This window comes from Tenrec ecaudatus, chromosome 9 (genome assembly GCF_050624435.1).
Source record: "Tenrec ecaudatus isolate mTenEca1 chromosome 9, mTenEca1.hap1, whole genome shotgun sequence".
In the NCBI taxonomy this organism is placed as follows: domain Eukaryota; kingdom Metazoa; phylum Chordata; class Mammalia; order Afrosoricida; family Tenrecidae; genus Tenrec; species Tenrec ecaudatus.
The window spans coordinates 62,346,246-62,468,141 of record NC_134538.1 but is presented as its reverse complement, the minus strand read 5'-3'; the positions used below and the strand labels follow the sequence as shown (position 1 = coordinate 62,468,141).

The 121,896-nt window shown below is 41.8% G+C and overlaps 1 protein-coding gene and 1 non-coding gene across 2 annotated transcripts; one reads left to right on the top strand and one right to left on the bottom strand.

Annotated features, from left to right (window-relative positions):
- Nucleotides 1-202: 202 nt before the first annotated feature.
- On the bottom strand, nucleotides 203-67,089 carry LANCL2 (LanC like glutathione S-transferase 2). Its single transcript, XM_075558157.1, has 9 exons — nucleotides 66,794-67,089; nucleotides 23,687-23,804; nucleotides 19,307-19,514; nucleotides 18,101-18,248; nucleotides 16,772-16,918; nucleotides 8,972-9,154; nucleotides 5,337-5,513; nucleotides 4,976-5,048; nucleotides 203-2,747 (listed from the first exon to the last, which is right to left on the bottom strand). Exons 1-9 carry the CDS (start codon nucleotides 66,995-66,997, stop codon nucleotides 2,632-2,634), a joined length of 1,374 nt encoding a protein of 457 aa, XP_075414272.1. The 5' UTR covers nucleotides 66,998-67,089; the 3' UTR covers nucleotides 203-2,631.
- A 16,639-nt stretch (nucleotides 67,090-83,728) lies between these two features.
- On the top strand, nucleotides 83,729-83,891 carry LOC142457637 (U1 spliceosomal RNA). The gene has a single exon (XR_012786337.1). It is a non-coding gene; the product is annotated as a U1 spliceosomal RNA (small nuclear RNA).
- Nucleotides 83,892-121,896: the final 38,005 nt, after the last annotated feature.

Sequence of the window (121,896 nt, the reverse complement as noted above, 5' to 3'; positions counted from 1 at the left end):
ATTATAATCCAGGTATTAGAGCATTTCACTAGTATAATCAGAAGCATGTGTGCAGAAACCTTTGGGTAGAAGTCTAAAGTTACCTAATACAACAGCCACATTTTCAAGCGTAGAATGAACTCTTCAGAAGAGTGCCTACAACTCCCGTGACCCCATCACTCAAATGCAGAGACTGAGGACAAAGGAAGACCCCACAAGTGAATCACCACGAAACGATCTTTTACTAACAAAATCAAAGAACCCCAAACACTTTTTTGTGGACATCAATCTTTTTCCTTCAAATTGTAAAATGTTATTATGCATGTTCATATTTTCAGAGCTTAGACCTATTCTGGGGGACACGGTGTGGTTAGATAGGAGTGACGTCTGAGAAAGGAAGGTGGGCTGTTGAAAATCGGAACTCAAACACGTTCTTACGCATACACTGGAATCTGTACATTCTCTGTCCTCTGAAAGCTTGCTGTTCCTCTCCAACCTCCGGCGAAGAAAAGCCTGAGTTTTACTTTAAGCACTGCCTTTAATAAGCGTTTTAAGTACTGTTAAGAGCTTTAAGGGCTTCAAGAGCTTTAAGTACTGTCAAGCAGAAGCCCAGGTAACAGACAAGTGGGTCAAGGTGGAGCTGAGGGACTACACCTGACGAGGACCGGAAGGATGAGCACAGAGGTGTTAACCCAGGCACGCTTTCCAAGCTTTGTAAATAGAATCTCCTTTCAGAGGAACTCGGCTCTCTGGAACAACTTTTTGGGGGGCTCACTTATCCGACAAGTACTCAGAGTATTGGTCCAGAAGCCTAGCACATGCTTTTCAAACAAGGTTAGGAAAGACACAGCTGGCCAGAAGCCAAGACAGTTGAACACTGCCTGCTGGTCTGGAGCTGCTTGGCCAGAGCTGGCTTCTGTGAGGTACTGCTTCTGACTGGAAGGTTCTCTTGGGGACGGAGGTGCTCCCACGTGTAGCTCCTCACGGGAGCCCACCGAGCCGTGGGAAAGCTCTGACAACAAGTTCCGGTAAAGCCTGTCGAGGGCGGTAAGCTGTGACGCTTGTTATTTGAGCTGTTTTTGAGGAGGACAGTGTTTCCAGGACAACAGGAGATTTTAGATGTTGTGTGACGTCTTCTGCGAACAGTCCCCCTGAGCTCATTCCTGAGACCCCGGACCCACAGTGGGTCTGTGACCCCTGGAAAGCCTGTCAGCAAACCTCGGAGGCCGGTTAAAACCCAGGAGGACCTCCTGTCCTCCTAGCCATCGTCTGCCCTGACGAGGCGAACCATGGCTTACACCAGAATGCCCACACGACCGAGAGGCACCATGCAGAGGTCAATGTTCACATACCCTACGAGGTACACAAGGCACAGAGCAACATTCTTATATCTCCTTAGGGGAAGAGTAGAAACAGGGGCTGATAAAGTGTTTAGTCAGTCCCTGCAGACATCACAAAGTCCCATTTCCCCTTTGAATACGCAGGTCTGAGTTTGCAACTTGAGAAATTCTTAAAAGTTCTAGACTACTTGAGTGGGACCACGGTAACAAAAACCCTACTAAAGATGGAAATTTTCATGACAGAATTACTGAGCATATGGTAATACAAATGATTGTCCCTATGTTTTAATATAAAATAAAATGTTAAATAATAATATCATTTTCTTGACTAGAATATTCTTTCCCATATGTATAAATGCAGAATGGTGCTTTTATGCTAGTACAGTTCATAAAATGTAAGATTTTCTTATCCAAACAGGGATAAAAAACAACTACTCATCCCAAATGCATAGTTTGATAAACTTATTTTAAAAATTTGGTAAATGAATTGCAGGGAGATTAATCTAGTTTTTCATCTTTCTGTTATTATCTGAAATTATGCCCTTTGTTTTGGTAATACTATTGATGACTAAGCTGAAGTCTGTTTTAATCACACATTCCTGAGAACATGTTCTAGAACTGTCGATGCTTAGTCCTTGCTACTGGACTAAGGAGGCCATGACCAAGTCTCCCTCCTGGACTGCACACCAGTCTTCAGCTTTACACCAAGGGCCTAGAGCGTCTGTTGAAACTGGGGAGCCCTCCAGACCTGCAGTGGATCCCCTGTGGGTTCTTAAAGACAGAGGGCGTGCTCAGTTCCCTTGGGGAAAGGCTTACTTCCTCAAAGCAGCAAAGTGTCCTCTTCCCTGTTCCGTTTCGTCTCCATTTCTGGAGCGGGGCCTATGGAAAATGTCGGCAAAGCGGGATCCCGAGGCTACCTATCTGGTAATCAAGCCAGCCGGTAGACAAGAGGAGAACCATCGCCTGACTGGTACCTGTTTATAGGTCCTGTACACAAGAATGACTGCCACGGACGCTCATGCATGGCGGGCTCTGGACTGGTGGAAAGAGAAAGAAGGGCTTTCTGGTTGGAACAATGTACGCCACAGACAACACCAAGAAACATGCAAACGCTGTGAAGAACCCGTATTTTACACCAGCGAGGCAACGGTGCTACAACACGTCAACAGATATCTTCTCCATGCTCTAGCTGCAAGATCTCTGGACCAAAGGTTGGCTGTGAAGGTGTTTTGCTGTCGTTCTCCTTCAGGATTCGTAGTTGGTCTGCGTCAGGCACTAAGCAATCTGTTAGATTTTGGTCCAGCTGGGTATTTCAGTTGTCTTTTTGCACCTTTTTCTCCTTCTGTGAAGAGCCAAGTTCAAATGCTGGAAACTGTGATGTCTCTGGTCCCAGGACGTCGGAGAGGAAGTGGATGGCACCAGCCATGCCTGCAATATCAAACAAGGACCCTTTTACCACAGGTTCCTGGAATGCCTTCCCTACCAGCGCACATAAAACCACTGCCACATAGCCAATTCTGACTTCACAGCGACCCTATCTGTGTCTCTGACACGGCACATTTTTGAGGTAGCAGTCTCATCTTTCTTCTGAGGAGTGACTGGTGAACTTGAACTGTTGACTCTGAAGTTAGCAGCCCAAGCCCCAACCCCAAGTACTACCAGGGAAATATAACTTAAATATATTTACTTAATATATAATATATAACTATAATAATATCAAATATAACTTAAGATAAAAATAGCTTTATTTTCAAAATAAAGGCTCCCACATTAGACATCCTTATGCTAGCATTCAGCAGGCAATAAACCCACCTTTCTTCTCCCTCTCTCTTTAAAATTAAAAAAAAATTGCTTTTGGAATTTAATTGTGAATCTTGAAACTTTAAGATGATTCTCAAAGAATCTCTAACAAAAAAGGTTATGGAGTCAATATTTCAAAATATAAAATTTCCCTTCTTCAGAGTCTTTGCAGCCAAACAAAAAGTTGCGTATTCTATCTTTTTTATAGCCAAAGGATTGCGGGTGGCACTGTGTGCTAAACATTGGACTGGTAACAGCAAGGTTGGTGGTTCGAAGCTACAGGAAAAAGATGAAGCTATCTGCTCACGTGAAGAGGTACAGCCTTCAAGGGGAGAGGGAGGACGTGATAAAGCAGGGAGACAGAGCAGGGCGCTAATCTGCTAATGGGTGCTACATGGGTGGCACGGAAGATAGTCCGCAGAGAGAAGAGAAATCGAAGAATAGATGACAGGCAAACTACTGGTGAGGCGGGAGGGTTGGGCCGAGTTGATTAGTAATTTAAGCTGTTGAATACACAGCTGATGATCTGAAATGTAAATTCCCACCTACGTTACAACAGAAAATTGTTATTAAAAAATATTTGTAGTGTTGGCTACCCTAGAGGACAGTTGCAGTCTGTCCTACATGGTCGCTCTGGGTCAGACGCGATGGCAGTACGTTTGGCTTGGGCTTTGAGGCGCAGAGACCACTACTGTTATAGGAACATGTTTCACTTTGGGGAGGTGCCCACCCTGAATCCTAGTAGTGCTCAAGCCGCGGGCTTGGACTCCACTCCGAGAACTTGGAGAGCAGGGTTCCTGGCTTTGCAATCCCTTTGAAATCACAACAGCTCCTTCTCACAGAGGTTTCCTTTGCGTCCAGCTTTTCTTTGGAACTGAAATGTACATATACTAAAGTGGGTCAATCTGTGTTCTTTCCCAAATCCCTGAACTCCTATCAGATGCAGAATATTACGTCACACCAGGAGAGTCCTTTTTGTGTTCCTGTCCAATCAGTTCCTATCTCCTCAGCCTCGGTAGCAACCCTGTTCAATTCTCTGTCACTGAAGACTCCTTGCCTGAATCTCAGAGTGCTGCCTCTTCCCACTCAGCAAACGTCTCTGAGACGGACTCGCGTTGGGTGGGTGTTGGCAGTTGGGTCTTTGCTGCTGAGAGGGAGGTCACGGTTTGCTTCTCCATTCTCCTCCTGAAGGTTATCAGCAACTAGCTTTGCCTGGATTTCATGGCAGTTTTTATTTTTTACTTATCCTTGTATATTTGGGTTTTCTTATAGGATTTTAAATGGAGTTTTCTTATAGGATTTCCACTTTGGTTTCCTGAATTATATTCTACTTTTAGTACCTCAGACTTTTAAATTTTTATTGTTTTTCCTTATATCCTATCATGATTCTGTTTTTTTCCCCAGAGATTTCTTCAATCCTCTTTACTTTCATTTTTCTAATTTCAACTTCTTTCTAACAGCTAGTATTACTCATACTTCTCTATATAGTTTAAATAAATGTATTTAAATAACTCTTCAGGCTTCCTGGGAATGGATAAATATTATTTACACAATATGAAAGAAAAATGCAGGAGTAAATTTATTTCTTCCACAACTAAATAGCATATTAAGCTTTGTCTACATATATATTCATACATTCCTTCATACTTGGAAAATGATCATAGATGTAAAAATTAAGTAAGGTACAGAGACTAAAGATAATTTTCAGCAATAAATTACTGTGTCAACAATTATTTTTTAGTTTTGGAGATATTATTCAAAGATGATCAAGTTTAATAATGCTAATTCACAGAGGAACTGAAGGGCCAATTTCTCTCACCCGAATTTTGAACCTATGGTCTTACTCCCCCTCTTACCTTCAAACAGCGAATACGGTCTGTCAGGAATGCGACACCCATGTGCTCCGTAATCTAGACACCACTCTGCAAACTGAGGAGAGAGACACTTCTAAGAACGGAGTCAGACTTCACGTAGTGAACGAGAAAGGCATTCTGAGGACACGTCACTTCAGAGCTTATGTTCTTCACTGACCTGAGAAGGTAGGAAATGTGTGCCCTCCCTGCTTTATAGCGATGGCGCTGTGGCCGAGAGTGGGCAAGGGCAAGGCTGGCCCAGGAAGAAAGAGACACGTTGGGGGAACCAGGTGAAAAGGAGGACCAAGGAGTTCTACTTGTGGGCTTGGGCTACTCAGAAGTCATTCGGTAAGAGATGCTCTACCTTGCAAGCTCTGTAAAGGTATTTCTTGTCCTGTGTGAGCTGGTACAGAGACAGGAAGGAGTAGCCATTCCCAGCGGACCCATGGCAGAGGCCGTAGCCCTTCCGCAGCAAGCCTCGCTGCCAGATCACATCGCTGCACTCCATGGCATCCTTCAAGTACTTCTCCTCCTTAAACACCTGGGCAAGGAAAAGCAAGCAGTGCAGAGAGGTGCTTACCAACACCTACAAATTCCGCAGGAAACATGCAGAGGCACTGAATATTAAAACAAGCAAAAATCCGGTAAGAGAAACAAATGTCTCCTTAGCAAATGTTGCGTGAACAATCAGATGTCCATATAGGTAGGGAAAAACACTCTTATTCCCTACCTCACATAACATACGAAACATAGTTTAAGATATATTACAGAGCTAAAGGTAAAGCCTAAACCATATGGTTTCTAGAAGAAGCCAATAGGAGTACCTGCATAACACAGGGATGTGAAGAGTTTCTTAGAGACTATACAGAAATTAATTACGATAGAATAGAGCACTGATAAAATAGATGGTTTCAAAATTTCAAATTTCTGTTCATCAAAAACATCATAATGAATATGACTGGGCAGGCCATAGACTCAGGGAAAATATTTTCAAAACATATACCTGAGAAAGGACTTGTAACCAGACTATCAAGAAAGCTCTTATAACTCAATAATAAAAAGAAAATGTAAAAACATAAAGTAATGTGAGAAACCATTTGAATTGACACTTTATAAAATAATATATCCAAAGACAGACAAGGAGTGCCAGGCAAACTGCTTAACATAATTAATCATCAGGGAAATATACAGTAAAACCATAATTACTAAAATTATAAAAACCAAGTGTTGGCAAGGATTTGGAGCAATTGGAACTTTCATACATTATTGTAGATATGTAAAACCCAAAAAGGTCTACAGTTTTTAATAAAGCTAAATATAATACCTATTATATGATTCAGTCATTCCACTCCTAAACATTCCTCCAAGAGAAATGAAAGCTCATGTCTATAAAAACCGGGAAAGATTTGTCACAACAACTTACTCATGGAAAACTAGAAGCAATCAAAATGTCCATTACCAGGAGGACAGATGAGTGTGGTATAATTATAGACGTCCACCTTCCCAATCAGACATGCCATATTTCAAATAAGACTTTGGAAAATAATTTATATGAAGACATTTTTTGACAGCTAGCCAAGAGCAGGCCACCGGGGGCTGACAAATGTTCTGGGAGTTTTAGATTCGATGTGTGGGCTCAACAGGTGGAGGCGCTTCCCGTATTCCGTCTGAAGTAAAAGCTTACCTTCACTTCACTTGGAAGTATCTTAGATGGTTTTCTTGGGCGTCACATGTACCTCTCTAACTACAATGTCCTTGATCTAGGTGAGCATTTATTGACAGCAACTTAACACATAAAGAGGTAATGTCCTAAGTCTCAAAATACATGCTTAGAAGCAACCAGAATTTATACCCAGTACTCGTGAGTTCCTGTGAGATAGGTTTCCTGGGGAGTACAGTTACGTTCTTGGCTATTAACTTAAGGCTGGCAGTTCAAGTCTACCCCATTGGTACCTCACAAGAAAGATCCGACAATCTCCTTCCCCCAGGGTCACAGCCATTGAAAACCTCCTGCGGCTCAGTTCTACTCTGAAACACCGGGGCTCTCCATGGGTTGGAAGGGTCTGGTGATTGGGGGCTGGTGCGTTTGCTCCATGAGTGCCGTAACTGATTTGAGCTGGACTACTAATCCCAAAGCGGGCAGTTAGAACCTACCCAGGGGCCTGAGGAGGAGGACAGCGGCGATTCCGTCCGGTAGATTACAGTTCTACTTGGACTCAGGTGGGCTGGCCGGGAGTTGCCATTGACTTGATGGCAACAGGTTATGTCAGGTAATCCGGGATGACTCTCAGTTCATCGAAGCAGGCTCTTGCAGACAAAAGCTTAATTCTGTCCTCTATATTTAAGATTCTCAGATGCACCTGGCACTAAGAATGTGACTTACCATGTTGGGCACGAGGGATTTGGGCGGTTTTGGAATCAGTGGGGTAGGCTCAGGGAAGAGCCTGAAATGAGATTCTGAGCAGACACCGTGCAGAGAGCAGCAGTGCCTTGTGGTCGGTGGTCCTGTAAGCAGCTGGACACTGCGGGGCTTACTCCCCCAGAGTCACCGGCAGAATGGGAACAACTGTGCCAACTGGCAGCAGGACTAATGGAAATGTCCAGGATGAAGGGTCTCCAGTGGAGGCCTGGGGCCCCAATTTCCTATTCACAGCTTACGCAGAGATTCTCAGTCAGCAGGAGCAACAAAGTGGTACATCTATTTTGCATTGCAAAGGTCCCCGTGTGTAGAGTCAATTGGCGCTCCAACATTATTGTTATATTTCCATTCTGTATGAACTCTGTTTCACTGACGCTACACTTGCTCTGAAGCACTAGCCAAGGGAAAGCAGTGGCCAGAACAGAATTATGTCTTCATGCAAAAGCTGGGTTATTGTTAAGAGGGTAAATCATGGAGGCCTTTTTATTGCTTAGCGTGTTTCCTGGCATTTTGCTTCCACCAAGTACCACAACTTTCTGAGTTACCTTCTGGAAGGTCCATCTAGCGTTCACACTATTTTAATGTTGGTTGTATTGCTCTTGTCCGAGGCCAAGGCTTTTTTGGAAAATCAGCCTAAATCTCTTACCCGTCCTGAACACCTTAATATAGCTTAGTCACAAGGGAAGAGAAAACTGATTCAGGTACTAATTCTTTATCTCTGTTCAGGTAGAACAATGAATTCAGCTCTGTTCATTCCACCTCTTGCTCCAAACTAGAGACTGAACCGCTACGTTGAACAGAACAACCGTTGTGGCTAGAGTTGCATGTTTTTACTAATAACGGAGCAACAATGCACACTATTAACTATTATAAGTAAAGAGGCACCGGAAGAAAAATAATACTGCAAAAAAAAATTGGGTGTTTTAAACTTAAACAATAATTCTTAATCCATGTAAGAAATTAATATTATTAACCATGTGCCCTTGTCTATAATGCCTCATTTGTGTAAAATTTCAAGTGCCAAACTTATTGTGGAGTACGTTGTAACAATTTTAAACTCAAACTGAAATGCTCCTGAGTAATAATCCAGCAATAAAAGCCATTCAATGAAGAAAAGGACTTAAAGTCACATAAAACGAGCATTTTCGTTATAAAACTACCACCACCTTATTCGACATGCCTACTTACTAGAATGAAAACCATTGCCTGCTAACATTAGGGTTCTAGCACATGAATATAATCTCCGTTAACACACACATGTAACTCCTGCGTGTCGGCAGTGCGCTACCTTAACAGGCAGGATTTCCGCCAACACCAGTAGAGCTTGCCTCGACGACTGCAGTGCGATAGCACTCGCTGCCACATGTGCTGAAATCAAAACAAAACAAAAACACACACACGTGCACAGACCTTGCAAAGAGGTCATGAATAGTAAAATAAAGACACTTTCTACTTATTTTGTAAAAATAGTAATTCTGAAATGTTTGTAGCTTCAAATACGCTTACCAAAATCAAGCTAAAAACCCCGGGAGCTGCAAACTGGCTCTGCACGTGCATGCGTGCTGCGCAGAGACACTGACCTTGTACGCCTGCATGAGCATGTGGATGGCCCCGGGGGCCCCGTGGCACCAGTGGACCAATCTGTCCGTCTCGTTGCTTAAGGACGATGGGTAATTCCCAGATCGGAATTTTTTGTGGCGCACATAATCGATACTAGGTTTCACCATTTCAGTCAAGGTCTCTTGGTCTACTTTTGCTGCTGGCTATAATATACAAACAAAGAAAATACAAAATAACTTTATTTTTACTTTAAAAAAATCACTGCATTGTGGCTAAAAAGTCTCAATTACCCAAAATACTGAAGGACATAAAAGGAGGATTCACTTAATTATCAGCTAATTAGGGCTAAGGTGGAACTTTGTTTGCTTCACCTCTTTTTGACACCTTTCTAAAATATCTTAGTATTATAATATATTCAATGTACCATTTCTGTGATGAGTGAAGACCATCAACTTGAAGTCATCTTACGGAACAGTGAGGGAGACTAAGATTGAATCTCTAGTGAACCAGTGACAAGAAGGATTTTATTTTATCTTAATGTGATTAATTTCAACACGAATACCTTCATTTCTTCCCATGTGACTTTTCCTCCTAAAGAGCTGATACCACACTTCTATATGTGACTTCCTAGCTCTGTCATTTCAGGCACATCACACAACATTTGTTTCCTCACCTCCATGTTCTCTAAGGGGGATTTCCCCTAAGGTTGTTGTGAGGAACAAATGAGGGAAAAATGCAGGTTTCATTCACTCATCCAACTGTTTGTGAATAACAACAGCTACTACTAACGGAAGGAACACCCGACACAACTACAATTTATAATAAATGCATGTTAACATTTTATTATAGAAACAAAGACTAAAGACACACTTGGACTATTTTTACTAATTTAAAGACAATATTGTGAAAAAGGATATAAACAAACATCCTCAGAATCTCAGTTACATATACATCTTATCAAAAACTTGGCAGTTAAAAAAAAAGAGGACCTGATGCAAAGGGCTTAAGTGGAGAGCAAATGCTTTGAGAATGATTAGGGCAAAGAATGTACGGATGTGCTTTATACAATTGATGTATGTATATGTATGGATTGTGATAAGAGTTGTATGAGCCCCTAATAAAATGTTTAAACAAAAAAAAACTTGGCAGTTAACAATGAAAAATGTAGCTTACTAAATGCCTTAAGTGAGATGTATTTTAAAGAGTACACAAACCTGCATTATTGGTAAAGTTTAAGAGAGTTATTCTCTGGTGAGTCTTACTTTTTATTTGGTTCCGGTGGCAAAAAGATAGTGATGATGCAAATTACATGTAAGATTACGAAATAAAGTATCTCTAAAATGCTTACTTTATTAAAATGGAAGAAAGCCTGCAATCTAATTCGGTCGAGATAAAGGATCTCCTTTCTTTAACAAAAGATGAGACTTTCTACTCCTGCAAAGCCTGAGAGTCGGAGAACCCCACGGGGACACTCCAACTCTGCCCTCGATGGGCACTAGGAGTTAGAAATGACTCCATGGCGGTGAGTTTGCTTTTTTGGTTTTATTCTGTTCTTTATTGAAATATATAAAGAAATGTTATTTTCTACTAAGATAAGGACTGAATTAAATTATATGTCTTCCTTTAAAACATTTCATTTTCCTGGACTTAATAATTTGCTTAGTTTTCTTTGAAGCACTGGGTAATACATTTCACAACTCCCATCACTCTGAAAAATGTCTCTCAGTATCTATTTTCATAGCCAACCCTGCCATAATCTTTTTTTCTCCCTGGAAAAATAATCTATTCTCTGATTCCAATATAAACTGGTTGCTTTCTGGGTCTTCTGTAGAACGACTGCCTTCAGAGTTCTGTCTGCCAACGTCCGGGGGCTCCACGTCCCTCCCCCTGGATCTCACGGAGTCTTTCTCAAGTGCAATTCCTTGTTTGGGTAAACAGTGCAGGGAAACTTCTTCAAGTGGAACGCTTGCAATTGTCTTTGTTCTACCATACATTTGATTGACAGTTTTCTAGAAGTAACTTGTGGCAGAAAATACTTTTCCTCAGAATTTCTATGTGGCCCTTACCCGTTAACCTTAGTGCAAAGTTGAATCCTGGCCTTTGAACATAAACAACTTTTTCAGCTCTGGAGTTTGAAGAATTGTTTCTCCATCCCTCTCTGTTAAGCTTTCACAAAACTGAACCATGATGCAGGAAGGGACATTTTTTGTTTGATTTTCCATTCGATGTGTAAAACTTGGTAGGCTTTTTCTTTTTAAAAATTTATTACTAAGTGGGAGTTAATACATATATCATGTCATTCCATAGTTCAATCATGTCAAGCAGAATTACAAAATCGCCACCACAATTCGTTTCCCAACATTATTTTTCTTCCTGGACTCCTTGATATCATCTCCCTTACCACCACCACCCCTACTCCCCACCCCCAGAAACCCTTATTCTACTTGCTGTCCCTAGAGGGTCATCAATCCTGGGTTTCATGTACTGAAACACAGAAAACATAACACAACTTCATGAAGGCGACCTCTAATGACATACACCTCTGAAGTACACCCTAATATGAATAAACCAAAACAAAATAAAACAAACAGAAAATACTGAAAACCAGATCAGGTCTAGCATGCATCAGAAAGGGAATCAACTGACAAAGTTTTAACTGTTCAAGTCAGATTTATTAGTTATTTATAAATGCCTTTTCAATATGGCATTTTCTGTCCTTTAGTTCTGGGACCTACTTATGAATTTTCTTTTTAAATTTTTTTATTAGGGACTCAAACAACTCTTATCACAAGCCATACATACATCAATTGCATCACATCAATTGTAAAGCACATTTGTACATTCATTGCCCTCATCATTCTCAAAACATTTGCTTTCCACCTAAGCCCCTGGCATCAACTCATTTTTCTCCTCCCTCCCCGCTCCCCTGCTTCCCCTCCCTCATGAACCCTTGATAATTAATAAATTATTGTTTTGTCATATCTTGCCCTGTCAGATGTCTCCTTTCACCCACTTTTCTGTTATTCATCCCCCAGGGAGGAGGTCACATGTAGATCCCTGTAATCGGTTCCCCCTTTCCAACTCACCCTCCCTCTATGCTGCCAGTATCGCCACTCACACCACTGGTCCTGAAGGGATTATCCGCCCTGGATTCCCTGTGCCTCCAGCTCCCATCTGCACCAGTGTACATCCTCTGGTCTATCCTGATTTGTAAGGTAGAACTGGGATCATGATCATGAGGTAGGAGGAAGCATTTAAGAACCAGAGGAAAGTTGTATGTTTCATTGTTGCTACATCGCACCCTGACTGGCTCATCTCCTCCCTGAGATCCTGTTGTAAGAGGATGTCCAGTGGTCTACAAATGGGCTTTGGGTCTCCACTCTGCACTCCCCGCCTCATTCACTATGATAAGATTTTTTTGTTCTGATGATGCTTGATACTTGATCCTTTCAACACCTCGTGATCGCACAGGCTGGTGTGCTTCTTCCATGTGGGCTTTATTGCTTCTGAGCTAGATGGTCGTTTGTTTACCTTCAAGCCTTTAAGACCCCAGACCCTATATCTTTTTTTTTTGACCCTATATCTTTTGATAGCAGGGCACCACCAGCTTTCTTCACCACATTTGCTTATGCACCGTTTTGTCTTCAGCGATTGTGTTGGGAAGGTGAGCATCACAGAATGCCAATTTAATAGAAGAAAGTATTTTTGCAGTGAGAAAGTACTTGAGTGGAGGCCCAATGTCGTTCTGCTACCTTAATACTAAACCTATAAATATATGCACATAGATTGATTTCCCCATCCTCATATATAAATATATTTGCTTATCTACATGTCTTTATCTAGACCTTTATAAATACCCTTTGCCTCCCAGCTCTTTCCTCTATTTCCCTTGACTTTCCTCCTTTCCCACTATCATGCTCAGTCCCCACCTGTGTTTCAGCAATTCATCTTCATTACATTACCCTTGATCATGCCCTAACAGACCCCCCACACCCTCCTCACCACTGATTTGGATCATTTGTTGTTCCCTTGTCCCTGAGTTTGTTAACACCACTACCTTTCCTCCCACCTCCCTCTCTCCCATGTCCCCTCGGAACTGTCAGTCCCATTGTTTTCTCCTCCAGATTGTTCATCCAGCCTATCTTATTTAGACAAACCTGCGGAGATAATAACAAGCACAAAAACAAGACAGAGCAAAACCAAGCAACAAAACAAAACAACAACAAATCAATGCCAAAAAATAAAACAAAACACAACAAGAAAGAAACCCTTGTAGTTAGTTCAAGGATTTTTTGTTGGCTTTTAGGAGTGTTTTCCAGTCCAGTCTGTTGGGGCACCACGCCCTGCCCCCAAAGTCCACCTTCAGCATTCCCTGGGGACCTCGCCGCTCCATTCCCTTGTTGTTCCGCTGCACCTCCTTAGTGTTTTGCCTCGGTGTGGCATGATCAGATCGGGTGCAATTCCCACACAGTGTCTCCGGTGTTGTCCCCTGTAGGGCTATGAGTCAGTGAGGGGCGTCATGTCTCATAGTGGGGCTGGCCATGTGGTCCTCTCTGTGGACTGGCTGCTCTAATTGGGGTCATTGTCCTCAAGGTCTGGTGGGCCAGATGTGCTCCACTCTCTCCTGGTCCCCCTTCATCTGGTCCTGTGTGCTCTGATCAGGTATGCCCCTCTCCCAGAGCTTCAGATTCATTGCCATCCTTTGAAATAAATTCTTCTGGGGGGAGAGGCAGGTGTCTACGTAGTAGTTGGGACAGGGGCTGGCCCCTCAGATCTCTCCACTGGTTCCCTACTTGGATTTTCTTAAAATCCTCTCTGTTCTACTTTTGTTTTCTCTGTCCAGATATTCTACTAGTCAGAGGTTGGATATCCTGAGAGTATGCCTCTAATTTTCTTATTGTTTCTTATCCTTTTATCTAGGCCTCCTTTCTGAAAGATTCATTTTCCAAACATCTTTATAAACTTTAAGCAATTTCAACTACTATCATATTTTTATTTTAAAAAGCTCTCTTTATTTCCAAGGCTTTTTTAATTTCTCGATATAATAACTTCTATTTTTTCCCCGCTGGATAAAATAGTTCTTTGATGTTTTCTTTTGTTTCCTATATTACTGTTCTTCCTATTTTTTATATCTGTATTTCAGGGTAGAGGCTTACCTCAAGTGAATGGGAATTCTCTGGAGGTTTGTTCATATTTTATGCATAAGATATGCTCTGCACAGATGGGACTTGTCAAACTGTAGAAATCACTTTAAGGTGATTGAATGGCTAGCTGGGTTCTCACTGGGGACTCTCAAATGCCCAAGTCCATAAATCTTTTATATGAGATGTCTGCTTCTCAAAAAGTAGAATAAAACAAAAATCAAAGGAGATTTCAATTCCCTACCTGGCAGGTTGCTCATGGGAGCAGGACGAGGTGGCTGTTCCCATTCTAGAACTCAGTAGGGAGGAGGAGGCAGCTGCGTGGGAGGGAAGGTCTCACCATGTACTATGTGGACATTCATTCAAACCCCTTCATTTTAATTCACTTCACTTCAACTCTCCCCTATGCCTAACTTTTTTTTTTTTTTTTTAATTTTGCCTGGCTTTCTTAAGTCAAAAGTGGCTCAATTCCTCCAGATCATGGTTCCTTTACCTCCACTCAGGGCCGGGGTAGGATTAGTCACCTCACTGTGCAGGCTGGAGGTACAAGCAGGTTCACCTGCTCTGTATAAAGATTTTCAAAGAAGCTCTCCTGTTGCCCAGCCCCAGACCCTTATATAACAGACACATGCTGATGCCACCTTCTGGAGCATCTGGAACTGTACATTTCCAAGTTCTGGGGTTCTGTGGGACAAACTAGCTTTCTTCCTGCTGCCAGTTCCTTCCTCGGTCACTATGCCTGGGCTTCCTCTGTTCCGTTAGGTCACTTGTCACTCTTCTGCCTGCTTTCAGTTTTCGTGCGTACAGTGTAGGGCCCCAGCTGCTTCCTAGTTTGATCAGAGTTCAGGCTTTTGTGTTTTGTTTACCTTGTTTCTAAGATGAATTTTAAGTAAGGAGAATTGTCTTTATTTCGCCATTGTGAAAGTGAGTTTTGGTTAAGTGATTTCTAATGGTTTCTGCATGACAGACTTATAGCCTTCCAAATAAATTACACTGTGAAGACTTGGGGGTGGGGGGACTGGGTGTATGTTCTAGAACTGGGAAAGCACCAGTTCTGGCATACTACTTACTATTTAAGGCTACAAAAGAAAATGGACAAAAATCTCTCACAAAATACTGCTGCCATGTTCTTTATTTTAAAAGCGAATGAATTAAAAATCCTATGATTTATGTTTCTCTTAAGAAAACCCCTAACATCTAATAAAATCCATTTAAACATCTGACTCTAAATTAGGTTACTGTTTTACTAGTGTGCTTCTAAAGTGATTATGTCCCCCTAAGGTATTATCACTTACCAAAATAAAACAGAACAAGAAAGGTTCCTGAGACATAGATAAAACATTTTTCTCCCCAAAATAGAGAATCTACAAAAGCTACAGGCAGTCCACAATAATAGTGCCATTTAAAATGAGGTTAGAATTCTGCTCACTTCAGAACCACGAGCCTGAACGAGAAGGAAAATTCACAACTTAAAACACAAGCATGCAAGCCACAATGCTTAGCAAGACTAGATAGTAGAACAGGGGACTAAGTCCTGAGTAGATGTGAACATTGGATTCTCTTCAGTGAGTAGAACGATGTGGTCTAATTGGAAAACAAACAGTTTCTGGATTATGAAATTCCTAAGTCTTTCTTTAACCTGAGTTTGTACCTAAACCAAAATAGTTCAGCATGGTTCACTAACATCTAAAGTTAGTCAAATGTTTGTCTTAGTATACGGTATACCTTTCAAGGCACAAAAATCCATAAATACTTGCAGACACACCAAAACATCTTTAACCTAATAATGCAGGAATAACAATCATGTTCTTGTGCACACCACAGAACAATGTCCACTGTTATTACAAACCACTGTATGTACTTTAGATACTTAACAGGCTTTAACGTGATGGTATTGTACATAGCTCCTTCATAACTCAGAGACTACCTGTATGTAAGCTCTCTACTCAGATATCTGAATTTTATACACTTTATAAGTGTAGTAGAATAAAGAAAGGCTTACCTACAGAACAGAGGAAAGGAGGCTGAACACACAGCAGGGAGAGACCCATAAGCCACGCATCCAGCTGAAGTGTCGGTTGAGGTGGTGTTTGAGGGAAAGTTGACTGACAGAAGAACCAGCACTTAAACAGATGTCAAGAATGATGGAGGAAAGATCATAACCACAGCAATAAGCGAACTACAGATTTAGGGCTCAATTCTTGGCAAGTTGACTACATGTGCATATGAGAAAGGCTTTCCCTCAGTCTACATCTGCATATGAGAAAGGCTTTCCCTCAGTCTACATCTGCATATGAGAAAGGCTTTCCCTCAGTCTACATCTGCATATGAGAAAGGCTTTCCCTCAGTCTACATCTGCATATGAGAAAGGCTTTCCCTCAGTCTGGGTTGTAGAAGCTCTTTCTGCTCCCTCAAGGTTTTTTTAAAGAGTTCTCACTTCAGTCAGCAGGAGGCAGCAGAGAGACGAAAGTGTGGGCAGCAGACACTAATCTGTACAAAACAGCATACGAAGAAGCTCACAGAAAGTCACACTTAGCTCAAGGAGTGCAGCGCCAGCGTCTGTGACTCGGAAGGAAGCCTTACTTTGTTTCAGTGTGCTTGGTCAGTTCTGAGAATTTCCTATCTCACTTCCTGTGTGATCCAGTCACTGTATTACTGGCTCAGAATCTTTTTACTTACTTGCATTAACATGTAGTAGATTCCAGCCATGCCATGGGCTGCTCCAACATACTGTTTCCTGTGCCACTGATATAACAGGGGGCAGCGCTCAGTTTTTCTCTCTTCCCTGGACAAATTCTTCCCCGACTCAATAATAGCATTGACCACCTACAGAGATAATAAGATAGCATAAACCTAAAGGCTTATGAGCATGAATTTGTAGTCAAACTAACATTAAAAATAGATATTCCTATATATGTGTTGAGGACTTCATCTAAAAATCTTTAAGTAATTAACAGCCAACTTAGTTTATATTTAGTTTGTAAATTAATAAATGCAGGCTAGAGAAATCAGAAGGCAGTACAAGAGTAGAGAAAGATGCTAAAAAGTCTTACCAAGAAATATTAAGTTTATAAACAGTTTATTAGGTTAGGAAGAACTTACTCTACAATGCTTCTTTAGGGTCGTCTGTTATTATGACAGGAATGATTCTAGATTACTCAGTTATTTTGTGACTGCAATGTTTCTTTCCCACAAAGGCTGGTACACACACACACACACACACACACACACACAGACACAGACACACACATACACATACAGATACACACACACACACACACACGAAAGGCTGTAGGAACTGGCTTTATTCAGGAAAGACACTGCAGTGAGATTTGCTGTATCGTGAATAATTTCAGTTAGATCAGAAGACCGTCCTGTCTGGAATGGCTAGGTGGCAGAGACACGAATTGCTTCCTTATATCCATATGCCCCTCATCCTTTTGGTAACATTCACTTCAGGTTTAGCTGGGCATCTGGCCCCCTACCTAGAGCCAGTCAGACACAGCCTTTTAATGACAGATTTTGATAATGGGGTGAAAACAGAAGTGATGTGGGTGTCTTCCATGCTGGATCCTTCAACAGGAAACCTCCTATTTCCCACTGCTTTCTCTTTCCAATCGGCTGCCGGTGCTCACTCAATTACTCTGGCCAGGCAGACAAGGACATGCACCCCAGCCAGACATGGCAGAAAAAGACAAAGGAATCCAGTTTCCGATCACAGTCCCTTATCTTCACCTGACCCAAACTGCCTTCCACTGCAAATAGCTCCAGAAAGAGAAACAAACATTCCCTCTAACGCTGCCGCCGCCGCTTGGTTCCAATAAAAACAAACGAATATAGGCTAAAAAATAGAAGGTATGGGATTTAAAATTTTTTTAAGGAAAAACAAGAATTATTTTTAGTCTTTATGCAATGCTAGGAGCAAGGTCTTCTCAATACTACAGCACTCCCCTAATCGGCTCGGCAGAAGAGAGACTATGTTAACAGTGGTAAGTAAGGCCACAGTACCTCCTGAACGGCTGACTCACACACGGTGCCTGGGCCAATCTCCGTGTTCAGGTACAGTAACGCATACAGATAGCCTGCTCGTCCGTAAAGCAGCTCATCAGGAAGGTCTGACTCTCCACACACAATGCTTCTCTGGAGCTGCAAAAGTCTAACAACAAGAGAATTCTGTTTTCTCAGAGAATATTTTCTGTCTTCTCAGAAAATATTACTTTCTCCGACAGTAAGTCACCAACCATTCTTGGAGTTTACTGCTATTAATCTTTATTTTAAAGCTAAAGTATATATAAATACTAAAATACTACAAAAATTAAAAGAGAAGAACAAGAGCTTCACTGATCCTTCTTTCAGATATCAAAATTAGGAACAAACATCTTTATGCTCAAGATGTCTATCTTTATACACGGGCTAAAACATGTATACCATTTTGAAATTTAGAACGAGAAAAAAGGGGCTTATAATCTAAAAAGCAATTCTCTAAAACGTAACCAGGGTCGTAGCTTGCGATTTCCTGTCTTTAAACAAACACCAGCCAGCTAGCATGGGCCTGATGAGCTACCAGAGCCAGGGAATGAGCCTTGATTCCTGCTTAGTAGGACGAAACATAAAACAACAAGTTCATATTCTTGAATTGTTCCATAATTAGCATATTTAACCAGCTGCTTACAAGCTTGGGTGGGGCAGTGGGTTAAAACCATGATAGAGCTACTCTGTAGGAGACAGACAAGGCAGTCAGCTTCCATACAGATTTACAGCCTCACAAACCCCATGACAGGGTTCTACTCTAACCTACTGGTCACCATTAGTGAGAATTAACTCAACAGCAATGGGATTTTCTTCCTTCCCATTTTAATTAGTCACTTAAAGGTTGAATCTAAGATTAATTTACTTACTATAGTGGATTTGAGGCATATAAGCAAACTTGCAGATGTGAAAGGCGAGTAAGCAAAAATTACTTAGTAAAAATGTTTAAAGTAGCTCAAGTAAATATGCTTAGTCCTAGAAAACAATAGGCAAACACATGCCTAAAAAGAAAAAGAACAAGTATAATTCCACCATTGTGCTTAGAAATAATATAAATAGCTCTTCATTTCTTACAGAGATCTATTAGCAAAAGTAGATAAATTAAAATAATTTCTTTTTTGGATATCTTTCTATCTTTCCTTCCATTTAGACTTTGGGAAATCTGTTTCCATTTTTAAAACTCACTTTGTGATGCATTCCTGAGACTCGAAATCACTTTTGAGCTTATGGTACACCACAGCGCCCACAGCCAGGGGCCCAGCATCTCCACAGAGGAAGGTGACCCTGCGGCCGTTCAGATTCCGAAGTGTCCTCTTCACATAATCCAGTGAGCGGAGCAGGTAGGCTTGATCACACGTGACCCGGTATAACTGCAAGTACAACAGGGCTATGCCTGGAAGAGTTTCCCCAAGCCCCAAGGAAAAGCATTATTGTTTTTTCATTTTACCGTCACGATGTTACCTTCTCATTACATAAACACTCTACATAAACAGTGCGGCTACACAGGAATAACATGAAAAATCACATACAAATTTCTTAAAACTGAAACAGACAATGTCTTGCTAATTGTTCTGGTACAGTAATCCAATCTTACATAAGGGAGATATTCCGATTCCCAGTCGTACCTATACCCCACCCCTGTCAGTTAACTGTGGTGGCTTGCATGTTGCTGGAAGCTACGCTGCCAATATTCCATCAGGCTCCCCCAAGGTGGGCAGGTTTCCTCAAAGCTTCCAGAGGAATACAGACTAGGAAGAAAAGCTTATTGACTTGCTTTCCAAAATTAGCAAATGAAAGCCTTATGGAGCACAAAAGAACACTATCAACTCCTTTCCTTCGGACACATCAAGGAGGACATCAAAGTGGAAGGTCCACAAAGGCACAGGGGACTCTTAGTGGAATTGACTGGCACAAGGGCCATGGCAAAGCAAATGGCAGAGACTATGAGGATGGTGGCAACGGGTGGCAGGGGGGGGGGCTGGGGGGCTGGGTGATGCTTTATATTGTTATACAGAAGGCCAGCAGGAGTTGGAATCAACTCAATGGCAGCTGTCAATCATTCACTCTCATCTAACTTTCATGCTTTTTAAACTTTATAATTATTTCCTTTATATTGAAACTCATTTGGATTAAAAAAATCTCACATAATCAATTTCTCCTAGTTTATCCCAAATTAAATGAGTCTAATTTTGGAATGCACACAAACTTTTTCCTAGTTTTATAATTTCTCACAAATTTTCAATTTCTTTTCTAAACAGCTATTCAACTGACCAGCCAATCAGATAGTCAAGAAGCCCTTTAGACACACGATGTCGGGCAATGTGTTGCATCTAGCATTCTCCAGTGGCCAGGGGGCCGATTCCACGTCACAGTGAGCTTGTGTGGGCCAGAGTGGAAGTGTGCTCCCCAGGCTTCCAGAAGTGGACTGCTAGGACGTTCTTCTACGTTGCCGCTGGGGAAACTTGAACCTGCTCGTGTTTCATTGGCAGCTGAGTGTGCTGGTTGTCTGCACCACCTCAAGGCTCCCCCAAGCACAGCGCATATGGTTTATCACCTGGCTGCCTTTCCCGCATTAGAAGAAGGACAGACCCATAGCTTCAATAAAGGGGGATTGGTGTTTATGTAAACATCTCTGCAGGTTGACCTATAAGGCTTCTAAATGGAACATAATCTTATTCCTGGGCTTAAGAAGTCAATGTGGCAGTCAAGTAAAAAAAGAATAAGGAAATAATACAATATACAGTAGGAAAAATATTGCAAGGTACATGATGGTAGAAAGCAACACATTTCTTTAATGTTCAGACTGAGGCTTTCTAACGATTTTCAGCGAATACCTGAAGAACAGAGTTAATGCTTCTGGAGTCTAGATTTCTAGAGTTACTGGAGGCGGGTGACCCACCCAGCTCATTGCCTTACGGTCTGTGGAACCTTGAGCTTGATAAAGCTGGCTTCAAGTGACCCTGGGGTCACTTAATAGCCTAGAAAGGAGCTTAGTAACACCATTTTGCCCGAAGCATTGGGTTCATTTGATGAATTATCTATATGCAGTTTCATGAAGCAGAAATTTGTAGATTGGACTCGAAGTTGTGCTTTAGGGTTAATTGTTTTTATATACAAAGGGAATTAAAAATTCATGGAAAACAGAATTGCCATATAATGGAATAGTTCCATGAATGTTGTCAAGCCTCACATAAACACTGTTTCCACTTTTTCCATGGTAATGTTGATAAGATGGGTTAAGGAATTTTTAGAAGTTCTTTCATATTGGGAACAACTTAACACTTATGACGCAGTGAATAACTTAATATGGCCCTTCTAGTCATGCATGATCTTGAACCATACATATTAATTTAGTACAACTAAGCAAATATGGTACTTGTACCTCACTAAGGGCCTAATAATGCAAATAAGGTGCATGGAATCCCTACAGGGATGGAGCCATGCACATACCATACTTGTGCATCTTTCCTAAGGGATTGGTCAGTTATGCCATCCCACTAGGCTTACTGAGGAGAGTCAATCTCAGAGCGAAAGAGGGGATCTCACTATTGTCAAGTACAGCCAAAAGCAGAACCCATCCCTTACACCCAACGTCCCTGAATTAAGAACCTCCTAGAAAAGAAAGCATTTTAAAAGGTGAGACAAGAACAACACATGGAGTAAGGCAGCTTAAGTGGGTGTGCTAACCAACCCACAGAGCCCTAGAGCTGAGTGTGTTCACGTTGGAACCTTACTGATGGAGAGGGGCCCCTGGGGGCACTTAGTAGAGCTCTAGGCTTATTGAGCTACAGAGCAAGACTTGAGCACCTTTGGATCAAGGTTTGTTGGTACGTAGGTGCTGTGGAAAAAAGAAAAGAAATGAGAAAAATGGAAAAGAGGATGTCACTGCATATAAGTTAGTTTGCAACTATATTATTTTGTTTGGTAAAGTTGGCATCATTATTTAAAATTATACAATTTATTTTCTTAACTTTTGGGCACTTATTTACAATACTAGGATAGTGCTAATCTCAAGGTCAGCAGTTCAAAACCACCAGCTGCTCTGTGGGAGAAAGAGCTTTCTTGCCCCATAGAAAGTTAGTTTTAGAAACCAACAGGGGCAGTTCTGCCTTGTTCTATGGGTCACCAAGAGCTGGCATTGGCTGTTTATCTGTTGTTTTATCCCTTAAGAGTCTCTTATTTTGGAATGACCTCCCTCCACAGTGGTAGTGAGGGAAAGTAAAGGTCAAATGAGAATTGCACTGTGAAACCCATTCAGGACAAGGGTCTGATGGCAGATACATTTCCCTCAAATATAATGCTATTTTTCTTTTGCGGCTCCAGCAATCTCTGAGACATGCATCCTTTGCTTTGGTAGTGGATACACTTTTAATTTATTTACATATGACACTGATGTCTCATTAATTATTTTTAGGTAATCGAAGACTGTCCCGTACACTAATATGTAAAGCTATGCGGTATTGAGTCTGGGAATAGTTTCTATATGAGACTACCTGAAAATCTATTGAGAGAAATAATTGATTGTTGAAGATTTTTTTAAAGTATGTAAAACCAAGAGACATTTTATTTTCTTGGTGATATGCTAATCAAGGAGCCGTAGCAGCCACATGGGTAACACTCAATCTACACTGATATTTTCCCACCCACTCCAAAATGCTATGTTGGTTTTTTTTCCGGGATACTCAAAACGAATCTATTTTAGAAACCAGTATTATAGCTGGTTGTTTTATCTCTAAAAGGCTTTTATTTTATAATAATTATTTGTAATTTATCAAGGGTTAACAAGGGCGGGAGGGTAGTGCTGAAGTAGAAAGAAATTGTTTTGAAAATGATAGCAACATATGTACAAATGTGCTTGATACAATTGATGTGTGGATTGTTATAAGAGCTGTAAGAACTCCCAATAAAATGGTTTATAAAAAAGAAACAAGATTCTCTTATTTTATCTCTTTCCACAGATGAAGTTGATTTGTTGCCTATATATTCCCTCTGGTAAGAGCCACATGTAGAGTTGATGTTTATGTTGTTGAAAAGTTCTTTGCAATGACTAAGTCACAGATCTTGGAAAATTCTACCAAATGATCTGAGAGTACTGTTTCTATCACCAAGGCTTTATTTTCCAATTACTAATCCTTTTTTGTTTCCACTTTGCACATTCCAATCACCAGAAATAACCTATGCATTTTGATGGCATGTTTGATCAATTTTTTTGCCATTAGTACTTATGCATGAATATGAATAACGGTGGTATTAATTTGGTTTTCTTTATAGGTAAATGAATATCATATGCCACTGAAATATGAAATATTAAACTATGCAATAAGAACTCTTACTTCGTTTATAGATTACCATATATTCACATATTAAAGTTCAAATTTCAGGCACAAAGCATTTCTTTAGGAATAAAATTCCAAAGCATCTCATTAATGACAATGTAGCCTGAGATTTCATTAAAGGGGTAAAAATTCTTGACTAGAAAAAAGCTTCAAAGGCAAGTTCTAACCCAAGTCTGAGTCTCATAACCCCCCAATAAAACCTGTCCATTTCTTACTCCCATTTTCTCACCTGTCCAACCAGTATAAGCAGAGCAGTCATGTGGATCAGCTGTCTTCAGCCCTTCTTCCATTTGCTGTAGCAGATCTTTAATTTTGGTCTGAATCCTCCGTGTGAAATTATGAATGATCTAAAACCAAAGGGAAAATTTAAATGTCACAAGAACAGGACTATGTTGTCGGTATAGTGTTTACACATTGGGCTGCTACCTTCAAGGTCAGCAGTTCCAAACCAGCAGCTGCTCCCGGGAGAAAGACAAGCTTCTACTCCTACAAGAGTTACAGTCTCGGAAACCCATGGGGTCAGTTCTACCCTATTCTATCAGGTCACTAAGAGTCCACATTGACTTGAAAGCAGTGACTTCAGTGAGTATAAATGTTACCTCACTTTGCTAATTGTTTATTTTATAAACTTCAATATATTTCTATTATTGGCCTAATATGATTTTTATTTTAATACTCTGATAATCCTTTCTGCCTCTTTCTCCACCTTTTAAAATTATTTCAATATTTCTTACAATTATATTTCAATATTCTATTGGGTTTTTAGCTATATTTTGTTGCACTAATTTTTATTGTTTGCTCTAGAGAATACCACTATAAAGAGGTTTTTAAAAGTCATGGAAATTTTTTATTAAAAGATAATGGTGTTTTCTGTGAGCTTTTTAAAACCCTTTTGTTTATACGTCCATAATTTTTCACAATCCACTTAGTTAGATACGTATGATTTCCTACAAAATGTAGAGGCTTAGAATTGTATAGATTATTAACCCACATCCAGTACTTTATTATAGTTGCTATAAAAGGGACTTCAAAATGTTCCTGGAAAAGTGGAATGGAAAGACGATAGAATTTTCTCATGGCCTTTTTGAAGCCCCGACATAAGTATTACACAGCTCTCTATATCATAAAACCTGTAAGATAATGTAAAAATCATTTACTTTAACCTTTAAAGTTCTGTGAAGAGATAAAAAGTAGAGAGAAAGAATATAATCACTGTATACAGATATTTACCATTCTTAATATGTCTCATTCTCTCCTCAATATGAGTTTGCATTGTATTACATCTCAAAAAATGTCTTATTTTAGTAGTTTTATTGGCATGTAATTCACATGTCATTCAATCGTATTAGAAAGAGCTGTGCAATCATGACCACAACCAATTGCAGAAGCTCCTCTGCTTGTGCTCAGTGCTGTTAGCGTGCCATTTCTATGCAACCTCCTTTGCCGCGCACCTCAGTAATTATTAATCCAGTTACTATCTTGGATTTCCGAGAGAAAATCAAATAAGACACTAACAGGAAATAAACAAATCAAAGCAAAAACAATGACTAGACAAAACAAACTAATAAAAACCAAAACCCCAACCTCAATAAAAAAGAAAGCATAAAATACTGAAAACTGAAAAAATCTTAAAAATGGTCACACGGGAGATCAAATGGCAAGGTGTGGCATTTTAGCCTTGCTACACCAGCATCATCAGTGGCGCGCTGCTCTTTCTGCTAGCTTGGGTATTCACGTCCCTGGACTAGACTCAGGGAATTCACTGGAGGCTTCCTCCATGTGGGGACCCTGCAAATGGATTTGGGCTCCCGCTGTCATCCACAGCCTCTGCGAGCCAAATGTCCAGAATTTAAGCTCTGATTCCGTTTGCTCCTTCAGATGTACAGTCCTGGGATCACCCAGGCTGCTGTGCTTCTTCCTTGTGCACTTCGTTTATGCCTCCCTTAGATAGCTGCTTGTTTGAAGACAAACCTTTAAGCCTCCACATGCTATTCGTTCTGAGGTGGCCACCGTCTGGTTTCTCACCACACTTTACTATAGCACCCATGTATGAGTGGGTACCCCCAAACCTGTAACTGTGCTGGGCAGAGCAGAACTTTCAGTCCTACACATTTCCCCCAATGGGTGAGCATCTAGTAACCTGCTGTGAGTCAGGGCACCCAGTGGCATTGCTTGGGAGGTTTCTCTCTGGTCAGAGTGAATTTTTTCGTAAAAGCAGTTTTGTTAGAATCTCGTTTTTGGTGATAGCTGATTTAAGAGAACAGTGTGCGAGTGTGAAATTTTGGTTCCTGCTCTGGAAAAGTGCTGCTAAAACTGCCGTGCAGTTGCACACAGCTTATAATCGGCCGTGGGGAAACTCAAGTGCACAGGTGGTTTTCTCGTTTCCAAAAGGTGAAATGTCGATTGATAACAAACCTTGTTCTGGATATTCATCAACTTCCTGAAAGGACAAAAATGTCAACTGGTAGTACTTTGTTCCCCCAGGTCGGACTGTTAACCAAACTTTCTATCTCGAGGTTCTGAAAAGATTGTGTTAACAGTGTGCAACAAAAAAGTCCTGATTTGTGGCAAATGGGAGACTGGTTTTGCCACCATAACAATGTACCTGCTCATGCAGCCATCTCCGTGCACCAGTTTTTGCAAAAAACACATCATGCTTCTCTTACCCCATACACCTGACATCACTCCATGCAAATACGTGTTTCTGAGAATGAAGAGAGACACGAAAGGACAGTGTTTTACTCTTTTGAAGAGGCGAAGAAGAAAAAACAAACGAGGGAGGTGCTGTCGGCCATCCAAATCAATGAGTTTGAAACATGTTTCCAAGAACGGAATCACAGATTTGACAAATGTATGAAGTGTAATGGAGAGTACTTTGAAGGTGATCGTTGTTTTATAAGAAATGTAAATACATAGCTTTGGGGGGAAATCTGTTTAGTTTGGGTTACCCCCTTGTGTCTTCAATGATCTCTTCATTAGGGAAAATAGCAAGGGCCATGTACATTCTGTGATAGTTACCTTTCTGACAGGATCGCTAACGACAATATGGGTGAATAAGCAAAGAAGAAAGCTGATGGTGCCCAGGTATTAAAAGATATAGCATCTGAAATGGGTTCTACTCAGTGCTAAATTCTATCTCTTTATGAAATGTAGTTCAAAGTAAAGATTTACAGTCTAGGAAATACTATATAAGGACACTGTGAGTCAGATTCATCTAGATTTGGCAGTAGAGTGGATGTGGTTTCGTGGATAGCATCATGAACAAAGGAGATTGAAGAAGAATAGATGCTTGTGGATTATAGTTGGTGGTGAGTTTTGGACACACCAAGGACTACCAGGAGAAGGAACAAATTTTTCTTGGGAGGAGAACACTAAGAATCATCCTTAAAAGGAGGGGTAGGGAGACTTTGTCTCATCTACTTTGTATATGTTATCAGGAGGTCTCGTCCCTGGAGGACATCATGCTGTGTAAAGTATAGGCTTGTGAAAAGAGAATGGAACTCAATAACATAGACTGGAATAGTGGCTGCAACAATGTACTCAAACCATAGCATCAATTGTGAGCATGGATCATGACCAGGCAATATTTCCTTCTGCTGTGCAGTGTCACTATGAGTTGCAACCAACTTAACAGTACTTAACAGCAACAAGAGTATCAGGTAAAATAACTGGTTCATCTCATTTTGAAAATGGTATTATAGGAAAGTCTGTAAAAGCCAGAACCTGTGTAAGGCAGAAACCTGTCAGAGAAAGAAAACTCATGTTTTTCACGGAAGCAAGTTCAATAAAAGCAGTTAAGACTGAACCCCCTGTCAAAGGTAGGGAACTTGCAAGGCCCAGAAGAACAAGGCAGTTTCATTCAATTCGGAGTCACAGGCTTCACTGTGTAATAAAGATGATGTTAGTTGCCAGAGCGGATTCCGACTCACAGAACTGCTTGACAGGATGGTCAGGGCTGTGACTATTGGAAGCCGATCACTAGGTCTGTCTTGAGTCTCCTTTGGAGAGGGTTAAATCACCAACCCTTTGGCTAGTAATTGAGCCCCTAACCAACTGTGGCACCCAGGAAGGCCATAATAAAGCTAACTAACAATTATTGAACACTAACTATGTGCCTAGACCCAAGTCTTTTGCATGATATTTCCTTTTTTTTTTTAAACAAAGCCTTTTATGGTGAACTGGGTGAAGTTTTACCGAGCAGAGCTTCAGTTTTCCACTCAGTGATTCAAACACATTTACTTCATGTCATTTACTGCAATCTCATCATTCGTTTCACTTCCTCCCATGTTTCCTATTTCCATTCCTCCGTCTTTCCCAACCCTTCGGAGCTTTGTCCTTGAGTACATACTGCATTTCCTTCTCAAGTGGTGGATGAGCCCAAGGTGTGCGTACCTCATTAATGCGTGTGTTCCCCTTTATGTAAACTATCATTTGTCTGCAAATGGAGCTATGAGGATGAGTTCATTTACAGACCTGACTGGAGACTAAGGGTCACCGTTTCACCAGGAAGCGTGTCTCTTTAATGGAGAGCTTCTTCCACATCCACATTTCCCCGCACTCTCTCTAGGGCCCTCTAATGTGATCTCTTTCAGAACCGTTCTAGTTGTAGCAGGTACTGTGTAGTTCATCTGATCTCTAGATTGCAAAGCACTGATGCTTGCATGGTACATTACCTCACTTGACTAATTGCGACCACGAGTTTTCCTTCTGTTTCACTCGTTTGTCCTCCACACAGGGAGGACACAATCACTGCACCTTAGAAAGTCGATCTGGAGCTTTTAAAATCCAAGTGGATACTGGCCAAAGCAAGACGTAGAACACTGTCTTTTAGAAGTGTTTTATCATTGACCTTGGTTCCCTCAAGACTATAGTCCTTAGACAAGGCCCAGTGATTCACTCCCTCAAGATGTTTGAAATTTTCATAACTTTGCCCCCTGTTTGCTCTACCACATTCATGGGTATAGTTACAACAAAAGTAAATATACATATGCAAATATCCCGTCAAATATATGTATAGATATTCGGGGATAAACTCTCCTCCCCATACCCGTTCAGCCCAGATAGTTATTGTAGGATTATGTACATAACAGTATTCATCTTTGTTGCCTGTGATTCTTGTAAACTTCCTTCTTATTGTATACTTCCTTCTTTCACCCAAATTAACCCTTGTCTACCCTCTAGCTAGTGTCTTCCTCTCCCTCCCTTCCATTCCTATCCCTAGAAACCATCGAAGAATTCTTTTTTAGTCACGAAGTACTTTTCTTGACTTTTTACAATAGTTGACTCAACATAATTGTCCTTTTGTGATTAACTAGTATCATTCACCATTTGTGTGTTTTCTTGTCACTTTCTTCATTGCGGTTAATTTAGTGGTTACTAAATCTTGATGATTTTCTTCTCATTATTTGGATGAAGTTTCTTCATTTTATTTGAATTTACCCTATCATTTATTAATTTCTTCCCAAGTTTCAGTAGTCTGTTCTATCTTGATATGTACCTGACTCCCTCTCTATTGGAAAGTTCTGTAACTACACTATTCCCTCTACTTGCTTTGTACTTGCCTTTGCCACAAATTGACACAGCTGTTTTCGATTGTGTAGGTTTGTTTTATTTGAGCGGCTTCTGTATCTGGGTTGACTTACAACTGGTCCTGTATTGTATGGTAATCTCATTGTGTTGCTTAATGTTTGGTTTTCCACCCCAAAACTCCCTGTGAATGTCTTAAAAAGTTAACTAAAAAAAAACAAAACAAATTCCTTCAATTTCTTTTACTTGAAAATATCCATATTTCAGCCTCATATTCGAGGGACAATTTTGCTGGGCATATGATTCTTGATTGGCAATTTTTTTTTTTACTTTTAGGGTTTTATATATGTCATCCCATTGTCTTATTGCCTGTGTAATTTCTGCTGAGAAATCAGAGATTAGTCTAATTTGTTCTTTTTTTGTAGGTAACTTATTATTCTTCCCAAACAGCTTTCAGGGTTTACTCTTTGTTTTTGGTTTTGTAAAGTTTGATTATGATGTGTCTGGGGATTTTCTTTTGGCGTTTATTCTGTTTGAGGCTCATTCAGCTCCTTGAATGAATATTTTCTCATCTTTCATGATGTTAGAGAAATTTTCTTTAAACAACTCTTTAATAATTCTATTCTCTTTGTTGTCTGTGTTCTAGAATTCTGACTACACTAAGGTTATTTCTCTTAATAGTGTACCACATACTTCTCAGACTTTCTTCAGATTCTTTTGGTTCGTTTTTATAAATGTTCTTCTAGCAGATTAGCACTGAAAGGTGTTTGTCCTTTCAATGTATTATCTATACTGAAGTGGTAGTTTTAGTGTTCTGATTTTCTATTTACTCTTTTGGATGGGTTCTAATTTTTCATTTATTTTGCCACTTGCAGGTTTTTTTTCTTCTGAATTCTTCAAGTTTTTTCTTCCTGTTTTCCTTGCTTTTGTCTGCTGCTTTCGCAATCTTCCTCTCAATTAAGTGAAGGAATCTAAATATCACTCTTTTGAATTCCATATCAGGTATTTCCAATGCCATTTCTTATTCAGAAAGATCTTCTGGCTCTAAATTTTGGTTACTTGTTTGAGCTCCACTAGCTTGTTTCCTCATGTCAATTGAAATTGTCTGTTTTCTCTAAGATATTATAGTAGTGCTATATTTTTATTTAATTGATGATTGTACATCGGTGTTTTCTTAGGCACTCATCATCTGTTTTCTGGTCAATGTGATACAGAATGTGCGTTTGTGCAGTTCCGTTTATGTAGCGCAATTGAAGGTGAATTTGACCAGAGTTGGCTGTTGTTTATAGATGACCAGATAGATGGTAATGGGCTTTCCCAGTAGGTGGGACTACAGGAGTTAATCCTGTGGCTGGGTCATGTGGATACAATTAGTTGTCTCCTTTTGGGTGGGAAAAGAAAAAAAATAAAAGAAAAATCCCCAAACAAAAACAGCAAATAATAAACTAAAATAAAAACACACAGGAAAACCAGGAATCACTCATAAGCAAAAATAACTTAATACCTAAAAATAAATAAGTTAAGAAAAAAATGAAAAAGAATAAAAGGGAAAAAACTCAATAAGTTAAACTAAGGAGGTGGTAAAAAGAATAGTAAAGAAAAAAAGAGAAAGAATAATAAAGGAAAAAGCAGAGAAATAGAAGAATAGAAAGAAAAAGAAAAAAAAGGAAAGGAGAAAACTAGGGCAGAGGCAGGACCCAGAAAAGAAAATTGTCGAGGATAGGATACCCAGCGATGGGTTGGCATCCTCTGTCAGCCAAAGAGTTTACGGAGTAGGAAGTGAGGGGAGAGAGGGGGAAGCATCCAGTTCTTATGGTGTTCTTGCTGATCTGGTTATTATCTGGGGTTATGGTCTTGATCCGTAAATACTTTGTGCAAGCTCAGGGGTGAGTGAGGTCAGTGTGCTTGCTCCTGGAGGGAACTCTTTCGAGCTCAGAGAGCAGATGAGGACAATGCAAGTGGGTGTGGAATGAGTTCTCGCCCACCCAGGGTAGCTGGCAGCAGGCTGTTTCTTCAACACTGTGCTTTCTGCTGGCAGAGCTCACATGCCTGGACACACAAGGGCGGTGAACCAGGCGCCTGATCCACAAACGTGCAGTTCCAATGCAGAGCAGGAGGGGCACAGGGGGCAGTGAGGGGAAACGGGGTAGGAGGGGCATGTTAACAGCCACTGGGTGAGTGAGGGTGAGGGTTTTCTGCACTTCTGTTCACAAGGGATGCGTTATGAGGAACAAGAGAAATGCTTCTTTTCTCATCCCAGCCATCAATGCACTTTTGTGCAGTTAGGCCATAATATCAAATGGTGCCTGCAAGTGTTCACAATGGCTGAGCTGCATCAGCCCAATTCGCAATTCCTCTGTTTCTTCTTTGGCTGCTTTTGTTCAACTTTTTTTTGATAATCAGTATTCAATCCACTTCTTTAGCCTTTCCTCTGAAGGTCTGGTTCCCAGAAGTACCATTCTCATCTGTTTCATTTGGTATCTTGTACTTTGTTGTAGAGGGTCTTTGTAGCATGGCTACTAAGCCACCATTTTGTTGGAAGTCCTACATGTGATATTTCCGTTAATCTACACCCAGTGATGCTTATTTTATTCAGGAGTGAAAAGTGAGGCCAATCCAGACCACATGAGAGTCACATGAGAGTCTTACTCTCATGTCGTCCAGTCAACCCATTCTGATCCTTGGGGAGCCCAGTGTTGTAGAATACAACTGCTCCATGAGTTTTGCTGTGCTGAACAGAGCAGATCATCAGCCTTTTCTTCCGCGTTATTGCTAGGCCTGTCCGAATCCAAAGCTACTATGCTTTCCTATACTGTGCTTTTCGTATTATTAAGATTTTTGACTGATTCTGCATTTAAACTTTACCATTACATTTTCAAGAATTTTTCAGCTTTCAATCATGCCATATGATATAAACACATATGTGCACACAACAAAAACAATGGGATTTTTAACTTAGAAGTTTCATTTTTGACTGAGAATAATTTATAGCAGTTATATTGCAATAAAAAATAAACTGTTCTTCTCCTACATACTAAGCAATTATCCCAAATGACAATGCCCAAATGTATTCTGAAGCAAAATATACTGAAGTAGATATTAATCACTGATTGTAAAACTCCTAGCAAACTGTACCTATTACCCAAATGATGTATAATACATGTTTATGGCAAGATTTATTTCTCTTCTTCACAATGTGTCTTCTAGTTATAAATCTTAGAACCAGGAGAGAAACTGAGAAAGCTGTCTATATGTATATTTAAGAGAAACAGAAACAGAGAGATGAAGGTAAAAAAAAGTGCATAGGCAGATAGACACAAGGTAATAATTATGACAAAAGATTACTCTAGTTCTGTTCTTTATAATTTTTAGGAAATTAATTTACCCTTTAAACACTTAGCCTAAGTCAATGCAGTCTCTATGGAAGAGTTATTTGCCTGGATGCTAGTAATTAAAAAGCTAGGTTCTGCTATCTAGTTTGTCAGCAGAAACATACTGAGACTAGTCTAAGACTTAAAGTATCTTATTGTTCTGTTTGCTGGCTCACAGTAAACAATTGTTTCCTGTGCTTATCTTAAAACCTGAGTTAATGTAAAAGTTCTGAACATGACTTCCATAAGTATAAATTCCAAAGTTATAGGTATACATTACTCATGTATTTGGATCTCAAACACAACACCATTATCAAGACAGCCTGGTAAGCTGTGGTCTCCTCACTGGTGTCGCCTACTAAAAAATAAAGTTCTTTTTCTTTCTCACTAACTTGGAGTTAAGGAATTGGCTCAGCGGCTCCACGATACAAACTCATATTAGCAGTAACAGCCAGACTTTTAAATTCACAACAGGTAAAGAGGAATAGTATTTCCTAATTTATCATTTCCTGAAACACAATCACACATATATATTCTGTACCTTTTCACTTCAACTCTCGATTTTACACAAGGTGTGAATTCAGATCAGCATGTTCTTTTAATAAGTTAATTTTTATTTTGTATTTGGCTAAATGTGAAAACTATATTCCCAAACAGTAAAATTTTATAGATGATTAGAACTAGTAAACATTAAAAAAACTAACTAAAGATAAAAACCAAAGTTCTCTTTATCTTGGTATAAAGTTTAGCAATTATGATATGTGTATTAACAATATATGAAGATGCCTAGCATTTTGTAACTTTCAGACAATCATTTACGAAAAATAAGAAAAACAATGGGAATAATATTAGATTACTATATGAATATTCTGAATGAAGAATGAATGGACTCCATGTGCCAGATGCAGTTAATGGTAAATAAAGATGAACAAAATAGAGTCCCTGTAGACAAAAGCTCTAATTCTAATGAGACACGTGTAAAAATAATGATACCATGCAATAAGTGCATAAATAGAAATATATAGAATACATATAGAACATGTGTGTAGATTGATTAATGTAGACTTTCAACATATATCCTGGAGCTGGGAGGAAAAAGATGCATCTTGAAAAACTAAAGACTAATTCACCCCTACAGCAGGTATTCAAGAACTTCCTCAGGTTGTTTTAGGGTACTCGCTCCTTAAGGCAAGCAAGTTGTAGGCCAAGTGTTCAGAAGATGAAGAGGAGACAGAAGCCACTGTGAGACTAGAGCTTCTTGTAGGACCAGAGACCCTGTCTTTGATCAGGGACTATCACACTAGCAGGACACTTTGAGAAACTAAAAGGTCATGCAAACTTACTCCTTTGAAGGAAAAAATGTGGGTGAGCCTGCTCTGCAGAGCTGTCTCAGTGCCCCAGGAAGATAACTTACAATGTTCTCTCTCCTGAAATGATAATGATGTCTCTCAAGTGAACCAGAGACATATATAAGCCATCGAATGGATTTGGGGCTACAATTCTAGCCCCAATCTAAGAAAACGAATTCTTATGACATGGGCCCGCTTTATGCTCCCTCTCATGAAGAGATCCCTGAAGACATACGGTGTTTTAGCAAAGTTCAATGAAGAAACAGGTGATTCCCAGCTAGCAGAGAGAATAGCTACTGGGCTCTTAAAGGCTCATGTTAAAACAAACAGCCATCTAAGGAGGCATCAACTAAGTCCATATGGAAAAAACACACTGGTCTGTGTGCTCCAAGGATTGTAAATAGTAAAATCCAAACCTGAAGGAGGGAATGGTATTAGAGCTGAAAGTGTGAACACCAGGTTGGTAGAAGACTAACAATGACAGCAGAAGCTCGAATTCATTTGCTTGGTCCCCACATGGATTAAGTCTTCAGTCAGTCTGGCCATAGTCCAGGGATATGAGTAGCCTTGCTGTCGCCAGAGATCACTGCGAAGTCTAGCATGGCAGACGTAGTTAGGTTCAAATGTATTACCTTATCACGTGATTTCCATTTTGACCTGTTTGGAGCCCTGGTGGGGCAGAGGTTATGCATTAGGCTGTGATCAACGCAGTTGGCAATCTGAAACCACCCGCGGCTCCGCAGGAGAAAGGCTGGACTTTCTATTCCCGTTAACAATTATAGTCTCGGAAACCCACAGGGGACCACACTGACTTGATCACAGTGAGGTAACCTTTTGGACCCATTTTTAAATTGTCTCAATAAAAAAGAAAAAGAGAGACCACCCTCTCTGTGGGTCTGTTGGCATCTTCCATTATTCAATGCTGTCATCATAAAAACCCTGTGAAGAAGGAATGATTATGAGGACTTCGAAAAGTTCATGGGAAATGAATGAAAAATAATGGAATCCCCTTTTACAGGTGAGCAGTATGAGGCACAAAGAGATAGGTAGACGTAAACGTATCGAAGGTGACACATAAACAGTAAGTGGTACAAATGGAGTTGGAAGTAGGCAGCCAGTTCTAGAGCACAAGCTTCTAACCAATAGACTTAGAGTTTTAATGGTGAAGGAGACGAGCCTCAAAAGAAGTCTAGACTCTAATCCTGAGAGTCTGTCCATTTCTAATGTTACACATCAAAAGAGATTTCTGCAGAAGAGCTTAAGGTTACAGACTAATAACGGAGAGATTATCCTAGATTATTCAAATGGGACCAATATAATTACCAAACAAACAAATCCAGCTGTCAGTTGATGTAAATTCATGGCAACCCCAAGTGTGCCAGGGTAGAATAATGCTCCATGGGGTTTTCAATGACAAAGCCTTTGAAAGTGGACCACCAGGCATTTCTTCTGAGGTGACTCTGGGTGGATTTGAACTGACAGTCTCCCAGTTAACTGTGAACTGCTTAACCATTTGCACCACCCCATGAGCCCTTCCAAGCAGAAAATTTCTCCAACTGAAGTACGAGAAAGATGGCAAGAGAAGTCAAAAGCTCTGAAATGTAAATAGGATTTGAATATTTCATATTTAATATTCTTCACTAATACCACAATTTAAATGCTTCAATTCTCCCTTGTGCCTTCTTTTCCATTGTTCAGTTATCTTGGGTCAGGTGCACCTTACTAATCAAAGCAGCATCTTTGTTCATTAGTACTTCAGGGAGTTCGTTCACAACCGATTTGCTTAATGCTATCCATTTTTGAAATTTCTTTTTTTTTTAATTTAGAAATCATTTTATTAGGGACTCATACAACTCTTTGCACAATCTGTACATACATCATTTGTGCCCAGCACATTCGTACATATGTTGCCATCATCATTCTCAAAACACCTGCTTTCTACCTGAGCCTCTGGTATCAGCTCCTCATTTTTCCCCTCACTCCCCTCTCCCCCTGAACCTTTGATAATTTATAAATAATTATTATTTTATCATATCTTACACCATCTGACGCAATGACTAGTTTTTTGGTTTGGTTTGGTGTGGGTTTTTTTTTTTTTACATTTCATTTATATATTTTTAAGTCATCAAGACCATTATACAAGTTTACATTTGGCTTTTAGAAATTACATTATAATAATAGGTTCTTTATGTTATTAAAGACAGCTCACTAGCACAATTTTAGTGGTTGAACAATAAATATTGTGCAGAGGTATCATAATCTAAACATATCTATACAATTGGGCATTAAGTTTGTTTATAATTTTCCCTATTATGTGATAATCATAATTTTTGTTTGTTTTAATCATTTTATTAGGGGCTCATACAGCTTATCACAATCCATACATACATCATTTGTGTAAAGCACATCTGTACATTGCAATGCGTAGTTTTTTTTTTTAATTTTAACAATTTATTAGGGGCTCATACAATTCTTATCACAGTTCATACATATACATACATCAATTGTATAAAGCACATCTGTACAGTCTTTGCCCTAATCCTTTTTTTCTCCTCTTTTCTTTTTTTACATTATATTAGGGACTCATACAACTCTTATCACCATCCATACATATGCATACATCAATTGTATAAAGCACATCCATACATTCCCTGCCCCAATCATTCTCAAGGCATTTGCTCTACACTTAAGCCCCTTGCATCAGGTCCTCTTTTTTTTTCCCCTCTCTCCCCTTTCCCCCCTCCCTCATGTGTCCTTGGTAATTTATACATCGTTATTTTGTCATATCTTGCCCTATCTGGAGTCTCCCTTCCCCCCTTCTCTGCTGTCCCTCTCCCAGGGAAGAGGTCACATGTGGATCCTTGTAATCAGTTCCCCCTTTCCAACCCACTCACCCTCCACTCTCCCAGCATCGTCCCTCACACCCTTGGTCCTGAAGGTATCATCCACCCTGGATTCCCTGTACCTCCAGCCCTCATATGTACCAGTGTACAGCCTCTGTCCTATCCAGGCCTGCAAGGTAGAATTCGGATCATGGTAGTTGGGGGGAGGAAGCATCCAGGATCTGGGGGAAAGCTGTGTTCTTCATTGGTACTACCTCGCACCCTAATTAACCCATCTCCTCTCCTAAACGCCTCTATGAGGGGATCTCCATTGGCCGACACTTGGGCCTTGGGTCTCCACTCTGCACTTCCCCCTTCATTTAATATGGTATATATATACATATACATATACACATACATACACACACTTATATCGTTGGTTTTTTTTTTTGCATGATGCCTTATACCTGGTCCCTTGGCACCTCGTGATCGCACTGGCCGGTGTGCTTCTTCCATGTGGGCTTTTTTGCTTCTGAGCTTGATGGCCGCTTGTTCACATTCAAGCCTTTAAGACCCCAGACACTATCTCTTTTGATAGCCGGGCACCATCAGCTTTCTTCACCACATTTGTTTATGCACCCATTTGTCTTCAGTGATCCTATCATGGAGGTGTGCAGTCGATGATATGATTTTTTTGTTCTTTGATGCCTGGTAACTGATCCCTTTGGGACCACTCGATCACACAGGCTGGTGTGTTCTTCCATGTGGACTTTGTTGCTTCTGAGCTAGATGGCCGCTTGTTTATCTTCAAGCCTTTAAGACCCCAGTCACTATCTCTTTTGATAGCCGGGCACCATCAGCTTTCTTCACCACATTTACTTGTTCACCCACTTTGGCTCCAGCCGTTGTGTCGGGAGAGTGAGCATCATAGAGTTCCAATTTAATAAAAGAAGGTATTCATGCATTGAGGGAGTGTTTGAGTAGAGGCCCAAGGTCCTTCCGCCACCTTAATACTTGACCTATAAATATAGACACATAGATCTATTTCCCCATCCTCCTATATATATTTGCATGTACATGTCTTTGTCTAGACCTCCATGAATGCCCTTTGACTCCTAGCTCTTTCCTCCATCTCCCTTGACTTTCCTCCTGCCCTACTACCATGCTTCATCGCCACCTGGGCTAGAGTATACCTCTTCTCTAAGCAACCTTACCCTTGATCATTTCCCACAAGGCCTGCCACTCCCCCTTCTCTACCATTTGGGGTCCCATGTTTTTCCCTTGTCCCTGGGTTTGTTAACACCACTTCCTTTCCCCCCTCCCCCCCACCCCAAGTCCCCCCGGAACTGTCGGTCCCGTTGTTTTTCCTCCAGATAGTTCATCCAGCCTGTCCTATTCAGACAGACCTGTGGAGTCACTAACATGCACGAAAACAAGACAGAGGAAAACAAAGCAACAGTATACAACCAGACAACAAAACAACAAAAACAAACCACTGACAAAGAACAGAATAAAACAGTTCACAAGAGAAAAGCTTGTAGTTAGTTCAGGGATCATTTGCTGGCCCTTAGGAGCGTTTTCCAGTCCAGTCTGTTGGGGCACCACGCCCTGGCCCCAAAGTCCACTTTCAGCATTCCCTGGGGACCTTGCCACTCCATTCCCTTGCTGTTCCGCTGCACTCCCCCAGTGATTTGCCTGGTGTGGTGGGATCAGGTCAGGTGCAATTCTCACACTGTGTCTCCGGTGCTGTCCCCTGTATCGCCCTTAGTCACTGAGGGGCATCATGTCTCATAGTAGGGCCAGCCATGTTGTTCTCTCTGTGGACTGGCTGCTCTACTCAGGAACATCATCATCACGGCCTGGTGGGCCAGGCTGTGCTCCATTCTCTCCTCCTGCCCCTTCGTCTGCTCCCGTGTGCTCTGATCAGATATGTCCATCTCCCGGAGCTGCAGAGTCAATGTCGTCCTTTGGAACAAATTCTTTTCGGGGGAGGGGCAGGAATCCACTTAATTTATGGTGCTGGGGCCAGCCTCCCAGACCTCTCCACTGGTTCCCTCCTCCACGCCGGGATATTGCATTCACACCTTGCGACACTGGTTTTTGATCCAAGAAAGTGACATTGAGTAAACTTTGACTCACAACATTCCTGTGTATTACGGAACAGTGTCCTCCTGTCTTGCAGCATCCTCACAATCATCCCTGTCTCAGTCCATTGTTGCACCTTACCATGTATGGTGTCCTAGTCCAGGGAGGGGTCTCTCCTAATAACATGCCCAAAGCACACGACACCAGGTCTCAGCAGACTCACTTCTAAGGAGTATTCTGGCTTTGCTTCCTACACGACACACTTGTTGTTCTTTTGGCAGTCCATGGTACTCTCATTATACTTTATTAATTATCCTTTGCCAGCCCCATAATTCAAATGCGTCAATTCTTCTCCAACATTTCTTATTCATTGTCCACCTTTCACATGCATATGAAGTCACTGGAAATACTATAGCTTGAATCAGGTGCACCATAGTCATCAAAGAGACATCTTTGCTTACAAACTAGTAATTATTCTTTTTTCAAGAAGGGCTTTTAACAAACTTTTCCCTTTGGGATTATGAGTTAGAGGGAGTCATTGGATGGTACAAATAATTAGTATGCTTAGCTGCTAATTGAATGGTTCAAAGGTCAGGTCCACCCAGACTCAATCTTAGTTATCTAGTTCTACAATAACAGAAATACCACAAGTACCCGGCTTCCCAACAGAAATCTACTCTCATGGTTTAGTAAACTATGGTACGTAGCAATGGTATGAGTGCCACGGCTGACCTCCTAGGACGTCACAAGGAGGAAAGACAGTCAAAGTCAACAAAAGCCCAAGGCCAATTCTTAGGAGGCAGAGGTTCAACTTTTTTTTATACCAATTTTGACAATTATCCCTCTACTTCTCTACTGTTTGATAATGCACTGCAATGGTCAGACAGAATTTACCAAACATACATGATTTTAAGTATTTTAGGGAGAATAACAAGTTACAACCCTGGATTAAAAACATTCAGGATGTAGTTTTCTGGTCAGGGGTGCCTCTTCCCAGCAACGCCCATTGGTATACCTCTCTGTGGTCTTTACCTCTCAGCCTGGTAGCTTCTTGGCCTCTGCCCTGCCCAGGTCCGTGTTACAAAGCTCCTTTAACACTGTCAACAAATGGTCAAATGGCATGTCATTCAACCATAACCCTCAGGCTGAAGTGCTTGGCTGTAGCTCCTGGTGGCACCCTGTATTTCACAACCCTCCTGCCCAAAGGCATTCCATGTTACTCGCTCCATGGGCTGTGAAACCATCTACTCTGTCTGCTGCTTCTTGGTTCTGTCATTGGCACTTCTATGCCACTGCTCTAGTATCATGGTGTCTCCTGGTGGAGAAGGTTCAGTGCAGAGGGACCTTGGGGTACAGAAGATGCTCTCTCTTGATGTTCACTAGCATTCTCCATTCCTGCTTCATAGATAGCTCATTTTATATGTAGTAGGATTGCAAGCCTGAATAATCCTCATGTTACAATTTCATATGTACTATTTACATGGGTCCAAGCAATCATTTGTGGGGCTTGAACCCTTTAATTCACTGCATCACAGGGTATCAGTTTTAGAGGAAGGGCTCTCTCTCTGTTGGCTCTGGAGGAAAGTCTCTGTTGTTAATCTCTCCCTTAGTTTAATATTTTCTTAGCATAAACAACTTGAGTTGGAAAGACATACTCAGCTTCTAGTTCATCTTTCTTGGTGGTAGGAGACCCCTTTTCTCTGCTAATTTCTGGATCCTTTTATCCACTGTAAGATACATAGTGATTCAGCAAAACTCCCCTTTCACAAGATCAGAGGTATGAGCTGATAAAGAGTCTTGTACTTACCCGAATCCCCCTATAGCTAACTGATTGGCTAAACACACCAGATCACATCATGGGAGTTAATAATATTACACAGCTCCCATATTGCATCATTACACAACTCCTAATCAATTGAGAACTACCTCAATCAAATTCCCTCATACTTTTGGGGTGAGGGGTATAATTCAATTCATGACATGTGACTAGGAAGAAAGGCCTGGAGATCTACTTCTAAAAAAATCAGCCATTGACAAAGACATACAATTATTTTTTAAAAGAAAGGGCAGCAGGGATGAACAAACACTTCACTGAAGAAAACATTCAGGCAACCAACAAAATGAAGAAAAGCTCTGAAGAGATGCAAAACAAACTACAACGAGATATCATCTCACCCCAACATGAGTGCAAAATTCAAAAGAAGAAAACAAGAAATACGGGTAAGAGTATCGGGAGACTAAAACACTCGCACGTTATGCTATGGGCCTGAAAAACGGTCCAAGCACTGAGTAAAAACCATATGTGTCCTAGGAAAGTTGGAAATAGACATAAAATGTGATCCAGTAATCCTACTACTTAGTACGTAAGAGGGCTTCAAAAAGTTCATGGAAATGGAACAAAAAGATACTGGGATTTTTCCATAAACTTGTTAAGATCCATCTTATATCCTAGGGAAATAAGAGCCACAACACAGATATATGTATGCCCCTTTTCATCACAGTACTCTTCAAAATAGCAAAACGATGGAAACAACAAACTATGCTGCTTACACACCATGGGATAGTTCACAATATTAAATGATGAATTTGCAAAATACCTCATTCTATGGATGAACGCAGAGTAAATAAATCTGTCACTAAAAGGCCAACTTTTATATGACACCACTGTTATAAAATATCAAGAAAAGGTTTTTGTACCAATAGAAACATTCTTTGATGGGCACTGTGGCGATTATAATCAATGATGTGAAAGAAAATAAGCTGTTGAATGAAAAACGGAGTTTCTCTGTAAACCTTCACTCAACTTGCCACAATACAAAGTTACGAAAGGAAACAGAAAAATGACCACACCATGAAGAGTGAAAACTCTGTGGAGTGCAGTCCACTCTGCCACACTTGGAGTCACCATGAGTCAAAGTCAACTCAGTAGCAACTGGTGGATGGGTAGGGGAAAGTGCATTTCATAAGCTCAGACCGTGGTCCAAATCCCTTATTAATAAGATGCTCTGAGGTAGTTCATACATACAGAAGGGAGGAATTTTTCTTAAAGCTGCATTCTGGGGAGAAATAAAAGACAAAAAAGAAGAGAACAAAAGTACCCCAATTATTAACTTCAAAGTTAATTATGAGTCAATAAGACAAATATGTAAAGGAAATGTTATTTGTTTGGATTTTGAAAAACAGTTCATTTTCTTAAAAAGGCATATACAGAAAATCCCTGGGTTACAGACATTTCTGTGTGTCTTTATGTCTAATCTGTAGGGCCGTCTGACAGGTGCATCCAGGTCTTTAGACTTACTTTAGCGCAAGAAAAGGCTGGAAGGTTTGCCACAGGTGCAGCAATTAAAGGAGAATGTAATGAAGAATTTGTTGAAAGAAAGGCTGCTTCAATCCTTTCACAGTGAGGGCAAATTTACATAACATTAAAGGGTAAATCCCAGTTGTTCAAAGCCAAACATGTTTTTTGGTTTTACTCACTTTATTGAGGGCTCGTACAACTCTTATCACAATCCATAAAGCCATCCATTGCGTCAAGCACATTTGTACTTTTGTTACCATTTTCAAGACACTTTCTTTCCACTTGAGCCCTTGATATTAGTTCCACATTTTCGTCTTCCCTCTTCCATCCTCCCTCCCTCCCTCCCTCCCTCACGAACCCTTGATAATTTATAAATTATTATTATTATTTTTTCATGTCTTACACTAACCGATGTCTCCTTCCACTCGGTCCCAGAGGGAGGGGGTTATATGTAGATCACTGTGATCAGTTCCACCTTTCCCTTACCCTCCTGGTATCGCTGCTCTCATTATTGGCCCTGAAGGGTTTGTCTGTCCTGGATTTCCTGTTTCCAGTTCTTATCTGTACCAGTGTACAATCTCTGGTCTAGTCAGATTTGTAAAGTACAATTGGGATCATGATCGTGTGGGGCAGGAAGCATTAAAGAACTAGAGGGAAGTCGTATGTTGCATCGGTGCTATACTGTATTCTGACTGGCTCATCTCCTCCCTGCACCCCTTCTGTAAGGAGATGTCCAGTTGCCTACAGATTGGCTTTGGATCCCTAATCTACACTCCCCCTCATTCACAATGATATGATTTTTTGTTCTGGGTCTTTGATGCCTGATGCCTGATACCCGATCCTATCAACATTTCATGATCACACAGGCTGGTTTTCTTCTTCCATGTGGGCTTTGTTGCTTCTCAGCTAGATGGCCACTTGTTTATCTTCAAGTCTTTAAGACCCCAGATACTATATCTTTGGATAGCCAGGCACCATCAGCTGTCTTCACATTTGCTTATGCACCCACTTTGCCTTTAGTGATCTTTTCGGGAAGGTAGGCATCATGGAACACCAGGTTATTAGAACAGTGTTCTTGCCTTGAGGGAGTATTTGAGTAGAGACCCAATATCTATCTGCTACCTTAATTCTTGTAAAAAATATGAGTACGCAAATCTATTCCCCTCTTGTTATATATAAATATATTTAAATATTTACATGCCTATATTTAGAGCTCTAAAAATATCCTTTGCCTCCTGGTTCTTTCCTCTATTTCCTTTTACTTTCCTCTTGTCCCATCATCATGTTCGGCCTTCATTCGGGTTTAGTAATTCCTCACTGCTACATTGCCCTTGATTAAGCCCCAGTAGGCTTCCTATGCCCTTCTCTCCATTGATTTTAGTCACCTGTTCTCTTGTCCATGGGTTGGTTCCCCCTACCTCCCTTCCTTCTCCTGTATCTCCCCCGAAACCATTGGTCCTGTTCTTGTCATCTCTGAATTGTTTATCCCGCCTATCTTATCTAGATAGACATGCAGAGACATTAATAAGCGCAAAAAACAGGCAAAGCCAAACAAAACAACAAAGGAAGTCAAGACCAACAAAACAATAACAACAAAAACAAAACAAACAAAATAACAACAAAAAGAAAGTCACTGAAAAAATGGAAAAGCCTATAAATAGTTCAAGGTCTGTTTGTTTGTCTTTACAAGTGTTTTCTAGGCAAGTCTTATGGGGTGCCACACTCTGTCTCCAAAGTTTATTTTTGGTATTCCCCAGAAATTTCATCACTTTGCTTCCCTTGCTGCTCTGTTGCGTGCCCTTTGTGTTTTTCCCCAGTGTGATGGGGTCAGATTGTGCACAATTCCTGCACTGTGTTTCCAGTGTTGTCCCCAGAGCATTATGGTTTAGTGAGGGATGTTGTGTTTCGTGGTGGAGCCGGCCCTATAGTCCTCTCTGTGGATTGTCTGCTCTGAGCAGGAATATTGTCCTCAGGGTTTGTGGGCCAGGATGTGTTCCCCTCCCTCTCCATCCCTCTTAATTTCTCCTGTGTGCTCTAATCAGACATGCTCCCTCCCCAAGCTGTAGCTTCAGTGCTGTCCTCTGAAGTGCATTCTTCTGGACTGGGGATTTCACATAGTTGTGATTGGGGCAGGCCCTGCAGACCTTCTATTGGTTCCCTGGTACATGCTGGTAAGTTGTGTTCACATCTTGGCACATAGTTTCTCTCTCTCCCTCTCCTGTGGAGATATAAACAATACTCTCCCCTTGGGTGGGTTAGTGGCCTCCTCCCCCCTTACCCATGTCTTTTTTTTCTCCTCTCTCTTTCCCCCTCCTATTTAGTTGGCTGTCATATGTATCCCTGGATTGAGTTTGGCCCCTGCCATAGTAGCTGGATCTCACCCTAGGAATCTATGTATATAGTAGCTTTTCCCCTAAGCCCCATTTTTTAAAGCTGATCTCCGTAGACTTATGTTGTACTTGTTCTTTTGTACTTGGCTTACTTCGCTTAGCACGATTTCCTCCAGTTCTTCCCATGTGGAAATGTGCTTTATGCGTTCATTGCTGCATTGTAGGGATGCATATTACTCCATTATATGCATGCACAATATTTTTTTATCCATTTGTCTGTCGATGGAAATTTGGGTTGTTTCCAACCCCTTGCATTGTGAACTGTGCCGCAATGAACACTGGAGCACAGATATCTGGCCGTGGTTTGTTTCTTGGCTCTTCAGGTTATATGCTGGGTCGGATGGTAGCCCAATCTCCATTGGTTTCAGATATTGCCAAATCGATTTCCATAATGGTTGTACATACCTACAGGTCCATCAACAGTGGACAGAGTTCCTATCTCATCACAGTTCCTCCAACACCTGTTACTTTCTGACTTTTGGAATTGGGCTATCTTTGAGGGTGTTAGGTATTATCTCACAGGTGTTTTAATTTACATTTATCTTATGACCGGGAACATTTTTCTCATATGTTTATTGGCCATTCAGATTTCTGCCCTGTGAAACTTCTATACAGGTCCATTGCCCACCTCTTCAGTGTGGAGCTATTTTTTTCTTATTGTAAGCTTGGAAGTATTGTAGATTTTAGTAATAAGGCCTTTGTCTGATGTGTCATTGCTAAAGATGCTTTCCCTGTCTATGGGCTCTCTTATTATTCTCTTGGTGAGTTCTTTGATGTACGTAGGTGTTTTCTCTTCAGTATATTCCACTTGTCAATTTGTGACTACTCTGTATTTGTATCCTTCCCTATTTCTGATACCCTATTTATTCCCTGTGCCAAGGTTCTTATGTTTGTTCCAATTCCCTCATTAATGGCCCTAATAGTTTGGGGTTTTACCTCGAGGTCTGGGATCCATCTTGAGTTTATTCTTGTGAATGGAGTGTGGTAAGGGTATTGCTTCATTTTTTTGGAGGTAGATACAAATTTTTTCCAGCACCATTTATTGAAGAGTGCATCCGCTTCCCATTGGATATTTTTTGGGTCCTTATCAAAATTCAGTTGTCTGTATGCTGATGTTTTTATTTCTGGGTTTTCAGCTATTTTCCATTGGTCTGAATATCTGTCTAACGACAAGTTATACAGTACCACACTGTTTTGACCACTGTGGCTATATAATATGTGCTAAAGTCAGGTAGAGCAAGCCCTCCCACTTTGTCCTTTTTCTTGAGGAGTTCTCTGCTAATTCTGGGTTTCTTCCCTCTCCATATGAAGTTGGGAATCAGTTTTTCCAAATGTTTGAAGGATGATGGTATTCGTATCGGGATAGCATTAAACTTCTATAGTACCTTGAGTAGAACTGACATCTTTACTATATTGAGTCTTCTAATTCACGAGCATGGGATATTCTTCCATTTGTTGAGGTCACTCTTGGTTTCTTGTAATAGTGTTCTGTAGTTTTCCTCATATAAATCTTTTGGTTTCTTAGTCAGGTATCTCCCTAGATATTTCAATTTGTGCTTGGCTATTGTAAAGGGTACTACCTTTTGTGAGTGTGTATGTTTTATCATCTTTATTAAAAATTTTAGAATATACTGGATAACACATTTCAAAATTCCTATATTTTGATGAGGCAGTAAAATAATATTTCCATATAAATAAAATCATAAAATTTTTCTATATAGATGTCATCAGAAAATTGAGTAGAAATTAATATACTATTAATGAGTGATAAAGCTTTTCCCTAATTCCTAAGATTTCTCTGCACTGTGGGTCTCATATACAATGAAAAGGGATACTACCTGTTTAATCACCTCTTCAGTGATCTTGTCTGATGTGTATAGCAGTCTGATATACTTCTGAAGCCTAACATTCTTAACCCAGAGATATAGGTATAACATAATCAGGTCTATTTCTGTTTACTAATTACAATAAGTATATAATTAAAAATATTCCTGGTCACATAGCAGGAACATAGGTAGTACTTAAATTTTGATGTATTTCTTTTTCAACCCCCCCAAAATTAGCTGACAATGTGCAGTGTGTACTCTAGAGGGGATATACACTATACACCACAAGAAACCTTGTAATTGCAATAAAGAACAAAAGACAAACTGCTCAATGGTAGTACACTGAAAAACTGAACATGGGACTCAAAAGATAATTAGATTTAATGGAATGATAAGGAAACCCTGGAAATAATAGGACTTTGTGGTCAAATTATATTAAATTATTAAAAGCTCTCAGTAAAAAGTTAGGTTTCATTTTAGCTAAACATTTGCTGAATGACAGTAAATAGAATAAAGATAGAATTTTTTTGAAAAGAAAAACTGTTTTATTCAATGCTATTCAATTCTATTCAAAATTTTCTCCTTGTGTACTCTAGCAGACTGCTAGCTATCACTAAAGACTATTGTCTCCTCTAGAAATCTCAAATCCAAACCCACTACCATTGAGATATTTCCAAGTCATAGTGACACTATGTAGGGTTTCTGGGGCTGTAAATCTTTAACGGAACAGGTAGCCTTCTTTTTCACCCATGGAATAGCCAATGGATTTGAACTAACAGTTCTGTGGTTGGCTTACCTGGCATCACTACCAAGGTTCCCTAGTCCTCTACCCAGAGCCCTTCAGCAGCAACTGGTGGATGATAGATTGCACAGCCCCAGCCCTATGTTGCCTTATATCATCTAGGAAGCCATGAAATTTGATGTGTACACAATCTTATAAAAACAGTAAGTCAAAGAATTGTTAAAAAAATTATACTTCTGCAAACATAAACCACACACACAAAACAAGCGGATAAGACAGATAGGAAAATGTCCATCACAAAAGGTACAAGATGACATCACAGAGTCCACAGATGGATATAATAACACTGATTATCAATGACCTGAACTCAGGCATTAAAAAGCAGAGGCTAACAGACTGGCTCAGGCAACATAACCCGTCGATCTGCTGCCTCCTGGAGACTCATCTCAAACTTACAGACAAAAACAGGTTGAGAATTAAAGGCTGGAGAAAAACATACCAAGCAAATGGTAATGCAAAAAAAAAAAAAAAAGCAGGCGTAGCAATCGTAATATCTGACCCAAGTGACCCCAAGATACAGGCAATAACATGAGACAAGGAGGGGCACTATATAATGCTCAAGGGAACAATAGACCAAGAACCAGTGAGCATAGTAAACATATATGCACATATTGGGAGACCTGCAAAATTCGTAAATCAAACATTCCAAAAGATGAAAAAAGAGATCACAGGCTCAAAATTATAGTTGGTGACTTTAATACTCCATTTCTGAAAAAGACAGATCATTGGGAAGGAAACTCAACAAGGAGCCTACAGATCTAAATAGCACAATTGAATGACTTGACTTGATAGTTATTTTCAGAGCTTTCCACCCACATGTAAATAATTCACATTCTTTTCAAGCCCAAATGGCACATATTCGAAAATAGTTCACATGCTGGGACATCAGTCGAACTTGAGTAAATTCAAGCACATAGAGGTAATACAGACATCTCTCTCCGATCATTGCGCCATAAAGCTGGAAATTAACAGAAGGACAGTGAAGAAAACAAGGGCAAACAATTGGAGGATGAACAATTTCCTATTGCAAAAGGAGTGGGTATTGACCCAGATCAGAGATGAAGTCAGGAAGTTTCTAGAAACCAATGAGAACCAAAATATGACATACTAAAACCCGTGGGATAGAGCAAAGGCATTTATCAGAGGAAGGCTCATAGCAATAAATGAGCACATTAAAAAAGAAGAGAGATTCGTGGATATGCTGACACAAAACTTACACCAATTAGAGCAGAGTCAACAGAACAACCCTACTAATAGCAAGAGGATAGATATAATAAAAATCAGAGCTGAGATACAGGAGAGGGAAAACAAGAAAACTATGGAAAAAAATAATGCTGCTAAAAGTTGGTTCTTTGAAAGAATTAACAGAATTGATAGACCTCTGGCAAACCTAACCAAAGAAAGGAAGGAACTAACAACATTTGCAAGGACCAGGGATAAACCGGGGACATTGCAACGGACCCTAATGAAATCAAAAGGATAATTACACAGTACTATGAAGGTCTATACTCTAACGAATTCAACAATTTGGAAGACATGGACATGAACACAATCCCTCCCTAGACTATCCCACATGGATGGCAACAACCTCAAGAAACCCATAGCAAAGGAAGAAATAGACAAGGTAATCAAGGGATTACCAACATAAAATCCCCCTGGCCAGATGGCTTCACAGAAGAATTCTACCAAGCATTCAGGGAAGAACTGATACCAATCCTATACAAACTCTTCCAGAACATAGATAAAGAAGGAAAACTACCAAACTCTTTCTATGAAGCTAGTATAACTTTGATACCCAAAGCCCAAAGGGATCAGTTATCAGGCATCAAAGAACAAAAAATCATCATATCATTGGCTGCACACCTCCATGATAGGATCGCTGAAGACAAATGGGTGCATAGCAAATGTGGTGAAGAAAGCGGATGGTGCCCGGCTATCAAAAGAGATAGTGTCTGGGGTCCTAAAGGCTTGAAGGTGAACAAGCGGCCATCTAGCTCAGAAGCAAAAAAGCCCACATGGAAGAAGCACATCGGCCAGTGCGATCACGAGGTGCCAAGGGACCAGGTATAAGGCATCATGCAAAAAAAAAAAGATATGTGTGTGTATGTATGTGTATATGTGTGTATATGTATATATGTATATATATACCATATTAAATGAAGGGGGAAGTGCAGAGTGGAGACCCAAGGCCCAAGTGTCGGCCAATGGAGATCCCCTCATAGAGGGGTTTAGGAGAGGAGATGGGTTAATTAGGGTGCGAGGTAGTACTGATGAAGAACACAGCTTTCCCCCAGATCCTGGATGCTTCCTCCCCCCATCTACCATGATCTGAATTCTACCTTGCAGGGCTGGATAGGACAGAGGCTGTACACTGGTACATATGAGGGCTGAAGGTACAGGGAATCCAGGGTGGATGATACCTTCAGGACCAAGGGTGTGAGGGACGATGCTGGGAGAGTGGGTTGGAAAGGGGGAACTGATTACAAGGATCCACATGTGACCTCTTCCCTGGGAGAGGGACAGCAGAGAAGGGGGGAAGGGAGATTCCGGATAGGGCAAGATATGACAAAATAACGATGTATAAATTACCAAGGGCACATGAGGGAGGGGGGAGCGGGGAGGGAGGGAAAAAAAAAGAGGACCCGATGCAAAGGGCTTAAGTGGAGAGCAAATGCCTTGAGAATGATTGGGGCAGGGAATGTATGGATGTGCTTTATACAATTGATGTATGTATATGTATGGATTGTGATAAGAGTTGTATGAGTCCCTAATAAAATGTAATAAAAGAAAAAAAAGAGAAATGCAAATCAAAACAACTTTGAGATACCACCTAACACCCTCAAAGCCCAATTTAAAAAAATCAGAAAGCACCCGGTGTTGGAGGTGCTGTGGTGAGTTAGGAACTCTCATCCACTGCTGGTGGACCTGTAGGTATGTACAGCCACTATAGAAATTGATTTGGCGATTTCTCAAACATATGGAGTTACCATATTGAGTTACCATATAACCCAGCAATCCCCCTACTGGGAATATACCCAGAAGAGGCAAGAAACAAACTACGGTCAGACATCCATACTCCAATGTTCACTGTGGCACAGTTCACAATCGCAAGGAGTGGGAAACAACCCAAATTTCCATCAACAGATGAATGGATTAAAACACTGTGGTACGGGGGGCGGAAAAGAGGACCTGATGCAAGGGGCTTAAGTGGAGAGCAAATGCCTTGAGAATGATTGGGGCAGGGAATGTATGGATGTGCTTTATACAATTGATGTATGTATATGTATGGATTGTGGCAAGAGTTGTTTGAGTCCCTAATAAAATGTAAAAGAAGAAAAGAGAAAAAAATCATTAGGGCAAAGACTGTACAGATGTGCTTTATACAATTGATGTATGTATATGTATGAACTGTGAAAAGAATTGTATCAGCCCCAATAAATTGTTAAAATTAAAAAAAAAACTGTGGTACATGCTACAATGGAGTACTATGCATCGCTAAAAAGCAGTGATGAACGCATGAAGCATATCGCCGCCTGGGAAGAACTGGAGGAAATTATGTTAAGTGAAGTAAGCCAAGCCAAAAGGACAAGTATAACATGAAACTGCTGAGGTAAGTTTATGTATATAAAGAGAGAACAGAAAGGTAAGTGCAAAAGGGGCACAGGGAAAAAGCTACTGTATACAAACACTCCAGGGGTGAGGTTCAGGTAGTATGGCAGTGGCCAGACCAAATTCAGGGGTACATATGTTAGCCAACTAAAATGGGGATGGAGGGAGGAAAGGGGAAAGGGAAAAAAAAAAGATATGTGAAGGGGGAATAGAGCACTGCCCACCCAAGGGGAGGTATTGTTTGTGTCTCCACAGGGAAAGAGGGACCAGATATAAAGCCAGTGCCAGGTGAATGCAGTGTGCCGGCAAGGAGTGGGGAGCCAGTGGAGGGCCCTGAGGGCTCGGTCCCCATACCAGCTACATGGACAACTGCCCCTCACCCCAGAAGAATTTACTTGAGAGGATGGCACTGAGGCTGAAGCTAGGGGAGAGGGGCATGTCTGATCAGAACAAATGGGAGCAAATGAAGGGGGAGGAAGAGAGAGTGGAGCACATCCTGGCCCATCAGGCCTGGAGGACGATATGCCGCTCTGAACAGCCAATGGAAAGAGTGGACAATATGGCTGATCCCACTAGGAGACATGCCGTCCCTTGATGGCCCAGGGTCTTAAGCGGGACAACACTGGTGACTTGGGGTCGGGACTGGCCCAGAAGGACCCTGTGACACCGAGGCAAACAACTAAAAGCGTGTGGCAGAGCAACCATGGGAGCAGAGCAGGGAGCCCCTGAGGGAGTACAAAGGACAGACTCTGGGCCCAAAGCATGGTACTCCATTGGACCTGACTGAAGGACACACCTGGAGATCAAAAATCAGACCTTGATTTATTTACACGTTTTTCTTTCTTTAACATTTTTTTTCTTTTAATTAGTTTATTCTTCTGTGGGCAATTGGTTTCCTTTTTTGTTGTCATCATTGTATTCTCACTCATCGTCTATCTTGCTATGACTTGATTTTTGGTGCATATTATTATCTCTACAGATCTATCTAGATAAGATAGACTGGATGAATAGTGTGGAGGAGAAAACGGGACTAATGGTTCCGGGGGTGCACGGGAGAGGGGGAGGAGAGGGTAAGGAGGTGGTGCTGACCAACCCAGGGACAGGTGAGCAATAAGTAATCCAAAATCAGTAGCAAGGGTGCTATGAGAGGCCTGGTAGGGATTCAGCAAGGGCAAGGTAACCGAGAGAAATTACTGAAACCCAAATGAAGGCTGAGTATGATAGTGGGACAAGAGGAAAGTAAAAGGAAACAGAGGAAAGAACTAGGTGACAAAGGGTATTTATAGAGGTCCAAAGACTGGAATATACATATGTAAATATATTTATATGAGTGTGAGAAACAGATCTATGTGCATATACTTATAGGTTTAGTATTAAGGCAGCAGATGGACATTGGGCCTCCACTCAAACACTTACTCAATGCAAGAACACGTTGTTCTATTCAATTGGCATTCCAGGATGCACACCTTCCCAACACGATTGCTGAAGACAAATGTGTGTATAAGCAAATGTGGTGAAGAAAGCTAATGGTGCCCGGCTATCAAAATATATAGCCATCTGGGGTATTAAAGGCTCGAGGATAAACAAGAGGCTACCTAGCTGAGACGCATCAAAGCCCACATGGAAGAAGCACACCAGCTTGTCTGACCACAATGTATAGACGGAACCAGTTATTAGACATCAAAGAACTAAAAATCAATATCAATGGGTGCCCACTTCTCTGATATGATCAATGAAGACAAACGTGTGCATACCCAATGTGGTAAAGAAAGCTGATGGTTCCTAGCTATCAAAGGATATAGCGTCTGGGGGTCTTAAAGGCCCGAAGATAAACAAGTAGCTGTCTAGTTCAGAAGCAACAATGCCCACATGGAAGAAACTCACCAGCCTGTGTGACCACGAGCTGTTGAAGGGAGCAGGTATCAAGCATCAAGGAACAAAAAAGCATATCATTGTAAATGTGGGTGAGTGCAGGGTCGAGACTCAAAGCCCATTGGTAGCCAACCGGACACCCATTTACTAAAGGGTTGTGGGGAGGAGATGAGCCAGTCAGGATGCAGGATAGCAATGATTAAACATATAACTTTCCTGTAGCTCTTAAATGCTTCCTCCCCCCAACTCTCAAGATCGCAATTCTACCTTACAAATCTGGCTAGACCAGAGGATGTACATAGGTACAGATAGCAACTGGAAACACAGGGAACCCAGGACAGATGACTCCTTCAGGACCAGTGGTGAGAGTGGCGATGCCTGGAGGTGGAGAGAATGTGGGGTAGAAAGGGGGAACTGATTATAGGAATCTATGTTTAGCCTCCTCCCTGGGGGATGGACAGCAGAGAAGAAGACGGGGGAAGACATGGGACAGTGTAACATGACAAAATAATAATAATTTATAAATGATGAAGGGTTCATGAGGTAGGGGGAGTGGGGAGGGAGGGAGAAATGAGCAGCAGATATTAAGGGCTCAAGTCGAAGGCAAATGCTTTGAGAATGATGATGCCAACAAATGTACATATGTTCTTGACACAATGGATGTATGTATGGATTGTGATAAGAATTGTACGAGCCCACAATAAAATTATTTTTTTAAAAAAGAAAGGTAGGTAGAAATTTATTCGGTACTTAATAAGTTCCTGGCTTAACTTAAGTTGTGGGGATGTTAAAAATATTTACTCAAGCCTGTACCAAAAAATTACTGTTCTCGAAGAGTAGAGGAAGCGAAACAAGGAATTATAATGGGCCTTTGGTAGTCACGATTGCAATGTTTGATTACTTGTTTGAGGCTTTGAGAATAGGCAGGAGGACCTAATGAGCTACATCTTGATAGATGATGATGTGCTACTTTGCTGATGCCCAAATGTGAACAGAGCAAGCTTGAAGAAAAGTTGACAGAACCTAGACAGTAGACAGGTTAGCTGACTTCCCAACATTCTCAATTGCATGTAGTTTTTCCATTTAATTTTTTTATCTCAGTGGCCCTCAGCAGGAATGTTACCAATTCCATTCCACTCCAGAAATGATGAACTTGAGGAAAATAAGTGGAAGGCTGATTTAGACACCTGGGGATGGTGGTGATTTGCAGACATAGCCACATGAATATTGCACACCCAACTATACTTTCTATGGAAGAAAAGGGAAACGAGAATAATCATTACCCTGTGAAGGAAAATTGTAAAGGTTTAATCTGATTTACTTATTATAGTTAGCCTACTGGCCAGGTTTTTGAATCCATCTCAATCTCTTATGAATTTTTATAACTTTCTGGATGGCTCAGAGGAAAACATGTTTCCTGAAAAAGCCTCCAGATAACTCAGAATTATCCCAGAAAGCTCATTCCTGCCATCTGGTTAATCAACAGAGACATCTTGAGACCTGCCTAAGACATAATGAAACTTATTGTTCAGTCTGCTTGCTCATGGTCAGTGATTTTCCTAAAGCCTGAGTTAATGCAAAACATCTGCATGTGACTCACCAAGGGTGTGAATTCCAAAGTAAAAAGTGTGTGTGTTGGACAGGGTTCTCTAAAGAGACAAAACCAGATTGCTAGTAATTATATATAAATATATTTATAAAGATAGATATATAACACAAGAAATGAACCGTTAAATTATATACAGATAGCTAATACAAGAAATTAACAGTTAAATGATAAATTATAAATCAGTGAGACACTAGCAGTCCTTTAAGTCTTGTGAGCTGCCAGTCCTTTTTGTAGAGAGAGCTGGGCTATATAAACCCAGGCAGCAAACAGTAAGGCAGGTCCCCAACTGTCACCAACTGTCAGTCCCCAGCTCCAGAGACCAACATTCCAATTGTGTGGGCTTAAAGGGACCTTAACTTACAGCGACACAGTCCACAGGCTAGGCATCCCACAGGTAGTGTACCCTTTAAATTGAGGCACAGAACAAGCACGGCAGCCACACGCAGGTCCCTGATTAAAGAACGAGAGACAAGCAAGGCGAGGCTCAAGGAGCCATTTATCCCTCGGCCCTTCAATTAATCCTACTTGTGCTTATCGGCCAGGCTGGCACAGTAAACTATCGCAGTGTGTAATCTCTATGTATCCTGATTTCAAACAGGATGCCCTCAAGACAACCGGCACTGCTGTCCACATCCCCGCTGGTGTCACCTTCTCATAAAATCCTTTTCCCAACGTTGAGGGAGGAAATTGGCTCTGCTGCGCCTGGGTACAGACCCTCAGTCGTGGTAACAAAGGAAATAAAACCGAAAGCTTTCATTAGCATATTTTATACCAAAATACACTAAAAACAGAATTGTTGTTGGGTGCTGTTAAGTCAAATAAAACAGAACAAGACACTGCCCAGCCCTGCATCCCTGTTTTTGATTACTGTTTTCAATCCATCTGATATCAACAACACCCTTTGTTCCATGTCCTATTCTGAATACAGCTTGGATTTTTGTTAGTTCCTGTTAATGTAATGCTGCCACTGTTCTTTATCTTCAGCAAAACATTTACATGTGTATATTTATGATGTTGGTTGATAACTTTTACATTCTGTTGGATCACAGTTCTGTTGAATGAGTACAAACATAGATCTAATCTCTTAGACAGGTAAATGTCTTCCCAGTTTCTCAGCATAAATGAGCATCTCCAGTGTTGCAGCCATTTGTTGAAGTATCTCTGTTGGGTTGTTGGGGCATATTGAACTTCTTTCATCAATACTGTTAGTTCTTGATCATATGTTAACCTAATTGTAGTGACTGTATTCTTTGCATCTTTTGATGCTTCCTCCATCATACAATATTTGCCTACAGAATCTTTCAATATTGCAACTCTAGGCAAGAAAAAATTCAAGAAAAATTCAAATGCATTTCCAGCACATAGAAATGCCCTCTGTCAAACCTATAGATACTTGTGGGTAGAGTGCCATTTTCCTCCCACTTCTGTTTAGCTTGCATGTCTACCTGCAAGTATATCTACTCGTACATTACTCTCATTGCATTTTCTACAGGATTGTATATGGAATCTGTTTACCTCGGTGGTCTTCACTCCTGTGCTCCTCCTAGCGTCTTCCTTTGCTTTGATCATTTTGTACTGACCTCTGCATTTTTTATTGCCTGTCCCTACTACTAAGTTAGTGTGTTTAACATCTAGTTAGTGAGTTACCCTCTCTTCCCCTCCCAACTCTGATTACCTTCAAATGACCTTGATTTCTGTGAGTAATCCTTTTCTTGACTTTCTGTAGGTAGCAGCAGTCCTTGTGTGATAGGCTAATCTCACAGCATAATGTCCTACATAATGTCCTTAGCTGTGTTATGACGTGTTTCACATATATGTAGTTATTCTTCAATGCTGCATAGTTTATTGTGTGTTTGTACCATAATGTGTTTATCTATTCATCTGTTAAAAGACACCTGGGTTTCCATCTTCTTGTTATCCTGAATAACGTTTGCTGTCATGAACATGTGCGTCCAAGCTTCTGCTCATGTCATAGCTCTCGTTTCTTGAGGAGATATATACCTGGTGGTGAGTTTGCTGGATCATCTGGTTTGTCTTCTCCAGTGGTTTCACAGGGGCTGCACCATTTTATATTTCCTCCAGCAGTGTATAAGGGTTGTGGTCGCTCCATCCACTCAACAATATTTATTTCCTGTTTTCTTTCAGGGTCCCTTAACATCCAGTTTGGCCTTTTGTTTATCTTTTTAATTACCTTTTGCTTTCTTCATGTATGTTTTTGATGTCATCCCACAATTCATATATTCTTTGAGCATTAATTTTTCATGGGTCAATTCTATTCTTGACATGGTCTCTAAAATTAGATAGGATATACTTAAGGTCATATTTTGGCTTTCATAGACTTATCTTAATTTTCTACAGCCCCAACTTGAATCTGCATATGAGCAAGCTATGGTCTGCTCTGAAGTCAGTCTGTGGCTTTATTCTGATTTATGATATTGAGCTTTGTCATTATCTCCTCCCACGAAGCATATGATTTAATTTATACTTTTTCTATCTGGAAATGCCCACATGTATAGTCACCATTTCTATTGTTAAAAAAGATACAGGTAATGAATAGGCTGTTGGTCTTGCAAAATTCTATCATATGATCTCCAACATCTTTTCTATTATCACGGTCATATTTTTCAACTACTGATCCCTTTGTTTCCAACTTTCTCATTCAATCATCAGTAATTATCAATTCACCTTAATTATTTGTTTTATCATTATCAGATCATACTACAGAAGTTGGTAAAAATCTTCAATTTTGCTTTAGTGGTTGTTGTGTAAATTTAGATAAAAGTTGTATAAACCAGTCTTCCTTGTAGGCATATGGATATTATCCTATCATTAAAAGCATTATACATTTTTGAATATGATTGTTATACCAATACTCATCCTCAATCCTGGAATAGACCATATGATTGTCTGATTCAAAATGGCCAATATTCCTTATAGGACAAAACCCACCTTCACAAAGACATTACTGAAAATATGGGTGCTAAAGGCAAAGTGTAGTGAAGAAACCAGATGGGACTCAGCTATCAGAAAGAATAGCATCTGGGGTCTTAAAGTCTTGTCTTCAAGCAAGCAGCCATCTAAGTGAGGCACAAACTAAGTCCACATGGAAGAAGCACACCAGCCTGCGTGATCCAAGGATTATAAGTAATAAAATCCAAATCTGATGGAAGAAATGGTATCAGAACTTCAATTGTGAACACTCAGTTTGGAGAAGGCTATGGATGACAGTGGAAGTCCAAGATCCATTTTGCAGGATCCTCACCTGAATTCAGACTCTGGTGCATCCTCTGCGACCATGAGTGAAACATAAAATGACCTTGCTATCAGTCAGAGAGCATTGTAACGTTTGTTGTGGAAGACATAGTTAAGTGACAATGTAGCAGCTTATCATTGACCTCCTTTTTGACTCATTTTAAATTTGAGTTTTTAATATTTTCTACCTTCTTCTAAATTGTTTTTTTTCTGTGATTTATCTGATCACTGTTGTTGGTTTTTTGTTTGTTTGCTTGATTTGCTATTTCAATTTTGTTCCGATTTTCTGTATATGAAATCAAGGACAGGTAAATCTACACAAACAGTGACTGGATTAATAATTACCTGGGGCATGGCAGGAGAGGTTGGGGGAAACAGGAGCAACAATTGAGTAGGAGAGAAGTGTTGTGAAATGGTGGTGGTACTCGCACAGCTCTTCTTCATACACTAGATTGAGTGAATGGTACAGTATGTGCACTATATGCTAATACAACTATCTTTAATTGGCCCATACAAGGCCACTTCCACTCACTAATGCCTCACCAGTTAGTAGATTCACACTTGCTATATTCCACGTTCCAAATATTAGTGGGCATTTGAAGCGGTTTCTTCTGATTTTGAGTAGTGCTAATTCAACAAAAAAAGGTTCCTGAAACTATAGTGTATCCACATCTTTAAGATCAACTCTATTTTAAGAAACCAAATTCCTAAGTTGTATTTTGAGTGACTTCCAACCTGAGGAGCTCACCTCCTGGTACGATTCTACCCTGGTATTCATAAGAAGGTTTTTGTTGACCAGGTTTTTTGGGGAAATAAATCATCAAGTCTTTCTTTCCAGTCTGTCTTAGTTTGAAAGGTCGGTTGAAACCTGTCCAGCATTGGTGACTTTACGTTGAAGACCAGTGTTACAGTTACCAGTATCAGAGCAGTATGCAAACCACGGTAGTACAATAAATTGACCAATGAGTGCTGGAAATAACGTCTAATGAACATAAGTTTTTGTAGTTTTACCTATTTATGTCATTTCATAAAAGTAACTACATAAAATATTTGTGTGTGACTGATTTTAATCAACATAATTTCCTCTAGGTTCATCTAAACTATGATTTGGAAACTCATTTTGTCTTTAGTAATCCCTTATATATGTATATATATATCCATTCATTCCTTGATGGGCATTTGGATTGATCCCATTTTTTGGCTAATGTGATTAGTGCTGTAAGAACATAGGTGTGCAAATATCTGTTCATATCATTTCTATTAGAACCAGAGGGTATATACCTAACAGTAGAACTGCTGGGTCATAATGTCAACTCCAGCTCTCATTCTTTGAGGACCACAGACGCTTCTCTGTTGTCTAATGATACTGAGCCTTTTTCCATGTGCCTGTTGGCCATTTACATATCTTCTTTGGTAAAATATCTGCTTATGACACTTATCATTCAGCTTTTGATTAGATGATCTTGTGGTTATTAAGCTATAGACGTTTTCTACATGTTTAGCTATTAGACCTTGCTAGTTATCTCACTCCCAAATATTTTTTTCCATCTGTAGGTTGTCTCTATTCTTTCAATAAAGTCTTTTGATGAACACAGCGTTTGACATTTCAGAGGTCCCATTATCGATTTTGTTTTCTGTTACTCATATATTTGTTGCTGTGTTTGGTAACTTAACCTTGGGATGGGGGAACTCCAAAGCTTTATACTTATATTTTCTTATAAGAACATTATAGTTTTTGATGTAATATTTAAGTCCTAGATTCTCTTTGAATTTGTTTTTAATGTATGGTGTGATGATAGTTCTTGCTTAAATTTTCTGCATATGGAAATCTAGTTTTGCCAGAATTGATTTTTTAATTAAGCAAAAAACCCTCTACATTTTAAATGGCTCAACTTTATGGTACACTACAAAATAAACATGAAGTAAATTTTCCTGATGTCATTTTCTGTGTGTGTGGAAGAAGACGTATAGTCCCAAGAATGACCTATTAACTCTTTCAGAGTCAGTTCCAACTGCCTTTCAGTTCCCCCTTCTCATTCATTTCTGCTTCCTCTTCTCAGTCACACTTTATATCCTGCCATTCTCTTAAGGGAGTACTCCTGTCTACGCTCCCATTTAATCTTGCAAGCATCACATAAATGTCATCTCCTCTAAACAGCATTCTCTAAAGTAGCTGGGTAAAATAATTCTTTCTGTGTCCCTATGTCATTTTCTTTATAATCTCACTTCCTATAGCACTCATTAGAAGCCTTGGTGTTGCAGTAGTCAAAGTACCTAGCTGTTCACCCAAAGGTAAGCAGTTCAAACCTACCTGCCAAGCACACTGTGGGAGAAAATGTGTCAGTCTAATTCCATAAAAATTTACCAGAGTGGCAATACTGGGAGGGTGGAAGGAGGGTGGGGTGGAAGGGAGGAACTGATTACAAGGATCTATATATAACCTCCTCCCTGGGGGACGGACAACAGAAAAGTGGGTAAAGGGAGACACTGGACAGTGCAAGATATGACAAAATAATAATTCATAAATTAAAAGGGCTCATGAGAGGGGAGAGCGGGGAGGGAGGGGAAAAATGAGCTGATGCCAGGGGCTTAACTGGAGAGCAAATGTTTTTAGAATGATGAGGGTAATGAATGTGCAAATGTGCATTACATGATTGATGTATGTATGGATTGTAATAAGAGTTATATGAGCCCCTAATAAAATGATTAAAAAAAACTGGTAACATTTTTTTCTTTTTTTACATTCTATTAGGGGCTCATACAGCTCTTATCACAATCCATACATATACATACCTCAATTGTATAAAGCACATCTGCACATTCCCTGCCCCAATCATTCTCAAAGCATTTGCTCTACACTTAAGCCCTTTGCATCAGGTCCTCTTTTTTTTCCCCTCCCTCCCCGCTCTCCCCTCCCTCATGTGACCTTGGAAATTTATACATTGTTATTTTGTCATATCTTGCCCTATCTGGAGTCTCCCTTCCCCCCTTCTCTGCAGTCCATCTCCCAGGGAGGAGGTCATATGTGGATCCTTGTAATCAGTTCCCCCTTTCCAACCCACTCACCCTCCACTCTCCCAGCATTGCCCCTCACACCCTTGGTCCTGAAGGTATCATCCACCCTGGATTCCCTGTGCCTCCAGCCCCCATATGTACCAGTGTACAACCTCTGCCCTATCCAGTCCTGCAAGGTAGAATTCGGATCATGGTAGTTGGGGGGAGGAAGCATCCAGGATCTGGGGGAAAGCTGTGTTCTTCATTGGTACTACCTCACACCCTGACTGACCCATCTCCTCTCTTAAACCCCTCTATGAGGGGATCTCCAGTGGCCGACACTTGGGCCTTGGGTCTCCACTCTACACTTCCCCCTTAATTCAATATGGTATACACACACACACACACACACACACACACACACATATATACATTTTTTTTTTTTGCATGATGCCTTATACCTGGTCCCTTTGGCACCTCGTGATCGCACTGGCTGGTGTGCTTCTTCCATGTGGGCTTATTTGCTTCTGAGCTAGATGTCCGCTTGTTCACCTTCAAGCCTTTAAGACCCCAGATACTATCTCTTTTGATAGCCGGGCACCATCAGCTTTCTTCACCACATTTGCTTATGCACCCATTTGTCTTCAGCGATCCTATCATAGAGGTGTGCAGTCAATGATATGATTTTTTGTTCTTTGATGCCTGATAACTGATCCCTTTGGGACCACTCGATCACACAGGCTGGTGTGTTCTTCTATGTGGACTTTGTTGCTTCTGAGCTAGATGGCCGCTTGTTTATCTTCAAGCCTTTAAGACCCCAGTCACAATCTCTTTTGATAGCCGGGCGCCATCAGCTTTCTTCACCATATTTACTTGTTCACCCACTTTGGCTTCAGCAGTTGTGTTGGGAGAGTGAGCATCATAGAGTTCCAATTTAATAAAAGAAAGTATTCATGCATTGAGGGAGTGTTTGAGTAGAGGCCCAAGGTCTTTCGGCCACCTTAATACTTAACCTATAAATATAGACACATTGATCTATTTCCCCATCCTCAAATATATATTTGCATGTACATGTCTTTGTCTAGACCTCCATAAATGCCCTTTGACTCCTAGCTCTTTCCTCCATCTCCCTTGACTTTCCTCCTGCCCTACTACCATGCTCTGTCTCCACCTGGGCTACAGCTATACCTCTTCTCTCCGCAACCTTACCCTTGATCATTCCCCACCAGGCCTGCCACTCCCCTCTCTACCATTTTGGGTCCCATGTTGTTCCCTTGTCCCTGTGTTTGTTAACACCACTTCCTTACCCCCCTACCTCCCCCCACCCCAAGTCCCCCCCAGAACTGTCGGTCCCTTTGTTTTTCCTCCAGATAGCAGCCTGTCCTATTCAGACAGACCTGTGGAGACACTAACATGCATGAAAACAAAACAGAGGAAAACAAAGCAACAGTGTAATAAGAGTTATATGAGCCCCTAATAAAATGATTTTTTTAAAACTGATAAAATTTTTTTTAAAAGAAAAAAGATTTTTAAAATACACAAACTTAAAAGCTCACTATGCAGTTCTACTCCATCATTCACTCCATACAGTGGTGTAGTGGTTACAGGCCGCGCTGCTAAACCACCAGCCGTTCCAAAGGAGAAAAAAAAGCAGCTTTCTGTTTCTGTAAAATTGACAGTCTCAGAGACCCTCAGGGGCAGTTTTACTCTGGTCTGTGGGCATCGACTCGATGATGGCAGTGGTCTGAGTTGATGAGACAGGACTGAGTTGGCAGTTGGTGTGAATAATATTCATTGTAGATTTAGAAGGTGTATTTCCAGCATTTTCCATTGGTATGGAATCACAGCAACTTTTTGGGAGAGAGCTGTGGCCATCCCCTCCCATGTGTATGACAGTTCAGCCCTAACTGAGGGGGGTTCTGAAGTAGCCTCTAAGATGAGACTGAGCAATCCCCACCTTTTCAGTATTTACGGCATTGTGTAATCTCCTCCCCTAGACTGTGGGCTGGACCTACAGACTAGCTTCTATTGAAGAGAACAAAGAAATGGCTGTACAACACTGTGGAGATTTTATTATGAAAGAACTGTGCTTCCCATCTTGTGTGCTCTTGCACATTCTCTTAGATCCCTTAATAGCATGGGGAAGTAGGGAGTGGGGCTGGGGGAGGGGTAGACCTGCTGCCATGTTATGAGCTAGCCCTATGGAGAGGCTTAAGTGGGGGAGAAGTTGAAACCTACAGTTAACAGCTAATGAGGCCAGCCAAGGGTGTCCTTGGAAGCAGATTCTCCAGCCTCAGTTGAGCCTCAGACTGATTGCAGTCCGAGTTGAAGCTTGATTTCCCTGAACAGAACCATCCAGTGAATCTGCACCTGGATCCCTAACTCTCCTAATAACAACTGTTTACTATGTTGCCATGTTTTAGAGTACTTTGTAGGCAGCAATAGCTAATTCATGCAGACAATTCATCTCTGAGTGCTGGGCTCAGCCCCAGGAGGGGAGACTATTCTGTTGTTATCTGCTGTTCCTATACTCTTTAGAATTCGCTCTACTTCTTACAAACGGATCTTTCGTTACTCCAACTTGTTGCTGTTAATAAAAATGCTTTGTATTACGCTTTGCCTGTTTAATTGCCATGTGCTTTTTATCCCCGGATAGCTACCAGGCAATGTTGATGCTGTAGTGCAGAAGACTACACTTTGAAAAGCACTGGCTTCGAGCAACCTTGATTCAGCTCCTGGAGCTGGGCTCGTGTTCTCTGAAGTCTACAAGCACAATACAATCAAGTGAGAGCAAGGGAAGAAATGGCTTAGACATGTAGCCAACTGCTTCAAATACTGTCCACAGGGAAGCAACTGCTACGACACTGGTTCATTAGTCACTATGCCTAACATTTTAACCAACCTGAAAACAAACCCACTGGGAAGTGACTTACCACCCAGACTGCAAATCTTTACAGCCTCATCTTGCTCCAGACGAGGGGCTGGTGGGCTTGAAATGCCAACTCTGTGGTTAGCAGCCCAATGACTAGCCTACAGCACCAACTGAATGCCTAAATATTTGGACCAATGTTGTAAAGTAAATTAACTAACTAAATAAATAGATAAATAACACAAAAAACTTAAGAAAAATAATTAAAGACATGAGCTGGTTTTAAAATTGGAGGTAAATTTTATTATCGATTGTTGCTGTTTGCTACTAACATCAACATGGAATGAAATGGTATCTATCTCGTGTCCTATCCATGATTGTTATGATCCATTAGGTTTCCATTAATAGATTTTCAGAAATAGATTTCCAGGTCTTTCTTCCTAGTCTATTTCAGTCTGGATGCTCCACTGAAACCTGTTCAGCAAGGTAGCAGCATACAAGCCTCCACTGACATAGGTGGTGGCAGCTGCACATACTGTGCACCAAACCCCAAGGAAAGGTGAGAATTTTACCACAGAATCACAACTGCCCTGCCCCCTTGAGTGACTGATTATACCACACACATCCACAGAGAATATGAAATGAGAGTAGATCAATTACTTTGAAGAATTTTCAGTAATAACATTTTATTGTGTTGATCAATTTTATGTGATCTTACTCATTTCTTATCTCCTAATCCACAGCGACCACCTTTGGGCACAAAACTCCAGGAATCTCTAACCTGTCACCTGATTTTGGATTTGCCAATTGATCACAATAGTTTAAAGGAATTTTCTGATAAATGAATCAACCATATTCTCTCCCTCTTAAATACATGCATATAGTATGCATATACATACACATATGTTTTTTACTGGGTTTGTTTCTGTATAGAACTCTGATTCTCTAAAGAACCGTAAGATACATATCATTAAAAGCAAATTGTTCTTCAATACCTAACTTGCAAATTAACAAATTAATTTTTATGAAATGCCATGCATATCAAAGCAAATGCATGCTTTGCTGTTTCTTATCTTAATTAGAATCTGTTTCCCTCAGTGCCATCAAGTTAAGCCCAACTCAGAGTGATAGCGCAGGGTAGAGTAGAATTGCCCTGGCAGGTGTCAGAGACTCTACCTGTTTACAGGAGTAGAGACTCTCATCTTTATCCACTGGAGCAACCGGAGGTTTCAAACCGCTGACCTTGTGAGTGCCAGCCCAATGCATAAGCAAGAATGGTGACACTCTGCCTCACATTCTTTTGACACCTTACCAGTAGAGACCAGTCCCTAAATAAGAACATCATGCTTGTAAAGTAGAGGAGCAGCAAAAAAGACAATGGCCCTGGGCAAGATGTACTGACAATAGGCTGCAAGACAAGACCATTTGTGAGGATGGTGCAGGACCAGGCCGTATTTTGCCCTAGGGTTGCTATGAGTCAGAATTGACTTGATGCCTTTTAACATCATTTTAAGAATTAAAAATAGAATAACCTGCCAATCATGAAAGACTCTAGGCCAATGAACTTAATCATAATATCTCATGCCTTTTCAATCAATAACCCACACTCATTTTCTGCATTTAAAAATTCTGATCCTTATCTCCCTCCAATGTTCTCTTCAAGCACAAAACCATCTTCACCCCTCCTTTCTTCAGCATGTAATCACAGTCAAAGCAGGAAACCTCACCTCAAGGCACAGGCTTGGTTGCTCACTCCTTCTATTTTGACTAGCACACAGATAGATGTTAATTTGTAGGTTAATTAAACTGATATACAGTTGAGGTCAAACCATGTTTATCAAGATATGAAAGGTTAAAAGAAAACTAGTTTCAGAACTTGAGTTGAACCAGGGGTTCTCGTTGTGAGAGTGAAAACGAAATTCAATATTCCTCCCAACTCTTTATTGTTCTCAGGTAGACTTTGCTTGTCATCATCAAATAGATATCTGGAGTTCTTTTCACTCATTTGTCATTAGGCAGTACAGTGACCTCCTTTCTCAGAGGATAGCAACTGATAATAATTTTTTAAATGCTCCTAGTGGTTTATTTTGTTACAGAATTCATGAACAGCAAGTTGCAAATATAAAAGCTATGTAATAGTAAGTCCAAAAACATGAATTAAAAATTCATAGAAACCTTGGTTAAACCAAAACACCAAAGTGCAAAGCTATTGTTTGTCAACATATCCTTCATCAGTGGTAGATTCTTGATCTATCCCAATGGTTCTCACCTGTGGGTCCTCATTGTGGATCAACTGACCCTTTCACAAGAGTCGCTCGATTCATAACAGTAGCAAAATTACAGTTATGAAGTGGCAACAAAAATAATTTTATGGTTGGAGGGGTCACCACCACATGAGGAACTGTATGAAAGGGACGTGGCATTAGGAAGGTTGAGAAACACTGATCTATACACTTCTGAAGGCAGTGTGTCCATCTCTCGACCCCTTCCTCAAAGAACTCTATATGCTTTGCTTTACATGACATTAAATTGCGCTCCTTGTGAATGCTGAGTTTCTGGGAACAAAATGACGTCGAAAGGGACAAGATCAGGACTACAGGGTGGATGGCTAGGGTTGTCCACTGAAATGCTCATAGGGCAGCCCTTGGGATGCTTGAAGAATGAAGACATCCACTACTGTGATGGAAAACAATCCCTTGATGCGCCTTTCCTGGGTTTTATCTCACCTGTGCAGTTTCCGATTCCATTCCGACTCACAGGAACCCTCTAAGGCCCAGGAGAGCCCTCTCAGGGCTGTAAAGTTTTAAGAAAGCACGGAGGGGCTGGAGGGGCAGCAGGAGGGTTTGGAACCACAGCTATTTAGGTTAGAGGCCAATCTCTAAGCACTCCGCCACTAGGGCGCCTTATAACAAGAAGGGCATGCCAATATCCAAGGCTTTCCTCATTTCCACATTTCCCCTGTAAAATTAGCTTTTGTCTAGACGCCCTGCTTCCAATTCCTGGACACACAAGCTATGGTAACATGCATTAACCAAGCCTCTGCATCAATAGCACAGACATTTACAAAATGATATAAGCTAAAATACTTAAAACAAGACTCGACACTAATACACAATGGTTTTTTTGGTTGTTGTTTCTACGTCGTAAACTCAGAGCCAGGCACCGTTGGCCAGATCCAACGAGGGAACTGGCCTTAAGAAAAATGTGCACGGAACAGGTTGTCCGTGGTTACAGTCCCTCACTAGACTAGGTGACTTGTCGCCCAGACATCAAACGACATAATAGCCACCCTAGCCCTGAAAGGCATTTCCAAGCGCCAGGAAACAGGGCGCTCCATAACTGCGTGACAGAAGTAACCATTTCAGAAAGGCCGGGGCAGAGCATCCTGCTCCGCCTGGGACAAGATCAGAACTCGGCAGCAGAGAAGCGCGCGAAGACGCCACCGGCGGCCTCCGCGGCCCGGGCGCGAGCGGGTCACGTGGACGCGCTGCCGGGCGCGAGCGGGTCACGTGGACGCGCTGCCGGGAGCGAGCGTGTCACGTGGACGCGCTGCCGGGGGCGGGGCGAACGGGCGCTACCAAGGCCCGCGCTCCCCTCTCACGCCCCCCCCCCCCGCCTCACGGCGCGGCCCACGGGCGGACGGACGCGGGCCACGGCCTCACCTTGCCGTCGTTGTGAAAAGGCAGGCCGAGCTCCCCCGCGGGGGCCGGGGGCCGGGCCTTGTCGGAGTCCTCGGCCGCCCCGGCGGCCGGCAGCGCCGAGGAGGCCGCCTCGTAGTCCGGGAAGGGGTTGGGAAACGCTCGCTCCTCCATGTCTGCGTCTCCGCCCAGATGCAGCTTGAGTCTCTTGGACATGGTCTCGCCCATCGCCGCCGCGCGCCCCTGGCCCCGGCTCGCGGCCGCGCGGCACGGCGCGCGCGCGGGGACAAACCTCCTGCACCGGCGTTTGCCGCGCTCGCCTCCGGGCTCGCGCTCAGGGGCGCGGCCGCCGCGCTCCGGGAGCCCGGGGCCGGCCGGTGGGCCGCGGCTTCCTTTCGGGAGGCAGCGCCCGCGAGTCGGGGAGCCGAGCGGGGCCGCGGGGCCCGAAGGAGCCGCTCCTCAGGGTCCGCCGTTCGGCGGGTGCCTTGCACATCTGGCTGCAGCCAGCTCGCCGCGTGCTGCCCCGGCCCTGGTCCAGACGCCGCGCTCCGCCGGGGAGCCGAGCGCCGGGGAGCAGCTGTGCTGGGGGGGCGCTCCGGCGCGGTGCGCCCGGGCTGCCGCTGCGGCGGCGGTTCAGGGTCCGCTCACGCCCCCAGCCGCACCTTCGGGTGCGCGACGGGGCTGGCTCCCCAGAGTCTGCAGAGGCTTCCCGGGTCGCCGCGCTCCGCTGCTCTTCCTCTGCGCCCCAGCGTTCCCTTGGCGATTTTCTGGTGAAAACCCGAAGCCCGCCAGGAGGACGTGTCCGCAAGGAAAACCTGTCGAGAAGAATTCACAGGCATTCAAGGTGTGTGCGTTTTGCAAACCAGGGAGAGCGCTTCAGCCTCAATCTGCGTGTTCACCAGCCTGGAGATGCCGCCGTTGTCTCGGCTCCCTGGTGCACCACACACTGGAATAGCAACAACCCTCCGTTTGATTTAAGAAAAAAATCACATATTTTCTAAAAAGAAAAAATTCAAAACAAGCTTAAATACTGCAAGGATAGTCTCCTGAGGGAAGGAGGGGGCCAGAGACTGTCCCTCCCATTCATCACTGTTGGGAGGGGGATGTCTGGAGGAGGAGCCACAGGCCTCTCCCCCCCTCCTTTTTAATGTTTTGCTTTCAGTCCCTTTGTTTTGGTTAAATGGATACCTTTGACAGCAAGCAACAATGTACAAGCATACTTAATCCAATAAACTCATATTGATTTGACCAGAGATTACTACAATATGAATATAAATTTCCCAGACACACATACAAATCAATATTTGTATTTACATAATCACAGTGCGCTTAACTTCAAAAATCGTTGTTAGTTATCTATGTTGTCTTGGTTGGTTCTTGGTTGATTTTGGAGCCAAATCAATGGGATGATTTCACCTTCTTGAGGAAAATGCTATTTTTCAGTTTTTTCCTATTTAGCAAACATTGATTGAGTGACAGATGGTACTAGGTGATGAAGAAAGAGAGGTTAAAATTGTTTCTTGCCTATTTTAGATTCTCAATCTAGAGGATTGGAAAAACTAGGATTACAATAGAAAGTGATAGAGATACTCTTCTGGAACCCAGCATGATACACATTAATAGAAATAAAATGTAAAGAGAAAACAAACCAAACAATAACAACAACAAAATGACAATAAGCCCAAGGAAAGATGGACACACTGCTGTCTCTGGAAGTAATAAGAACACCTGCCTTCCTACTACTGCCATAGCTATTGTCTCAGCAAACTGCATGGAGCTGCATATAAAACACACCCTTCTGAGGGGAACTCCAATGTAAAACACACTCTTCTGAGGGGAATTCCAATGCAGACGATACTTTTAAAGAAATACTCAGGTACTCAGAATTCAAAACACTGAACAGACATCCCAGTAGACCTGTTTTAGGGCCATCCTTTGCTAAATTCCCTAGAGACACAAAAACAGCATATATATGTGTGTGTATGTATATGTGAGAAATTATATCAGAAAGCAGCTCACATACTTATAGAAGTGGGTAAGTCTGGTCAGGTTTCAAGTCCATGGGTCAAAATTTAGGCTGGAGATGTTTCCTGACTCATAGGTGCAGAGGCTGATGAATCCAAAATCTATGTGAAGATGACAGCCAATGTGTGCAGAAGCAATTGAATCCAGGGTTGGCAGCTCAGTTGGCAGTCTGCTGATGACTCAGAGGTTCAGCAGGCAATGTGGCAGGCCATAGCCTCAGCCAGATGCAGCAAAAAGCAAACAAGCTTTTCCATAGCATCCGCTTATGTTGGAAGCAGATCACAACCCCAAGGAAATAGCCTTCCAGTTGATTGCTTCAGGGTTGTGATCTGAGTAAGGGTGTTGTATCCCACCTAATCTTACAACTGATTAGCTGCTCATAGCAGCTCTCGTGTGGAGGTGATTACATTGTGTTAGATCATAGAGAATTATTGGGTCTTAACTGCTAAACCGCTGACAATCTGGGCTCAGTGAAGCCAACACAGAACCTAAATATCACACTTTCCTTCATTAATCACTTATTCCTGAGTCCTTATTCTCCCACAATGAAGAACGTGTTCTCAATGCTCCCAACTTTTCATATCGACCCTGTTTAGAAAATTATTCCACTAATTACTGACATCGACCACTCTTAGGAGCCCTTCCCAACAGCAGGGACTTCACTAGACACCCCGCAGCGTTGTTCCCTGATGATGCCTGAGTTACGCTGTCTATAAGTAGAGCAGATTTGCCCACTACCTTAGGCTTTGCTACACGGAGCCTGGTACCTTTGAGATGTCTCCATCCTAGCAGGCTGAGGGTGCCCTGGTAGCACAGCAGTAAAGCATTGGCTGTGTGGCCTGCAGTTTGAAACCACCAGCCACTCTGTGGGAGAAAGATGGGGCTTTCCACTCCTGTAAAGAGTGACGGTCGCATAAACCCACAGAGGGGTCGCTATGAGTCTGCATCAACTCGCAGTGTGCTTTTGGAGCGTGGCCTGAAGAGTCTCTCGTTCTTTTTTTTGTGGCGGACAACTTTTGGGAAAATCCATGAACTCACCCTATGGAAAAACAATACTTTTCGACACTTTCAATATATTTTTTAACATTTTATTAGGGGCTCATACAACTCTTATCACAATCCATACATATACATACATCAATTGTATAAAGCACATCTGTACATTCGTTGCCCTAATCATTTTCTTTCTTTTTTCTTTTCTTTTTTTACATTTTATTAGGGACTCATACAACTCTTATCACAATCCATACATATACAAACATCAATTGTATAAAGCACATCCGTACATTCTTTGCCTTAATCACTCTCATAGCATTTGCTTTCCACTTAAGCCCTCCGCATCAGGTCCTCTTTTTTTCCTCCTCCCTCCCTGATCGTTAGAATATTTTCCTACATGCTGTGCAGTCTACAAGATTCCCTGCCCTGAGCAGATATCTCAATACATTATTATTCAGAGTAGTGGCGATTCGTTTTCCATCTCCCTCTTTCCTAGTTCTTTGCAGAAATTTTTTCACACAGAAGACATGGGGGTCCATGCTACTGCTGTTTCTATCAACAGGACCCCCTACCTCTGACAGCCAGTTCTTTAGACATGGTCACTTGAGACATCGACATGGCAACTTTCTGTCTATCTTAGGCCAAATCAAATCCTTTGGTAAAAAAGCCTCATTTTTTTTTAACAATTTATTGGGGCTCATACAATTCTTATCACAGTTCATACATATACATACATCAATTGTATAAAGCACATCTGTACAGTCTTTGCCCTAATCATTTTTTTCTCCTCTTCTCTTTTTTTACATTTTATTAGGGACTCATACAACTCTTATCACCATCCATACATATACATACATCAATTGTATAAAGCACATCCATACATTCCCTGCCCCAATCATTCTCAAGGCATTTGCTCTCCACTTAAGCCCCTTGCATCAGGTCCTCTTTTTTTTTTCCCCTCCCTCCCCTTTCCCCCCTCCCTCATGTGCCCTTGGTAATTTATACATAAAGCCTCATTTTTTTAAAACAAGTTCACAAGGGGAATACAGGATTAAAGATCTCTCCATTCCAAGCAAATCATCTGGAGTGCTAGGAACAGTTGGCAACTGACCTTTCCATCTAAAGAAAACACAACCAAAGGAATCTAGCTGAGAAAAGGAACATCCACGGTGACCTGAATGAAACTTGGTAACGACTCCAGGTTGGAAACTCTGAAGGGCTCCAAGGAGCAAGACTTCTTATTGCAGGGGGTGGATTTTCCTGGAAGAGAGTGTGTTTGTCGGACTGAGAACCGCAGCGGGTGTGTATCTTGCAGAGCCCATCACTTTGACATAGGAGAGTCAGGCCAAGTCATATGATGCACATACGAAGGCCCGGATTTTGGTAACAGTACTCATCAGCATAGTTCTTAACATATTCATTAATAGATACCTCTTGTTTTCCTTATCCGTCTTAGGGGCATGTTCTCTATCTGACAGACTGGCCAAAGGGTTTGCCTTTGCCTTCGCTTCCCAGCCGGTTGGTAGAACCGGGTGCCGTGTGCCTGTGTTCACCAACGTGGTCTTTGCCTCCAGTGTGGAGACTTCCTTTGAGTATGACAAGAATAAGTCTGAATAGGTAGGCCACCAACTTCATTTGTCTTATGCTACAATTCTCTTTTGAGATGGAAAGGTAAAGGGTTGTCAATTGACTGTAAAAGATGCAACAAGCTAACCAAGGGGGAACAGAAAAGGGCTTGCTTGACCTGCCTTCTACTGATATGTCAGATCCTTCCAGCTACCAGTCTTATACCAAACTGCGTGTGCTCTATAACACTGATAATAAAACAAACAACCCACTGAAGGTTGGGAGAAGGGAAACCTGCTGGTGATGAACCTGTAGGACCTAGTAGTTGCACCTGTTTGCATGACCACAGTCACTGGCTAGTGGGCTTTGCCTTATTTGCGACTAAACACTGTTACAGAGGCAAGATTTTCGCACTGAAGAGATATTCTTTTTCAGTAATGACAATTATAAGGTAACTTCCCTACTCAGCAGCTGTTTCTACTTTCATCTAGCTAATTTTCCCCTTAGCTCTTATCCATCCAGAAAACAAAGGTGACTTCTGATGTGACCTGAACTTCATTCAGGACAGCTTCCATGAATGGTCTGCTTCAATAGCTAACGATCTGACTTGCTAAGCATGTTGGGCTGACCATGAGGTATTCAGATATATTTGAGAACACATGGCTAGACAGAATCTGCCTTCATTCCTCTTCCAGGGGTGGGGGACTACATTGACTATCTCTCTCAAAACCTCATCCTCTTGGCCCTGGTGTGGAGAGTTTCAGTTGTCTTTGAGCTTGAGGGGACATGTGGATGGATGGGAAAAGATGTATCATGGAGGCAAGTCTGCATCTAAGCTGGAAAGGTTTCATAAAGATCCATATTTAAGGGAAGTCAATTGCATCCTTCAAACCATATTATCTATTTACATGTTGTTGTTAGGTACTGTTGAGTTGACCTTGACTTGGGGGACCCCAGTGCACAAGTTGACAAAACATTACGCAGTCCTGTGCCATTCTCACGATTGGTTAGGGAGTGGGACACTGATCCAATGGCTGATTTAGAAGTAGATCATCCAGCCTTTTTTCCTGCACAGGCTTAGTCTGAAGGCTCCACTGAAAGGTGTTCAGCACCGAAGCAACATGTAGACGTCCGCTGACAGATGGATGGTGGCTGGACATGAGGCATACCTGGGTCTTCCCCAAGAAAGGCAAGAGCCTTACCCCTGAACCGCCAGTGCTCTGATGCCCATGTGGTTGTGGTGGTTGTGAGTCATTGAGTTGATTCCAATCATAACAACTTTATAAGACAGAGTAGAACCACTGCATAGGGTTTTAAAGGGTCCAATCTTTAACAAATTTATTATTTAACAATAATAATAAATTATTAGTATTTAGCTCTAATCTTTATGGAAGTCAATCGTCACACTTTTTTTCCTTGGGGTGACTGGTGGGTTCGAACTCATCTTTTGTTTAGCAGCTTAGCACTCAACCACCATGCCACGAGGGCTCCTCGGTGCACATGCTCCCTGACCTCCCTCTTCTCTTTTTCTTTCAAGCTTTTATTAAAGACTTGCATTTGTGTGTGTGTGTGTGTGTGTGTGTGTGTGTGTGCCACCATCACCACTATTTAATTAAAAATTTTTTCACATCTCCAACAGAAACTCTTGTTTCCATTAAGCCAGTGGTTCTCAACCTTCCTAATGCTACGACCCTTTAATACAGTTCCTCATGTTGTAGTCACCCCGGAACCATAAAATTATTTTCATTACTAATTCATAACTGTAATTTTGCTACTGTTATTGTGTTAGAGAAAAAAATTCATAGCAACTCGTAAGTATAAGAGAGAGTTTTATATAAAGGTTAAGTGCACATCAAGAAAACATCCCAACCCAGTGCTGCCCAAGCCCACAAGTCCAACACTAGCCCATAAGTCTGACACCAATCCACAAAATCCTCCTCCACCTCATAAAACACACACAATGATGCCAATTGCAGGAGGAAAGCCAAATCAGTGAACGTGTAAGCATCTCAGCGTTGACAAGGGTCTCCACATGGCTGTTCCAGCACCCAGGGCTGCATCAAGGTAGGTCCGTATGGCTTCTCCTTGGGGATGTCTTAAAGGAAGCGGGCCTTGCAGTTGAAGCAGGTTGAACTGGCAAAAGCAGCTGCACCCTGATCCGACCATCGGAGAGCAAGAGACCCGAGAACTAGAAAAGCGAGGCTGTCTTTCAATTAACTCAACATGTGTTTATTGGCCAGTTTGGCACAATAATCTTTAACTATCTTAGTTATGAAGCGGGCAACCCCTATGAAAGAGTCCTTTGACACCCCCCCAAAGGGTCACGACCCACGGGTTGAGAACCACTGCACTAAGCAGTAACTGCAAATCTCCCACTCTTTTCAGCTCAAGGTTGCCACTAATCATTATAATTATCCATTTGCCCTTCTAAATCATTCATATACATTGGTACATTGGGTCATATAATATCAGTCTTTTAGTGCCTGATTTATTTCATTAAGCATACTCATTTCTAGGTTCACCCACGTTGTAGCATGTGTCAGAACTTCATTTCTGTGTATGGCTGAATAACACTTCATTGTATGTACATCTCACAGAGTCCCTGGAAGTGCCCAGCGTGGGAGGTTGAAGTCCTCCCAGAAGCTCCTAGGAAGGATAGTCTTTCAATGTACTTCTGAAAACTCAGCCTCTGAAAACCCTGTGGAGCATAATACTGTTCTGACAGACATGGTATCCCCACGAGTCAGAAACAACTCCGTAGCCACTGGTGATATATCACATTTTGTTGACTCCTTCACATCTGGATTCACCCTTGGGTTGTCTTCACCTCCTGGCAGTAAAGTTTGTTTTAGCAATTTCAGACTTCCATCACTCACATCATAGGAAATGAGCTGACTAGACACAGAGGATTAGAGGGAAAGAGCTTTGTGCATTCTGGGGTCCCCATGCAGACAGCGATGGAAACTGGTGAGAGTACCAACAGCGATCGGATCTTGAGGAAGAGTAATTGAAGGCAGCAGTTCCGGTTTTTCTTTCCCTGTCGTGATTCTCACATTCTTTTCATATTTGGCTTTTTAAAAAATGAAGTGGGTTTCCCTCACCTACTCACCTAAGGAACTGTCCTATCATTGTAGGCCATGAATTGTTCTGTTTTTTTTAAAAGTTCCAATGAGATTCCTGAGAGATGCAATATAAAAATTGTTTTGAGAATTCCAATCCTAGCTACCTACCCAAAAGACTTGATCACTGATGTCCAAAGAAAATATTGTATACAAATATTTATAGTCCCATGATTCACAATAGCCACAAATGGAGACAATCTGAATGTCCATCAAGGGGAGAATGAATCCGCAAACTAGGGTATGTCAATTTAACCCATTGCCCTCAGGTTGCTTCTGACACATAGCAGAGCCGTAGGACAAACCATAACTGCTCTGCAAGGTCTCCGAGGCTGGCACCCTTTTGTGGATGCAGACAGGCACATTCTTTCTCCTGTAGAGCTGCTGGTGGTTCAACGTTAGCAGGAGAGTACATCAATCCTTCGGCACCTGGGTAGAGCTCCTGATGACATGTATCTATAGTAGAATAATGTTCAGCCATAAAAATAAATGAATATTGACACGTAACCTTGCTGACATATACTATACAGCATGACAACGTTCTACTAAGTGAAGTCAGACACAAAAAGGTAATTATGGTTGGACCCCACTTATAAGAAATACCTAGAATAAGCAAATGCATAAAGACCAAAGTTTATTCGAGACTATGAGGAGTGAGTGGGAGAAGGAAAGGAGATATTATTGCTGAAAGGACACAGACTCTCTGTTATAAGACAACCCAAATCTACTGAAGTTGAGCTCATTCCAACTCATGGGGACCCTGGAGGACAGAGTAGAACTGGCCTCTTGATTTCTGCGCTGTCAATCTCTATGGAAGCAGAGTACCTTCTCTGTCTCCTGTGTTGCGGCTGGTGACCTGTCAGCCTTTCAGTTAGAAGCCCAGCGCCTAACCCACTTTGTTGCCATAACTCCTTGAGTCTGTTATGAATGAGGAAAAAAGTTGAGAATGGATGGTGGTAATGCTCATAACCCGGTGAGTATTATTAATATCACTGAATTGTACATGTAACAGTGGTTGAAATGGCAAGTGTTTTATTACATATGCAAACATTATAATATCACAGATTATACTTACATATTTTTCCTACAACAAATTTTTTGAATGAATGAAAGAGTGGTACAGGCTACAACATTGATGAATTTTGAAAAGATGATGCCAACTGAAGAAGCCAGTCACAAAATGCCATGTTTCACATGATTCCACTCATAGAAAAGTGTAGCGTAGGGAAATCTTTAGAGGCAGAAAGTAAGTTAGTGGTTGCTCAAGTCTGGGAGGATTCAGGAACCAGAGAGGTGATAGCTCAAGAATATGAACTTCCTTTTTGAGGTAATGAAAGCTGTCTCAGATGAACATATCTAAAAACTGAGTTATATACTGTACAAGGGTGCATTGTATGATGTTTGAATTATAAAATGCTAATAAAGCTGTTATCCCAAACAAAAAGTTATCTAAGAGATAGGTGCCAATATCTAGGTAGCAAGCAATGATGATCCAACGTGCTACATCATACACAGAGCAAACGATGGTCTAGCTTGCCCTAAGCAATGTAGAATAACCTCAAGATGAGTGAGCAGCATGTTGCTACATTGATGAGTTATTGATTACTGGCTGAAAGGCTTGGGGGGAGGGGGGCATTGGGTGGTACCACGCAAACGTGCTCTGACATAAGCCGCATGGGTAGAGAAAGCGCATTGAAAAGGGAGAAAGGAAAACACCGCTGAGATAGCATCACACTGGCCCCTCCTTCAGAGTTTCCGAAAGTCCTCTCTTGTGTCTGCGACAGGCCAAGGCTGGCAGTGCCATCCGTGTGGGGTGCCCCATCCTAGCCCTGTCTCCCTCTTCCCTTCCTCTTCAAGCCTGCCTTGTACTGAATTCTCCCAACCACAAACACACAGTGTGCAGATTGAACGCCCCACGCGCTCCGAGACTGGCACCAGTGGGACTTTTCCTGGAACCCTGTGACTGAACTTGGGTGCTAAAGACCTTTTTCAGAGGCCTGAGTTCCGACTGGCCGGGATGGTGTTACTTTCACTGGGCAGTGAGAGATTCGGCTGCAAACGTGGTCAGATGCTCTCACCTGCAGTGATTCAAATAGTTTGTCATGACAGTCCTGAAAAATATATTTGCCCTGGGCCTTTCATACCCTGTGGCGCCCTGGCAACTTACTGGTTACATGTTGGGCTTTGAGCTACTTACATGGTCAGCAGTTCAAAGCCACCAGCTGTGGGGGGAAGATGGTGCTTTCACCTCCAGTGAAGAGTTTCAGGTATGGAAACTGGCAGGGGTGGTTCCACTCGGCCCTAGAGGGTTGCTGCAAGTCTACATCGACTCGATGGAAGTGAGGTTTTTATTTGTTTGTTTGTTTTCGTCATTCCCTAAAATCTGCTTTGAAATGACAGATCGGTCCAGTTGTGGGCAGTGGTAGAAGAGGGCAAGCCCTCCCCGACTTTAGAAATATTAGTGAGAGAAGGGGATTGTCATGTTGCTCCAGTGACTGTCCCCATGGCCTGTCACAGTCAGAGCCTATAACTGGAGGAAACCCCTCCGCCTCTGTGCCCTTTCATGAAACCCCCTGCCTGGCATCAGAAGGTGCTATGATTTGGTGCATGGGTAGTTTTGCTTAAGTGGTAGCTGGGCAGAAGCTGCTGCTATTTCTGTATTGGGTGTTTGTATGTGTGTGTGTGACACATTTTCTTCTAAGTTTTATTTGCTTTGGTGCTGTTGAGAATACAGGCAGCACAAGCAACATGCACCAACTCAAGGTTCCTACATGCATAATTTAGTGATATCGATCACATTCTTTGATTTGTGCAGTCATTCTCAACCTGAGTTCTTCGTCCTCCTCCTTGGGACACAGACCCATGGTTCTCTAAAGCTCCTGCCCACTCTTTCCAGCCGCCAGTGTCATAGACAGACAGGGTTTTACAGAGGGCAAGGTGCACGGCAGGTCTCTTTTCACTGCTTAAGCTAAATTATTGCTCAGTTTTAAGGTGACTTCAGGGGAATATTTCTGGTTGAAGGCCCACCACTGTACACAGTCACTCATACGTGGGGACCTGAGCCCAGAAGCAACAAAGAGAGGAGCTGATGCCAAGGGCTCAAGTAGAAAAAAGATGCTTTGAAAACAACGATGGCAACATATGTACAAATGTGCTTGATACAATGGATGCATGTATGGATTGTGATAAGAGTTGTACAAGCCCCCAATAAAATGATTTGAGAGAGAGAGAGAGAGAGAGAGAGAGAGAGAGAGAGAGAGAGAGAGAGAGAGAGAAGAGAGGAGAGAATCCTCTCAAAACTACTAATGACCAGGAGCGGGGGTCCAAGAGAACACCTTCCCGCCACCACGGTATTTTTAAACATCTAGACGTGGAGGTGTGGTGGAAGGTATTAGTTGGCCCCGTTGGCTGAATTAAGCCCACCTGGGTGGGGTCATAAACCTGGGCCTAGTTTGGGTTGCCCAGGGGTGATGTCATCTGGCTTGGGCTGAATTGGAGCATGCCCAGTTCATGTCTTTGTAAGTGCTTAATACTCTTTTGCTTCCTTCCCAACCTCCTCTATGAGGGCCTGAGCAGGCCTGGGAGGGACACCCCCCTGTCCCTGTCTTGGCTAGCTAACATAATGTTCTAGTTAATATCCACAATTTTACTCCACTGGTTTCTAATATCCATTGCAATGGCTACACAGAACTCACAGGCAAAATTCATGATTAGAGTGTTTTTAAGGAGTTGTTAAGCTGTAAGACCAGTGAGAAATGCTCAGGGTATTTTTGTTCCAGGACATGTCACAGTTTCAAGTCTTACTAACTGCTCAGGGCCTTGAGCTCAAGTTCCCTGGGTCAGCACACCCAGGTTCCTGAATTAAGGCACCTTCTCCAGTAAACCTCAGCCAGAAGGTAGTCAGCTCCACTTCTGTGGTCAGCAAGTCCAACCTCCCCAATTAAGTGCCCAGAGGCACCCCACTCCCCAGGCTATTCTCCTGCACAAAAGCACTAATCATAACTTGCTCTGTGGGCTGGGAAGCCCATCACTCTGTTCCATGTTCCAATTTCTGCTTCTATTGCAGAGATATACAACTTCAGATATATAACTGTAATCTGAATCCAGGAAGCATACTGTGCAGGGATCAGGCCAGAAGATGCTCTCCACTCCTGGCTCTTACTGGTCATGAGATCTTTCCTCCTGCTTCTCAGCAGGCTCCTTTTATACATAGCAGGACGAGGCTCCAGAAAATTGGGTTCACAATTATTCACAGGTGAATCCTACTACCCTCTTCCCCACAGTCTTACCAGACCCATGTAAGGAAAGGTCATTGGGTGGGAGTTCCAGACTTTGGCTAGAAGAGCCACCTTAAATAAATTCACTTCTCCTTCATCCAGGACAAGCCAGGAAGTCAAAGCCTCTGTGAGATCCCAGTGCTGGAGGCATGTGGGTGATCCCAGCCTCTGCTCTCTCAAGTGCAAGACGGTTTGGGTACTGATGAACCAGGATGGGGACTGCAAGATGTTTCAGTCCCCATCATGGCCCCTGTGTTGCGTTGCATTCCTGCCCCTCCCACTTTTCTCTCAGGCTGTCCTCATTGCCTTCAGTATTAAAAGGAAGAGGTACACATAGTCATGGGATGTACCAGATCTGGCCCAGTCACCGCCCCATTCACCTGAGGCGTGTGGGGAAGCCAAGAGGGATGCCCACCTCCCTCCAATCAGCAGCATGGAAGGAGTTGTTCTGCTGTTGGCTGGCCCAGGTGTAAATTATCCTTACTGATTATTGGGCGGGAGCTTTCCAAACACTAGGGACAGAACAATTGAGTTCCAGCAAGCTGAGAATTTGCAGATCATGGCTTGGGGTCTGCTTCCTGATTTTCCCACTGGAAAATTTGAGATACACAGGTAAGTATGTTCGGTCCACTTGGCTACCGTTTCCTTGTAGATGCAAGACTCCGGTGTCTCTTTCACCCACACTCTCCGGCTTCTTGGTTGGAGAGGTAACAACTAGCAAATCTACTAGTCATCGTTGCTTCCCTCACTGCCGGGAGGCACTGAGAGCTGGCTACTTCTTACCTGATTGCTGATAATTTGGCTCTCCAACCCTCTACAGCCATTTGAGATTTAGTGTAGGAGGTGATAGTGTGACACTGTTGTTTTCTCATGAGATAAGACAAATTCAATGTTGTCACAGAGCAGTTTGGGTCAGACATTTTTATGGTTAATTTTTGGTTTCAGCATTTAAAACAAAGCTTTAAAGTCAGAGGCTGATGCCTGGGATGAATTTTCCTATTTAACAGGAATTTCATTGTTAAAATTAAAATGATTCACCATGTCATTCTCTGTCCATTGAACACAGGTGCTGTTCAGGGATGCATGGAGTACATCATTAGTCAACCTCCCTGGGACTTTCGTCTTGACTTAGCTCTAGGTTGCATTCACATACTTTGGTCTCCCTTCATGTCTTTACCTACTCGGCAGGATCATGGTGTATAAAACTGATTTGTCTAGCTCTTCCCTTCTCCATTGTTCTCAATGCTTGATTTCAATCAGTATGATGCTGTGTAGTCATACGTATGGAAAGGGATACCTGAACACAAATGATTGTAATGTTTTGTCTCTGGAAGGGGGGAATTCATGCTGCTGAGTTGTGTTTGGGAGAACTTCTGCTGGATAGAGCTTCAGTTAGCATAGAAGGCATGTTCGTCATCACCTTGTTCTTATGTGCCACTTTGTTTGGTGCTGCCGAGGCCATCTGCAATTTTATGGGCAGATTATTATCTCTGCAGGTCCATCTAGATAAGATAGGCTGGATAAACAACGTGGAGAAGAAAACAATGGGACCAATGGTCCCGGGGGACATGGGAGAGTGGGATGTGGGGGAAGGGAAGAGGTGCTAACCAACCCAGGGACAAAGAAACAATGAGTGATTCAAAACCAGTGGCAAGGGGGGACGGTGTGAGGACTGATAGGGAATGATCAAGGGCAATGTAACCGAGAGGAATTACTGAAACCCAAAATGAAGGCTGAGCATGGTAGTGGGACAAGAAGAAAGAAAAAGGAAATAGAGGAAAGAAGTAGGAGGCAAAGGGCATACATAGAAGCCTAAATACAGGCATGTATATATATAAATATATTTATGATTATGGTAGAAATAGATCTATGTGCATATATGTATAGGTTTAGTATTAAGGTAGCAGATGGACATTGGGCCTCCATTCACGTACTCCCTCAATACAAGAACACTTTGATCAACTGAACAGTCATTCCATGATACCCACCTTCCCAACACAATCGCTGAAGACAAACGTGTGCATAAGCAAATGTGGTGAAGAAAGCTGATGGTGCCTGGCTATCAAAAGATAAAGCGTCTGAAGTCTTAAAGGCTTGAAGGTAAACAAGTGGCCATCTAGCTTGGAAGCAACAAAGCCCACAGGTAAGAAGAACACCAGCCTGTGTGATCACGAGGTGTTGAAAGGATCAGGTAGCAGACACCAAAGAATAAAAACCATCATTGTGTGCTCACCTTCCCCATATAAACCCTGAAGACAAATGTGTGCATAAGTAAGGGTGATGAAGAAGGCTGATGGTGCCTGGCTATCGAGAGATATAGCGTCTGGGGTCTTAAAGACTTGAAGGTAAGCAAGCAGCCATATAGCCCAGAAGCAACAAAGTCCACATGGAAGAAGCACACCAGCCTGTGTGATCATAAGGGGTCGCAGGGACCAGGTATCAAGCACCAAAGAACCAAAAAATCATATCATTGTGAATGAGGAGGAGTGCGTGATGGGGACCCAATGCCCATCTGTAGACAACTGGACATCCCTTCCAGAGGGGTAGTAGGGAGGACATGAGTCACTCAGGGTGCAGTGTAGCATCGATGAAACATACAACTTTCCTCTAGTTCTTAAATGCTCCCTCTATCCCCCCTCCCCCCGCCCCCACTATCATCCCAATTCTACCTTACAAACCTGGTTAGACCTGAGTACGTACAATGGTGCAGAAAGGAGCTGGAAACACAGGGAATCCAGGACAGATGAACCCCTCAGGACCAGTGGTGAGAGTGGTGATATGGGGGCGGGGAAGAGGGGTTAGGGGGAACTGATTACAAGGATCTACATATAACTTCCTCCCTGCAGGATGGACAGCAGAAAAGTGGGTGAAGGGAGACGTTGGGCAGTGTCAGATATGATAAAATAATAATTTATAAATTATCAAGGGTTCATGAGGGAGGGGGAAAAAAGAAAAAAAATGAGGAGCTGATTCCAGATGCCCAATTGGAAAGCGAGTGTTTTGAGAATGATGAGGGCAACAACTGTATAAGTGTGCTTTATACAATTGACGTATGTATGGATTGTGATAAGAGTTGTATGAGCCCCAATAAAATAATTTTTAAAAGAATAGAAGACATCTTCACAACAACAACAAGATATAATTGTTGCTTCGTTGCTAACCTAGATTCTTATTTTGTTTGAGAAACTTTTTCTATAATGAGATTTTTTTTAACCCAAACCGTACAAAGATGTATTTTTCTTTATTCTCCTTTCTTGGATGATCTCTTGACTTAAATTGTACCTATAAACTCACTGCCATCAAGTCAATGTTGACTCACAGTGACCCTCTGTGGATTTCCGAGGGTGTTAACTGTTTACCGGAGTAGAAAGTCCAGTCTTTCTCCCTCAGAGGTTGGTTTTGAACTGCCAACCTCATGGGTCGCAGCCCAACTCATAACCACTACACCAGCAGGGCTCCTGAAATGTTACCTTTAGGGTTATAACAATTAAAGAATAAAATTGTATCTGCATAAGAGCACCCTAAAACTGAAGTACTTTACATAATTCAAAGCCTGAGACCAGGCTGAGTCAGATTCCATTTGGCCTAAGTTCCTGCTTCTGTTTCTTAGAGTATGTGACCAGTGATTGCATTTTAGACAGCAATAACTTCTTCTGCATCATTCTGCAGTGATCTGCTCTGGAACACAAGAAACTATGGCTAAGGTTGAGTACCCTTTCCAATGTGAATTCTTGATAAATGAGTCTTATAGAACATGTGTAATGTCAACAATCAAAGATACCCCTGTACTCTTTCTGAACCTTGCACAAAGTTCTGATAAAACATTCATGCTTATACTCTCTTTGGAATGCCATTTCAACCTTTCATTTTGCTGCTTTTTGACTTTCACATCTTTGAATCTGAATAGAAATCTTATTTTACAGAAATTCTACTTTATTTAAAATGTATGCATTGCACAAAATTAAGAAAGAAAAAGGAAATGGAAGGGAGGATCTGGCGAGGGGAAGCAAAGTGGAGGAAGTATCTCAGGTGGGCTTTTCAAATCATCGGGTCCCCTCTTCTGAGTGATGTCAGTTGGGGTCCCATTAGTAATGGGAACTAATATTATAGTCCTTCAAAGGGCCTGAGTCTTAGAATGATGACGTCTCAGCATACACCTCTTTGGGGTCCTTTTCATCTTGGGGAAAGAATTGGCAAGACTGATATGATGATAGAGATGTGTATCATTGGTCTGGTAGTCTGAATACCATGGACATTATTCTCAGTAGAGTGTCTGTTTTTGTGATCTTTTATTATTCCCTTTAGTAAAACTTTTACACACTCAGAATTCATGTCACTAGTGAAGACCAGTCAGCAGGGGTCCCCCTGGAACCCTGACAGAATGGCAATATTGCCTCCTTGAGGGGCCATTTTTCAGAGGGCTGGAAAATGAACCCAGGTGGGTGATGAATCACCAACATAACTGGAAACAGAGCCTGTAGGTTTAAATGGGATCTGCAGATCTTTACTCCAGAGAGAGTGGGGTTCAGGTGGGTAAAGGGGAGACGATGTCAATGAGTCCATGTAGAAAAAGAGTGGTTGGAAACTGATTGTGGTAGCAATTGTACAATTCCACTTGACCTGTTTGAAATATGGAACAATATATGTATTAAATCCCAACAACAACAAAAGGCCCGAAACAAACTATTGAAGAATGGGGGAGGGGGGAGAATTATACCAGAAGTAATTCGGTTGCTTATTTTCTTCCTTTAAATGGCTGGGTCATGTAAGAAATAAACTTTTCTTTTAAAATTGTTGGCAGTATTCTCAAAGTCTAATCAACTAGAGCTTTTAAAACACGTCAATGATCCTTTTCAGTGCTGGAATATTTTTAAATTATGTTGTGGTTCTTAATATGAAAGTTTACTAACTGTGTTAGTCTGGGTAGACTAGAAAAACAAATTCTTAGAGACACATGTATATAAGAAAGAGATTTAATACTTACCTGGCAGGGGAGAGACCGTGGTCACGAAGGTGGTTTTCCCAGGGCAAGGCTCACCCATTGTACTCCGGATGTGCTGACCCTGCGATTTCCCCAAATGTGGGAAACTTGACTGCATAATTTGTGGTAGCAGGGGACTGCGTTCGCGCTCTCCCCTGAAAAAAAAAAAAGAGATTTATATACAAGAGCAATTGCATTATGAGAAAACATCCTAACCCAGTTTAGATAAAGTCCAATATTAGCCCATATGTCTGATACGAATCTATAAAGTCCTTTTCAGACTCACAAAATGCATGCAATGATGCCAAATGCAGGAGAATCACAGGTCAGTGGGTTGGAAGTCTTGTGGACCCAACGGCTTTGTATGCATCTCAGCACTGACAGGGGTCTCTCTATATGGCTTCTCCGGCTCCAGAGGGCTGGTTGAATCAGGGGAAAGTTCTTGTGGCTTCTCCAGCTTTTGTAGCACCCTGTGTCTTGTTAGTAGAAGGTCTCTCAGGGAGTTAGCAGGGAGAAAGATGTGTCTTTTCCCATCACCATGACAACCTACAACCTTAGACAAATTTCCAGACGATAATAGGAACTTGAAATAGGCACACAAAAAACACAAAAAAGCAGCCAAGTAGCATCAACCTTAAATGGACTACCTTAAAATGCTATCTACCACACATGATTGTCTTGTTGTGGTCAAGGTCACCAAGATGATTCTGACCCAACGCCACCCTTCTGTGTCAGAGGAGAAGTTCTCCACTGGGCTTTAAGGCTTTATTCTTTCTAAAGCAGATCACCAGGGCCATTTGAATCCTGAACACTTTGGTTAGGAGTCCAGGGCTGAAACATATGTGCCAGCCAGGGGCCCTAAAATGCATGATTAGGAAGACAGAAAGATTGAGCCTTGTTTGATTTTGCTCCAATTCTTGAGGTATTTGCCTTACGAACTTCACTCAGCACACTGGTGTTTCAGCATCCTGGGACAGGTACCTCACTATGTCAACCTCTCGGTCTTTCTCAGCTCTAACGTCAGCGTCGCAGCTGATCTCGTTGTTAGATGTTGTCATGTCAGGTCTGATTCACAGTTGCCCTATCTATAACAGAACGACACCTGACCCAGTCCTGCACAAATTTTCATCTGTTGTTCTGTTCGAGCCCATGGTTGTAGGCATGTTTAGAGTCTCCATCTTTTGTCTGTTTATCTATCTATCTATCTAAATAAATAAATAAATAAAAAAATAAAATATAGTGACTCCAGTAGAAGTCAAGTGCAGCAACAAAGCCTGTGGGTCTGCAGAGTGTATTAGTGGTTCCCAGTGGTGGGCAGAACGGACAAGTACAGCACATGCTTAGGGAATACTGAGCTTCTGTGAAAGGTGATGGAAAAATCTGGGACCTGAAAAAGGTGATGGTAGAGCAATACAGTGAATGAAGTGGTTGCCACTAAGCTGTACATATGAAGATTATTGAAACCACCAATTTTTTAAGATACATATTACACACACACACAAGTTCTGTTTGGAGCCAGACTGCCTGGTCTCAATACAAGTGTTGTTACTAGCAATGTAAACTGCTTTGGGAGTGGCATTTCAACAGATTCTCTCTGCCTCAGTTTTGTAATTGCAAATTACAAACTCACTGCCATTGAGTTGATTATGATTTATAACAGTCCTATAGGACAGAATACAACTGCTCCTCTTTTTTGAGACCGTGTATATTTTATTTAAAGATCATTTTATTGGAGGCTCTTACAGTTCTTAAAACAATCCATACATCAATTATATCAAGCCTATTTGTAGTTGTACATATGTTGTCATAATCATTTTCTAAACATTTACTTTATATTTGAGCCTTTGGTCTCAGTTCCTCTTTTCCCTCCCTCCCCTTTCTCCCCCTCATAATAAATTAATAATAAATTAATATTAATTTTATATCTTACACTAACCGCTATCTCTCTTCAACCGTGGTGCTGTAGTTTGTCCCCCTTGGTCAGGGAGGGAGTGGGGTTGTACTTAGATCATTGCAATCTGTTCACCCTTCCTCCCCTCCTCTCCCACCTTCGTCCTACCCTCCTGGTACCACTATTCCCATTTCTGTTCCAGGTGAGGGGTTTATCTCACCTGGATTCCGTGTGCTGTGACCTTTTTTCTGTACCAGTGTCCATGTTCGGGTCTAGCCAGAACTGAAAGGCAGCACTGGGGTCATGAGAGAGGGAGGTAAGGAAGCCTCAAGGAACCAGAGGAATGTTGTGTGTTTCATCAGTGCTGTACTGCACCCTGGTTGGCTCATTCCTTCCTTGTGGCCCTTCTATGAGGGATGTCCTATTGTCTACAGATGGGTTTGGAGTCTCTGCTCCAACCCCCCTCGTTCTCAACAATATGTTTTTTGTTTGTTTGTTTGTTTATTTGTTTTTGGTCTTTTGATGTGTGTTACCTGATTCTATTGACACCTCATGATCACACAGGTTGGTGTGCTTCTTCCATGTGGGCTTTGTTGCTGCTATGCTAGATGGCCACTTATTTATTTTCAAGCCTTTGCGACCCCAGACATTATATCTTTTGATAGCCGGGCACCATCAGCTTTCTTAAACACACTTGCTTGCAGCCCAGTTTGAGGCTGTAACTCTTTCTGCGAGTCTTATCTTTCCCTGAAGAATGGTTGGGGGCTTTGAGCTGTGAATCTTGGGCTGGCCACCCCCGGGGTAGCCCTTACACCAGCAGGGCTCCCTCTCATTAATGAAAACAGTAATGAAATGAGATAAAATATGCACATTTCAGGTCAGGCTGCTGTGGAGCCCCAGCGTACCAAAAATCAAACCAAACAAATAAAACTCAGTGTCATTGAGTCAATTTTGTTTCATAGCAACCCAATAGGACAGACTAGAGCTACCCCTGAGCCTTTCTAAGACTGTAACTTTTAAAAAAAACCACCCTAATTTATTGGCATGTTATTAAAATATTATGCACTTTAATAATTCAATTCTATTAAGAAGAGTTAAGCAATCGCCACCACAATCAATTTCAGAACATTATCTTCTTTTGTGTGTTTATTGTGTTAGCACCCTACCTACCCCCAGCCTCCCCACCCTATTCCAAGCAATGATAAACCAGAGAAAACCCTCAATGGAAAAGAAAGCAAAAAATATTAAAAACCAAACTAACTTTAAAATGTGTCAAAAGGTAGGCAATAAGATTGGGCTACATTTTCCTCTAACTGCATCTGTCATCGTTGGCTATTCCAGACTGTGCCGGAGCAGAAAGCCTTGTCTTTCTCTTGTGGAGCTGCCGGTGGTTACACCTGCCGGCACTGCGGTTTCAGTGCAACGTGTAACCACCAGTGCTTAAGCTTCCGGATGCTCACCCCTAACGGAGTGGTTTAAATCCACTGCTCGCCCCTTAGGAGAAAGACGTGACAGTCGGCGTCTGTAGAAAATACATCCTGGAAACCCAGTGAAATGCCTATGAATTGTAATCAGCTCAATAGAAAGGGCATGGGTTTTAGTATATAATAAATATGCCCAAAGTAAGAGTTATTTTATACTTAACTTTTTGATTGCTATTGGATATTAAGCCCATCTAAATTTTAATGTAGCCTCATGATAGTTAGTGCTATTTGGCTGCTGTTTAATGAATTATTGTCTCATTTTGATCAAAGATTCTATAGAAGGATCCTGGTCAAAAGAGAGAAAATGTGGAACAGGATTTCAATTTTTTTATAGAATCCCTATGGAGACTTGGTAAAATGCAGATTGCCCTGAGATAACTTTAAACTTTAAACCAAAAATAGCCCCTGAAGTCTTCTTAGGCTAAAAAAATATGGTCCCCAAAGTTATCAGGTCTTATTCTTTAGAAAATGGTAAGGGCTTTGCAAATGTGATTAAATTATGGTCGTAAAACGGGGACTTTATCTAAGGTTATCTGAATGGACCCTAACTGCAACCTAGACATCCTTATAAGAAAGAGACAGAGAGATTTAACACGGAGAAGAGGAGAAAGCAACATGCACAGGAATGTGGCGATTGTACGAGGCTACCATATGTCAAGCTGAAAAGACAGGAGCAGACTCTTCCCCAGAGCCTCCCAGGGGAATGCAGCCCTGCCCACACCTTGCTTTGGGCCCGGGAGCATTATTTTTAGGAGTTTGGCTTCCCGAACTATGAGAGAACACAGTTAGGTTCTTGTAAACCAATCATCTTTGTAGTACTTTTTACAGCAGTCATAGGAAACTAATGTACTGTGCAATGGAACAATATACAGCAATAAAAAGAAATCAAGCTTACGATACTTAATGTTGAACAAAATAAACCCAATTCAAAACTGAATATATTGTATTTACACAAAGTTGTAAAGTTGTCAAAACAAATCTATGTTGTTAGAAGTCAGAATAGGGGCTAGCCATTGAGACGGCTATGGTGAGATTTGTTGTGGTGGTTCTGATGATGGCTTATACCTGATCCCTTCGGCACCTTGTGATCACACTGGCTGGTGTGCTTCTTCCATGTGGGCTCTGTTGCTAGGTTTGTGGCAACCCTTCATCAAAGGAAGCATGTGCCACATTTCGGTAATCCTCACAGTATTTCGTATCTTTTCATAATGCTGATTAGCTGGAATTACTGCATAGACTAGAGGACCAGTGTAACTGTAACTTCTGCATGCACTGGGAATGCAAAATACTCCTTTTAGTTTTGGGGGATTTTGATTTTATTGTAGTGGTCTGGAGCAGAACCAGCAGCAGCTCTGAGGTTTGCTGTCGGTGGCCTGGGAAGGCTCCCCTTCATCACATCCTGTCCACCACACAAACAATCCACATCCTGGCATCCATCGCGGTGGAGCATGGACCTACCTGGCCACGAGGCTGGCTGATCTCTAGTTCTTGCCCACTCCTCCCACATTTATACTCCACATTAGAGCAGCCCAGGGCCTCTGCATGGCCCGAGAACTTCAATCCTCTTGGATAGAGGGAGAAGTCACTTGCTCCTGTTCTTTGGCACACACCACAGTGGTTCCTTTTCACGTTGACAGCAAATTTTCCACCTTCAGAAAGCATTAACCGGCGCGAGAGAGAGACCAACAAGCACCTTCAATCTCTTATGTGATTCACCTAGAGAGACTAATAAGCACTTCCAACCTCATATGTGGTTTGCATCGTTTTCCTTGTCTGAATTTGGGAGGAGTTAAATGAGGGAGGAGGCACCTCCCTCTCCTCTGTAGAAAGAGTAGAGGAACCACTCTCCATCCACACTGCACGGGATCATTGTGGGCCCTGCTAATCTTCTCCTCGGGCCTTTCCTGGTGAAGCAGATGAGGGATTTGTACTGAGAGTTTCTCTTCTTTGGTCATGAGAGGGAGGTAATAGCTGACCTTAGTTTGGGTGGTACCAAGGCAGTGGGTGGAGTACTGAGCCCCTCTGTCCTTGGCTTGAGTGGGAGTTTTAGAGCAAATAAAAAAGGTCCTACCATGATCCGAATTCTACCTTGCAAGACTGGATAGAGCAGAGGTTGTACACAGGTGCATATAGGATCTGGAGGCACAGGGGATCCAGGGTGGATGATACCTTCAGGACAAGGAGTGTGAGGGGCGATACTGGGAGAGTAGAGGGTGAGTGGGTTGGAAAGGGGGAACCGATTACAAGGATCTACATGTGACCTCCTCCCTAGGAGACGGACAACAGAGAAGGGGGTGAAGGGAGACGCCAGATAGGGCAAGATATGACAAAATAATAATCTATAAATTTATCAAGGGCTCATGAGGGAGGAGAAAAAAAAGAGGACCAGACACAAAGGGCTTAAGTGGAGAGCAAATGCTTTGAAAATGATGAGAATGTACAGATGTGCTTTATACAATTGATGTATGTATATGTATATGTATGGATTGTGAAAAGAGTTGTATGAGCCCCTAATAAAATGTTTAAAAAACAAAACAAAAAAAATGGTCCTCCTTGTTACCTGCTCTCCTAAGACCCATTGCCCCAATATCTTTAGGTAATAATCCTCAAAGATGAGTCAGAGTATAACAAGTAGGCACTCTTTTTTAACTCCTCAAGCACTGTAGGATTTCTGCAATCTTGGCTCCAATCCTTGGCACTTTCTATATTTTTAAAACCGTGTATGCTTCATCTGGGGCATTGATGGGTCAATGGTAGAATTCTCATCTTATAATTGGATGGCCCAGGTTCAAATCCTGGACAATGCTTCTCATGCATAGCCACCTCTGCTTGTTGCTATGATGGAGAACAGGATTTAGTGGTGCCCCAGACTAATACGGAAGAAAGACCTGGCGATCTACTTGTGAAATTCAGCCAATGGCAACCCAATGGCTCACAGTGGACCCATTCTTGGGATGATGGCACAGGACCAAGCAGTGATTTGCTCTATTGTGTGTGAGGTAGCCATGCGTTGAAGGATGGCTTCAGACAGCTAAGCAGAATGATATTTTGTCTGGTTGGATTCTGACTATAGTTTTAACTAGAAGAACAAACTAGTGTTATTTACCCTGATCCCTGAACGTTTGCTTGGCAGTGAGGACCAGTAAGCTTCATTCTGTCAGCCTTTATTCCATCTTCTTTGGTAAGGTAGAATTGTGAGTAGTTGTGTTAGTATAGTCAGCACATTAGTATAGCAGCTCTATTCGTAAGGTGGAATCCCACCCCTTTTGTCCTTTTCAATTCTTCTTTTATGTGAAGACAATTCTTTCCCCTTTCTATATCTTTTTTTCTAATCAAAACTATTGTGGGGCCACCTTGCTTAAGAGTATGATTTGCCCTAAGTTATAGAAAGTGATTGCAGAAGAAACATGGATTATTTGGAGTCAATGGAAAGCTAAACTTATATACTTTCCAGGTACGTTTGCTGCATATGAATAAGGTCTGCTAATGGGTGATAGCAGCAGAATTGGATGCTGGGAAATAAAAGTTATTCTCGTGTTTTTGCTGTTGGTTGACACTTGGATTGTTTCTCCTCTTGGAACCTCATGAATGTAGCTGCTACAGACATGATGGGGCTGGCATTGCATCGGCCTGCCTCCTACACCCTGCCTTGCAGCATTACGTTCCCATCTCCTCCCCTCTTCCTGGGTGTGACAGGCAGCAGCTTCCATAGGGACCATTACTGATATTTCTAGGCACCATTCCAGGAGGCCTTGAACTTGCTCCTTCAGCTCTTTTAACACTTGGTGAGCACTGACTTCCCACATGAAGTATTTAGTTCATTAAAATGAGTTGGAGTGATTTCTGTTTCTTGCACAGAGTCCTACATGATGGAAAATCGCCATTTCAAAGCATCAGCTGGGTACAGACAGAGCACGGCCATCAAGGGGCAAAACATTCTGTTGCTCAAATATGTGCCATAAGATATCCTGTTTCCTAGGAACGAAAGCTTCTGAGTTAGGCCCGAAAGCAGAAGAACAATTAAAGTGGAGACTAACGCACACTGTGTACATGTACTTATGCAGATGTTTTTGTACTGAGGCATGATTTCTCTTCCTGAAATATAAATTCACGCAATAATGTCTCTGAGTTTGGGTCTTGGAAAGAGATAGTGGTGGTTAAGCAAATTATTTTCTGTTGGAGAGAGTCTCTGAAGGAGTGTTCACTTGAAGGACCAGAGTCCACGTATATATTTTTCCATTGAAGACCCCTCCCTCCAACTTGGTGTTTGATTAAATTAGATTTTGAAAGTTTCATCTTTTAAAATAACTGCCTTTAAGATTAAATGATGTCTGGCTTCACCTTCGTGTCATATATTTTTATATGTAGCATTTTCATTCAAAAATATTTAAAATTTTCATTACATTTTTTCTTTCTTTATTAATGGGCTATTTATTTGTTTTTCTTATACTCTAGATCTTTGCGAGCTGTCATGTTAGTTTTTGTTGTTATTGTTCTTGGCTTTTTCATGATTTACACTGTGGTCAGATAATAAAGGTTTCTTTTGTTTCAATTATGTAAAATTGGTTACATCTTGATTTATGGCTAGGACTTGGTCATCACACATCCAATTCTCTGTATGCTGAAGAGGAAGTCATTGGAGGCCCAGCTCTGTGAGGAGGGCATCTCTCATGTTATGCACCAAGTTGGTCAGGCACTGCGGTCTTTTCCCCTGTGACGTGACTAGCTGGGTACCCATGCCAGGTTGGCAATGAAAATAGAACTCAAGTTTCCCAATGTTGGCACCTACCCTCACAGTGACAATTGGACACATGCTTGCCTTCTGTCTTCCTGCCTTGGGCTGACATCACAAAGTAGCACAAGTTGAGTGACATGGACAGAAATTTATTCTTTCACCGTTCAGAGGCTAGAAGCCTGGAACAATGATTTCTTTAGAGTCTCCAGGGGCCAATGATTTATTGTCTCCCCCAGCTTCTGGTATTCATTGGCTTATAGATACATCTTTATATGGCCATCCTTGCTGTCTCAGCATTTAGACTAAACTAGAGCCCACTCTCCTCCAGCTAGACCTCGTATAAATGAACCGAAAACATCCTCAGAGGCCCGATTTCCAAACAAAGTTCACATTTCCAGGTTTCAGGGATTAAGACTTCAGCAGTTTGGGGGAGACATAACTCAATCCATAACATGCCTATCCATAACCTTCCTGCCTTACCCTAAACCCTGGCCTGAGAATGCTAATTTTCTTAACATCATAAAGATTTCAAGGAGAGTAGATACAATGTACATGCGCGTTTCAGTTGTTTTCAAGCACATGAATTGATCTAGGTGTCTAGTTCACTATTTACTATAAGTGGAAGTTTGGCCCTTAATCAGCTTGTGGGTGGTAGCATCTAAGCCCTGGGAATGTAGTATCTACTAAGAGAGTCGTTATGTAACTGGGAAGCGTGGCCTATGCTAGACAGGCTGTGATGACGATGTAATTTATGGTGGTAGCACTGGGGCACGCATTATCAACTGAATTTCTGGAGGGGCTGCCGAGTCAGGCCAGCCATGTGGGTGAGCAGTTATGTCTCTGTGCCAGCCCACAGGAACGGGCCTGGCGGCTGGCAGGAACTTTCCTGGAAATGAATCGGCCATGTTTTGCACATTACAGCGTACTGGTGTAGGGAGAAGTAAACCCTGTCTGTAGGACACTACTGAGAGAGAGCAGCGATACAGTGTCACGTGGCACTCTCCTGGATCCTTCCCTATCTGTCCTCTCCTGCTGCTGGTTTGAATCTCTATCCACTCATGGTCATGAATTGTTCACATGCGGATGATGGCTGTGCTGATTTCTATGGATTCTTCTAGTCGGTTTTTGAACCTGAGGGCTGTGTTGGGGACTGTCCAAACTGCCGCTACTTTTAAGGAACCACACAAGTTTGGACAATGAGTCAATCAATAGTCATCAGTCGAGATGAAAGACTAGAAGGTTCTTCCCCATGAGGATCTGGGTCCTTTGTACTTTCCTAGAATGAGAGACTGTGTTTCCCTGATCATTTGCTGTCTGTGGTAGTGTCTGTGTTTCTGTGGTGCCTCCTGTATTTTGAATGCCAGAGATGATACCCATGGTGGCCAAATTCCATGGAGATCCCAGACTAACACACACTAGGAAGATGGACCTGCTGCCCTACTTCTAAAAATAAAATACTGGACCATGGGCACCTTACCGTTAGCAGATCCGTATAGTACCAAAGGAAAAACCCTTCAAATGGAAAGGAATTCAAGATGTGAATGGGGCAGAACAACTTCCTCAGAATGGAACTGAGCTCAATGACCTGGGTCGAGTTAAGCTTTTAGGACTTTCATTTGCTGATGTGGCCTAACACGTGGAAGATTATGTATTATTCCTCATAACTGAATGTCCAGGCAAAAGGTGTAGCTGGGAGGTGGAAGGAAGATTTGGATCTCCTACACTTGGGGTTACAAAAGCCAGAGTTCACTGGATAGCAATTACTTACTAACCTATCTATACACCAGAAGAGTAGTGAAGTAGACATTTCTACATTTGTATTAAGTATTCAGGTAGGATTTCCTACCTGGATATAGAAATGAAATTGCATCTGTTTTCTGGCTACCAAAGAAGATGTTCACACTGACACATCAAATACTGACAGTTCTAGTGGTCTGAGCTTTGTATATCAAAGATGGGTATGCCATCTATGGGAATCTTCCAAAAGCTTGCTAACACGAGTCTAATGGCTTTTCTAATCTTTGGCTCAGCAGCCAGAGATGAGCTGTGCTCATCTGATTCCACGGAAGGGGTTTTGAAGGAGACGCACTGAGAAATCGATGCAGCATACTTTAGAAAAGGGGACCAAGCATCATTCATCATTGTGCTCAGAAGTGGTCAATCTGCAAGAAGGAGAACAGAGAGAAAGAACTAGGAAAGTAAGCAGGATGCTCCCAATCAAACTATTAAAGAACAAAGACAAAAAGCAATCCTCATGGCAGGGGAGAGTAGCCCTGGTTTCTGGCTTCTTTATTTTCCATTCTATTCCTCGTGAGTTCTACCTGTGTTTCCACATCTTTCCAGGCACATCTATCAAACTACCTTTCTATCTTGCTCTAGCTCCACCCATGTTCTGTACATGTTTAGCAGAAGTGGTCCCTTTTACTATCAATAAATTTTGAAAAAGTTTGCTCACATGTGCTTAATGTGGATGATCTTCTGTATTATTTGTGACATATGGCTAGCTAGGCAATTCCTGTAGGACTTCTGACAGTATATCTGATCATCTGAGTCATGTTCTCCCACACACCACATAGATATTTGTACCTTGTGGGACCTTGAACTACTTGACGATGTCAAGGTTCTAGAGTGTGTTTTATTCAGTGCTATCCTTGGGTTGTGCAAATAGTTAACCCACTTGATTCCTAACTGAAAGGTTGGAGTGTGCAGCATATGGAAAGGTGCCTTAGAAGAAAGGCCTCATGATCTATTTTAGAAAAATCATCATCAAAGACCTTCACAGGTCTATTTGGACCCAACAGTGACTGGTTTTACAACATAGTAGTTATGACTGATGCTAGGATTATTATCTTTGTGAACTTTTAATTAAACTTTTGACAATGAGCATGATTATAACATTCAAAAAAGCCCAGCAGTTATATAATTTTTTAAAGAAAAAGAGTAGATGGGCTTTAATGTGTACTGTATTCAATTAGTGTTCAGAGGCAGAGAGTTCATTAAGAAAAGGTGTACCTAATGGAATATTATGCATCCCTAGAATACAATGATGAAACCACAAAACACCTGGAACCATTATGGTGAGTGAAGTTAGTTAATCACAAAAGGACCAATATTGTGTGAGCCCACTACAATAAGGGTAAACGCCAAGCCACAGGCAGACTTCTGTTCTTCGGTCATGTAATCTTCTAAACCAGTCTTTGAAGCAGTAATGGAGGAAGCCCACCTAGTGTCTATGTATGACACACGTATCACCTCTTTTATTTGTATATCTTACACACCACTTCAACAGAGGGGGCCTCACCTCAGCTGGGGTCACTTTCTCAAGACTCAGCGGGGAAAGATCAATCAGTTGCCACCATACAACGTTGTGTAAGGCCACCCCAAATCAACCGGCACTCCTGCAAGAATGATTTGCAAATCTTACTGGAAATTCATGTCAAGCTGGGTGGCTCAGGAAGGACATGTCTTTCTTGAAGAAGGTGATTACACTTCTGTTGGCGGGTAAACCAGGTAGGGCAATATGCCATCTGGAAAAACATGCTTACCAACACTTATATAGAACCCAAGGGGTCCCCACATGGAATAAGCCTCCAGTGAACGGCCTCTGACCGTAGTCTAGGGGTGTGACTAGCCTGGCTGTCAGACAGAGCATAGTAAGGTTGATGATGGCAGGTATAGTTAGGTTAAAACGATAACCTTATCGTTTGATCTCCTGTATCACTCATTTTAAAGTTGTTTACCTTTTTAATATTTTCTGATTTCTTTTTCATTAAACATTTTCTCGGTTTTGTTTTTACCTGTTGATGGTTTTTGGGTTTGTTTTTTTTCTGTGTGTTAAATCCAGAATAGATCAATGCAGACAGTAACTGCATTGATAATTACTTAAGCGCGTGGTAGGGGAGGTTGGGGAAAGGGGACCTACCAGCAGTGAGTACGAGGGGGAAGAAAACGTCCTGCAGTTCATCCTGGTGCTGATGGCACAACTCTTCTCGCTCTGACTGAGCTATTAAGTTGCATGTCATGTGGATTACGCACCAACAAGAAAAGGTATAATTGTGCTTCCTTTAAACTGTGTCCATGATGTTATTGAAGTTTACGTACAGTGTGGCATAACAGCTTTAATTTCCGTTGTTATGTTTGTTAACCTTTAAAGAACTTGTGGGAGAGAAGTGGAAAAGAAGGGCTGCTGCCAGAACAGACTTTGAGGCGTCTTCCGGTGCGTGGCCTCTAATTGTGAAGGTGCTACACGTACCAGAGCCATATCTACATGTACCAGAGCCATATCTACATGTACCAGAGCCGTATCTACATGTGTCAGAGCCGTATCTACATGTACCAGAGCCATATCTACATGTGCCAGAGCCATATCTACATGTACCAGAGCCGTATCTACATGTACCAGAGCCGTATCTACATGTACCAGAGCCATATCTACATGTACCAGAGCCGTATCTACATGTACCAGAGCCATATCTACATGTACCAGAGCCATATCTACATGTGCCAGAGCCATATCTACATGTACCAGAGCCATATCTACATGTGCCAGAGCCATATCTACATGTGCCAGAGCCGTATCTACATGTACCAGAGCCGTATCTACATGTACCAGAGCCGTATCTACATGTGCCAGAGCCATATCTACATGTACCAGAGCCATATCTACATGTGCCAGAGCCGTATCTACATGTACCAGAGCCATATCTACATGTACCAGAGCCGTATCTACATGTACCAGAGCCGTATGTTGGGCGGCGGAGCACTTCCCTTCCTGGCTAGTTTTAGTCTAGCTAATACGTACATTCATTTAGACTTACACTGAAAGGCTACTTGTTGCACCTAGCCTAAAATAATGAAAACGATCATTAAGGAAAGTGCTCTCTGTTTGAACTCCATACTAATCTCTTGTGTCCGAGAGGTTAAAATGCTTGGTCAGGAGCTCAAAATGTGGGTGTTTGGAACCCCCAGTTATTCAGCAGTGGAAAGAGGTGGCGGTCTGCCTCCATAACAATCGCGGCATTGGAAACCCTGTGGGGCAGTTCTGCTCTGTCCTATTGGGTCACTGCGATTCAGAATTGACTTGATGACAATTTTCTGATGAACTTCAGCCTTGATGGTTTCCAGATGGCTTACTGTACTCCAGGTGGTTTATCTTGGGAACATTTCCTCTTCGCCCAGCTTGTAAAAATCAGGTCCACCAGAAAATAGTATTTTAAGGTACTTCCTTTTCAGGTCTGACTTTCTTGGCACCAAGTCAGGGTGGTAGACCAGAACAGATGTCCTGTTGGGCTTTTAGCCAACAGCCTCATAGTTGTCCATCTGCGAACCCCTTATTTCTTGGCTGAAGTCATGGTCATCTGGCCTTTTTTCCAGCAGGGTGTTAGAGGATGAAGGGAAATCCACTGATTGATGTTGTGCACTAAAATTTCTAACGACTTGAAGTTCCAGATATAATTTTCTTCCAATCTAGGAAAAAACCCTAGAACAAAGAGGAGCAAACCTCTTCTATAAGTACTTGCCTGCCCCTGAGCCTCTTTCCTCTTCCTACTTTAGTTTTCCGGTGACCCAAGAGGAGGGATTGTTAGGTTTAGGAGCATAGGATCACAAAACCATGTTTTTATTTTTTTAGATGATGATAGATGAAGCAGTAATTATTCAATAGTAGAACTTTTGCCTTTTAGTAACAATTCTTCAACAATGCACCCCATACACTGCCACTCCCCATTCATCAATGGAGGCGGGCCTGTACTTATAATGCGGAATCGATTGTGCTGGGACTCTCAGGTGCACTAGGGAGAAAACTCTTATTAGCTATCTTTGTGTGAACCATATTTGTCTCCTGTATAAATCAGATAACGAAAGTCTTTAAATTAAGGCTAGGGGATAAGGAGAAGGCTAGAAGATGAGGTTATCTCCTTGTCTTTCATCATATTTATTATAATTCAACTCCAGCTTCCTGATCGGAAAATTGCCTTGAGGAGAGAAATTCCAGTGATGACAGGAGACTCGGGGAGCCCTTTGAGTTCGTGATTAATAAAGCAGAATCGAGGCACAACTGGCCATTGAGTCCCCTAGAATGACACACCTGAGCCTGGGCACCTCCAGCTTTTTATAGAGCAAGGAAAGGCCTATTTTAAATGGATCAGTACATTTAAAATGCCCATTTTAAGACATTTGGCATTCTTTCCAAATATATATATATATATATATTTTAAAATCATTTTATTGGAGGCTCATAAAACTCTTATCACACTCTATCCATCCATCCATTGTGTCAAGCACATCTGTACATTTGTTGCCATCATCATTCTCAAACAATTTCTTGAGTCCTTGGAAGCAGCTCCTCATTTTTTTCTCCTCCCTCCTGCACCCTCCCTCCCTCTCTCCCTCATGAACCCTTAATAATTTATAAATTATTTTTTTCATGTCTTACACTGTCCAATGTTCCCTTCACTCACTTTTCTGTTGTCTGCCCCCCAGGGAAGGGGTTATATATAGATCATTGTGATCAGTTCCCTATTTCTCCCCCCACCTTTCCCTTACCCACTTGTTATCGCCCTTCTCATTATTGGTCCTGAAGGGTTTATCTATTCTTGATCCCCTGTGTTTCCAGCTCTTATCTGTACCAGTATACATCCTCTGGTCTAGCTGATTTGTAAGGTAGAATTGGGATCATGATAGTGTGTGTGTGGGGGTGGGCATTAAAGAACTAGAGGAAAGTTGTATGTTTCATCAGTGTTATACTGCACCCTGACTGGCTCATCTCCTCCCCACAGCCCTTCTATGAGGGGATGTCCATTTGTCTACAGATGGGCTTTAGATTCCCCACTCCACCTCATTCACAATGATAGGATTTTTCATTCTTTGATGCCTGATAACTGATCCTATCTATACCTCGTGATCACACAGGCTGGTGTGCTTCTTTCATGTGGACTTTGTTGCTTCTCAGCAGGATGGTCACTTGTTTATCTTCAAGCCTTGAAGACTCTAGATGCTATATCTTTTGATAGTCAGGCACCATCAGCTGTCTTCACCACATTTTCTTATGCACCTGCTTTGTCATCATGGAATGTCAGGTTAACAGAACCAAGTGTTCTTGCATTGACGGAGTACTTGAGTAGAGACCCAATGTCCATCTGCTAGCTTAATACTAAACCTATAAATATATGTACATAGATCTATTTCTCCATTGTCATATATAAATATAGATACATATGTACATGCCTGTATTTAGACTTCTCTTAATGCCCTTTGCCTCCTAGTTTCCCCCTCTATTTCCTTTTATTTTTCTTTTGTCCCACTATCATGTTCATCCTTCATTTGGATTTTAGTAATTCCTCTCGGTTATAATGCCCTTGATCAAGCCCTACCAGGCCTCCTAAACCCTCCTCACCATTGATTTAGATGCCTTGTTGTTCCCTTGTCCCTGAGTTTGTTAATACCCACTTCCTTTCCCTTGCTTCCCCCTCTCCCATATCCCCCTGGAGCCATTGTTTTCTCCTCCAGATTGTTTATTCTGCCTATCTTATTTAGATAGACCTGCAGAAATAATAATATGCACCAAAAAGGGAGAGCAAAACAAAATATCAAAAAAAAACCCCAACAACAACAACAAAGAAAAGCCTTTGTAGTTCACGGTCTGTTTGCTGACTTTTAGGAGTGTTTTCCGATGGAGTCTGATGGGGTGTGTCAGACGTTGAAAAATTTAACTGAAATCTGTGCCACGGTTAGCAAATAAAAATCAGGACAACCAGTTTACATTCGAATTTTTGATAAACAGTGAATAACTTTAGTAAATGTATATCCATGAAATATTTATAGTTTACTGTTAGATGCTGACAAGCAGATCCCTGATTCATGAGAACCCCAAGGACAACAAAACAAAATCCTGCTTAGTCCTGCACCGTCCCCATGGTAAGTGGAAGGTGGACTCCGCCTCTATGCTGCACTTTGGTAAACGACACAGGAGCCGCCCAGTCCCTCTTTGAACGGAAATAATGAACTAGTCAGCTGCGTGTTGGTAGGAGATGCCATTGAATTATTGGTTGTGACTCGTAGCAATCCTGTGCACAGTAGACCAGAACACTGTGTGACTCTATGCCACTCTTCCAGTGGAGTTACGTTTATCTCCATTGTTTTCGCCACTGTGTCACCCCATCGCCGCATAGGACTTCCTTCTACTTCATCAAACATGATGTCTTATTCTAGGAACAGGCCTTTCCTGACATGTCTAAAGCTCGTGAGACAAAGTCTTCCCATCCTCAATTCTAAGGGCCGTTCAGGTTATACTTCTTCCAAGTCAGCTGGGTAGCGGGGACATAGGTGAAATGTTAAAACCATTGTCATCAAGTCAATTCTGTTGCATGGTGAGCTATCCCAGCTACTGTGTGTCAAAACAGAATGGTGCTCCAGAATGTTTTCATTTCCTTAAGAAAATACTTTATTGTATTTTGAGAGCCCGTTTCCACAGCGAACTAGGCTCCCATTTGACAATTTCAACATGAGTTGTTCTGTGACATGAATTATATTTTCCACCAGATGTCATCGTTCACGTTAATTTCATTCTCCCTGTTACATTTCATCTAGCGGCTATTTTATGGTTGTTGAGAATACACACCCAAACCTCTGCATCGGCTCAGCTGTTCCCACGGGTGCAGTTTAGTGGCATGGGTTATATTGTTTGAGTTGTACACCTGCTCTCACTGTCCTTCTCTGAGCTGCTCCTCCCACAGAGCCTCACTGCCCTCCAAGGTTCCTGTCCAGTCTTTCAAGTTGCTCGTGTCGATGTCATCCCATGTAGACAGTTTGTGAAAGAGATTACTGCTCTGGGCAGACCCCTTGATTTTTCACTAGTTAAGCTAAACTATTGCTTGGGTTTAAAAGATCTTATGGGATAATTTTGGTTTGAGGTTGAAAGATGATTTCAGGGCAATAATTCAGGGATTCATTCACCTTCTCTGTCTCTGGAAAATGTCCAGCCCATTTAGAATTTGGAATTCTGTTCCCTATTTTCACTTTTTGATCAGAGTTTCTCTAAAGATGTTTTCCCTCAAAATCTTCAATGATGTTAACCAGGCACCACTTGGTTCTGTTCTCACGGCAAAAGAGGCAGTTCTTGGAGCCCCATATTCGACTTCCTCCTCCTCTTCCAGAATGTCCTTCCCCTGCTGTGCCAGCATATAGAGACCAACTGTCATGTCTCAAAGGACCATTTGCTGGCTTTGAGGACCGCAGACACTACATGACCAAGTAGGAGACAGAACAGAAGAGCTGAACACTTGACATGAAACCATGATCCAAGCTTCCTAAACCACTCACCTGCCAGTTTGTTAAACCGTGGTGTCTCAGGGTGGAGACCGACCAGACCCCACCTATACACTGGAACTTGACTATTGGCACACAAGGCTATGGTACTGAATTACCCGTGATACTGGGAATGGTGTTTCTTGGAAACGGTGATACTAGAATTATACACATGTCTGTGGCACTGGTCTTTCAAATATCCGCAGGGTCATCCATGGTGAACAGGTTTCACCAGAGCTTCTAGATTAAGAATAGACTAAGAAGATAGAGTATGTGGTCCATCTCTGGAAAACCAAAAAATGAAAATGTTATGAATAGCGGTGGAATACTGTCTGATTTAGTGTCAGAAATGAGCCCCTCAGGTTAGAGGGAACTCAAACTGTGACTGAGGAAGAGCTGACCCCTCAAAATAAAGTAAAAATGAATGACATAGATCAGCGCTTATCAACCTGTGGGCCTCTTTGAGGGGGGTCAAACGACCCTTTCACAGGGGTGGCCTAAGACCATCGGAAAACACATATTTTTGATGGTCTTAGGAACCGAGACAGCGCACCTCTATCCATGTCCAAGCAGCTCCGCCCACATGCAGATACTCCCACATACGAGTACGTGGTATGAAGACTGTTACTCATGCTACACCATGCTTTAAGACAAAATTTCACTTATTTGTAGTTAGAAATAAGTATTTAACCATAGAGAATTACATATTGTTTCTGTGATTAATCACTCTGCCTTAATTATGTTCAATTTGTAATAATGAAAATACATCCTGCATATCAGATATTTACATGATGATTCATAACAGTAGCAAAATTACAGTAATGAAGTAGCAATGAAAATAATTTTATGATTGCGGTGGGGGGGGGGGTCACCGCAACATGAGGAACTGTATTAGAGGCTCGCGGCGTTAGGCAGGCTGAGAACCACTGACCTAAATGGAGCAACACTGTTGGGACGTTCAGTTGCTGAAGGTTGTTTGCTGCCAATGAGTTGGTTTTGACTTAGTGTGGAAATGAGCATGGTTCAAAATGAGAAGAAACAGATGCAAACATCCATTAATGATCAGAACATGGGATGTTTAATGTATGATTCTAGAACTCTTGTGAGTTATGAAAAATGAAATGGAACCTATCTAAGATATTAATGAGTTCAAATGGACCAATATTGGCTATTTTCTATCAGAATCATACGGTTTACTATACAAGAAAGACAAACGGAATAAGAATGGGGCCCATTCATCACAAAAAGAACACTTCAAGTGTTCTCTTTTGATTTCTTATTTGGCTCATTGGTAGTTTAATAATGTGTTTGTTTCTATTTTTGCATTTTGCAGGTTTTTGTTTATTTTCTGTTATTAATATCTAGTTTTTGTATGATTTCAATCTTTTTCAATTTATTAAAAGCTTGCTTTGTAATCTAAAATGTAGTCCATTCTGGAGAACTGGAGTATGTTAAACTTTTATGGAGTTGTTGTTGTTAGGTGACAGTGAGTTGGTTCTGACCCATACTGAGCTATGCACAACAAAACAAAATAAACACTGCCCAGTCCTGCATCATCCTCACAATTACTCCTTTGCTTGAGCCCATTGTTGCAGCCATTGTTGAGCCCATTGTCAATCCATCTCCTTGAGGGCCTTTCTCTCCCTTACTGCTCCTCTATTTTCCGCCAGTGGAGATCTACGTGTTGCTATGCTGAGCTGGTTCCAGCAGAGCTCCCAGACTAAGGTAATCTAGAAAGAAATTTTAGGCAACGAGAACCCTATGGATCATAACCATATGGTCTACAAGCAGTCTGGGAGATGGCACAAAGCGTGGCAGCATTCTGTAGTATCTGGAGTAGCTATGAGTCAACAACCACCCAGACAGCAGCTAATAATATCAATAGCAATAGTAATGAGCAATGGAACATGCAGGGGCTAGAAGTTAAAGAAGAATATTGTTCAAAGTTCCATCATTTCAACTGTTTTCTAGGTTTTTTTTTAATGCATTGTACTACCTCCTGGAATTTAAAAAATATATATTTTGTTTCCTCTTTTATCTTGATTTACTTTATTTTAACGCAGCTGAGATAATTAAAATTTATTGTGCCAACCTGGCCAATAAACACACATAGTTGAAGGGTGGAGCGATAAATGGCTTGGTGAGCCTTTCCTTTCTAGTTCTTGGGTCTCTTGCTTTGTGATGGTCGGCCCAGGGTGCAGCTGCCTTAGCAGTTCCCTGCTTCAGCTGGCAAGGCTCACTTCCTGCAAGACATCCCTGAGGTGAAGCCACATGGACCTACCCTGATGCAGCCCTGGGTGCTGGAGCAGCCCTGTGGAGACCCCTGCCAGTGCTGAGTTGCTTATTCACTCACTGTGTTAGGTAGCTAGCATCAGGAATTGGGAAGTCCATTTATACATGCCCAGGAGAGCCAGCATAGGACAAGGCTGGATTTTCCCACCGGTGGGCTTGGATGGGCGTTACACCTGGAGCAGCCCACCTGGGCCAGGTGACTGCAATTCAGCCAATGGGATTGACCTGGGTCGTTCACCATGCCTTCCCCGGGAAACCTTGAAAAGGCAGGACCCGGGAGGGAGGGGGTCTTGCTTGGCTGATCTGGTCATCTTCGTGGGAGGAGAGAGATCCTTGTGTGACCCGGGGAAGTCTCTGCCAGGCTGCATGGTCAAAGGAATCCTATGGGTGCCGCGTAAAACCTGAAACTTCTTTTAACTCTCATTAAATTCACTTGGATCACAAGCCCGGCTTCGGCGTGAAATCTTTCTCCCGCGGAGCCAAGGACCGAGGCTGAAATCTAGCTGGAGAGAGAGACCTTACAACTGCTTTGGCTTTCCTCCTGCTGTTGGCATCATTGCGTGTGTTTTGTGAGATGGAGGAGGACTTTGTGGATTGGTGTTGGACATATGGGCTAATGTTGGACTTGTGGGCTTGGGGTGCACTGGGTAGGGATTTTTTTTGATGTGCACTTACCTTTTATATAAAACTTTCTCATACATATGAGTTCCTGTGAATTTGTTTCTCTAATGTACCCAGCCAGCCTTTAAAATTTAGTTTTCACTTCAGTTTCATTAGGAAGCTAACCTTGTCCTTTCTCCCCAAGTTGGTCTACTTGCTTGTCTGTGTGCATCCAAATCAAGGGAGACAAGTTAGCATCGTGTTTGTCACACTGCACCATGATCCTGGATCTGCTTCTAGACGGTCACTTTTAGAAGGCAAGGACCATATCTTGTGGGCCTCTGGGTTATCTTGGAGATCCTAAAAGGGCATTTCCAACTCTACACATCCAAAATAAAACATTTCTTTGATTCTGTTCTTCCTTTTATATTTTCTATCAATGGTTGGCCATTCTATCTACCCAGCAGCTCAAGACAGTCATTCCAGCTCCTATATCCTCTATCCTTATTTCAATCTATCACTGTTATTTTTGCATCAAGATTTATTAGAAGAATGTCCTCCTTTATCACCTCCCTTGTCATCACTCACTCACATCTAAATCAGAGCTTCTAAACCAGCGGCAGTTTTACGCCCCAGGTCTGGGAGATGGTGCTAGATGGTGCATCAGGTGAATCCCTTTCAGCACATAATTTTCTGGCCACCATGTTCAGTGGTGGAAACTGTGGTAAGCCATAATTCTGAACACTGGAGTTAATTCAATAACTGACTCATTGCCCTTATTTTTTTCCAAACCTCTGACTTTTGTTCACACATCAGCATGTCGATAAATGTAAATTTTATTGTAGCAACAGCCTGCTTAAAATTCTAATGGATTCTTCATAGTCTTAGAATAAATTTCAAAACTCTTACCATGTCTCCCAAACCCCTCATGGTATTACCTTGCCTAAGGTCATTGATTTCACCCCATGCCTTTCTCCTCTGGCTGTGTGCACTTCACCCAGGCTGGTACCTGGCCTTTCCCTCCCTAGGGCCCTGACACATACTATTCCCATTTTTAAGGCCCTGTATTTTCCCTTATCTTCCTCCACTCAACTCCTGTATCTCACCTCCAACATCATCCCAGGAAAGGTGTTCCTTACTTCCCTGATTAGATATTTGAGAACACCTGGACTGGGCCTAGTGGTGGTTCACTGGCAGAATGACCACCTCCAATGGACAAGACCCAGAATCGACTCCTAGCCAGTGTACTCATATACACTCACCACCTGCCTGTCAGGGAAAGCTTGTGTGACACCGAATAGGTTTTAATGGAACTTTCAGACTAAGACGATGAAGGTGATCCATTTCTGAGTATCAGCAATAAAACAAAACTGAACCCTGTGGATCACAATGGTGCTACTGGCACCTGGTCTTGAGGATGACACAGGACCAGGCAGCACTGCACTCTGTGCGACCATCACCACGAGTCAAGGGCTTACTTGAAAGCCGGGAACAATGATAACAACAGTCTGAGAAGCACAGCGAGTTTTCTATTTGCAGCCCTTATCATTGTCATGTAGTAGTTGTGTAGCTCATCATTTAAAATTGTATCCTTCAGTTAAACCATAAGCTTCACAAACGCAGGCAGGGTATGCCCAGAACTTAGAGTGCTGCTTGCATTTAGTAGTCCCTCCTCAGCAGATACTAAGCTTCAATGGAATGCAACGCTTAAGACACACTACTGTGTCTGGCATACAACAGGTCCTCAGAAAACACAGGCGAATTATTGATTGTGTGAATGTCCTTGAACTTAAACACTAATCTACTGTTGAGAATTTCCTGGAGTTGGACTGATCTTTTGAGTCTATATGAAGTTCTAGTCTAGTTATCCAGGTCAAACACAGCATTCTCATCTAAGAGGTGTTTCTTCACTTTTCTTCAATTTAAGTTTATTTATAAAGACAAGTAAAGTGCTAAAAACCACTTACTCACTCCCAAATCACAGCTGGTGATCCTCTCAGACTCTGATTTCAGACCATAAATTTAGACACTCCCTGACTCATAAGAAATAATTACAGTTCTCACACACATTTCATCTTCCCATCCTATTTACATTTGGTTTTATTGTTCTCTTAGTCTTCAGCATTCTGAAGCAAACCTTATTTAACAGATTCCCTGGTTTTCTGAAACCCAGTAAGAATTAAACAGCTGCCCACCAAGCTAATTCCAGCTCATGGTGACCCCCTGTGGGTCAGAGCGTAATCGTGCTGCATAGGGGTTTCCATAGCTGATTTTTTCAGAAGTACAAAGCAACCAAGGAACCAGAGCATGTTTGACTCTGATGAGTTCCATTTAAAGATGGATAGATGCCAATATGGAAAGAGGGATGCAAACCTCTCCCAGAAATAATGAGAAATCATGTCTAGGAAGCTCCAAATACACTGAAGCTATCTCCAAAGATGAGGGTCCAGGCAAGGGATGGCCAGTTGGGGCAGCGTTAGCTGAATCGAATGTAGGGAGAAAGCAGTTAAATTTGGCCACGGATAATAACAGCATCAACCACTCGAGGTTGTTGTGAGGCTGAAGTGAATTTGTAGGTCAGTCCTGGCACAGAGTAGGTGCTAGGTAGGTCTTTGAGATGATGCTCCCTTCACATTTCACATCTCAGTTCTCATTTGCAAACTCTGAAGTTCAAATTAGAAAGGTTGTAATTGAGAGGAGGGACATAGCGATAGCATAAATGATGAAACTACATCATGCCTGAGTCGTCAGGAAGTGGACCAGGGGACATCCACTATTGAGCCAAGCGGGCCAGGTGACATTCAGTGTAGGAATGTGAGCTGAGGGGTCTCAGCTTCCCAAATTCCTGGAACTCTTGGGACATGAATACTACATCAAGTTATTAATGTTTCATTGTTGTGAACTAATCAATTGTGGTCAAGGTAGAGATTGGCCAATGCCTTCTAATTTGTAATTTCTTCTGGGAGATTATCTGATTGTTCTGTTGGTTCTGGTCCCAAATGACTATAGTTTAAAGACTTAGGAGTGGAACTGACCAAATGATGAGTTGTTTTCAAAATCACAGATATTTGATATGTCTCTGGAGGCTGAAGATGAGCAAGCTTTGTTTTCACTGAGGAGGAAGGTCTCGTCTGTACACTGTAGGTCGTAGACTTGTAAGTGTGTTGAAAGAATAACTTGTCTATGATTACAAAAACAAGGGGTGACTGGATTTTGGCATAGCTCAATGAAAACCGAAGCATAAGTAGCTTCTTTCCCTGTTTTTAAAATCAGTTACAAGACTGAGAGAGATTGACAGAGTAGTTGGCATTGCAATTGAATTTCAGAAAGGCATTTGGTAATTTGTCCTAAATTATCCTTTCAGATGAAAAGTAAATGCAGCGAAAACTATATTGCAATTAGGTATAAATGTTGAAAATTGGCCATAGGAACATTTCTTCTTAAAATTGGATGCTACCTAAGGCCCAAGGATTGTTAGGAAAAAGGATGGTAGTGGAAAATACTCGCAAAGGAACCAAATTTTAAAAGAGATATGGAAACCAATGCATGAAAGAACCTCCAACCAAGAAGGATGGGGCGCGGGCCGCCAGAGTGAGCCCGATGTCCCTGCCCCCAGCAGCGTCTTTGTTGGCATTTTCAAAACTGCTGTGTATCAGCGCCTGCCTTGTTGGCCGCCTCTGTCTTTTCTCCTTGTAACTGACCGCTACTGGATCCATCCCCAGCACATGGCCAACCCTCCAACCCTCCCCGCCCATCTTGTCCGGACAAGCTTGTGCTCATCTAAGGAGATGTTCGCTAGTGCCTCGTGAGCTTGTCTAACGCAGACTCCTCTGGTCCTTCTCACCAGGCTTGGACGCGCACTCCGCTGATGCCTTCTTCTCACTAGCTCCTCTTCTGGGAACCAAACCCTTCCTTCTCACATGCTAAAAATGTGTGGGGCTGAGGAAAACCTGCCTGGCTCTTGGCTACTTGCTTGTAAGGGTCTCAGTTCCTTTAATCACCCCCAAGATTTTGGAAACACTAATGCCTCTGTAGATACCGTTGGTAGTTCAGTGATAGAGTTCTTGACGCCCACAAAGGAAACTTGGGTTTGATTCTTGGCCAATATGTCTTGTGTGCAGCTACCATCAGTCTGTCCATGAAGGCTTGTATGGTGCTATGCTGATGAGCAGGTTGATGGGGCTCGTCTTCCAGATTAAGATGGAATAGGAAGACATGCCTGCCAATCTATTTTCAAACACCAGCCATTGTTGGAAACCCTATGGATCACAAGCCTCTGATCCACAGCTGTCCAGGTGGATGGTGCAGGACTGGGCAGTGTTGTGTTCTGGTGTGCAGGTCCCCCGGAGTCAGAACCGAGTCAGCGGCAGCTAACCACATTAAGTGCCATCTGTGGTCAAATTCATGGTTAAATTGTTCGTGGTCAATGTAGGTGATTGTGTACCTTGGTCAGGTCCTCCAACACTCTTTTTTTTTTTTTAACACCTACACTCTTGGTATGTTTCAGACTTGACTCCCACTCCCACCTAACTAGCTCCATGATGCTATCTAGAAGCACCACGCATCATGGCAAGAGAGAGGCATGCTTATTACACTGGTAGGTTATACGAAGCTGTGGGGCAATATTGGGATTCAAAAAGCACTGAACTAGAAGTTAACTGAAAATAGACTATCTATCTATCTATCTATCTATCTATCTATCTATCTATCTATCTATTCATCTAGCTATCATCTATCTATCTATCATCTATCTCCTCTTCATATACAAAATGAAGGCTATGTAGCTTTATGCCTTTCATGTGAATTAGATGTTCAGATTTTGGGTGGCTTTATTAAAAATTTATCTCAGTGTGAATCATCAGTCTGTTAGGTGACTGCCAAAAGGAGAGGAAAAAAACTGGAATGAGCTCAGACTGCATTAATATAAGTATAGAAACTGGAAGGTGGGAGGTGATAGCTCATTTTACGATGAACAGGTCAGCCACACTGGAATGTGGTGATCTTTTCTGGAAGCCAGATGTCTAAAACTCAAAATAACCTGGGAAACAGAAGCAAGTACCAGGATGGCAGCGAAACTAAAAACTGTGCCCAAACCACCGTCTGCTGAGAGAGTAGAGGATCTGAGCTTAAGAGAAGGTATTTAGCAGATGGGCAGGTTTGCGGGAGGTGCAGTGTGTCTATGTACGTATAAAGAGCAGCTACATGGAAGCCTTGTTTGCGTGCCCCTTAGGCACTAAAGCGAGGTCATTTGGGTAAAAGCTTCAAGAAGGAAGTCAATAAAGGTAACATTGCCCAAGTATGAAGTCACCTGTTTTTGCAGGTAGCGATTTTCTGATACTAGAGGTATTTACACACAGACCAGGTGATTACTTGGCTGAGAGGTGGCATCAAAAGGACTCGGGGCTTGTGCCACCTTTATAAGCACTTCCAAACTCAGCTATTTTGTGATTAGGGATACATTTGAAAGCCAAACCCTGATTTGAAGAGAATGGATGTGCAACTACAAACAGAGCCTTCAAATACAGACGTTCATATATTGTGCTGACAATTCCGTGGGCTTGGTGTTCTTACTCCACTGGTCTGAGGAGGCTGCTGTAGGTGAAAGCTCAAACAGTCCGCTTACGGTCACACGGTAAACATGGAGGGAGCCTAGCTGAACCTACTTTGCAGGATTAAAAAAAAGGATTTAAAAGAGTAGCACGTTAAATTTCTGAGATTTTAAAGTTGTGGGCAAGGCTATTGTGCTGAGTTTAACTTTGTGGGATGGTCTAAGGAAACCAACTCTGTTCTGCCACTCAGAAGACTTCAAAGTTAGAATCAGTTCTGTGAAAAACATGATACACCACAGTTTCTTGTATGGCAAGTAGACGATTGAATTCAAACTCAAATCCACCGCAATGGAGTTGATTCTGAGCGCACCTCCTAGAGGACATACTGGAATTGACCCAGAGGGGTTCCAAAGCAGTGAATCTTTTTTTAAATTTTTTTTTATTGGGGGCTCTTACAGCTCTTATAATAATCCATACTTCCATTGTGTCAAGCACATTCGAATTATTATTAAGTCAGACTGCCACATCGTTTTTTCTCAGAGTAGCTGGTGGTCTAGAATCACCGACTTTGATGCCTGTTAGACCTGATCTGATTTTCAACATTTTTTTTGGGTATTTTTATGGTTTTCGTTTGTTCATATTGGGGGTTATTTCAGATGTGTTAAGTCACTGGGGGTCACACTCTTAAATCTTTAGTATCTGTTTTTCAGGATCTGAAACCCAGGATTGATGAACCTATGGGGACAGCAAGTAGAATAAAGGCTTCTGGGGGTACACTGGAGGGGGGTCAGGGTAAAAGGGGGCTGCCATCCAGGAGTTCAAGAAGGAAAAGAATGTTTTCAAACAGTGTGGTAGCAATTGTATAACAATGCTTGATGCCATTGAGCTATGGATGATATGATGTCTGCAGTAACTCCCAATAAGATGGTTTTGAAAATAACAACCACTGATTTTCCATTGAAAGCAAACGTTTTAACCATTTAATAAGTGAACTAGGTGCTCTCTAAGGGTCTGTCCAGTGTTGCCAGTCACTATCAAGTTGATTCAAGCTCATGGCAATTCCATGTGTGTAAGAGTAGACGTGCATGACACACTTGGGTTTCCAACAGTTGGGTTCTTTGAAGCAGATTGCCAGGCATTTCTTCCAAGGCACCTCTGGATGGATTCCAACCTTCAGTCTTTCAGTCCACAGCCTAATGTGGTAACCTGGGCACCACCTTGCAAGTCATCTTCCCGCCCAACTTCCTGAGACTTTTAATTTTGTCCTTCTAGAATTGTATCTTCACTTTGGAAATAGCAGTAGAGAACCTGTCATGCACCAAGTAGAAGTGACAAAGCACTGTTTTATTTTACGCTACTTGAATTCTTTGATTTCCCTTTTATTTTAAAGATCTTATCAAATTATTGCCTTTATTTTAGTCGCTTTTTGTAAGTTTTGAACATGGCCCTCCTATCCCTTCAGCCATAGTGAGTCTTGCTCTCATAAACCCTGGCCCCGCGATCACTTTCCGTGAGTCTCCCATTTCCTTTGTGACCCAAATGGTGACTGTGCACAGCAAACAGTCCATGTACTCCCCTCATCTTCAGGGAGGACCTGGCCAGTGCACGCTAGAAGTCTATGAGAAGAAGGTAGTGACGAGTAACTATCACTTCTCTGCCTCCCTCTTCAACTTTAGCTAAGACAGCATCACACTCTGGGAGCCTGGATCCCTGCATCAGTGGAAGAAGGCCCAGGCTAATCTCGAATGATACCCAACCTTTCCTGAGATCAGGCACCGAAGGTGAAGGGTTTGCGACTGCAGCCTCTCGTTCATGTCCCCCATGATGCTTTCCCGTCGCATGCACAGTCTGAGTGGTGCATTGAAACAGATGTTAGGATGGAATACAATCGCAGATCTAACTACATGCTGCTCATAAAGAACTCATTCTACATGTAAAGGCTTAACCATAATTACAGGATAGAAACGAGGTAGCAAGATCCTTTCAGACAATGGATGCCACCGCCTTCCATCTTGATTGGGTCATTCCCAGCCCAGTACATCCTATGATTCTCTGGTTCTAAACGGGGAATACCAGTCCATGTCAGCTCACAATGCCCAGGACATCAATGTTCATGCATTTCATTTTCAACCACTTCCAATCTTCCTAAATTCATACTTCGCACATTCAAGTTCTAAACATTAGAATATTTTTGTGATTGGTCCTTTACCTTGAGTCGTGCCCCATCAGCAGGTGAAGATCCCGAAAGTCTCCCCCCTACAAGGCTCTGCTGAAGCCTGTTCCCTTTGGGTGACCCTGCTGGCATTTGAAGTACCAGTGACACAGCTCCCAGCACCACAGCAGCACCCAAGTCACCGCAGTGAGACACACTGGCTGACAAGTGGTGGTTTTTGTTGCCGCGTACTGCCCAAACACAAATACTGCAAGTGAATAGTCTTAAAAAACAAGAATTCATTGTTGTGTGAGCTAGATACTCAATCAAATTAATTTTCATTATATACAGATATTCAAAAGTGTTGGAATAACATTTTTCAAAAATATGTCCTTACTTTCCCTCTAATATCCAGAGAACGCATAGTAATGACTCATCTATCATTCCTGATATGGATAATTTGTGTATTCACTCTTCTTGGTAAATCCAGAAGCTCACATCAAGGTGTCAGCCCTGGGGGAGAGGATTTCTTTGACAGTAACCTCAGAGGTTCCTTGAAATCCTTGGCCTTAAGGGGTTGGCTTATGACATCTATCTTCCTTCTTGTATCTGCTTATGGCTGTACTCTGTATGAAAAGATACCACTAAGAAGTAATTAGGTTTAAGATCCACCTTACCCTGGCATTACCCTATTAGCCTAACAAAAGAAAACTCTATTCCCAAACAGTCACATTCACAAATGCAGGGGTTAGGATTAAAAAACCTTAAAGGATACGGTTCAATTCATAACTCATGCTAGCACTAATCAAGTAAAATCTCAAGTGGCTACATAGCTCTCAGACAGAGTAGATTCCAGAGCAAAGAGTAATGCCAGGCATAATGAGGGTCAATTATATCATTTTGACAAAAGAATCAATTCAATATGCAGACAAAACAACTCTAACATTTATGCTCCCTAATAGCACAACTTCAAATTTCATGTACAAAAACTGATAACACAGAAAAAAAATAAGTGGAAAATATATAATGATAGGCAGATTTTCAATACTTCTCTAATGGAATTCAGTAGAAAAATACAAGGAAAATCAATAAGAATATAAGAAAACTCGAACAACATTACCATTCCACTTTACCTAGCTGGCATTTGAGGAAATCTGCAGAAAGCAGAAGACACATTCTTATTGAGGGCACACAAGTATTTATCAGGATAAACCACATTTAGGGTCACAATCAAGCACTCATCAAGTATGAAAGGTCCATGTCACACAAACAATGTTCTATAAACACATGGATTGCAATGAGAAGTAGCTAGAAAATCCCCAAATATTCAGAAGCCTAATTGCACACTTGTAAATAATTCATGGGTCAAAAAAGAGATCAAATGGAAATTATTAAGCATTTGGAGCTGAGGTCCACTAAAGAAAAACATATAAAATGTTGGATGCATCTAATAGAGAGCTATTTATGTTTAGCATATATATTAGATAAAAGAGCTCAAGCCAGTGACATAGGAATCTTAAGTAATTAACTAAATAAACCAGAAAAATAACATATGAAAACCAATGTAAGAAAAACTTAGAAATAGCAAAGATCAGAGCAGAAATCAGTGGCATAGACAGAAGAAACTTTAGAGTTAATCAAAGAGAACAAAAGCTTTATTTTTTGAGAAGATCAATAAAATCGATAAAAACTTTAGTCAGATTTACCTAGGAGTGAATACACAAATTATCCATATCAGGAATTGTAGGTGAGTCATTACCATGAAGCCTCTAGTTATTACAGGGAAAATAAGGAAATGCTTTAAATGATTTTATGCCAATACATTTGAATATTTGGATAAAGTGAACATTAATTCAATTAATTGACTAATTATCTAACCAACATTGCATATTGATTGAAATTTACATCATGGTCAGACATTACTATTGAGTATAAGTTAGTCAATATTATTTAATAACCAATGCTATTTAATTAATAATCCAATCTGTAAATTTAATTAATATTTATTCATTGAGATGATCAGGTGCCCTCTGTGTTTTTCATATGCTGTGCTACACTGATTGATTTTCACATACTCAACCAGTCTTACAGTCTTGTGACAAGACCTGGTGAACATTGACTGAGGAAGACTGAAGAATTGTTGCATCTGAATTATGGTGCTGGAGAAGACTATGGAAGTATCCTGAACTGTTAAAAAGACAAACCAATCTGTCTTGGAAGGAGGACAGCCAGAGTGGCCTTTAGAGGCAAGGATGGCAAGACTTCACCTCATGTATATTGGACATGTTATCAGGAGAGACCATTCCCTAGAGATGGACGTCATTCTCGGTAGAAGGATGGCAGAAAAGAGGAAGACTTTTGACAAGATGGCTTTCCCGAGTGGCTTCCATAATGGGTTGGAGCATAAGAACAATTGTGAGGATGGTGTAGACGGGAGGGTGTCCCGTCCTGTTGTACGAGTTGCTACGGGTCAGAACTGATTTGACGGCCCCTAACTGCAACAGCCTAATCACTCATATGGTTGTCGTTGTTAGGTGCCATGGCATCAATTCAGACTCAAGTCACTGTATGCACCACAGAACAAAACACCGCCCGGTCCTGTGTCATCCTCACAATTATTTCTATACTTGAGCCCATCGTTGGGGTCACTGTATCAATTCATCTAGTTGAGGGCCTTCCTCTTTTTCACTGCACCTCAATTTTACTAAGTGTAATGTCCCTTTTCCAGGGACGGATTTCTCCTGACATCATGTCCAAAGTCTTGCCATCCTTGTCTCTAAGAACCATTCTGGCTGTGCTGATTCCAAGAAAGATTAGCTCTTTCTTTTGGCAGACCACCGTACTTTAAATATTCTTTGTAAGAATCATAATTGAAACTCATCAATTCTTCTTTGGTCCTTCCTGATTCACAAGCATATGAGGTCCTTGAAAATATGATGGCTTGGGTCAAGCACACTTGCAATGCTTCTTTTTGATCTCTTGACTCCTGCTTCCACAGGCCTTGATTGTGGATCCAAGCAAGACACAATCCTTGACAACTTCAACTTTTCCTCCATTTATCATGTGACTTATTGGTTCAGTTGTGACGATTTCGATCTTCCTTGCATCAAGTTGCAATTCATACTGAAGGCTGCAACCCTTGTTCTTCATCAGCAGGTGCTTCAATTGTTCCTCACTTTCAGCAAGCAAGGTTGTGTCATCTGCATAGCGCAGGTTGTTAATAAGCCTTTCTTTAAGCCTGAAGCTGTACTATTCTTTATGTAATCCAGCTTCTCTGATGCTTTATTTACTCAACATACAGTTTGAATAAGTATGTTGAGAAGATACAACCCTGACACACAACTTTCTTGATTCTGAACTAGGCAGTATTCCCTTGTTCTGTTTGCACAACTGCCTTTGGATTCATGTACAAGTTCCCCACGAGCATAATGATGTGCTCCGGCCTCCCCATTTTTCTGAAGGCAACCTATGGCTTCTTAACAGCCACACAGTCAAATGCCTCGGCATAATCAATAAGGCACAAGTAAACATCTTTCTGGTACTCTCTGCTTTGAGCCAAAACCCATCTGACATAAATAATGCTGTCCCTTGTTTCATGCCCTCTTTTGAATTTGGCATGAACCTCTGTTAGCTCCCTTGGCCATTTGTGCTGCAAATATTGTTGAATTATCTTCAGCAAAATTTTACTTGCATGTGATATCATCGATATTGTTCCATAATTTGAGCATTATGTTGGGTCACCTTTCTTTGTAATATGTACAAATATGGATCTCTTCCTCAGTTGGCCAATTAGCTGTCTTCCAAATTTCCTGGCATAGATAAGTAAATGCTTCCAGTGCTGTATCAGCTTGTGGAAACATTTCAGTGGGTATTCTATTGATTTCTGGAGCCTTGTTTTTGGCTAATGCTGTCAGTGCAACTTGAACTTCCTTCAGTCCCATTAGTTCTTGCTCATATTTTACTTCCTGAAATGGTTGTCGACAAGTTCTTTTTGGTACAGATATTCTGTGTATTCCTTCCATCTTCTTTTTATGCTTCCTGCATCATTCTATATTTTGCCCATAGAATCTTTCAACATTGCAACTTGAGGCTTGATTTTTTTCTCATGTTCTATCAGTTTAAAAGATGCTGAATGTGTTTTTCCTTTATGGTTTTCTAACTGAGGGCTGTGCACAGTTCATTATTTTTAAGGAATGTTGTCTAAAAATATCTTTATTTTAAAAATATTAAGTGTAGTTTTTTTAAGTCACCAACTTCTGCTTATTCTCCATTGAAGCCATACTGTGAATTATCCACTTCTTCCAACTCTTTCACTTTTACCTCTAAGTCATTATAATTTTTCATTAACACCCTGAAAAATATATCCTGTCTTTCTCATTGTTGTCATTGTCTAATTTTGCTATTAGGCCAATACAGGTCTCATTCGATGACAGGAAGTAATTCCTAATTTATTTATTTTAGAAGTTGTGAAGAAGGATTTGGTAGTAATTATTCTGTGAATGCTTGGTAGAATTCACCAGTAAACGTATTTGTATCTAAACTTTTATGACTACTGAGTCAATCTCTTTGCTTGTTACCTATTAAGGTTTCCTATTCTTGTTCCATTTGGGTAGTTTATGTTTTCTATTAATTAGTTTATTTGATCTGAGATATCTACCTTGTTGGCATACATTTGTTCATGTTGTTGCTAGGCGCTCTTGAGTCTGTTCTGATTCATAGTGATTTTATGTACAACAGAGCGAAACATGGCTCAGTCCTGTGTGATCTTCACAATTATATAGTTAGGTCCATTGTTGCAGCCACTGTGTCTAACTCATTGATGGTCTGCCTCTTTTTTAGTGACCCCCTACTTTCCAAAGCATGATGCCCCTTTTCAAAGTGCATAAGAAGCAGTCTCACCATCCTCCTTTCTTTTTTAACCCAGTGTTTTGTTTTATTTTAACTTCAAGAAGCCTCATTACCAGTTTAATGAGCAAATCATTTTCCAATCCATCCTCACACTTGTTTCTTTTTCTTTTTAAAAAATTTTTTTCCACCCTTGCTTCTAAGGAGCATTCTGACAGAAATTATTCCAAGACAAATTTTTAAAGTTTTGAATTAAAAATTATATAGTATAATATTATATCATATTAACTTATATTATATGATTCTCATTTAATTGTTAAATTATATTAAGTTGAGTTGTGTAACCATTAACAATTTCAGAAAATTCTTCTCATAGTCACTGTTGTTAGCTCTCTCATTTCCCTCTAACTTCCCCTGCCATGCCCCTAAGGTAATTATTAACCCAGTTACTGTCTCTGTAGATTTACCGATCTCGGATTCCCTGTAAAGAAATACATACAAAACAAAACCAAAAAGCAAAATAAAAAATATATAACAACAACAACAACAACAAAACAAAACATAGAAGAGGCTCAATCAGAAAGATGAAAATATTTTTAAAAAACTGCAACAACTTAAAAGTGGAAGAAAAGGAAGATCAAATGACAAGGTATTACATTTTAACCTAGCTAACTAATCTGCCATAACCAACTTCACTCTGCTCTCTGTCTGATAGCTGGGCTCTTCACACCCCTGGACTGTGGTCAGAGGGAATTCACCGGGGCTTCGTCCATTTGTAGACCCTCCACTGAATTTTGGGTTTTCAATGTCACCCATAGCCTTCTGAAAACTATGTGTTCAAAATTTAAGCTCTGCTACCATTCCCTCCTTTGGATTTTATTATATACAATCCTTGGATCACACAGGCTCGTGTGCATCTTCCATGTGGATTTAACTGATGCCTCACTGAGATGGCCTTGAACTCTCCAGGCGCTATTCTTTCTGATAGCCATGTGCCATCTGGTTTCTTCACCACACCTTGGTGTCCCACCCATATCTTCAGTGATCTCTTCATGAGGGCAAGTATCAAATAGGGGCCAAGTCATAAGAACGAATTGTTCTTAGATTGTTGCTAGAATTAAGTGTGATCCCCAAATCTGTTCATATGGTTTACTATGTATGTCTCTGGTTCACTTTAGATACATCATTATCACTTTATGATAGAGAACATTATAAATAATCCCCCTTGGGCATTTAAGGCAATTCTATTGATAGTGTCATTAATTTAGCCAATGATATAAAATTTAAAATACTTTTAAGAAAAAGAAGTCATACAATTATAGGCCAATACTACACTACATGAACTATTCACTTATACAGATTAAACTCTTCAGTGACTAGATATAATTTACACCAACAATTCGGGTTAGTGATAGAGCAAAACTTTCAGAATCACTCATTCTCTAGGGCAGACCATGCCTCTTAGATTAAGCATGCCATAAGAATGCAAGGGGGCCATTAATATAACAAATATGTGGCAGTCCCGTGCCACCTTTCAATGGACACCCTCAAAGCAAGAGATCCAAACCAAAGCTCAGCAACCACCGATACCATAACCTTGGGAAAGCAGTCATCTGCTTTTCTCACACTAGGGGTTTTTAGTCTTAAAACCAAAGGAATATATTGCTTCCTTAAATCTACTACAAGTGAGTTAGAGGTAAAGCCGATTTTGCTCAGTGGGATTTCCACATCCAAATTCTTCTGGTGTTGCGTATGAAGGATGCTGTCCACTTCTCAGTAGTCTATAGCACGTGGCCTGGGTCACCAAGCATTGGATATAAACTGGAGCAAAGTGTCCAATTAGGAACATGATACTGGGAGTATTCTTCCCTTGGGATCTATATAAGTATTGCTAAGCACTTATCCCCATGGGAGGTTGCTCCTCCTGGCTTGCCCACCAACAGAAATGTAAACCTCTTCCCTGAGTCATACATTGCCCCCTTCTCCATCTTAACTTGAATTTCCAGTAAGGTTTGCTCATCACTCTGGTAGGAGTCCCTGTTGATTTGGGGTGACCTTAACACAATGTTGTAGGGTAGCAATTGAAGGTCTTCTCCCTCTCCTTCCATCTTGAAAAACTGACCCCTGCGGAGGTGAGGTCTCCACTGTCCAGGAGAGTGCTCATGGGCACGAGGCAGGCTCTCTACCTCATTGCTTAGGAGACCGGATTAGATTTGAGAGCAGAAGTCTGCCTTAACCCAGCCACATTTCTTGTTCTTCTGGCAATCCATGATACTTAAAATATTTTTTTGGATATTGAAATTGAGTATTGAATACGTTTTATTTTTCACTCTCTTGCTTATTTATTGTCCAGTTTTCACATGCCTGTAAGGCATTCAAAACGATCGTGACTGTGGTCTGCGTACCTTCTTCTAAAGTGACAGCCTCGCTCTTCGCCACTTGAACGAGGTCTTGCAGCAGAGTTACCCGATGCAGCATACTCTTTGATTTCTTGACTGTTTCTGTGAACACTGATTGTGGATCCAAGAAAATATAATGATGAACAAATTAAAATAAGATCCTCGATGGCGTCCACTTTTCCCTGTCCATCAGAATGTGTGTGTCCGCCCAGCAGGGGGGAGGCTAGTTTTCTTGATCCTGAGTGCTGATCCATCTCGAGTGCTGCGGTCCTTGAGCATCGTCGGCAAGTCCTTTAAGCCCTCGGTTCCAGGAAACAAGGTTTTGTCACCGACATAGCCCTTTCTTTATACTTCCTCCTCTCCTGATGCTACGCTGCTCTTCGTAAAGGCCTGGCCCTCACAGCAGAGACGTGAATAGCCTGGCAGATTATAATAATTTCATTGCCTTTTCTACAGTTACTTGATTTTCAAGTAACCATAGTACATTGTACATAGTACAGACCATAGTACATTGACCAAATCATGCATAAAATAGACTAATCACTGATTAGGATGCAGGCCAGACCAGGCAGAAAGTATTAAGCTATCCTTGTTTAGAGCTTACCCAGGACATGCCACTCACTCAACCTGGACAGTCTTAATGAGAAACAAGAGCTCCGGGCTTAGGGGAAATTTTTTTTCAAGCTGTTTCCTAAATCAAAACAAACTGCCACAAAAGGAACTTGTTTATACTTTGTGAATATGTTGCTACCCTGTGCTCCTGGGCTCCTCTCAGGTACTAGATATTTCTAGAAGTCTCTAATTTTTTTCATCAAAATTGTGTGTGTGTGAATTAGGTGAGGTGTTCATATCAGATAATTGTTTTTGCATTTATCAACTTAACTTATCAGACCTCCCAATGGCCTGCCCTATCTGCGTCCCACTGCAAATAATAATAAAACCCAGACTCACTGTCACCCAGTCAATGCTAACTCACAGCGACCCTATAGGACAGGGCAGACCTGTCCTTGTGAGTTTCTGAGAGAGGAACTCTTTAGGAACTAGAAAGCCCCACCTTTCTCCCGAGGAGCGGCTGGGTGGTGTTTGAACTGCTGACTTTCTGGTTAGCAGCCCACCCTGTAATCACTAGGCCACCAGGCTCCTGTCCAAATATCAATATACACTTCATAATACCTGAGAGGAGTCCTGGTGGCTTACTGGCTTGAGTTGGGCTTCAAACCACAAGGTAGCCATTCAAAACAACTAAAAAGATGAGGTTCCTACGCCCATCAAGAATTACAATGTCGGAACCGACAAAGGCAGCCCTAACCTGTCCTGTAGGTTCGCTATGAAGCCAAGTGGACTCAGTTGGCAGGGAGTTTGGTTTGGAAAAACATCTGGACTGGAACCTGACATTCTTAAAAACACTAAGCGATCAATGGCGCCCTCTCCTGGTCACTGAGGCAGGTACAGGGTGATGGTCAAGACTATCCGTTCCTGGGTGCCAGATTTCAAAAATGGCATTAGAAGATGATTCGTTCAGAAATACAAAGGCTGAATGTGCAGGCCAGCTCTCCTCCTGGTCGGCTTTGTGACCTGAGAGACGCGATTAGCCACCCCTGGGCCTCAGTGATATGTTCTGGGGTGAAGAGTTTGAGCCAGGTAGTGTGAAGTGCTTCCTTGCCAAAGTTGAAGGTTCAAACCCTTAATAAAACTCCATGAAACACCCCACCTTTAAGGTGGAACATCCCCTCACAGAGGGACGCAGGGAAGGGATGAGTCAATCAGGGTTCAGTACAGCACCGATGGATCACACAAAATCCCTCTGGTTCCTTGAGGTTTCCTCACCCCCCACTGTCATGACCCCAGTGCTGCTTCTCATTCTGGACCGGATGGAACATGTACTATCAAGTATAGACAAGAGATAAAGGTCACAACATATGGAACCCAGGAAGCAGAATGGAAACAGCGATACCAAAAGGGTAGGGAGAAGGGGGGAGCGGAGGGGAGTAAGGGTGAACCGATCCCAATGATTGGCACATGTCCACCACCCCCTCCAGGGGGGAAGAACAGCAGAAACCAGAGGGAAAGGGACGACAGAGGTTGGTGAGATATGAAAATAATAATAGTTTATAATCTATCAAGGGGCCACGAGGGTGAGGTGGGGAGGGAGGGAAGAAAAGAGGAGCTGGTTCCACGGGCTCAACAGAAAGTATCTAGAAAAAATGATGGCAATATATGTACAAATATGTCTGATACAATTGATGTATGGATGTAATAGGAGTTGTGAGAGCCCCCAATAAAAAGATCTTTTAATAATGATAAAAAAAAGATCCACACGTCAACACCACTTCATCTTGAATCCTCAGTTTCCCGGGAGAGCAGAGAGAAACCGGCCACTGAGAACACAGGGTTGGCTGAAATGTCCCGTTACAAGTGTGACGGACGCACACACGGTGTTTCCTGCCATCTCTGAATCCTGGGGAGAAAGCCGAGGCCGAGACGGGTGGCACTGCCTCCCTGCTCTGTGTGGCGGCTTTCCTGACTGCTGCTGTTTTTCCCTGTGGGAATTGCAGAAAGACTGCAGGCTGTGTGCTAGAAAACCAGAGACCGCCGCTGCTGCTGCTGCGCACCACTAAGAAGCTGTTCTGAGGCTAGCGAGGTGGTTAGCCCTGGTGGCCACTAGGCTGAGTGCCACATATACTGGTAGAAGGGACATTGGCTTAGAAGGGTCAGCACCAGGCTCAAGTCTAGCTTTGATACTTCCTATTTCTGTGTTCTCCGAGACCCCTCCCATCATTGGTAGAAAAAGAAACGGTTTTACTCAGGACCAAATGAGAATCTGAACACACACTTCCAGAAGTACGGTGAGAAGATGCAAGGCTGGTGCCCACCTTTTGAGATTTTAAACCATTCAGCAGTCTTTAAGTCCCT

What these genes read in the sequence shown, in the direction of transcription:
- LANCL2 (XM_075558157.1), bottom strand. Translation starts at nt 66,997, where the DNA reads ATGGGCGAGACCATGTCCAAGAGACTCAAGCTGCATCTGGGCGGAGAC. An exon ending in TGCTTATACTGGTTGGACAG is followed by an intron (nt 19,515 to 23,686) that starts GTGAGAAAATGG and finishes AAACTCTTCCAG; the next exon opens with GCATAGCCCTGTTGTACTTG. An exon ending in TGCTCATGCAGGCGTACAAG is followed by an intron (nt 5,514 to 8,971) that starts GTCAGTGTCTCT and finishes TTCCTTGCCCAG; the next exon opens with GTGTTTAAGGAGGAGAAGTA.